Genomic DNA, 142,159 nt, shown 5'->3' on the forward strand with positions numbered 1-142,159 from the left:
CCTGCAGGGCTGCATCCAGCCCCGAGGCCAGCACAGGAAGGACAGAGAGCTGCTGGAGCCAGGCCAGAGCAGGGACACCAAGGGGATCAGAGGGATGGAGCAGCTCTGCTGGGAAGAAAGGTTGAAGGAATTGGGAGTGCTCTGCCTGGAGAAGAGAAGGCTTTGGGGTGACCTCGTTGTGGCCTTGCAGTGCCTGAAGGGAACCCACAGGAAAGATGGAGGGAGATTCTTGGCAAGGGCCTGGAATGACAGGACAAGGGGCAAAGGCTTCACACTGACAGAGAGAGATTTAGATTGGGTATATGGAATAAATTGTTCCTGTGAGGGCTGGTGAGAGGCCCTGGCACAGGTTGCCCAGAGAAGCTGTGGCTGCCCCATCCTTGGAAGTGTCCAAGGCCAAGCTGGATGAGGCTCGGAGCAACCTAGATAGTGGAGGCTGTCCCTGCCCATGGCAGGGCGTTGGAACCGGATGGTTTTTAAGGTTCCTTCCAACGCAAACCATTCTACGACAGAACCCTGCAGGACACCACTAATGCCAGGCCTCCAGCACGGCCCTGCGGCACTGATCACGACCGCTCCGCTGGAAGGGATAGGGGCCACCCTGGAATCCCCCCGAGGAGATCGGGCGAGTCCCTCGTCCCTCAGCCCCGGCATACGCACCTCCTGACCGGCCGCGCCATCCCCACCGCCGCCGGCGCCGCTTGGCGCCTTCGCTACAGGCGCAGCGCCGAAAGTGCCGCTGCGAATGCGCAGCTGCGATGATGAGAGCGGGTAGGCGGAACATCCCGGCTCCCCCTTTCCCGAGACTCGGTTAACCCGCGGCTGCCCGCCCGGAGCCAGGTGAGCCGGGACGGGACGGGCTGGCACGGCCGGGAGGCTCCCGGTGCCCGCGGGCGCTGCCGCTTCCAGCGGAGGGCATGCGAACACCGGGAGCTCCCCGCGGCTGGGGGGGAGGGGGCGGATGGACTCCCACAGGCCATGTTCTGTCGGCTTTGAGCCTGCGATTTCAGGTCCTCTTTGGAACAGGGGGTTTGTCCCCCGCTCCCTCTGTATCAGCTTCCTCCCCACCTCCTCGCTGCATCGGGGAGCAGCAGAAAGAGCGTGGTCGGGTTTGTGTTTCCCCGTATTTCCCTTTGAATCCCACTCCCAGAGAGGCCGTGACACCGCCTCGCGTTGGTTGTCCTGAGATGTTTTTAAAACTGACTTGTTTCGTCTGTGTCTAACACATATGTTTGTTCACAGAAAAATCCACACCCCCCCCCCCAAAAAAAAAACCCAAAAAAAAAAAAAAAAAAAACCAAAAAAAAAAAAAACCAACAAAAAAACCCCACCAAACCCTAAACCCGTGTTTCCCTCGGGGTGTGGCTTTTAGCACTGGGGCGGGTTCGGCTGAATCAATGTGTCCAGCTTTGTAGGTGGTGTTCAAAACAGGGGGATGTGAATGAGCAGAGGAGCCTTTTGGAGGGTAAAAATACCAGCACGGTTGTCCCAGCCTGTATTTTCACTCTACCCCTTGCATCTCTTTTGGCTTATTTTTAATGCAGGTTACAGAAAGACAGAATCAGCTCTTTCTAAAAATCGTTGCAAACATCTGCTCCCCCACTCCCCAGGCCTTGCACCTGCAGAAAGGAGGAAATAAAATCTGTGTGCACTCTGCAGGATTTCAGCTTTTGAGGCATCCATGACCAGAAGTCAGAGTGTTTCGGTTAATTTTCTATTTATCAGGATTCCCATCTGGCTGCTTCTGCTTTTAAGTCAGGAGATTTATGCTGTAATTTTTAAGAGCAATTACCCACATTTATATATTGACCCACTCAAATACATTTTAGAAGCATTCAATATTTCGGAAACTGGTATTTATGCTTCAGTTCCAGATGCATGTATTGGAAGTCAAAACTGAGTATCTATGAAAATTTGGGGGGTTACGTATTTTTGGCTGTTAATTATTAGCAAAGCCATGGCTTTTCATTACCATTTTTTACTTCTGAATTTACAAAAATGTAATTCTTGTTACTTTCATTTCTGTTGCAGGAAACAAACTCAAGAGGATGAAGCCTGATAAAGGAAAGACTTTAACTAGAGAGAGAGACTATGTGTACAAATTCAGTGCTGGAAATGAACATTTGGTGATTACCGTGCCTCTCAAATTCCCTGTGCAAGAGAATATCAGTCATTTGCATGGACGTCTGATGGTTCTGCACAACCTGCCATGCTTTATAGAAAATGGTATGAACTGATTTCTTAAATTAATCTCACATATCCTTGTCCACAAGTATCTTACAGCTTGCTCTAAGAAACCAAAAGAACAGTGTTTTACTGGAACAGTGTTTACAAAATTGGTTTTTTAAACAGCAAAACATCAGAGAAAATTACTATCAGTGCTAGCAAGGAAAAGGTTTTCAGATGAAAAACTTTACTTACAGGTTTCGTGGGTGATTGTTGATGTGTTCTGTTGATGGACCATTTTCTTCTTGTTACAAAATAGACCTGAAGCAATCTCTTAGTAAATTTGTAGAAGAGGAAACCATAAAAGATTATGACAGAGAAGCTGAAGTGGCTCTGGAAGCAGTGAAATCAGGAAAAGTAGACATCAACCAGCTGGCAGATACTTGGGCTAAAGCATATAAAGAGGTAAGAATAAGGCTGGAAAGTTAATATTCAAGGCTTGTTTTGTGAGTATGTGTGTATGTGCAATCACAGTTGGGAGGATGAAATATTACACTAAAATTCACTGCAATTCTTGCAGTTTTTTCTTTCTATCTGAAAGTGAGCATCGAGTCTTCATCCTACAAGTACTTAGTCAGGTTTTTCTTAAATTTAATTAAGTAGAAAGATAGAAAATGGAGAGGCAAAAAATGGAGGTTTGTTCATTCAACAGTTGATACTCAAACAAAACATAGGTGTAAGGTTTATAGTAGCTTAGAATTAAAGCAAGAGGTAATAAAGTGACACTCCTATCCTAAATCTCAGTAACAGCAATTAAGGTTAGAAGGAGAAAGTGTATAGTTGAGAGAGACTTTTCAGTTCATTGTTTGGGTTCATATTACTATTTCATATTAATTAAGAAGGATGAGGCTTTAGTTGGAATAATGTCTTCAGTTTCACATGGGATCTTAAAAATAGTGGAGTGCAAACGAACTGGAGGAGTTCTACTGAAAAGAAAAAATGAATGACGAACCTGCAGCATCTGAAGAAAAGTTAATAGGAATTGAATTTTCTTCTCACGAAATGTAGAAAAAAATGTGGAAAATTCCATAAAAGGTTTGCAAAACTGGCATTCTTGGGCCGTTCTTTGTTGAATAAAAATGGCCTTTCTTCAATCAGTGTTGTTGATGGAATTCTTAGTGACATCAGCTGTTAGTCATCCTCACTAGCAAAGCATTTCTGTTTGTACAGCTGGTGTTCTGGGCCTTATCTAAAATTCATCAGGTGCAAATATTATTGTGGATATTGCTCTTCTTTCCGAGCTGGTGTTGTGTGAAAATTGGTAATTCCTTACTGTAGTCCAAGCCTTAATGATTCTGGCTTTAGTTGCTTTGAAAGAGAAAGAATGGGAGAGGAGAAAATGGAAAGCTAAAGTAGAATGCAGGAAACTTAAATTAGGGAAGATAATTTATGTATGGCACAGGCTGTGTGTGGGCCCCCATGGTTTTACCCCACCATTATGAGGGATCTTGATATGTCCTAAGAGGTATCTTATCCTTTAAAATCTCTTACATTTTCTTTAGACAACATTAGAACATGCCAAACCTGAAGAAACCAGCTGGGATGAAGATTTTGCAGATGTTTATCATGATCTGATCCATTCTCCAGCTTCTGAAATGCTGTTAAACCTGGAACACAATTATTTTGTTAGCATTTCAGAATTAATAAGTGAAAGGGACGTGGAACTGAAAAAGCTACGTGAAAGGTATTACTTTTTTTTATTTAGGTTTTCCTTTCTCTTATTAAATAGGGGTACATGCCACTGGGTGTGTAAACTCATAGGACAATGTGTGTAGCTTATATTTGTCTGTGTAAACCCAAAGTCAGACAACACTTGGCTGGCACAAGAGTATTTAGAGCAAGGGGGAATGGCTTCAAACTGAAAGAGTGAAAATTTAGATTGGATATTAGGAAGAAAATTCTTTACTTAGGGTATGGTGAGGCCCTGGCACAGGTTGCCCAGAGAAGCTGTGGCTGCCTCATCCCTAGAGGTGTCCAAGGACAGGTTGGATGGGGCTCTGAGCAGCCTGGGTCAGGTGGAAGGTGTTCCTGCTGATGGCAGGGGTTGGAATGAAATGAACATTCATGTCCTTTCCAGCCCAAACCATTCCATGATTCTATGATGTCATTAGGGTCAGCTGCCTTATATTACTTTGGTGGCCTTCTGTTATTTTCAGTGACTAAGGAGAATTTGAGTTTTGATTTTCAGAAAGTGTTGAGTTTGTGTAGGCACACAGTTTGTAGAAATGGGGAGTGGGGCTGTGTAGCCTCATCCCCAATGGGCTACAGCTGTGAAAAGCAGATGAACAATATTGAAGGTAATGAGACATGGAGTGCCCAGGTGCACTGACCAGTCACCAGAGGGACACACAGGTGCAGTGCATGTAAGGTGAGGGGTATAAAAGGTTGGGCTGAAAGGCAAGATGAGAAGATGCTTGCAGCCTTCTGGTGTGATGTTGCTCTGTATGGGTGAACTTCTTTGAAGTTGTGTGGTGATGCTTTGTGTATCATGGTACAGTCACGGCTGTCCTGACTGCGGCATATGCTGTGTTAAGTTTGAGCCCAGAGTTCTCCCATAAGCTTGCATAGCTGCAGGTGGCTCCTTTATCCACAAGAGGGAACATGTTGAGTGTGGATTTTTCTTTTCGTGCCAGAGTAATTTCACTAGGTCTGGTTTAGCATTCTGAGTAGCAATATTCCTCTTGAGCTGTGTGTGTTTAAGCTCACATTAGACAGTGCATAATCAGTTCGTGCTATGGTTTCTTCTGCAGCAAATTGTATATATTTCTAGTTTGGGGGTCAATGTTGCCAGTAAGGTGTTAGCAAATCTTTTTGCTGCTATTGCCTCTTCTCAAGTATGCATACAGAAGAAAGAGCAGTATTATTGATAGAGCTCAGGTGTAATGTAGCTGTGTATTGACTCTGCTGGAATTTATCACATCCCTATGTTGGTGGCAGCTGAGACTGTCCCAAATGAGGGTAGGTGGTGTTCCGTTTACACAGGAGCTGACTTGTGTCCCTGACCCTTAATGCCAGTTTGTGTTGTGGATTTTCATTGCTAAATCTGTGACTGTTCATTCTGTCAGTAACAAACAACCAAATCTGTTGTTGTGTCACAGTAAAGGGTGTTCTGCTGCCAGTCTTCTGAAATCTGTGTTTGCTTCTCTTTCAGGCAAGGAGCTGAAATGGATAAGGTGATGCAGGAGCTTGGGAAGTCACTGACTGACCAGGATGTGAATTCCTTAGCAGCTCAGCATTTTGAGTCTCAGCAGGTAACTAAAATGTGTCCTGCACATCATCACCTTAAAAAGAACACCCACACCACTCAAATTATCACTGCTCTTCTGTCAGGATTTGGAGAACAAATGGACCAATGAATTAAAGCAGACTACTGCTATCCAGAAGCAGGAATATCAGGAGTGGGTGATAAAGCTTCATCAGGACCTAAAGAATCCTAACAACAGCTCAGTCAGGTATTTAATTCCTCTGTGATGCTTAATTTCAGCTGAAATAGTTCAAAGGATTTGCGTTTGCATAATCTTCTAAATAGGATACTATAGTCCTATTTATTATGATGTTATCATATCTCTAAATAATTTGCACAGGATAATCAAAGCATATCAAAGGTGAATAGACCATCACAAAGAAATATGTATCATTTTATGAGTTTCTTCATTGTGTGATGTTACAACCTCTCTGTACCAGAAAGTGTTGTAATGAACTAAAGTACAGCTTGACATGAGTGGAATTTCCTCCTATTTTGCCTTTCTCTCCTATGTCTGTCTTTTAACACTGTTTCACAAAGCTTCCTGTTATCACGTAAGCATGTTCTGGAGAATAATGGTACTTTAAAAAATGGTAACAATGGTTTAACTTAACAAGCCTCTTTTTTCTTTCTATATGTCTGTCACTGGACAACTAAAAAATGGAATTTTTTAGTGTGAGCACTTGTGGAGAGAGTTGAATGAGAAGCTTTTCTCTGAGGAAATGCCAGGGAATTTAGAATTTGTAAATTGGGTGGGATCCTTATTCTTTATCACTAGTACATTGCTGCTTGGCAGTTGAAATCGGTAGAATTGCTTGCAAGCTTATAAGAGATTTTTGGAGGTGAGGCACTTTGAAAACAGAAATGTCTCACTAATGCAGAAACAAATTGGATGCTGTTCTTTCATGTATTAGAAACAATATTTGTTGTGTCACTACCAGACAGTTGAATTTAGGGAAAATATTAAAACTGATACCTGAAATGTTTCCTGGTAGTATGAACACTGTGGAACATTTGATAAGGTGGTTTTTAATCTCGTCTTTTGTCTGGGAAGAAAAAAAGAACTGCTTTATTTAATAACTTCATAAATTAGGTTTTGGCTGCTGTAAATAGGTTGAAGAGAATTCTTTTTATTTTCCTTTTATTCCTGCATTCTTACTATGTTATAGCTAGGTATTGTGACCTATTTTTATTTCTCAGTCTCGGAATGTTTTACAAATGGGGCAAGTAATGTAAATCTAATAGTGAAGTCTCCTCCTCCTGCTGCCAGGAAGGCAAAGGTGAAACCTCCTGAGTGGAGCTCATGCTCATAGGTTTGGTCTCCTGGTTTCCACAGTCCAGCTGAGAAAACTTGGGATAGCTTTCCCAAAGTTGTTGGTCTTGAATAAAAATTAGGATTAACTTTTTGGTAATTTTCTTATTATTTTAGTGATGAAATTAAAGTTCAACCCAGCCAGCTGAGGGAATCTGTGGAAGGAAATGGGAGAATCTATGAAGAGCAAAGGCTGTTAGAAGAAAGCTTTACTATTCATTTAGGTAAGTGGAGTAAACCAAATAACAGCTGGTAATAAATAATGTGTCCAAGGCATGTATTATTTACACTATTTAGCGCTCAGTGTCTATAATCCATAGTTTGGAGTTGTTTTGGTTTTTTTTCTTTACATGTGTAAGAGAACAGCATAAACTGTATGAAGCAATGTCTGAAATAGGTGGAAATCTTAATGGAAAATATTCTAGAAGCAACTTTTAATCCATTTTGGTTGGGTGACTGATGTGAAAAAGCACAACAACAGCAAAGCATTTTGCCTAAAAATGATGCTTCGACTTTTCTTACATTTGGTGGAAAAATGTGCTTACAAAATTCACTTCCTGTGATCAGTATACAGCAGAATAGATACTTGGAATTTGTATTTTTGTTTGTGTAGTAGAGTCTTCTTGAGCTGTTTTCACCATGTTATGTTGTGCAGGAGTGGTTTAGGTCACTTAAAAAATCATCAGCAAAGGCATCAGCTAGAGGAGGTTTGATACAAATTTGCAAAATAGTGGAAAAGTTCAAAGGCAAGGTTCACTCTATTACTATATAGATAAAACACAGAGAGGAAAATTGGATTATAACAAAATCTAAAATTATTTAGGCAGAGATGGGCAGCAACAATCCTCCCAGTATCACAAACTTGGGAACTTGCAAGCTCTGAGAGCATCTCTGTCAGAGGGAAATGCTGGTGCAGCCTCCTGTGCTGCAAGCAAGCTCCAAGGATATCCCCTTAGGACCACTGTCCATAGGGTCATAAGATGATTGCCTTGAGTCATTTGGAAAATGTTCATCCTCAGGTTGAATTGCTGGAGTTTCCAAAAATCCAACAGCAATGGTGCTGTTGCCCTTGGGCCATGGATCAGGTAGGGGGTGTTTCCAGGCTGTCAGGGGCTGACTGATGATCCCCTCCATGCAGCTCCCATTTCAGCCATGCAGGAGTTCCTGGGATGGCCAGGGGATGCCTCAGCACCCAGCTCATTGCACAAATGCTAAGACCTAGCAGGAGTTTGAGCTTGTGGCATGGTTCTGGGGAGGGTGGGGAAGGATACACCACCACACATCAGTATTTCATCCCTAGCCCTGCAGTATTCCTCAGGAAGAACTGCTTCACAGAAAGGGTTGGAAGGGTCTGCCGAGGGAGGTTTGGAGTCCCCATCCCTAGGAGTGTCCAAGGAATGCCTGGATGTAGCACTCGTGCCCTGGGCTGGTGACAAGGTGGGAATTGGGCACAGGTTACACTTGATTTTGGAAGTCTTTTCCAAGCTTAATAATTCTGTGATTCTACAGTGAGAATAAGGCTCATTTTGGGCATGGACAAGTCTCACTTTGTGAAAACACTGCGTTTTTATTGCTACTTTGTGAATTGTTGATGTGTCTGTAAAACTGAATGTGTGGCTGACAGCTTCCTCAGGGTGTTACTGGTTACAGCTCCCTTCCAGATTTTTAGGGAAGCACTTTGTGCCCTTGCATTTCAATCTGAGTTTGGCATATTGCACTAAGTTAGCCTTCCACTGGGATTAAGCCATGTGTGCTCTGTGCAGGAGCTCAGCTGAAGACCATGCACAACCTGAGGCTGCTGAGAGCTGATATGTTGGATTTCTGCAAACACAAGCGCAGTCACCGCAGTGGGGTGAAGCTGCACAGGCTTCAGACTGCAATGTCCCTCTACTCAACTTCCCTATGTGGTCTGGTGTTACTGGTGGATAACAGGATCAGCTCATACAGCGGAATCAAAAGAGGTGAGCCTTTTAATGGAAGGTATCGTGTCAGGGAAAATGAATAAAATAATAAATTAGAATAAAATCTGGCTGTCGTTTCTCACAGAAAAATACTATTTGTAAAATTAAAATTCAGTGGAGGGCACTCATGTTTTGCATATGTTATGGCAAAAGGGTAAAAAATACAAAAAGAGATGAGGATGGGGATTAGTATTGTGCTGTTATCTCTCATCTCTTTCCTATATTTTGTGTCTGGGTAACAAATAATATTGGAGAGGACCCTTCAATATTGATTTAGACAAATTTATTGTAGGAGTTCCTAAATCTTTAATACCAGATTATCACACTGAAACCTATTTGCAAAAATGAAAAAGAAATATGCCTAGATTTTAAAGTGATAGGTAAATATATAAAAATACCATGTTGTTTTGATACTGTGAATGCCATTAAAAATGAACAATAGGAATATGACTTCCCTGCTCCTGGAAAGTTTGATTAATAGCAATTTGAAGTGCGTGTCTTTTGAGTAAGTGGGCACTATTATGGTGTTTTCTATCAAGGTTAACCAAATAAACTTCTGTTTATTCCTGGTTGACTCTCCCACTTGTGTCTTGAAGTTTAACACCACAGTTTGTGGTAATTGGGAGTGGGGCTGTGGAGCCTCATCCCCAGTGGGCTACAGCTGTGCAGGACAGCTGACCAGTATTGAAGGTAATGAGACATGGAGTGCACAGGTGCACTGACCAACCACCAAAGGGTACAGAGGGCACACAGGTGCAATGCATGAACCGTGAGGGGTATAAAAGGTTGGGCTATAGAACAAGAGGGGTGGACACTTGAAACCTTCTGAAGTTATCTGGTGTTACTGTGTATGGGCTGATGCTTACAGCTTTTGCAAATTGTATGGTGGTACTCTGTGTATCACAGCTGACTCAGCTGTGGCATATGCTGTGACAAATACGCTTGGAATGTCTTTTTTTGACTATCACTTGCCATTGTTCTTGCAGACCTAAAAAAAATGCACAGTAGTGCTTGATATTTCCTGGAAAGTTGGAATCAGGCTTGTAGCAAGAAGGAGAGGGAAGTGTACCAGGAAAAACTGCAGTTGCATTTGTTGATTGCTGTTGATGGTTTCCCAGTAGTTTAACTGTAACAGTATTATCTTGTACTTATTTTGCAGGTACTTTCTTTAACTGTTTAAATATTTAAATGAATAACAAAAGGAGAGTATCTGGTTTTATGCTAAATTTTAGGCAATGAGAGAAAACAGAAATTTAAATAATGCCATTAAACACAAAATTGCATCTTGTAGCCACTAGCTAGATCCTGCAGCCACAGTAGAGGGGAAAGTATGGAACCATGTCACAATCTGTCAAATATAATCCTCAATAAATTTTGGAAGAGGAGTCCAGTAGGGCTTTATCTGCTTTTGGAGAGTTTGCCTTTATAGCTGGATTTACTTGATCAGTAGAGTAGAATTACATAAGGTTACTGAGCACAACCTCAGGACATGCATTTCAATCTTTTTTTTCCTAGATTTTGCAACTGTTTGCCAAGAATGCACAGATTTCCATTTTCTTGGAATCCAAGAACAACTTGAAATTGTCCAGAAAGTTGTGCTTAAGGCCAGAGCACAGCGTAGCAGCAAGACAAAAAGACACCACGGTCAGTGACAGCCAAAATTACCCTCCTTGAAATAGAACAGTGGTCAGTGGGATGTTTGTGGGCAGGGCAGAATTGATGCCACTTTTTTGCAGTTATTTAATGTGTAAAATGGAATGTTTGGGTTCATCAAGAAACTGTGTGAAATTCACAGAGAATGTGATGTTCGGGTGGTGTCTTTGCTGCTCCTTTAAAATGAATCAACATATAAAACTCGCATTTTAACAGCATGGGAAGTATATCAGGCCATTCTGCTTTCCTTAGCTGCCTGTAGCAGCACAAACTTTATCTGTCTTTACCTTTTTATTGCCATTTACATTTAAATCTTCAAAAATTGCAGAAAAAGGAGTTTACTACTTTTTCCCCCTTCCTTTAAAGTGAATGCTGAAAACCAAATAAATTGACTAAATGTGTATTTAGCTTTCTTGCACTGACCAAAGCTTTGGGAATGGTTTTCCTTATATTTGTGTTTGCAAATGGCTGGGAAATGCTCTGACCACATGGTGTCAGTGCATTAGGCAGTGCAGTTGTACATCATGTAACTTTTGTTTTCCCTCCAAAGAGCTACTTACGTGATTTAAATGCATCAGGAATGTGAACAAATATGGGTATACAAAAAAACTTCCCTTGAGAACCTGTGTATTGCTCCATCTCAAGGGAAATGGTGAAAGCTGGTTTTATGCTGCTGATTTATGTCAATCTCTTAGGAACAAATTTGTTTGAATTTATTACGTTATTGAAAGTAATAGCAAGATACTATGTGGTTGTGGGGGCAACTTCCGAAGTTTCATGTTATGTCTGAGAATATTGTTTGCTTTTGTCCAAATGAAGAAATATCATGGGATGGTAAGTAAGACGGGCAGGGATTTGTGGTTGGATTCAGTTTGGGGTATATTGAAGACAGCAAAAATTCTTCTACCCATCCCCCTTGCATTTTGGGGACTTTATGCTAACTTCATGGTCAAAATTCAAGCCAGATATCTGTACACGAACCTTTTCATGCCAGAGTGTAATTAATAGAGGATATGATTAATATTTGTTCCGTGTGTTCATATACAGAAAACAGAATTGGTGGGAATGAAGATAAATTAAAGAATATTGAACGAAACCAGTCGAACATTTTACCGGGTGAGTTGTGTGGCATTGACCCCCTCTTCCTGAAGCAAATTGTGTTTTATACGTCCATATTTTTAGCTCTAAAGTCAGAACATAAATTATAAACTGAACCCAAGCTGACCTCAATCAGAGGAGAAGGATGTTCCTGTGGCTGAGGTAGAGAACTGGGTGTCAGGACATCTGGTTTCTATTCCCAGCTTTGCCACTGCATCACATGGTGTGGGGCAAATCACTTCTCTTTGCCTAAAATTTCCTTTTGGAATTTGAGGGTGGAAAAAAGAACTCTGAGCATCTTGGGGGAAAGGTGAAACTTCAATACTAGCAGCTAATTTTGTTTTTGAGAATGGCTATATGTATATCACTGCCATGGTACAGAAAAGCAATTTTGAGTGGATTTTTTAACTTTCAGAAATCCTCTCTCAGGGAAAGTATCTTCTGTGTATATTGTGATGTTTAGTAAGGAAAGCTGCTGTTGAATTTGAAGATGAATATGCCTTTGGAGGGGGGAGGAGTTAAGTCCATACAACCCATGGTTGAGTGAGGTCTTATTAAAATTGATTTCATGACTGTCTTAAATATTTTTAGTATGAGTGGATTATAAATCAACTTGGACCAGATAAATCCAGTTGTCTTGTAGTAGTGGCCTGTGTTACTACTTGTAGGTGGCCACTGCTGGGTATTCCTGCCTCCTTAGGAATCATCCAGAAGGCGTACAGACCCATTCTGCAGCTGTTCCAGTTCAAAGACAGAATCTTCACCTCAGTGGCCAGTGGGAATAGGTTTGAAGGAAGATGTTCATTTGTTGACTGAAACAGCGGGGGCATTGCACACCTGCTTTTCCTTGACTGTACTGTAGACTTTAGATCTTCAGTGCAAAGGAACAATGGAGAGACCTGGATTTCACTGCCTCTCACCTTTGATAAATGAATATTAAGTCTGAAAATACCCCCAACAAGATGTCTTGGTTCCTTTTTTCAAACAACTCTGTAACTCGCCTTCCCACTACTCTGAATTATTTTAAATTCTAATTGTCACTGATCCCTTTGTGTTCCAGTGCCATATCTCAGTTGTTACATAACCCACTATCTTTTTCCACAGGCTCTGCATCCTTTTTTGACCTTTCCGCCTCCCACATCTGTCTCCAATTCTGTGCTTGCATTGTGTATTTTGAGTATTGCACCTCCTCTGGGTTTGTTTTTCTGTTTTGTGCTATATAGAGATCATATCCTGTACTGGCACTGTTATGGTTTATTACACCATGTGGCCATGATGCCAGTGGAACCCATCAAAGCAAGGGAGAGAGGTGTGGGATGGATGTAAAACAGTGACAGTCCAAGAGATTTTAGATCTCCTGTGTACGTCCTCATCTCTGCTGTATATTTCTATTTGCCTTTTATCTTTCTTACACTTCCAAACAATTGGATTTCAGTACAGATCACTACCATGATTTCTTGCCTTCCTGGTTTGCCTTATTGTGCAGGAGAGTTCTACATCACACGGCACTCAAACCTCTCAGAAATCCACGTTGCCTTTCACCTGTGTGTGGATGACAACGTCAGGTCTGTGAATGTGACTGCCCGCGACCCGGCCATCATGGGGCTCAGGAACATCCTCAAGGTCTGCTGCACACACGACATCACCACCATCAGCATTCCCCTCCTGCTGGTGCATGAAATGTCAGAAGTAAGTAAATGGAAACATATGGGCTGGTTTCATATCCTTGGATTTTTGCAAGTGGTGTGTTTCATGCTGATTTAGGCCAAATGGGATGGTTTTTCTCACTCACAGGCTTCTGCCACACCACATGGTACTTGTATCTACATGGTGACCCAAATTGAGGAGCTAGACCAATTAAAAGCATCTCAGCCAGCTGAATCACTCGAAGTTTTTATTCCCACCCCTCCTTTTGGACAATTCACTTCCTGGATCTATCTCACTGCAGTGGTACAAGTATTAATAGAAGATGGGACTACACAGCTGGGAGCTCTTGCTTAGAAGCTCTACCTTCAGAGCTGCTGATGCAGTAGTGATACCAGATTCCCTCTTTTTATTATCATTAGCTGTAAACATTAAAACTAAATTTTGGGAGCAGCAGAACTGGCAAAGCTTGACTTAGAGTTCTGTAGATCTAAACACTACCTTGGCCTTCTGTAAATCTTCTACCACCTCAGCCCTACACAAGAGCAACCAAATTTCACCTTCACTTTGAACTGTCTCTTCCTTCACTGCCTAATTTCTGTCCTTGTTTCCTCTTTAAGTCCCCTCAAATACTGTCTGGGTAAGAGGCAGCATATTGCTGATGCTCTTGGTGTTCTTACTTAACTGTGCTGAGTTTTGTATTTTCTTCTGTAGTGGCACTCTGATGTAGGCCTTGTCTCGCAATCAGCTGTAACATTTCTCAGTGCACAGCAATTTAAAACTATTGGCAGCCTCTTTGTCTCTGTCACAACTGGCTCACAGAGAAGAAAAGGGGTGGGAAAGCAGGGAGTACAGCCATATGCCTTATATCCTGAAGAGCTGGAAAGTCTGTAAACCTAAAGAAATGAGAAAAGGAAGATAATTCTGTCATCCATGTAAGGATATCAGTAATAATTACAGTCTGTTGGAGAGGTTTCTTTTTTAAATTAACGCTTTGATTTTTCACTTTTAGATTCAATATTGCCTTTCCTTTGTGGAAAGTGGCTAACTCACAGCAAGATAAATGCTCACCAGTGGATTACCTTTAACAGTGACACATTTTATAATAGAATTTACTGGAACACAGAGTAGAAGTCACCCTTTTTTGCAGGATCAGGGTCTATTACCATGAAAAGCAAGCAATGAAAAAGGTAAAAAGACACAATAATGAAGCTTCTAAAGGATGTATTTCCGTACATAAAAGTAGACTTTTAGGAACAGATGAGATTTTTTAATGAAATTTTTCATCTGTTGTACTGAGATCTTTCTTTGGGCACAAATGCAAGTAATCAACATGCAGGACAGCAGCCTGGGTCACTCATTGGGACCCAGCTGCTGTGTTTCAGAAATTTATTAAATATATTGACCTTTTTTTATCAAGGTGCCACCTGATTATATTCTTCTGGGTTTTGTTTCCTTTAAACCTGGTTAGTTCTAGCTTTACATATCTGTATTTTAAACTACAACTAAAGCACCTGACCAAGTGTTCAACATGCCTTGAGATGTGTGAAACTGAAGAATTATCTTCTTGTCTAGTGCTGGATTCTTAAAAGATCCTGGTGAAACAATTTACAATTAAGCTGTAAGTCTTTGCAGAGTAAGCAGAAAGTGAGCTGGATGGTAAGTGTGTCTTAAGGCACAGCTGCTTTGTATGACTTGCATTAGCAGCTTGCTTATTACAGTGCTTGGCAGCTGGCTGACCTGATTTGAAACACACAAATCTGTAACTCCTTGTTGAGGGAAAAGTGAGTAATGACAGATTTCTGAAAGTTACCCTGAACCTGGTGCCTTTGGCAGCCGCAGTTCTGACTCTGCATTTACCACCTACAGAAGAACGTTTTTGTGGGGTGGTTAACCAGGAGCCCAGCTGCAGAGATGTTTCCATGCTTCCCTGGGACAGGCATTCATTAGCAGGGTTCTCTGTGCTTTTTCCAAATATTTTCTCCTAATGTAGATGTAAGAGTGGTGTTTATATCCTCACAAAAGTAATTACAGTATCACAGACGGCTTTGGGTTGGAAGAGACGTTAATCTCATCCTGTCCCATCACCTGCCATGGGTATGGACACCTTCCACTCTCCCAGGTTGCTCCAAACCCCATCCAAACTTTCCTGAAATACCTCCAAGCATGGAGCAGCCACAGCTTCTCTGGGCAGTCTGTGCCAGGGCCTCACCACCCTCCAATCTAAACCTGCTCTCTGTCAGTTTGACTGTCTTGATCTCAATGAGGCTGTTAGATTTCATTGTTATTTCTATTTTAAAAAATCAAGAATTCTGTTTTCCTTTGTTTTTCTTATGGCAAGAACAACCAAAACAGATCTCTCTGGTCTGATCATTAAATTAAATGAAGGAAAGAAATTTGATTTGATACCTCACAAAGGCAAAAGCAGGCAAGTTTGATTTCAGGCCAAGTGAGGTGTTACTGATCACTGGAATCTGCTATAAACTGGGGAATTAAATGGCTCTAACAGCAAGGCATTGCTAAAAATGCCAGAGCTGGCACCCTCCCTTGGTAGTTTCAACATTGCTGTTGTCCACACAGCAACAGTGACAAAAATGTGACTCTTCAGTGATCTCAGTCTAGTTGTCTCTATTACCATAATTTAAGACAAAATTGTTTTTTAAAAAAAGAAATGAAAGGAGTATAAGCTGTGTAACAAATATTTATGAACGTAGTTTATGTCCATAGAGAGGTTACTGATGGATGTGTTGACCTCAAATGTTTCTCAGCTGAGATTCATGCCTTTTAAATTTATATCTGCTCATCCAGTGTTTAGGATTTACACAGATGCACTGTGAGTTAAACACCTTGCTAATTCTTACTGAAATTACCCATTGAAGTTTAGTTTGAAATATTTTTCCACATGATGTATGTGGACTTTACTGTTTTACTTACTTGATTATGACATGGTTCTGCAAAGGCCCAAGCCCTAAGCAGCCCCATGTAGTAAGCCTGTCATAAATGAAATGAAAATAAAATCAAAAGGATTGCAGCATATCTTTCTCACTGTGAAAAATATGTGAAAGACCAGTGAAGCTGGTCTCTCCTCCCCTCCTTTTTTTTCTAAATGAGTCAAAGAAATCTTAATTTGACAGAATGATTGCATCTGAAAAAATGTTGATGTGTCTCTGCTAGTGAAAAACACCCGAAGTTCCAGGTGGGTTTTTTTTTAACTTTCTTGAATGCTATTATTCAAAACTCCCTCTAAGAGGTTGGCTGTTTGCTTTTTTGCTTTCTTATGTCCTTCTCTGTACTTTGCATTGTTGCTTAGCTGATCCTCCATTTCCACACCAGAGAAAACTCCTGGTGGTGTGGTGAATTCATGAGAACTTTGGTGTGTGAAGATAGATTAGAATTGAATCACTGCTATGTCATTTTCAGTTCTTGTGGCTTACATGGAGCAACATTGTTATTTCTCTGAGTGCCCACAAAATTTAGTCTCTCTGTTCCTCTAAAATAGTCCAAGGAATGGTGTCATATCCTGCTGTGTTGATCAGTCTTTTTAAGGTTTAGTTCCCATCACTGATTGCTCAGGTGCTCCTGTGAGAGAATGTTCTTCTTAGTGACTTGTTTTTACTAAGCCAAAACAGTGATCAAAACCAGGTGTAAACCTTACTTGTGACAGAAAGCAGTCATGGGCAGATGAGTTATAATAAACACCAAGTGTTGCTTCCAGAATGCTTAAAAATTTAAAAAGTCAAAAGGCAACCACAACAAAAGTATAAACCCAAACTTGTCCAGCACTATTCTGTCTGATTAATGTGCTGTATACTTTAAAAGCAACATGTAGGGATGCAGTGATTTGTATAATGAAGGCTTTATGAAAAGATATTTCAAATTTACTCAGTTTTTAACGTAGAGTGTATTTTGGGGGATTGCAGGAGATCCTCCCACCTGAAGAGGAACTTTGGCTTTCAGTAGTTGTTTAATGAAGTCACACATCCAGTTTCAGTTGTGTTATCACTGAGCATTCTTAGATTACCTTGCCTCTCAAATAACTTTAATCCTGAAATTAATCTTTCTGATAACAACAGATTGCACTGTGTGTTTGACATTTCGAAATAGAACTGGCTTTATTGAATAGAAAAATATGTAAAGCTTAAGTTTGAAAACGTACTTGGAATGATAGATTAGTTTCCACATCTATATTCCTGTATTCAGAGTAGGAAGTGCTCATCTTCATGTTGAAGATTACCGCAGAAACAGATACTGTTTTCTTCTTCCTGAGAAGTGTTTGCAGTTAGTCATTCTGTCTCTGATGGAATTCCATCATCATGGTGTAATTGGCTTTCTAGCATACAACCAAAGAATATTTAATGAACTTTATTCTCAAATTATTTAGCCCAGTGCTTTTAAACCACTGTGGTTTTCATGTCATGTTTTGCTATTTAAGTTTAGGTAAGGATTTGCTGGCTGTTGCTATCTGAAACTCCTTCATCAGATGCAGGTGATTTGCTTGTTCTCACTCTTCCCCTAAATGCATCTTGAGGAGGAAGAGCTTCTTCCCATTCCAGTATTAGAGGGAGGGTTTTACTGAAGGTTGTGGGTATGCCAAGAAATACTAAACAGAACCAAGAACAGTTAGAAGTCATCATTGTGCTTTCAAGATTTGGTCAGGAGCCTGCCTTTGATTTGCTGAAGCATGAACCTGACAATTATCAATTGAATATTAGACTTTTTTTTGGAGCTCCACAGGAGAATCAAACAGCCCAGTTTCCAGTGGGTTTGACAGCATTTTTATTCAACACCTCAGTTAAAAAATGTTTAATATTATTCTGACACTGGCTCTCCTAGCAATAAGGAGTGGTGGTGCTTTTATGGTCACCTGTAAGGTATGTACTCCTGCCTAGAATGTTCTAAAAACTACGTCCCAAATGCTGCTTGAAAATTATGTTCTAGGGCAAAAAATGTATTGCTTTTAATAATTCCCCTATTCTTGCTGGTTAGATTTGTGGGGCATTGAGGCTTTTTATTTCTTCATTTAGGAGATGACCATTCCATGGTGCCTGAAGAGGGCAGAGCTCGTGTTCAAGTGCGTCAAAGGTAGGGGAGTGGAGCCTCAGTGGGTTCTGGGGAGCCAGTCCAGAGCCAGGGACATGAATTCATTAAAGGGCTGGAGCAGCTCTGCTGGGAGGAAAGGCTGAGGAAATTGGGATTGTTCAGCCTGGAGAGGGGATGGCTTTGGGGTGACCTCATTGTGGCCTTCCAGTGCCTGAAGGGAACCCTCAGGAAAGATGGAGGGAGACTCTTGACAAGGACCTGGAGTGACAGGACAAGAGGTAATGGCTTCACACTGACAGCAGGTTTAGGTTGGATATTAGGAAAAAATAGTCCTCATGACTCAGCATGGTTTTCTGTCTTTCTAAGTGGTGTTTTTACTTTCTGCATTTTTTTTGTGCTGCACTTAAGTAGTTGAACCAGTCACTTTCTTTCAACCACCTGTTTGAGGAACCTCTTCCTATAGTAATTGGCCTCTAGTTCACAATGGATATATCATCTATATCATCCACTTCTATTAAACAAGTATTTTTCTGAGTCTCCTTATTTGCCACAAGAGGATTCCTGTGGCCTTTGGTAGTTCATTACTTGAGCAATAAATGAGTGCTGAGCTTTTTCCCTATAGAATCATAGAATTGTTTGTGTTGGAAAGCACCTTAAAGATTTTAAACCCCTGCCACAGGCAGGGACATCTTCCACTATCCCAGCTTGCTCAGAGCCCTATCCAGCCTGGCCTTGAACACTTCCAGGGATGAAGCGTCCACAGCTTCTCTGGGCAACCTGTGCCTCCCCTCACAGGGAACAGTTTCTTCCTCATATCCATCTAAACCTCCTCTCTGTCAGTGTGAAGCCATTCCTCTTTGTTCTGTCACTCTGGGTCCTTGTCAGGAGTCTCTCTCCATCTTTCCTGTGGGCTCCGTTCTGGCGCTGGGAGGCCACAGTGAGGTCACCCCTGTTTCTCAGTGAAAGGAAGCATGGAAAGAACTACTGACACACTGTTTTGAGAAACCCTCACTTCTGCTGTGTATCTCTGTGCTGCACAGATGGACTGATAATTCTGTCCTCAGTGTAGGTATTGTGCAGAACTCATCATTTGATATTTCTACATTTCATTCAGATTGCCCAAGTCTGATTTAAAGGCAGTTGAGGCCATCCCTAATTAAGGCAGTTCAAGCCCTACTTGCATGTGAAAGCTCCCTCACTGCCTGCTCATGCTGTAACTGCTGGGGAGTATTGCACAGGTACTCCAGACAGTGTCAATGCTGGTTTTTTAGGTTTCATGATGGAAATGGCCTCGTGGGATGGAGGAATTTCTCGGACTGTACAATTCCTGGTACCACAGGTAGGTGAAACCAAAGACTTATCCAACCTAGGAGACTGCTGGTAAAAAGTCGCATGTCAGCAGATCTAGTTGTGATTTTTTTTTTGCACTTGCCTGCTCCTTTTGAATGAGTTAAATGAATCTATCTAGTTTTGTTTCCTTGCCTATAAAATAGGAGTAAGGGTTGATTTATATTTTTGAATACCCAGTAGTATTTTTGAATACCCAGTAGAGAGGATGCTAAAATTTCAAACTGAGAAATTCACCTTTACAAACAGTGAATTCATCACCTTTGAAAAAGGTACTGTTTTTCCTGTTAATTACTTAATTACATTAAGTAATTAATTACTTAATTACATTTTTCTGTTAATTACTCTGATGCGCTAACCTTGTGTTACATAACTTGAGTTGTTTATTAGTCATATTGTCTAACATGGAAAGCTGCAATGCAGAAAGTTCAGTCATGCTTTCACAAAAAAATAATTACACCAGGTATTTGAAGTTAGTTCTGATTTAGATTCTGAAATTATTTAATTTGGAGTTGTAGCTGATCTTCAGAAAAAGGAAGATGTCCAAAGATGGCCAGCATGAGGTTTGTTCTAAAAAGCAGTAAAAGTAGAGTTAATGTTAGGAAAGGAGTAACGTGTATTTCTTGACAAATTAGAAAGTTGCTGAGCAAGGAGGAAGCCACAAATAAATTCCAAATTTGAAGCTAGTCTTGAAATGCAGAGAGCAGGAGTCCTGTAGATAACAAGCAGCACAGTCCTGCTTATGTTTGGCAGAAGTAATCAATCCCTGGAACAATAAATCAACTGGAAATGGTTATGTGGGTGTGTCACATAAATATACAGCCAGTATTTTTAGGTCAGTCTTTTAACTGAATTCAGTCGGATTATAACATGGTTTGAAAATTATTTTTGTTATCTTCTGAACAGCATCAATTCTCAAATACCAAGAAACAAGATTGAGAGAGACTTAATTCTTCCAAACTACAAAAAGACAAAGCTTACCTGTGTGTTGTTGTTTTTCCCAGACAATTTCAGAGGAAATGTTTTACCAGCTGAGTAACATGCTGCCACAGATCTTCAGAGTATCCTCCACACTGACTCTGACCTCCAAGCACTGATTTCTGTGGGGCACTAACCTGTATCCTATCGGCAGAGGATGAGATTAAGGAGATTCTGGACTAGAATGTCTCTTTCCTGTGGACTGATGACGCCAAAGTGGCATTTGTTGTAATTTCAAGAATTGTGTTGTAATAAAAGATAAATGTTGTCTGTTCTTGGCTGGTAGCAGCTGATTTTGACCTCTTGTTTTGTTTCAGTACAGGATTGATGATTAATTCCTCACCTTTATCTGAAAGACATTCATTATAACTTGTAAGAAATCTACAGAAATATGTAGGTAATTCTCATACACAGGTAGTAGCAATAAGAGCTTATGCTAGGAGTAGGGTCTTCTGGCTTCTACAAACATTTGCTGCATTTTCTTAGTGACTTTTAGAAGAATGTGGAGCACATCAGAATAACCAATGGAATTTGTCATAGTGTCCATGGAATAAAATGTATTACTGCCTCATTTTACTGCTGCAAAATGAAAGACTTGAATCAAACATTTACCCTGTTGCATTTTGTAGATTGTGAAAGTGTTTAAAAAAATTAATACACACTTGTGACAATAATTACAAATTTTTAAGTATAGGTCTTCCTTTTTTATTATGCTTTTTGCTTTATTTTATTTATTTTCCTTTATTTTACATTGAGAACTTTATGGCAACACTAAAGTGTTCTGGACACTTATACAGATAAAATTTGCTGCTTATTAATTAACATTTTATGACTAATCAAAAATGCCAGGGAGACAGCTCAAGATGCAGCTATGACATTTCTTGGGACAAACTTGAATCCAGTCAAAAAAACCCCAACCAGATAACCCCTGCATCCCAGTGATGGGGGATAAGAGGGACCCTGGGAACTGCTTTTCCCCTGCATCCTGGGCAATCTTGGATCCAGGAGCTGGAAGCAGCTTTTCCATGGACAGGGAAAGTCCTGTCAGGAACTGGGGTTCTTGGGATTGCCAGAACCACTGGGCTCACAGCAAAGCAGCTGTGGGGGTGAGGGTTTCCAGGTGGTGGGATTTCCAAATCCACAGTTTTGCTTTGTGGGAATCATGGGGATCCTGGCAGATCTGGCTTTGAATCAGAAACCTCTTCGTACATACTGCTTAAATTCTGCACTGGAAACTGGAGAACCTGGAAGCCAATTAAAATCCAAATTATTTTCTGTCTTCACAGTTATTTTTTTAAATGTTATTTAGCTTAAAAAAGGCAAAGATTGAAATGCTCTGTTTTGGGGAAGCTGCATAATTTAAATTTCTCACAGAGAACCAAAGGAATATTCACTGTTTCATGATGATTGTAAAGGCACTGTGTAATTAACAGACTCAGCTTAGTATTTTTATCAAGTCTTGCATGCTGCAGGAAGCCGTGTAAGTGACCTAGCAAACATCTCTTGCTGAACTGTCAAATACTTTCTTTTCCTCTGCCAGCAGCTTCTAAAGAAGAATCATGCAAGTAATGTGACCTAATTTGATGTTCTGGAAAAGAAGGATGTACATTTCTCTAGAAGGAGCTGGATTAATCCTGTTACAGCTCATTTTACATTGCTGGCCTTAAACTGAAATCAAACTCTGGTCCCAGAAAAGCAAGTGCTCTAACACTGTTCTGTCTGGGAAAGGTGTGGTGGCAGAGCTATTCCTTTTTAGAAGTTGTAATGTTTATCTGTGTGTGAAAAAGATCTGTGTTGCCTACTTACACTAGTTTTATATTTTCCTTCAGTCAGTAAATTTACCAACAAGGAACACCAGCAGTTCTTAAGCAAACATCTTTTGTGTACGTTGAGACTCTTTGGTAATAAAAATTATGCCTTGTATTTTTGCCAAAGCATGAAGACTCCATTTCATTTAGTAGCACTTGGGTGAAACTGCCACTAATTTCTAGGAAAATAACTCAGCTTTTTGCCTTTTATTTTTGAAATATTTGTTTTCAGTCCTCAGCAGATTGCATCTAAACTTGTTATCAGAAGAACCAGTTTTGTTTCTTTGGGGTCTTTGATACTGAAATGAATCAACAAGCTCTAGTGCTGAGGTTTTGGAAAGCCAAAATGGAAGGAATGGTATGGGAAAACTATTAATTCTGCTTGCTGAAGTGTGACCCTTGTAAATGCTGAATAAGCCTGCCAAAGAGAATCTTTGTCTGGAGGATCTGTGACAGAGCATTTAATATTCCCATTTTTCATACCTGTTTTCAAGGAAGAGGTGCTAACAGCAGAATTTTAGCTGTCTTTGGAGAAAAGCAGAATATAGAGACGGGCTGACTGAAGCTGTACCTTCTCTTTGGTCTGTGCCTGGCAGCTGTAAAATACAGTCTGCAGTTTATGGTGTAAAGCCACCTTAGAAATTCTGTTTCAGTCATGAAAAGCCATTCAAGATTAAGAAGAAAATGACTTAATGGGCATGAGGTTTTCTTTTGTATATGCAGTGCAGATTCCTTGAAAGGGTGACAGTATTTAATGCCTTGAAAATATTGCGTAAAATTATATGCGTGGCTTGAATTGAATAAAAAATTCTTGCTACGGGGAAAGGTGAGGAGCAAATGCCACTGTTTAGCTTCTTTAACTTGCTCACGGTGACCACTGTAAACTGCAGGTGCCCTTTAGAGAGTCTGAACTAAGGTTATTACAAGGAAAAAAATGCCAAGAGTCTGGATTTGTCAAGGATATTACTTAGTGCCTTTCACCTCTTGTCACCAGCTCTGCGACGTGTGTCTGCTTCTGTGGGAACTGGTGACAAACAGGAGGAGAAGAATGCAGGCAGTTAAACACATGTACAGACCTTGCCCTCGCCAGGTGCTTCTACCCTGCTGCAGTGCCAGAAATGTCACTGTTAGAAGGTGGCACTGCCCAGACAAGTGGGAGTCGTAGCTGAGGTCCTTTCTTCTGCAACAATTCACTCTGGACAGCAAAATCTTAATGATGAAAGAGTTATTTTATAACTTTTCCTGTTGTATGAGAGGTGAATGAAGCCACAGAAGGTGGTTATGGAGAGGGGATATAATATAAGGGAGGAAATTATCATGGAATGATTTGGGTTGAAGGGGGCTTTAAAGAACAACCAGTTCCATCTGAGAGGACTGAGATTGCACATTCTAACTCCATTCTGGTATTTCTGTGAGCTTAAAAGTTGATCAGTTTATTGCATCTGTACCTCATTTTCCCCTCAGAGGAAAGTTTAATTTATACTTGTATAGTATTTTGAGCATTAGTCTTTCGTGCCTCATTTACTGGGTTTTTTTGCCAGTGCTATACCCAAAAATACAGAGCTATTCTCTGGTATTCACACCAGGTCAGCTGAGTAAAGAGATGCCTGTCCTCTTCTTGTATCTTTACCTCATGGAGCTCTCAGAACACACCATCAGTGCTGCATAAAAATAAATTCATTACTTCATACTATATACTGGATGTGGTAGAAGTCAGTAGCAACCACAGGACTGTTGTCCTATGGGACCACAGAATTAGAAGAATATGTTGTTATTATTATGTATAAGGACAAACAGTTTTATTTCAGATTGCAGAAGTTGAAGAGCTTGATTTTGTGATATAATAGCATTTAAACACTAAGGTGCAATCTTATCCCAACATTTAGAAGCAAGTTCTTTTGAAGATTATTCCTTGGAGGTTAGGCCAGATTCTGGGTAAAGAATGCTGGTTCATAGTTCTCTATTTCCTTTCTCACTTCTGTCAGAATAACCTGCAAAGGCAGAAAAACAACATTCACCCTTTATAATAAAGGCTTCAAAAGAGAAAAGCCATGGAAATGAGTCAACTTAGGATGTGAAGTCAGTGTTGCAAGCTCTGCCAAATGCAGCTTGGAGAAGATGAGACAGCTTGAGCAAGCACTTCCTCTGGGCACACACTTTCCATATGACATATTTTTTTAATTGGGAAATGGACTGTGGACTTCAGTTTGTGATGCTCAGTTCTGGTCTCATTGGCCAGTTTCTCTGCTTTCAGAATATACATAGAGCAGTGTTTTCAACCAGCCCTATGAAGGGCTGAGAAGAGGTGGAGAAATGTTCTCTGTTGGAGTAATTATCAATACCCATAAGAAAAAAAGTCACCGAACAAAACAAGGTTATTGTGCCATGTTTGAAACACACAGAGAAATATGAAGTATCTAGTATCAAATATTCTATGTAACATAGAAAACCTCTTAAACTGGTGTTAAATCATGCAAGCACTCTGCATAGACCAACACACAATGATATGCTGTATCTCACTTCTCAGAGAAGCTATGGTAGGTACTGGCATCTTCCTGATGGCTGTTACAGTTCACAACTTCTAAATCTTCACTCTAGTCACTGAGAATGCAGCAAAAAAATACAATGATAGAAAAGGCACCAACCTTGTGCAGTCTGTGACCCACAGGATGTGATGTTAATTTTGATTGATATCCTGTTTTATATTTTGGCATTCACCTTCTGCTCTTGTGTTGCTTGTGTCAATTCAATGTCTATCAAGTTTGCTGAGTTACTCCAAAATAACAGAAATGTAACTGAGAGCAGAATTTGGCCTTGTGTGCCCTTCTAAGGGTGCTAAGTTTGAAGAGATACAGAGCAACACTGGCTAAATGGCAACTGAAGGGGAATGTGAAAACCATCTGTAAATATTTAAAGGATGCAAAGACTAAAGAGTAGGGGGGTTTGGACTGAATGTTCCAGTAAGAATTTCAACTTAACTAACAGGGATGAAACTAATAAAGGGAAGTAGGGAAGATTTAGAGAAGCAATATGCCTGGAAACTTAGAAATCAGTCTCATAATGTACATATATTTCTCTGAGAACGGAGTGCTAGCCACTGTGTCATTTCCAAGAAATACAGGAGGAAAAAAGCTACGCCTTTGTGGTATAAAGTACTCTTAAATTGCCTGGGAGATGGCAAGACAGGACTTCATGTCTGCCTTTCTGTTTGGTCAGCAGAAATTGATTGATTTCTCCCTCCCTCTGTTCCATCTTTAGGAAGCATGTGGATGATGATCAGGGTCCAGACAGATGTGCTTCATCTCCAGTTGGCTTAGTAAGGTGATTGATTTTAAATCTACAGAAAGGAGGATCCCATGGAGAAAAACTACATTCCTGCACAAGGTACCTTCCATGAAAGACAAAGCCTTGGGGGGAGAAATCCTTAAGTTAAATTAATTCAGGTTTAGATGAAGTGTAAAGAGAATTGTATGCTCCAAGGCACTATCAGCTCTTTCCTAATGGGCATTGGCTCACTCTTAACAGTGCCAAGTATCATCAGAGCATCTTTGAGATCCAGTGGTTTCAACAGGAGTTCAAGGCCCTTGACCCCCAGGCAGGAACAGACCCTGTACATATCAATTTAGGACTATCTTGAACTGAGGACTTACCAGAGTTGAAGCTGGTTTGGTTGTTTCCCAAAAGTCTTTATTTTAAGCTCCTTAAACTGAACCATAACAGCTCTTGCCTGGCATAAATTATAATCCTCTAAAATGCTCTGTACTCTTTCATGCAAGTCATTTATAGTGACTGTTTCAACTCTGTTCCAAAGAGCAGTTTTAAATCCCAGCAGAAATAGCCTGACCCCACAAACAGGGGCTGCTTCCGTCCGCCCCTCCTTGTGTGTGCAGCACCCAAGTTATCAGAGTGCTCCGGGCCTTTCCCACAGCGGAAATTGTACCAGCACAGGCCAGCCAAGCCTCCCTTTTTGAGAAATGAATCTCTCTCCTCACTCACCAATCAAAGATGGAAATTGCAGTGGGTCATTGGCAGGAGCTTGGCTCCAAGCTTGACCAGCTACACAAGAGGATGTGAATGTTTCTGTTGAGTAGTTGTTTGGAAACCGCGGCCTGACCACCAGTTGTTATCTTGGATGTGTTTTTAGCCATTTTGGGCACTTCTCCCTGCCCATTGGAAGTGGTTCTTTCTTTCAAGCAGTCCATCAATTATGAGCAAGTCATGCAAACAGATGTTGCTACATGCAAAATGGCACTCACCACCTTTATATCCTACTGTTGCTTACAGTGGGAAATCTTTTGCTTCAAGAGGACAACAACATTTTCTAGTTTTTCTTCTCCCCATGATTATTTTACAGCATGTAGGTATTTATGGATGAGGACAGTCAGCCCCTTTGCCTGGGTGTGAGGCCCAGCAAGTGAGTCAGCACCTACTGATGGCTGAAAAGTGGTGTCCCCCAGGGGCCTGTAATGGGACGAAGTCATTTTTGATATCTTCATTTATGACATGGACATTGGGATTGATTGCACACTCAGCAAGTTTGCAGATGACACCAAGCTGAGGGTGCAGTGACACTCCTGAAGGACGGGGTGCCATCCAGAGGGACCTGGACAAGCTCAAGTACTGGCCCAGCTCTGGGGACCCAGCACAGGAAGGACATGGAGCTGCTGGAGGCAGTGCAGAGGAGGGACACCAAGGTGATCGGAGGTTGCCCAGAGAGGCACAGGTTGCTCAGAGAGGTGGAGGATGCCCCATCTCTGGAAACAGTCAAGGTCAGAGCAGGGCTCTGAGCAACCTGATCTGTTGAAGTTCTCCCTGCTCATTGCAGGGGGGTTGGGCTATGTGGCCTTTAAAGGTCACTTCTAGCCCCAATGATTTTATGATTCCATGAAAAAGGCATCAAGAATTTGGAAGGGCAGGCTCTGTACTATACATGGTGCAGATATGTCTTTTTTGTATTTTCTTCTTTTTGCTCATGATGCTGTCACAAATAGCTCTTTAGAGAAACATTGTGCCCACTAATAACTGGCCTGCTGGATCACCTACTTCTGCCTAATCCATCTTCATTTTTATTGTGGAGTCATACAGAGCCAGACCTGCCAGACACTTAGAGAAACAAAGGATGGAAAACATAAAGTGGTCAAAGAGAGGTAAGGATGGGCCAAGCTGCAGTGGTGTAAGAGCCTTTAACTTCCTTTTTGTGTCAGGAAGACTTTAATATAAAGTACAGCAAACCAGGACCAGTGCACTTCTCTGGCCAGTCCTTAAATTGGCTCCTCAAGGTGGAGATTATTGTGTCATGAGCGCCATTCATTTTCACAACATTATTTCCATGAGAGGTTATTACACATTAAGTTACAACATTCCCATGCATCCAGGCTTCTTGTAACAGTAGGAGAAATGGTGGGCTGGAGAAGACAGCTGGCTTTGCACGTGGTCTCTGTCAGTTTACTTAACCAGAACCATTTTACTGCTGCTGGAGGAATGCAGCAAAAGGTCAGTGCTGAAACTCCACTAAAGTAAACTGAGCACACATTCCATCTGCCAGCATATGCTCACTCCTTTCTTGATCAAAAAGGAAATTTCAGAGCTCTGCTGCATGCTTGCCTTGACCCTGCTGCACACTGCCTGTCCAGTGGGCATCAAACAAACCATTCTCTAATCCTGTATGGAATATGCATTCTGCTGGAAGGATGCTTGGAATAGTTGCACAGCAGCAGCAACAACGTAATCCTAAACTGGGCCCATGCACAGGAGGAATTGCAGGACAGCATGGAGAGGGATGTCAGGAGAAGTGTTACATGAATGCATGAAATGTATGGGTTTATTTCCTGGTTCTTTGCACCCATCACAACCTGACCCTGTCCAAATAAGACTCATCTTTTCAGGGGAAAAATAAACTCAACGTTATCATTCAGCTCTTTCATTTTCTTTGCCTGTCTTCTTCAAATGTTTCATCTTCTGAAGTCTGCCTGATCTGGTCAGTGTCAGAGTAGGAATTCTGTACTAACAACATGCACAAGGAGCTGAACCAACTTAACTAGGCTGCTAAAATTTGCAGAAGTGAAGCTCTTGTAGCTACAAGAGCTTTTGGCTGATTTAGAACATGCCCTCATAACATCACTTGATAAAAATAAGACTTGGGCTTTTTAATAGAACAAATAACTTAGGCTTTATATTTAACCATGGTCACTGTTAAAGCTATAACTGGTTTTCAGAATATTTTAGGAATCTGATCTTGATCTTCCATATGTTAAAAACCATCACAACAAATACCTTACACTGTGGTTCCTGATGAAGAAATGACAAGGTGGCTGCAGCCTTAAACACAAAAAGTTTCCTTTGGACTGACATTTGCTACTGTTTAGAGTGACTACTGGAAATTATAATTTCAAGGCAAAGAAGGAGACAGCCTTGAACCAGAGAAACCCACAAACCTGCATGATTTTTGTAGAGAGGGTACTGATGTCCTAATTACTCATAGCCAGCTCTTCAACAGATCCCAGACTCCAGTAGGAAAAATGACACCAATATTGAGATCTCCTTGATGCACTGAAAGCAGAGGATATTTTGACGCAGAGAGGTGAGCTCCCTTCTGAAAACAGGACTTGCAGCCTTTAAAAATATTGAATGACCATTGTAATCAACCAGATTAGAACTGCATTTACTCATCTCACATTGTCTCTAGGCTGTGCCTTAGGGATTGTATAGTCATGGATTATGAGGAGAACATCTAAAATCACACATAGAAAAACATGAATGTAAAAAGATGAGGCTAAAGAATGAAGTCTTTGCTGGCAGAAACCAAAATTTTTTTTAATATTGTATTTTATTATGTGTGATGACCACATAGAACCAAATCACAATGAACAATAATTTGGAGAGTGGAAACAACATCCTGTTTGAATGTGGCAGGCATTTGAGGAAGAATCCATCACTACTCCCAGATTAGTTTATTTTCCCCAACCTGCAAGTCTGCATTTGGCAACAATAAATTGTAGGAAAATATATTATGAGGGTAGGGCTGGCATCCAGCTGGCCCCTGAAAAGCTGGAATAATGGATTGACAGGATTCTTGTGCAGCCTGGCATTAAGAAATCCAGAGCCTTGACCCTGGGAACACATTATTCCTAGCAATAGTCCGGGCTGGGCACTGACTGACTGGGGAGCAGCTTTGCTTTGAGAAGAGGCTGGGGATCATGGTGCAGAGAGCTGAACCCAAATTCAAGTTGTGGTGAGGCAGGACAGCCCAAAGGTGGCCAGGAGGTCAAGGGGTGAGGGAAGGGATTATTTCCCATCACTGGCACATCTGGTGTGCTATGGTCAGTTTAGGGCATCCTAGCACAGAAGTGAAGTCAATAGATTGGAGGAAGTCCAGTAGACAGCCCCCAGGATGCACAGGAAGCATGTTGAAGCTGTTCAAAGGAGAGGCTGAAGGTGTTCTCAGCAGCTTCTGAAGGATCAAGAGACTGCTAGGGGGAAAAACTTGTGTTGCCTTGGAAAGATGCCTTATGAATAAGGTTCTGGCTATCATCAGGGATATAATTCTGTCATGCTTCTGTGGAGAATTCAGAACATTGTGCCATAAATGCATTCCTTCTTCAAGCATAGAAGATGCCAACAAGGTGCAACCCTAACAGCTCTCTGCAGGAACTGTGCAGGTCTGTTCCTGCAGAAGAGGAAAGGAGAAGATATCAAAACCAGGATCCTTTCTATGGAAATTAAACAATGAATCACAACTGCTTGAATGATGAATTACAAGCTTTAGACCTTCAGGTGTTGCCTGTCATGCAGGGAAAAGAACCCCAAACACTTGAAAAATGCAGGAAAAAGTTCAGATGACTACACAAAAGGTTTCAGAATTCTCCTTTGAAATATTAGAGAGGATCCAGACCAATGGAAGAATTGGCATGCAAGAGAAAGTCCTCAACTGAGCTAACGGTGCACAACACAAGGAAGACACAATAACCTAGCAAATGACAGAAATTGCCTTTAACCTTCTATGTTCATTACATAATTTAATCTGAATAGTTCTACGGTCAAGAATCACAGCGAGGTCAGCTGGGCCACTGGATAGAATCTCATCACCAACAACAATAAAAACCAAGAGGTTTTTTTGCTTTCCTACTCAAAATGTTACTTAAATGTGGCATTTAGCATCCCCGTTCCTGCTGTAATGAGCAAATTGTGCACGGAACAAACAAACAAAATTAAACATGTCCCTTGTCATTCATCTCTCCTAATAAATAACTCCAGGCAGATTCCTGTGGGGGTGGTGGCTGTCACTTCTGTTTTCTTCACCTCAGCCTTTTACCCTTATACTGCCTGTCCTTGTGGAGTGGGAACAGCTGAGGAAGTGATGAGAGAAGCAGTGTGGGCTGGTGGGCACAGTACCAGGTGGGAAGCCACAGGTCCACTGTGGAGTCACCGCTCCCTTTTCTGACAGTCATTCCTATTTCTGTGGGACATGGGGAGGGAGACCTGGCCAGCTCAGGACAACAAAGATGGGCATATTTGACTGTCTTGGTGCTTGATATAACCTCTGCAGAGAATGAGTTCAGCATGATTAAGCAGTAAACCAAGATGTTTTTCCAAGCAAGCTAGCATCCACCTCGCCCTAAATCCTCCAGAGTTCCTTGTGGGAGTAGATCTCTTTTTCCACTTCCCTCCAAAAAGAAAACAGCAGGAAGCTGTTTTGTGATTTGGGCTTGTCTGTAAGAAATTGACACGTGAAATCTCAGTGGGAGATTTCCCTGTAGAGAAATGGGAAGATAATTATTTGCAATTACTCTAAGCTGTTAAATTTACACACTCTCCTGCCCAGGTGTGTCTGAGTGGCCTAACCAGGACCTCTGTGTGTGTGAGAAAATGGAGGTTTCTTGATAATATCTTGGCTTTCTCATGACTGGTGGTGGCAAACCATATTTGAGCAGGTCTCGTACATGCTTTAGGAGTCAGCAGCTGCAATGAAGGTATAGTTTTGGGTCAGAAGTTTGCTTGCTTCAGCCTCCAAGAGCTCATCAGCTGCCAAGGCTCTTAGGCAAGGTTGCTGTCTGTTGTCTTGTTTATTCACTTTGGGGATCAGTGTGACAACAAATCTGCCTCTCTGTTGGGTAGTGGGAAGAGAAATAACAAATACAGTGTACTACAACCCTTTCTGTCGTCCTCCTACTACTAGAGCTCAGGTCTTCTGCTGATTAATGATCTAATCTGTGGTCCTATCCAAATTAGCCTTGATGCCAACAACATCAGTGTTGCCTGATGTTGTTGGCATCAAGGGAACAACACCCTTTTCAGTGTTACCAGTTCTACAGTTTGGAGGGGTCCTTGGGTGTCAATACAGCTCTGCAACTCTTGCTCTGTTATTTTTTTATGCTGCTTTCAGATTGTGATTCATATTTAATTCATAACAGTCCTGGTATCTGTGTTACAAATCTCTCCACGCTGGCCAGCAAACCCCATTAACCTGAAGATGATCAGATGGCTCTCCATGGTCATACTTGGACTTACAGATTTTTATGCAATTTGTCCAGAGTCTGCAACACCTGCCCTGCCACAACGGGCAGATTTATCACCTGGAAATCTTCCTTCTCCACTGTCCATCATCAGCTTGGGTCTTCACAGGCAAGGTGAACAATTTTAGTCCATCCTTCTGTGTTTGAATGAGGGATTGCTCTTTACAGACCTTAAAATAGGGAGAGAATTTTAACAGATTTGAAAATGGAACTTAGGAACCTAAGTCAGCACACATTTTTTGAAAGACATGCTCTGCATCCATATCATGTTACTGCTCAGCTGCAGGACTTTTCTTAGACTATCTGAAAGTGGATCTGAACTGCTGTGCTCCAAAGAGGGGTTATTTTAATATTGTGCTGAAATACTGACAATGAAAACTTGCTGCTTTAGTTAGGCAGTGAGCACTGTCACCCCAGGTCTTAAGAGCTGGAGTAAGCAGAGTTTGATTGCTGAAGTAAATTTTTACTATTTTGGAGTTCACAGGGTTTATTTTACTGCAAATGTTATTGGTGTCTCCCTACCAGATTTCACTGGGCACATGAAGCCAGGCCAACATGGTACCTGAAAATCAGAAGGTTACAGTGTGTTTTCTGGAAACAGTCACTTCATGGACCAAGAAGACAAGTTTAAGCAGAATGAGACATATTTTAGAGCAAACAAGACTTGTCTAATTGAATCAGAAGCTCAAGAATTTACATGGCAGTTCAAATGGTAATACACAGAAACTCAGCAACCTGCTGGCCACAGATCCAACTGGAGAATGGTTCAAGACTCATTTCAACTCTGATGCAGAATTGCTGAGCAGTACACAAGACTGCAGAATGCACTTCATCTCCCAGCTGCACACACTTGGTCTGGGGCCAGACACCAGGACTCCTGGTCTTAAGAGGACCAGCTGCCCCAGTGAAATCACAAATTTTAGCTATTTGGTTTGGTTTACAGATAAGGCAACAAAAGTCTGGAATTTTTGCAAGCAAGTAATCTGTGCACCCTTTCCATACAGAATGCTGTCAGATGGACTTGCTCAGCAGGAAACTTCTGGAGCAAAACTGTCTCCTGGGTCACCACAGCTCCCAGCAGTCATTTTCCAGCTGAACTGACTAAAAGACAAATCAATGCATCCCATAGACTTGTCAGAAATTATCTTTGTTTGTTTGTTTTGTGTCTGACCATTTGGTTTTACTTCTAGGATCAAGGCTACTGGGATGAGACACAGTGCATCCTACAAAGTGTTCCTTTAACTTGGTCCATCAGGACACCTTGTGGGGAATCCACAGTGGCAGATGTGCCAGCAAAAGTTAGGGGAGCTCAGTTAGCCCATGGTTTGTCTTTGCTCTGTCAAAACCAATGAATGAGACATAAAGATGCAAAGGTGATTAAAGCTGAGGATGGAAATCCAGCTCTGCACCCATTACACTTGAAAAATTCTCTAGGGGGAAAAATAAACAGGAAAGAAAATATTACAATGCATGATTTTACAGTGATGGCTCTGAGACCAGGAAGTGTTGCCAGGAGTCACATGCATTGGGAATGGGCAGGTTTCAGACTACAGCATAAGAAAAACTGGGAAATCAGTGCTCCATGCTTGTAACAGGGACCCTGGGCTTTTTTTCCCAGTGATGCTGGCCTCTCATGAAGACTGCAGCTATGATAAGAGGGTGTAAAATACTAGTATCATTCCTTCCTAAAAATTATATATGTGCTTTATATAGATGAAAAAATCATCAGATGAAGTAGAAAGCAGGAGAGAAAAGAAAAGGATCTGAGGATTTTCTTTGTCAGCAAAAGATATACTTTGGCCACCACCCCAACCCTGCCAGAGTTCAGGGAGTGTTTGGACAAGGCTCTCAGACACAGGGTGGGATTGCTGGGGTGTCCTATGCAGAGCCAGGTATTGGACTTGCATGATCCTAGCGGGTTCATTCTAGCTCAGATTATTCTGTGATTCTGTGATAGTCAAGTTCAGCTTCAACAAAGGCACAGAGACCTTGAAATGCCACCTGGTACAAGCCAGGGCCTAGCCCTGTGGTTCCCAATTATTTTATAATTTTATAGCTGAGCCCGTCTCCTGAGAGCAATCAATATTCACATACATCCCTGACTCTGACTGATCACCTGCCTCAAGGCTACCAGGGGCTCCCCTTCACCTCATGGGGCTCATGCTAGGGAGTCTGCAGTGTCCCAGGCCTCGTATTGCACCTCTGCTGCTTAATATGAAACTCTGTCACACTCTGCTTCCACGTACTCCCCTCATTAGCAGGCTTATCAATGACACAGAAGATGCAAGGCCTGTACTATGAGAAGCTGACAGACATATTGACAAAAGGATTTGTACAAATCTGAGCCATTTTCCTCTGTCTTATGTCTTGATAAGTTCTGTGAAACTAACTGAGATAAAAGTCTAATCTGTCCAACTCCAAAGGAGCTGAAACAGCTTCAGTGGAAAATTAGGGGAAACAATTAAGACAGTCTGAGCAAATGGAAGGGGAGGCAAATTAAGATGGTCATAAGTTATAAAATAGTGAGTATCTGGGCTTGAGGAAAAGAGACAGTGAAACACTGGGAAGCTGTGGCCATCTCACTTTTTCCTCATCTAACACATCACCTAAGTCCTTGTCTTGCTCCTACAAATACTATTGCCCCCCTGCAGGAGGCACACACCCTCCCCAGGTAAATGGGATCGTCTGGAAGTCACTTCAGTGAAAAACAGGAAGACCTAATATTCCCATCTACGTGTCACTGCAAGATCAATGCTCCAGCCTGTGTGCCCTGCTCAGCAGAATTCCCACTGGGATAAAACCTGCAGGAGCTGGGGCTTCTGTCCCTGCTGCATGGCTTACCCCTCCTTTAGCCAGCCAGGAGTACTCGCTGCAGAGGTACAGACAGAGGTTAGCAGGTGGGTCACTCAGTAAGAGTTGCCTTGGCTTTGCAGGGTGTGCACAGAAAGGGCTGTGGTGCCCTCAAGACAATTGTCCCCGAGTATCGAGGTGCCCTGACAAGCACCCGCTGATCGTGCCACCAAGGAAGTGGCTGCAAACCTCTCATTGCTCACTGATGAGGTCCAGAACTGTTTTTACACCTTCTTCTCTAAATAAGGAAGCTGCCTGTGAGGCCTCTGATTCCCTGACCAATTTGACTCCTTTGCTTTCCACAGCCAATGAAATCCCACTCCTGCCTTCCGTCTTGGCTGACAGCACTCCAACTCAGCAGGCAGGGAGGATGCAGGTTTGTGTTACAGCCCTGGCAGCCTCACCTTGGGCAGGCTGTTGATGTCAGAGTGATGATGTGGGCAGGGACAGCCCCTGCACTATAAAGATGGCTCAATCAAATATAACAGAGGCTGCCCAGCGGGAAGCAGGATCTACAAACCATGGTCCCCACCAGCTGGAGTCCTGCTGGCCTGTCTCTGCTCCCAACCCAACTGCTATCGGGCTTTAGTTTCAGGTCAGCAAGCTCTATTTGCTTTCCAAAAATAAGCCTCTGCCACCATGCTGAAGGGAGAAAACCAAGAAGGGCGGTATTTTTAGGGCCATTAATTCTGAACACGTGCCCAGGAGGTGAACCGGATGGCCACGGCACAAAGACTTCTCATCACTATGTCCTGCAATGCCAGCACTCACCGGACGTTGCCTGCGTTCCTTCTCCTGGGTTTGCTAGCCGGGATTGCTGCCACACACCCAGCTGTAAGCAGAACTAATGGCACATTGCTGGAGAGAGGATGGCAATCTCTGCTGTCCAGGTCCATGGCTGGGATGTCAGGGGAGAAGGCAGATGTGAACTGGGAGAGTGACTATTTGCTAGGAATCAAGAGGCAGCGGAGGCTTTACTGCAACGTGGGCATCGGGTTTCACCTTCAAATCCTCCCAGACGGAAGGATAAGCGGAGTTCACAATGAAAACCAATACAGTGAGTTGCATCCAGAAATGAAATAGTATAGATGTCACTTAATTGCTGTGAACTCTAGTAATTACCCTTCACAGAGTGCAAATATTGTGACTTGATATTATTAACCTGTGCTACATGTGTTGCCTTTTAAAGTCTCTGGGATCAATAAACATGAGAACTCTTCTGGCTGAATAGTGGCACAAAATGCTTAGATGAATTTAGATAGAATTTATTTTTACCTGCTTTGCTGCACAGATGAGAAAAGACAAACCAGGTCGAAAAGTGACTCTCTGCTGCATTTTCTTGCTTCTCACCTTCTCATTTGCCTTTTGAATCCAGGAGGTTTTTGCTGAGTCCAGAGTGCCAAAGCATGATTCTTGAATCCCAGCTGACCAGTATTTTTGGGACACTCAGTGTGTCCCATGGAAGGGGTTTGCTGGTCCTGGTTTGTTAATTTTTGTAGGTGCTGTTCTGTTACCCTAAGAATTAAGGAAAGCATTAGTCAAGTGGATTTGAATTTCCTGTAGAGGGCAGTTGCTAAAATCTTTTGCAGCAATGTCATGTGGGACTTAAAATGCAAGCCACACTTCAGTAGAAAACCTTTTGAAAGTACAGCATATTACATAAAAATTATTTTTTATTGAAAAGGTCCAGAGTTTGACAGATCAAAAGAGTTTGATAGAGCAAAAGGCTTATAAAGAATGTGACTACAATTCTAGAATAATTATTTTCAAATCCTGTGGCATTTAGAAAAACCCAAGATCTTCTCTGTGTATATTTATTTTGCTGCATTAGGGAGTTAATTCTTATAAATAATATATTACAAGTTTGTTAGGGTTTATAAAAAAAACAGATATCTGAAATGCCTTCCATTAGCTGTAGATTCTGTGATAACACTCCTATTAAACTTCATGTTTTCCAGGTCTCTTTGAAATATCCACTGTAGAAAGAGGAGTTGTAAGTCTGCTCGGTGTGAAAAGTGCTCTCTTCATTGCAATGAACAGCAAAGGCAGGTTGTATGGGACGGTAAGTACAAGTCCAAGTAGTTTTTCACAGTTTAAACAAAGGTTTTGTAGTGGTTTTGTTTGGTTTAGCGTTTTGCTTTGTTTGTTTGGGTTTAGTTTGTTTTGGTTTTGTTTGTTTCAGTCTTTTCCTTATGGAAATCTCTGATTACAAGCAGAGAAAATAGCCCTCCTGTTACAGAGAGCCTGCTCAGCCTGCTGTCATCAATGCTATTTAATGCAACAAGTAGCATGGCTGTTACAGGGCTGGGATTTTAAAGCTTTCCTGTAAGACTGTACAGGGGACACCTTAGGAAAATGAACATATTCTGCAAATAGTACAGATTAATTAGATGGCTTCTTCTAAGGTCACAGGGCTGCATACACATTGTAGCAAAGCTGAGCCCCACTGATTCCATCCTGCATTGCATTGTGGTAGGAGAGGCACAATTATAGCTATTTTCAACAGCTACTCTTAGTAAAGTAATGACCACATGCTCCTTCCTACCAAAAACAACCACACCATCAAGAATAAATAGGAAGTCTACCCTACAAGGTCAACACGTGTGGCTGCGGTTATTTTAATGATCAGTTTTGTGAGACCAGTTGCAAAGGGTGAGAAAATAATAATAACTATTAACAATGGCATGCAAATCATACTGAAACACCATCATCCTCATCTAGATGGTTTGCTATCTAAATGCTGTTTAACCTCTGAGATGGGAGCAACACATCTCCAGTGTCAATATCCAGCAGAAAAAGTGCTTGTCAGGAGGCGCATTTGAAAGAGGCTGGCCCTGGGCAATAGGCAAAATCAGCCCACCTCAAAGTAATGAATAGCACTGGTTGTATCAATCTCTTTTGTCAAGGAACAGCAGAGTCCTTTCCTTTGCAACAGCTGTCATTTCAACAAAGCATTGCAGTGGTTTAAAATAATGCCTAATGTTGTGAGGGACCTGTGGCCATTACTAACCTGTTTCTTTCTCACACTCATAATGACAGTAGGACACTTTAAGGTCCCACTTCAGGAATATTCTTTCAATCACAAGTGATCACAAGCACCTAAAAAGTGCCACAAGTCCAACTGCATTATTTAGCTGGGTCTTTCTAAAGAAGTACAGGGTCTGGCTTCAGAAAGCCCTTTGATTTTTTTGCCCCGTTTTCAATACAGTTTTGTTTATTTTCAAAGACACTTTCAAAAGCTGTAAGAGGTGTGCATTTTCCCTGCACAGACAATGCCCTAAGTCAAACTTTTACGGGTTTTGGATGGTATTATCACACAGATGCCCAAATAGAACTGCATTGGTGGCATCTCATGTGCTAGATATTTGAAGTCAGAGAATTATTCTGCTTTCTCCTTTAATTTCCTCTGCATTTGTCTCCTGCTTGTCCTTGCACCTCCTCTCTCAGATAACTCCCCCTCCTTAGATTTTCTTGTTTTGACATGGACGATATTAAAACTATTTTCCCAGATTAGAACCAGCAGCATAGTTAAATATTACTAATGGTTTAAAAAACAAATTATTTATTGCTAATCAAATCTCTTATTAAAGCAAGCAGTTGTCCCTGGACACTGCTGTTTGGAAAAGCTCTGAAGGTTTCAACAGACAGAATATAATTTTTTTTATAAATGATGGAACTTCTGGCAGTGGGGACGTGTTAAATAAAGCTGTTGTTTGGGTGAAAAGGTGCAATGCTGACAGCAATTATTACTTGCAAATAAAATGAAGAAATCCATGACTTATAACGAATAAACTCGATCTGCCACAGGAAATACAAAGTCCATTATCTGGACAGGTGGCATCTGAGTTCATCTGACACCAAATTAGCACCAAGGAGGGAGATTTATTGTTGGCCACAGTGGCTGTGGCACCACCTGTCACACACTGCAACAAGCCCTGGTGTAAAAATGCAAGGAAGAAAAATGACCTGGGCCTTGGTGGAAAATTGATTGTACCTGATTTGTATCCCTACCCCCTCCCCTTACTGTTCCTTAGGCTGTTTTCCATGATGAGTGCAAATTCAAGGAAACCTTGCTGCCCAATAACTACAACGCATATGAATCCAATGTTCACCACGGCGCTTACATAGCCCTGAGCAAACACGGCAGGGTGAAGAGAGGGAACAAGGTTTCTCCTGCCATGACAGTGACCCACTTCTTACCAAGAATATGAGCACCAGCAAAACAGAAGATTAAATCCCAGGACAAGCTGTTTCGTTTTGCACATGGGGAATAACCTCCCAGGTAAAGTATTTATACTGGTCATTGAAAAAAAAAAGATATCTCTAGATGTATGTGTATATTTGGATAAAAATATTTGTACTAGATTCATCACATAGCATAGGTAATACAATGTTGCTTCTTTTCTACTCAATACAAATTTTACATGGCTGTGTGCCTCCTTCGGTGCTGTACAGAGAAAAATGCAAGCTGGAGTGCAAAGGAAGTTTTTGGAAGATGAAGAATGGCTGTGGGTAACCATCTAATCAATCATAGGTGATTTACTAAATATTATTTACCTCAGATAATAACCTCTTGTAGTGAACTGTTTACATATCATGGGCCAAATCACCAGATGATTTTGCTTCACCAGAGCTTCAGGCAGTTCACTCCATCTGAATATCTGCCTGTACCCCCCTCTACAGACTGTGTCCTGTCCTGTAAAGTCCTCAACCTGTTTTGGTCACTAATTGCCAATTCCACAACTGTTTCTACACAAGCAAACTGTCTGTTCCTGGAGCCCCTCTGTCTCTGAAGGGATTCTCCAGGGTCTCCTCACATGGACTGGTTGGCAAAATGAAGACGTACAATCAATTTCCCATGGGAAGGGCCACAGGATAAATCATAGATGGGTCCCAAATGCAAAACTGATTTGGAGCTGAGGATTCTGAATGGCATTTTGTGAGCTTAGTTTAGACTTATCTCAAATATAGATGTGTACATCTTTAATATTAATATTTGTATATATATAGACATGGGATGATGAGTGTGCATCTATGTAACTACATAGTTTTAATGAATCAATTATGCCAGTCTCCTGATGCCCAGGTGCCTTTATGCAAAAGAAAAGAAATATTTAAAGGCACTCCATCTCATTTAGCCTGAATGTTGTTGATCTCTAAGAACTAGAACTGGTGTGTGGGATGCATTTTATAAAAGATAAGAAATTCATGGAAGCTTCCAGCAAAGGGTTATTTTAGAAAACTCTGTTGAATTTTCACTATCTTACGTATATTTGTTCTTCTCTATCATACCTCCCTGAGGTATGAAGGACAGAGAAACAAGGCTACACAAGCATACTCTCCCATGTTGGGAGAGAGGAATTCATGCCGTAATTCCCATTTCTGTCAATTGCAAAGCATCGGTTTCAAAGACAACACAGCAAGCTGTATGAAACACTCTTCAAAGCTCTCCTAGAAGCTGTACAAATGGCACATAACCTTGCCTTGCTATTTTGACAACCCTTTTCCAGATCACCAATGAGGCTGCATTCTCTGTGTGTTTGAAAGAGTATTTTAAGAGGCCCTAAGTCAATAGTCACTATAAATGTCAGTTACCAGAAGCCTTGGGATTCCTGCATTGGTGGCGTGCTCCTAAATTTGAAACTAGATTCAATGTAATGTCAGAGCATGAGCATTTTCAGCATAGATGGACCATGCTGCTGCAGAAGTGAATATCTGAGTGCAAGATTATCTCCCATGTCCAGCCAAAATGGGGCTCGGTCCAGCCTTGACATGCCATTCTATTTGCAGGGGCTGTCTATTCATGATGAATTTGAGCCTTCTGACATGCATGAGAGACACTGTCAGGGCCAGATCCTCAGCTGAAGTAAATCAGCCCAGGAAAACTATCAGTTTATAGCTGCAGACAATTTGGCCCAAAGGACATACCCACAAGGATGTATCCACTGCCACCATTCCCAAGAAACTGTCAAGGCAATTGTTTTGTGAACAAGATACAGTTTTTCAACATCTCTAGTATGACTTATACTTGGATTTATCTGGTTCAAATGTAAGTGATGATCACAGTGTAAATGAAGAGATAAAAAAAGAGTGGAATGCTGCTCACAGTACAGGAATGGGATGCTTTGGAGGATGCTTTGGAAGGAAAGGAGTTGAAAGGAATTGCTCTTCCTTTTCTGGTCTTGCAGTATTTCAGAAAGAAAGCAAGATGACACACTTTGTTCACCCACAACGTGTGCAGCAGTTTGCTTTGGAAAAATATGCATTTGAAGTGAAAAATCAGGATGTTTTGAATGGGGAGAGAATGGGTCAAAGAAAAGTTTGGAGGGTATCAGGCAGTAGATTGGCCTAGAGTCCCTAGAGGTACAGAGAGATTAGCTGGCAGCCTGTATCCTGGTGTTATATTCCTAATTGTCTTTGAAATTAAGTTTGAAGAAGTATGGAAGAGTCCAGGGATGTGGAAGGAAACAGAGTTCAAATGCTAGCACACAAATTTGTTTCTGATCACAGCTTAATCCAGCATCCTTATGACAGGATAAAGTCTGTTCCCTCTTAAACCAGAGCAGCCTGGAGAAAGTGATTGTTGCCAAGACTGATAAGCATTGGGACAGCTAGAACAAAAGGTGGGAATCAGACTGGCTCCATTTTGCACACACTGGTCAAGCGAGGACAACCTGTAGACCAGGTCACAAGAAATCAGGACAAGAGGGAGACAGCCTCAAGCTGTGCCAGGGGAGGTTCAGGTTGGACATCAGGAAGAATTTCTTCACTGAAAGGGTGGTCAGGCATTGGAATAGGCTGCCCAGAGAGGTGCTGGAATCACCATCCCTGGAAGTGTTCAGGAAATGACTGGATGTGGCTCTGGTCTGGTTGACAAGGTGGGGATTTGTCAAAGGTTGGACTTGATGATCGTGGAGGTGTTTTCCAACTTCAGTCATTCTGTGATTCTATAAATCTGTTCAGGCACAGCCTGCTAGGCTGAGACTGCTCTTAGGAACTGCAGACCCTTTTGGATGCAATTTTGGTGGGCATTTGGAGAGCCCCATCAGTCACTCTGCTGAGTTACTCTTTACATCACTGTTTTTTTCCTCATTACACCTCAATGCCAGCCAGATCAACATGGAAGTCACAGCTGAAATCAAAGAAGGGTATGTGACTATATAAAGAAAACTCATTAAACTAAAGAAATTTCCCAAATCAGGGCCAAAGTAGGAACTTCAGAACATATCTCATCTCAAGTGTGGATTAACAGGGGTCATGCCATGGGCTGAGCTTTGAAAGCATTGCTTGTGAATGCTCCACACCAGCCTGTCATGCCCACATTTTGCACATGAGATTCTTCTGTGGAGTAAATGCCTATTTTTACAGTTTCTCCTTCCTCAGGCAAACCCCATAACATTCTAGGACTTAATTCATCCCGTTAGAAAGCAGATTTGGCTGGAACTGAATAATGTTCTTAAATAAATGCATTTTTTCCCAGACATGCAGAGACACAGACACACACACAGTGGAAAAAGCAGAGTAATATTTGTATACCTCACTATTTCAATTCCAAGATTTTATTTTGCACAGTAAAATGGTACCAAAGTTCTCAGATTACTTTTTTTCACTAAAATATACCTCATATTCTGACTCAATATGGACTCACAATTGAGACTGTAAATTTGCAAGAAACCTAAAACTGTCCAATCATTTGTTTGTGAAATTGCTTCTATTTTTATATGTATGTGCTGCGCACAATAGTTTAATGTATTCATAAAATAAAATTTTTTACATTTTTGGTAGTGTTTTGACTCTAAATCCCTCTTAACATTTGGTTTTTTCCTTGATTCAGAAACCCTGTGTTAACTCCTCCTCCAAACCTAGTTTTTATTCACCTCTAGAACCAGAGTATGTATTGGTACACTTCAAATTTTTGTAGACCTTTGTGTAATTCAGATTGTAATTCTTGCCTGGGAAGGGTCCAGGTGTCCTGGGAGGCATGGGCACTTCCAATGCTCCCTTCCCACTCTGTGCTCTCAGCTTGGGGAATGAAAAATCTCCCAGGAATTTTGGGGACAAGAGATGCTGGATAAGCCTCACACCCCTATGAAGAATAGGAAACATTTTGCTGAGTTTACCTCATTTTCTGCTTCCTCACAGGTAATTTGAAACTTAATAATATCTCTGTTTCTATGGAGGCATTTAGAAGGGAAAGGACTGTTGGAAGGTTTGAATCCAACCTCTTAGATGAGTGCAGGACCAACTTCAAAGCTAGGGGAAGATGTATCAGGAAGAATGCCATCTACCCATGTCCTGCAACAGCCCCTGCAACAGCTTCATGATTCATTAAGCTCTGTTTGAAATTCTGGATAGCAACACAAAGGGGATCAAACAGACAAATGTCTCAAAAGGGTCACCAGAGCACCCCATGCTTTGCTGAGAGTCTAAGAGAGGTTGGCATCTTCTTTAGGGTCTTGACACAAGACACATCAGTCCTATGCAATGACAGAAAGCGTCCCTCCTGCTGGAGCTAACTCTTACCAACACAAATGGCTGCAGAAATCATATGAAGGATTCAGTACCATGAAGGGAAAGGGGAAAAAAAGGGGAAAAAAAAGGCTTTCTGATAATTCACATGTACAGGATAAGCTCAGCTGCAGGTACACAAAGCTCAGGTCCATGAACTGTGTGGCTCCAGCATCGCCCGAGACCATGTTCAGAGCAAGGGCCAGCACCAGTGCCAGTGCTGGGATCCAGAATCCCCCCACGTGCTGGGCTGAGCCCCCAGTATGGGCAGCAGGGGAGAGGAAGTTTTTGCCCCTCTGCCTCACTCTGCTGAGACCCCCCCTGCAGGGCTGCTTCCAGCCCTGGGGTCAGCACAGGAAGGACAGGGAGCTGCTAGAGAGAGTGCAGAGGAGAGGCACCAAGGGGATCAGAGGGATGGAGCAGCTCTGCTGGGAGGAAAGGCTGAGGGAATTGGGACTGATCAGCCTGGAGAAGAGAAGGCTTTGGGGTGACCTTGCTGTGCCTTTAAAGTGCCTGAAGGGAACCCACGGGAAAGATGTAGAGAGACTCTTGACAAGGGCCTGGAGTGACAGGACAAGGGGCAGTGGCTTCACAATGACGGAGAGAAGGTTTAGATCAGATATGAGGAAGAAATTTTTCCCTGTGAGGATGGGGAGGCCCTGGCACAGGTTGCCAAGAGAAGCTGTGGCTGCCCCTGGATCCCTGGAAGTGTCCAAGGCCAAGCTGGATGGGGCTCTGAGCAACCTGGGATAAGTATTGGCCATCTAATTAAAGATATGCTTTTAAAAGGAAATAAACAGCCCTGCATCTCTTTTGCATTCGTCTTTTTGGGTGGTTTTTTTGTTTGTTTTACTTTTGGCATTTGCTGAAGCCACCCTGCTCTGCATCAATTTGAGCAATGGAGGAGACAATTAGGTCCCAGCTATTTAACTACAGGTGATTTTGTTCCTTCAAAAAATAGTCCAACTGCAAACTCTTGTGTACCATGTTTGGAATCACAACGACTTGCAGAAGCCAAGAGGACATTTGGTTTCCTTCTCAGAACCCAAGATTAAAGGAGGAAGTAATAATCTCTTCCAGCTGCTGGACAGCTGAGGAGGAGACTCAGAGTAAGATAAAACACTGGGAATCTCTGGGTTTAATACATGTAATGCAAACTGGAATTGCAGTGAACTGCAGTGAGCAATCCTGGCTAAGGAAATAGCTGTCATTGGAGAAAAAAATTATAAAAACAAACAACCAAGTATGCAGCCACAAGCAGAGATATCTTTTTTCTCTCCAGCCAAGATCTGCATCCTGCTCAGTCCAAAAGCATGTTTGTTTTGGAAGCCATACACTGCTGAAAAGTGTTTGGCCAAAATTCAAGGGGCCAATAAGTCCAGATGAGCTGAATGAGCTGTGTCCTTGGATCATGAGATTTGAACATATTATTCAGTCCTGGATCTCATAAGCACATAGAATTGTTGATTATTTTTTGTTGCAAGGTGTGGACCAAAATGCCTTGATTAGGACTATTTTTTTCCCCTCACAATTAATTGTTTACACTCACAATTTTATTGTATGTTTTCATGAACCATAGCTGACAGCTCCAGAATAGCTTCTCCAAGGACAATGAAACGACACCAACTTACGTCAAACAAGAAATCATTAGGGATGATATCTAAAACAACACAGTTTATAATTATATTTGTTTCAGGGCACTCTGGAGAAGAGCTTCCTTTCCTTTTTTTTTATGAAAAATGATCCATCCTGACTCATTCCAGGTGGCTGGAGCCACCAGGCTTTCTTCCTGGAGTTACTTTGCCTATGACCTGAGCCCAGGACTCATTGGTCCAACATAAATATTTCTAGCCTATGGAAGAGGCAATAAAACAAAATTATGCAAAAACCTGAAGAAGGGAATTATGCTCATCAGCATAGGTGTCACTCAGTGAGATCAGGAGAACTTTAACTACCTCAGTGATCCAGTGAGGGACAAACCAGTTTACATTTAACCCAGGGTCAAAACACAGGTGGAATGGCTTCAAAGTCACAGAGAGTAGGTGTAGATTGGATATTGGGAAGAAATTATTCATGGTGAGAGTGGTGAGGCCTTGGCACAGGCTGCCCAGAGCAGCTGTGGCTGCCCCATCCCTGGAAGCATCCAAGGCCAGGCTGGATGGGGCTCTGAGCAGTTTGGGATAGTGGAAGGTGTCCCTGCCCATGGTGGGGGGGGTTGGAATGAGATGGGCTGTGAGGTCCCTTCCAACCCAAACCACTCTATGATTCTATGATGACGATGATTTTGCAAAGGCAGTAACTACAGAAATAGAAACTGTGGGAAAGTGGATATGTATGGCGTATGTTTGTGTGTTACTTTCTGTAAATCTTGAGCAAATCTGCAGATGTGTTTGCACTTTTTAAAAAGAAACTTGCAGATTTCAAAATAAAAAGCTAATCTCCAATTGAATTTTTTTCCTACACCCCTATAACAATCAACATGCAGGCCCACAGACAATCTGGTGATTGGAATTTCTTGTGTATGACATTTCTTACGTATGTTTGCATTCTGCACAACCTCAATTCATGCTGAGATGGTCATCAGCTGCTCATGAAGGTGGTGCCTTGTATTAATTTCTATTCTTCCACCAGAAGTGGAGACTGCGAGAGGAATGGAGCAAAGGATCAAGAAGTGACATCAGTGTCAAAGAGACATAGTCATGTTCAGGGTAGGCAGATGGGCTAACCAGCCTCTGGCATGTAAGAAAGTTCATTTGGCATAATGGCAAGGATAAATATAAAAAAAAAAAAAAGTATTAAGTTGCATTTCTAAGTTTTGAAAGAATTGTCAGCGAAGAAATCTCTCTGCTTTTGGAGAACTGAACAGGTTGATGAGAGTCCAGAACTTCAATAAGGATGACAAAAACAGCCTGACTTATTTGAAAGAGAATGCATTTCCCAACCAGCCTGACATGGCACCAGCTTGTGACAGCTGTGAAAATGGCCAAAGATCAGCAGGGCCCAGGTGCAGGATCAGTGTCCCAGCAGCTGATGAACCTTTGCACAATGTGACTCTCAAGTTCCTCCTCACCAGCAATGTGGCAGGCTGAGAAAGCAACAGAAGAACTATTCTGTCTACGCTGGAAAAAAAAAAAAATTGTAGCTGCCCATCTACCTGAAAAGACATTTTGTGAAGGAAAACCTGAATCAGGGGCAGAGTTCAAGACATATTTTTGCCAGATTTCTGTTCAGTCTCAGAAATTCTCCTCAACGTGCTCCCTGTCACAAAAATACCTCAGAAAACAGAACCCAGCTTCTGAGCAAAGATGAGCTAACAGAGTTTAGCTGAAAAAATGAAGCCACTGTTACTTGTCTTGCCCTGCCCCTTACAAACTTTGATCTCCATGTTTCTTTAAAGGACTCCAGAATCATAGACTGGGCTTGCAGTGGCTTAGGGAATCTTTCTATTTTCCTTCTATTGGAAACCCTGAGTACAAGGACAATGTTCAGTCATGACTATCTTCATTTATTGCTTAGGCTTTTGTGTTAAAAAAAAATTACTCTTAAAACTTATAGAGAGCAAAGATTTCTCCAATTAAGTTTTCATGTAGAAGAGATTCCACAAAAAAAGAAGTCCCAGAGCTAAAGAGCAACACCTGCAATTGCACTGAGCCAGCTCTTACCACATCAGTCACATGCTGTGTTATTACTGTCCCACAGTAAAAGTGCCCTTGGCTGATGATCACGTCTGCATATTTTGTCTTCTTGTTTCACTGCATTCCTCTCTCCCTCTTTTCATTTTCCATTCCTAATTTCTTTAACCTAAGCCTTTTTTATGTCTTCTTAAAGGAGACAGATCTGAGTGAAACATGTGAAACCAAGAGACAGGAGTAAGTTTAAAATTAGGTTACAACAAAGTTTATTATCGATCCTTGTCTTCTGCCTAACAAGGGGGAAATGTCCATTTAGTTTATTGGAAACTGTCAATGAATGTAGTGGCAGATGTTGTTGAATCCTAGAAATACTTAGATCAGAAGGGGCTCCTAGATGTTCCTAGTCCAAGGCTATTTCCCAATGTTGGGAAATATGAAACTTTACATAAACCAAAGAGTTTTCCCAAAATAAAACCATCAGCCTGCTCTTAGGCACATTGCAGCGTATTACAATAGGAGATGCATGACTGAAGTGACTTTCTTGTTGAGGCTGTGTATCTGTGTCCCTAGGATTCCTTTGCAACTGGAAGCAAGCACATCAGGAGAAAGGAGATGCTTTCTCAGACAAGACACACTGCCTGGGCAGGCAGGTCAGCAGGACTGGGTGTGCACAGGGCAGATTTCAGAATCCAGACCAACTTCAGGCCTTGTAAGCCTTAACACCAAACTAGAACATTTTTCAGCCTTCCAGACTTGAGGGGAGCCTACAGGAAAGATGGAGAGAGACTCTTGACAAGGGCCTTGAGTGACAGGACAAGGGGGAATGGCTTCACACTGACAGAAGTGGAGGGTTATATGGAAAATTAGGAAGAAATTGTTTGCTGTGATGGTGCTGAGGCCCTGGCACAGGTTTTCCAGAGAAGCTGTGGCTACCCCAGTCCTGGCAGTGTCCAAGGCCAGGCTGGATGGGGCTCTGAGCAAGCTGGGATAACGGCAGGTGTCCCCGCCCATGGCAGAAGGTTGGAATGAAATTATCTTTAAGATCCCTTCCAAACAGGCCATTTTGTGATTCTATGATTTTTTTTTGAAATTGAGGATATCAGCAGCTCTCACCACAAATTGCACCCATCCTCTCTCCCACAACACCTAAGAAAACTCAGACCCCTTAAAATGACAGAAACACTCCCTGTTCAGAAAACAAAACCTTTTAGGGACTGGTTCTGCTTTGCCTGGGAGCTGTGCCAAGGATTTCAGCTGGAGGAGGAATGAGGCCCTTCATTTCAGTTCATTAGAGCAGGCACTCTGCAGAAACTGCTGGTACACACTGCGGTCCCAAACCCAGTGGGCTGTGCTTACCTCATCTTGTTCACGTAGGTGAGCTGAGCCAGGATGTTTTCTTTAGTCGTGGGCAGTGTGACAAGAATGGGGCCTCCAAATAAGGTCACTCAGGATGTGTTTAACAACACTGGGTGAAATCTGTGGCAAAGGCAACTGCACACACCACACACACACACACACACACACACACACGCACACACACACACAGCATCCACTGTACATTCCCTCGGCTCAGTGCATCAGTATTCCTAGAATAACTGCTGGAGAGCACTCCACCCTTGTGCTTCCAGCGCTGGGGGTGTGATCGTCCCAGAGCCACTTGTAACAGCGATTTTAAGGAAGCAGAGGCAGAGGGACAGGCCCCTGATTTCTGTGACCTCTTTTGAAGAGATCCAGTGCAAAGGAAATTATTAAGAGCAGAGGTAGTTTCAAATCTATCAACCCAAACTCCCGTGTGAGCGCAGCAGCAGAGAGCAAAAGGTTCCTGAGGCCAGCACAGGCACTCAGATGGCACAGAATGCTGCAAAAGGGCAAGCCACCCACCTGTTTACATATAAGTCAATATGCTTTATTAGGCAAGAGTGCTACAGGTGCTCCTACGTGATGAAAGGAAGTCCAGCACTGTGAAGCAACGTGTAGTTTTACTCGCAGGAGAATCCTGGAAGGCAAATCCATTAGATTGAGTAGAAAACTTTTTTTTTTTAACCCACAAATTTCTGATGGTCCACAAAGCCCTTCTAAAAGATAACTGCAAGTCAATTCTAGTAACTTCAATCTGTTGTAAAAAAAAAGCTTGCCTTTGCCTTGTGAGTCCTCTCTAGAACTGAGGGGATAAGCAGTAAAAGAAAGCAGCACCAGGAATGACATTTAGCTGCTGAGGGTTTTACAGAGTTTAGGTGGTAAATTTTGACTGCAAAATGACCTAAAGCTGAAACTCAAAGCAGTCAAAATGGGGGAAAGCCAGAGCTCCTGTGACCCTCAGTTCCTTCTGTGTACCCTTTTGCAGTTAAAGGATGATACCAGGGAAGCCTGAGTGTCATCTGTGTTCCAGCTGAGGCACCTGGCCCAGGTGAGTGCCCAGAATACCTGGCTAAACCTGAGCTGAGCTGCCTCTGGAGCAAGGAGCAAGAGACAGCAGGAGCAGGCCTGGGACAAAGGCATGGCAGGGAGGGAGGGGAGTGAGACTCACTAAGGGCTGGAGCATTAATCACAGAATCACAGAATGATATGGGTTGAAAGGGACCACAAATATCATCTTGTTTCAACCACCTGCTATGGGCAGGGACACTTCCCCCCTAGACCAGGTTGCTCAATGTTTATCTTGAATAAATTTCATTCTGAAAGCTGGGGTCTGTCTTATCCATATTTTCCTTTCATCTTTTGCTTTGGAGTGAGGATTTCCTCACTTTACCTTGGTTCCTGACATTGACAATAGGTGGTAGCTCCTTCAGGCTGTCTCCCAGCTCCTTTTCCAGGATATGTCTAATGAGCACCCTGCACTGCTGTGGCACCTGTCGCTGGCAGTGTAGCACCTCTGCAGTGGGAAGTGGAGAATGTGGCAAAGTGAAATGGTTGTGATATTTAAATTCAGCCCCATTTTTCCCCTTTTATTTCTCCCTTTTATTTTACAACAAGCAATTTCTGTTAATTATCAGCAATTTCTTAGCTGAGAACTGAGAAAAGCCATCTCAGTTCATCAAACACCACACAGCAATATAGCAATCTGAAAAATCAATACCAGCTCCTGTGGTAAAAGTTGCAGAAATATTGTTATTGCTGATGCATCAGCAAAAAAACATGCAAGACAAGAAAGGTTGTCATCACTTCTATTATAACAGACTTGGCTGAAGAAGTAAAGAAACTTTAATACACCTGGCTACCCCAACATTTGAATGAATACAGGATAAGAGAAATAGCCACAGAAGGAATAAATGGATCAGCCTGAAATAAAAAAGACATGGACTGTAAAAAAAAACAAAAACAAAAACCCACAACAAACCCCATGTAGTGGGCATTTATAAGTTTAAAGCAAAAAAGTCTATAAAAAAGCAGCAATTGTATTATTCTCACAAGCAGGGATTTAATAAATTTATTTTAGCCCAGCAGATTAAACAGAACTTAGTAAAGTCTGGAGTTTTCTTGATGCTGTGGGAAACTTTAGAAAATGCTAAACAATTTAACCTTGTAAAAGTTATCTTTGCTTGTCTGATTGTTATAAAAAGATAAACAGATGCTCACAACTGGCATGTGCTTAAATAAGGTTCAATAATTTTTTCACACATCTGACAATGTTTTCTGTGCCACCAAGGCACTGGAAAAAGATCAGATCAGTGCATGCTGGCAAGCACAGCAAAATGTCATGGTTAATAGGAAACATCAAACCAATAGAATGTCACAAAATGTCACAAAAGAATGACAGAATATTCCAAGAGGGTACAATGCCTCTATGAGACACTTCTGCAACAGAGGTATCAATATCCACACTTCCCTAGGAGTCTAATCAAGGGGGCAAAGAAAAAACCAGAACAACCAACCAACAAACCCAAACATTTGTTCTAAGATCAGAGTGAAAAATATGGGTGAATAATTTCAACAGTAAATAGAGAAATTTCTTAAAAAAAAAAAAAAAAAAGAGAGAGAAGAAAAATTAACTCTCCTTTCCTTCTAAGCTACCTTTTCATTAAAAGCATTTCAGATGTTATAACCAGTAAAACATCTGAGGCCTGGATTGTCTTTCAGTGCAGCCAGCTTTGTCAGCCTGCTCAGTTTAAGATCTGACCCTTATACACTTTGGCTAAAAAGTGCTGTCACAGTGTCATTTACACTTACTCTGACGCAAGTCTCTGGATTTACACAGGTGTGGCAGCAGAATTTGGCAGGGTTTTGCTCATTTTAAACAATAAAAAAACCAAAATCAGATCCACTTTTACAGTGGGTTACAGCTGTATCAATCCATTAATGTTATCAATCCATTATATGCTGATGGTACAGCTCCACAGCTTGTCAATGAAACTAAGAATTTTTCATGCTGTATCCAGCTAGAGACTGAAACTGAACCTAACACCGCTACAGTTAAAATCCTCGGGTTTCATTAAGGAAATATGCATTTATTGTTTGGTACTTTTGTCAAGTTTATATTAAATTTTGAAAGGAATCTTAACACAGTCCAGTTTTGGAACCTATCACTCCTGTCATTGATTCACCCATATACAGTGTCCCATTAGTACAGCGTTTTCATGTAATAAATTGAACCATCTTTTTTAAATCAGAAAATTTGTTTGTAAAGACCCACAACATTGGCAGGATACCTGAGAAGCAGTCTTGTATCTTGGAATATTTTTTACAAACTGCCAGCCAGATGTGCAATGCAGGAGCAAACATCCAGCTTTTAAGTGTTTTACACATTATTTTCAACTGCTTTTGGCCAACTTTAGATTATTTGTGTGACTCAGAAGGAAACAGGAGAAATAAAAGGGACAGATTATTTAAGCAGGCTCTGCTCATATCAAGTTCCCTTCTCTTGAATGGAGTGACACAAGTATCAGCCCAACAGGCTTAGTGTGGAACTTAGACCATAATGAAGGGGGAATCAGGCTCAGGACAACTTAATACTAACTTTTAGTACCTTTGCAACAAAATTTAGCTGTATTTGATGTTTCCACTAAATCAGAATGCAGCTTGGAAACAGTGAGAGGAGGTGGGAGTCTGAATCAACACATCTGGCAAAAAAGAAAGATAATTCAGGTCCGAAGGGTCATTCCCTTCAGTTCAAGTGCAGCGGTTGCCCTTCCTGGATCCAACAGCAGAGGCGTGGGAAGCTTTCAGATGTCACAGGGTTGTAGATAACATTTGAACATATGATTAGCTTTTGTGAGCTGTCTTTAGAAACCTTACATTTTTCCCCCACACACCTTAGCCAGAGATCCTTCCCTTGAGGTTTCGGGACACTTAAAATGTTGCTTTGCCAAAAATCAAGGATGTGGAGAAGGTTTCCTGTGTGATGTCATGTTGCTGCCCTTTATAAGCCTCTGCAGAGAAGAAGGGACCCTGTCTGAGGATTCACACTCCAGGCACGAGGGGAGGTGAGGAGCAGCCGCTGACCCACCATGGAGCGGCGAGCCATTCTCCAGGGCATTCCCTGCAGCTCCCTGCTCCTCCTACTCTGCAGCCTGAAGGCTTCCCTTGCCTTTCCCAACTCCTCTCCACTGCTGAGCCCCAGCTGGGGCAATGGAGACTACCTGATGCACCTCTACACCGACACTGAGAGGAGCAGCTTCCACCTCCAAATCAACACTGATGGCTACATCGATGGCGCTCCTCACCAAACCATCTACAGTAAGTGGCTTCCTACAGACCTCCATGGGAGCAGGGGAGGGACAACAAGAATTTTTTTTCCTTCCTCACCACCTGTAGAAAATCCCCTCTTCTCATTAGGCAGGCAGAGGAGCATAGCCATGGGATGGAAAATACACATCATTATAATTCTTCTTTTGTTTAACAAATAAAATCGTTCCAAAGAAATCTAGTCGATAGGGAATTTCATTCCTTGCCTAGGACAACTAAAGTCCTGTGGTTCCTGTAATACCCTGCAAGGAAAAACCACCTGAATTATCCTTCATTTCATGGTTTTACCTCCAGTTTCTGGAGGAACCTCCTATTAGAGGTTAATAATCCTCCAAATAGCTGCTTCCCACTGCTGGTGCTACCAAAGGAACTGCACTGAGGGAACTCGCCAGAGCAGTGCTGGAAAACTGATGGCATCCATAAAATCTGTATTTTGGGGTGGAGGGCTGAGAACTACTAAAAGTTAAGTTTCAATATGCACAAAACATGGGCATGCAAAGATCAGTTAAAAAGGGGGAAACTATCCAAGTCCAAACTAGCATAAAAGAAGTGTTGAGCCTTTGGGGTTCATGAGAAGAACCTATACCCTAGTATCACTAAAAGGTTCTCAAATTATGTCTTCAGAATCTATTTAATTATGTATTTTATTATTCTATTTCAACACAGAATAGTTTATTCTTCTTCCTTTGCTAAATACTTTGCCCAAAGTCTTTAGTTAGTAGACAAATGTGGGAGGGGTCTAAGAGTTAGGATTCTTTTATAGCATTTCTTCTATAAATAGAAATATTTTCTTTCTATAAAAGAAAACATTTCTCTCTTAGCAGCATTCAAATCACAAGGTATGCATCATAAAATCAGGTTTTTATTATTATTATTATTATTATTACTATTATTACTACATCTATTCTATACACTCAGTTAAAAATCTAAGCCTAGGTAATGAAGATTTTACATAAGTAAATAAGGATGGTTTTTAAAGTTATAATTTAATTAATGAGGAAAAAGTATCACATTCTGCTATTTTTTAAAGGAATTGATAATGCAACACTGACAGAAATGCTGGCACTGTCTTGTTATTCTTCCTACATATTAAAAGACTTTATGAAACTCATTTTAGGTATGTTGGTCAAGAACCAGTGTGGGATTTTAGAGAACAACAGACAGCAAAATATCACATTTTCCCATATATGCCATGAAACAAGCATAGCAGGATTTGGAATGGTGGAGCAGGAAACATGGAAATCAGACAACAAAAGGGATATTGAGAGGGAAGGTGACTGATTTGCTGCCACCAGACAATGTGAAGTGCCTAGTTCTGCACCAGGGTAGCATGGCCTGGGTGTGCACAAATCTCCTGGGTGGGACAAGGCAACAGTCAGATGCAAGGATGAGATCAAGGAAAGTTGTTATTCCCACCTTACCTGGTACCAGTGACAATGGTCTTGGAGCACTACAGCAACCCCAGGTCATGTTGGATGAGTAGAAGATAGAGTTGGTCTGGCACAGGGTTTTCAGGGGGCCTTGATCATGATCTATTGTGGTTTTAGTACAACAAAAAAGGATGTTAAGGGCAATGTAATGGCAGAATCACAGACTGACTGAGGTTGGAAGGCACCACAGGGGGTCACCTCCCTGCTCCAGTAAGGCCATCCTAGACTCAGGGCACAGAATTGTGTCCACATGGGTTTGGAATATCCCCAGTAAGGAGACTCCACACCCTCTCTGGACAATCTGTTCAGGGCTCAGTCACTGCACGGGACAGAAGTTCTGCCTCCTGTCCAGGTGGAACTTCCACCTAAGTATCGGTTTCTGCCCATTCCACTGGTGCCACTGCAGGGCACCACTAAAAAAATACCACATGTCACAAAGATGAGGGGAACAAACTCCCCCTGGATGTAGGTAATGGCAGAACTGAGGGCAATGTCCTCAGACCACAATTTGGGACTTCAGAGGGAAAAAAAGTTGTCTTTGGGAGGTTAGTGCCACATTGGAACAGGGCACCCGAAGAGGTGCCCTCCATCCTGGGAGTTTTCCAATGCCCCAGCAAACCTGATTTAGGGTGGGCAACAGTCCCAGATCATGTGGGAGGTTGGTTTGAACTCCCAGAGGTCACTTCCAGCCAGAGCATCCGTGGGTCTGTAAATGCATTGTTGAAATGGATTTGATGTTTTTGTTGTTCTGAACAGGTGCCCTAATGATCAAGTCTGAGGATGCTGGCTCAGTAATAATCACAGGTGTGAAGAGTGGACGCTACCTGTGTATGGACATGAAAGGAAACATATTTGGCTCGGTGAGTGACCTCTTCTAAGCCTTGAGGCTGAATGGCCAGTGCATTCTGCTGCTGTGGTGCCCATTTCCCCAGCCAGGGCAAGCCTGGGTAGCTGCAGGTGGAGGGGGAAGCGTTAGAGAAGATCTGACACTTAGGTCAAACTTTGCTCTCTCCTTTGATTGTATTAAGTTGTAGAACTGACAAAAATCATCTGAGACCCTGCCTGGGTAAATGAGGACAAAAAAAAAAAAAAAAAAAAACCCAAAAACACAAAAAAAACCCAAAAAAAAAAAAAAAACCCCCCAAAAAACAAACAAAAAAAAAAAAAAAAAAAAAAAAACCACAAAACCAACCCAGGAAAAAACCACCACCACCAAAACCCCTACTTTTCCATATTACAGAAAGGAACCAATCTGTCATGGCACAGAGCCATGGGTGGGGACCCTCTGGAAGAAAACAGGGTTTATAATTAAAATTCCTTTGCTGAAAGCATGGAAATGCAACTCTGATCTGCATTTGGGTCTGACACAGACCTGAGAGATTAGAAAAACACCTGCTGCAAGATCTCACCTTTCTTTTCCTCTTTAACCAGTGTTTGCAATTCACCAGACTCCTCTGCTCACAAGTGTCCTATTTTTTCTCCTCAGCATTACTTCAGCCAAGAGGACTGTGTGTTCAACCACAGGACACTGGAAAATGGGTACGATGTGTACCAATCCCCCAAACACCACTTCTTGGTGAGCTTAGGCAGAGTTAAACAAGCCTTCTCCCCTGGTATGAATCCACCACCATACTCCCAGTTTTTGTCCAGGAAGAATGAGATCCCTCTGTTCCGATTCAACACCCCCGAGCCCCACAGACACACCAGGAGTGCAGATGTTGATCCTGTAGATCCTCACCAGATCCTGGTCCCACAAAGGAAGACCCCGGTGTTTGGCTCCCTGCAGCAGCAGCCAGCAGACTTTTCCCACATGCCCAGGGAGCCCATGAGGATCAACCAGAATGATGTGGTGAACCCTGATGATCCCCATGCTATGATGGAAGCCAGGAGGTACCCAAGCCCCCGCTTCTATATCACGAGATAACCGTGGCCCCCACGCTCACCAGGTGAAGACAGGGGCAAAAGGAACTAACTGTCTGTCACACTCAGCCTGAATGCCAAAGTGGCTCTTAGAAACCTGGGAGACACTGCGAAAAGTTCCTTAGCTTCAAATCTTGTTTTGTCAGTAAACTGCTGTCTGTAAGTACAAGTCAGATTTTTCCAGCTCAGGCTCCACACAAAAGAAGATCCATTTTTGAAAACAATAACACAAACCAAACCTTTTGGGGTCTGAATCACTTTAAGTCTGCATCAATGATGAAAACAAACAAAAAAAGGAATCTCTTGTATGAAATGGGAAACTGATTTTATGTTACTGATGTAGAGATCTGGAGCATCCAAGATGCCAGCAAAGACAGGGAATCTCTTACTAGCATCATCCTGTCCAAGCACAGCAGACAAACTGCCAGGTGGTGTGTTATTTTATTCTATAAAAATTATCATGTAATGTATCTAATATCTGAAGGGGCAACAAGCTGGAGAGAGACTCTTCATCAGAAACTGCAGAGACAGAACAAGGGGGAATGGCTTCATTCTGACAGGAGTAGGTTTAGATTGGATATCAGGAAAAATTTGTGTCCTGTGAGAGTGGTGAGGCCTTGGCACAGGTTGCCCAGAGCAGCTGTGGCTGCCCCATCCCTGGAAGTGTCCAAGGCCAGGTTGGATGAGGCTCTGAGCAACCTGGGATAGTTACAGGTGTCCCTGCCCATGGCAGGGGGGGTGGAGTGGATGAGCCTTAAGGTCCCTTCCAACCCGTGATTCTTTGTTTTTAGCTTTTAAGTTGAAGTTTCATTCTCTCTTCACCCACATGAGTCAAAAAAAGACACTCTGCTGTTGTAGGAGCAGCAGACATGGAAAACTGGAGGAATTGACAGGATAACAGCACAGGACTAAAGGGTCCTGTGGAAAAAGAGCAATTCTGACACTGAATCTAAGCTGAGGTTTTGAAAAAAAGATGAGAGTCTCACTCTCTCTCAAGTGGTTCTCTATCACAGTTCTACATTTACTAAATTCTAGAATCCAAATATGGAAATAAAGATCATTAATTCTGCATATTTCCAACTCAGAGAGAAGTACCAGGATTAATAATAATCAGTAGTGTGTTAAACAGGACGATTTGTTTTGCATAATACTAAACTCTACAGGGGGGAAACAATTTTACATTTTATAAGGATCAAAGGATTAATATTGAGACTATAATGAAGACTCTCATCTAATGAGTCAAAATTAGGTTTGTATTTAGAAAAGGAATGTCCAGTTAGCATCCATGCTTGTATTCAGCTCTGAGCAGGTATCAGATGCTTTATACTTGTAGGAGTGAAATTACTGTTAATCAGATCTCTAATGGCGACAAAACCCTTTCCCTAGCTTGGTTTATGCTTTGGGTAAGTTCACTTTGAAAAAGCTGTTCTTGATGAACTCTGCAGAAATCAGGTGCAAGGCAATGATGAGCAGCACAAAATCCAGTGTGGCAGAGATTTGTTTTTATTTTGTGGGGTTTGTTTGCATGTCAAAACACAGATTGTTCTGCTCTGTTTATTTAGAGTATTTATCAGCCTGACAACAATTTGAAGTGATACACTGCTCCTCACTGTGCTCATAGCAACATACAAAAAAAAATTAGGTTGGATGCTGTTCTTTTTCTCATGAAGTAGTTCACTGAAGCCACTGGAGTTACATCAGTGCAACAAAATCAAAATAAGAACCCCCTGTGCTTCTTGCTTTCATTTAATTTTTTTCTGGATTTAGCATAGCAGCAGGACTGCTGCCAGCTTTTAAAATAATCTCTTTTCCCCCCCATATTTATATATATACACAATATCTCTTTATCTACCACATCAAACTCATTATGTTGGAAAAGTCATAGGTCCCTGATTCTGCTCTTAGAATAGTCTTCCTAGATGGAGAGATTCCTAATTAGTATAAATATTTAGGAGCACAGGACAAGCCAAATGATCAGGATTAGTCCAAGAGTTCCATCTCCTGGAATTTGTTTTTCTGAAGTTATTCCTTTTTTAATTAATTTCTGAAGGAAAAGAGCGATTCTAAGGAATTAAGGAATTGCAGGCAGGCAGACAGTTGTGCTTTTTCTTGCTTATTCAAAATACAGCAAGACTTTTTAACTTGCTATCTATACAGTGGAGAGGTGTGATTTTATTTATGTCCTATTTTGATCTTTTTACTTGATTCCTATACCATTATTCTTGGCTTTTGCTCTTTGAGAGCTCTGGACTTCAAGTTTGCATTTTGCATTAATTGTTGGAAGCTCCTCTCTAGGACTGAGGCAACTGCCCTACAACAACTGGAACCATTAAAAGTTCTGTCCACATTAAATTTTGATGGGATTTATTGGTGGGGTTAAATCTATAGACCATCTCTAAATTCCTACACTAGAACAGAGTAAGAAAGTTTGCTCACTCTATCAGTAGCCAGGGGATAAGTAAGCTAAGACTGAATACACGGTGGATTTCCACCAAAAAAACCATATATGTAACTACAGGCAACTTTATCAAAACTTAAAAGAATTTATTCTTCAATGGAAATGCTAGCAATCATCAGCTAGTAAGAAAGCATTACTTATTTATGTCACAGTATTTATTTATTTATTTGAGTGGGTCTTAAATCCTGCAGAATATTTATAAGTATTTACAATAATGTATTATAGAGACTATTTCCTTTTTAAAAAAGTACCAATAAACTTTTCCATTATCTCCAAATGGTGGACTCTGCATTGTCTGTTCAAGCTCCCCCTTCCAGAAGTACTTGAGTGAACAAATAAATGGTAGCAGCAGTGTCTGAAAATTTTTGTGTGCTGCTGTCCCCTGTGACTGCCAGCCTCACAGGTTTCAGATTCCCAAGTGTCTCATGCACCCCAAATATAAAAGTTATGTGAAAGATTATGAGAAAAACAGTGTCTTAGTAGGTCTAGACTGACCATGAAGGGATTTGAACCTCTATTGGGAAATGTCTTATTCAAGCAATGGGAAATCACAGGTCAGTCAGTTCAGTCCTGCTGGGAATTGTTTATGATCCTGGCTCAAAGATCTTGGGATAAAAGATACTTGGTAAATTAAAAGCCTCTGCAGGGAGGGCTCTGAGCAGGGCCCAGGCTCTGCTCCAGGGGCCCAGCAATGGCACCAGAGGAACAAGCAGGGACTGATCCCAGAAATTCCATCTGGACATGAGGCAGAACTTCTGTCCTGCGCAGTGACTGAGCCCTGAACAGGTTGCCCAGAGAGGGTGTGGAGTCTCCTCACTGGGGATATTCCAAACCCATGTGGACACAATCCTGTGCCCTGTGCTCTAGGATGGCTCTGCAGAAGCAGGGAGGAGGCACCACATGAGCCACTGTCAGGGTCCAGCCGGACCCATTCTGTGAAGATTCAAACAGTTGTAAGATTGGAAGTTCATCATTTCCTCCTCTGCATGCTATTCTGCCGCACATAGTTATTGATGATGCCTTCTCACTAATAATTTACATTCCTGTATTTTTATTTGAAGTCGTTAGAAAAAAAATTGCCCCCTAAAGGCCTTAAATAGCAGCTTTTCTCCAGTTCAGTGGTTGACCTTGGACATTCCTACTTCTATGCCCACTAATTCCTTGCATACCTTCTTCACCATGTTTTTTCTCCTGAGCAACATTGATCTTTACCAGCTGAGCTGATGGTTTCTATTGTGGCATTAAGCATTCAATTAAGATTCACCTAGATCATATTTAATTTTTCCCTTGCCTATACATTAGTTACTTCATCAAAGAACTACCCATTTAGTCGAGTGTGAACTATTTATGGTAAAAACTCATTTAATTAGATTCCAAGTTTCACTTACCTCTCTTGTCTGTAATAACTCTTTCCTTCAGAATTGGTTGCATTAACCATTATTTAAATTTCTTTGGAGAATTAGAATTGTGTGATTCTTGGGAGTGTCCCATGTAGGGCCAGGAGCTGGACTCAGTGATTCGTGTGAGTGCTTTCCAGCTCAGGATATTTCACTATTCTAAAACTAATTTTGTGATTCTTTTTTTCACCTCAGCTTTTACATTCAGTAAATTCACTTTTCAATGGCCAGCTGTTCCAAAACACATTCAGGACTTTTTACAGTCAAGTGTGCTGCACCACATCATCTATGGCTGGATGACCCAACTGGGCATCAGAGGGAAAGAGTTCTGCCTGGAGCATTCCTTTGGTGACCAGTACCAGCCTGGTACTCAAGATTCCTGGGTTTTATCCCAGTATTCTCCTGTGCGTTGTGCTCTGTGCCCTCAGAGCCCTCCTGCCAGGCTCTGGTACTCAGGCAAGTAATGCACTGCCACATGGGGTCCCTGCAACCTGGGAACCCCAAAGCTGTTTGCAGGTGACAGCAGAGCTGTCTGTCACATGAGACCCTCCTGAATGGCACTGGAGTCACCACACACACAGATGCCCCACAGTGGCTCTGCCATATCCATGGACACCAAGAAGCAGCTCACAAATCACCGTGCAGTTCATTTGTGCCATGCAGCTGTGCCATTTGCCTGGGACTACCAAGATCTAAAAACCTCCAGCTCATGGCCAAAGCCCTCAAAAGCAGGACACATCTGGGGGAAATCTGACATATTTTAAGTCCAGGCATGTAGGTTGTGGATCTGAGGCAGCCAAAAGCTTGGATATAGAATGCATCTATTTAAATTATGTTCTAATTTTTTTTTTTTTAAAGGGAAAAACCTCCTCCTTTTGCAAAGGCATGGCTATGTCTGCACAACAGTCTTCAACAGAGAACTGTGGGAATAGAGAAAATATCTTTGCTTTAGAGGAAGGAAACTGATACTACCAGAGCCCTCTGCCTAACAACTGCTTGAGGAGAGGCAGACCTGTGAGGAGATGGAGCCAGCATCCATTGCCACTACTGAGTAGCCCCTCAAATATGTTCTGTTACTATTCCTAACAGACCTATCTATTGCTGCAGCTCTCCTTTTCCAGGATCCCAATAAACTGTACAGATTTACTGTACACATGCACAAGAGTCACTTGACCAAAAAAAGATTTAGTCTCAGTGTTGATGTAGAAACTTAAAAGAGAAGTACTACACACAGACCGCAAGAAAACAGCTTTTAGAATTAGCTGCAGAAGCTTCCAAAATTAGTGACTTTTTAATGCAGAGAGAACCTGACATGTGCCATAACAAAAGAGAAATAACAAATGCAACTATTTTAGGGCAGGCTATAAACCCACCTAGACTGGTGTCTTGTCTCCAGCAATGTCAACAGCAGATACTGAGGGAAAAAGCACATCTGGGCAACTGTAGGACACTCTTGACTGCTTGTACTCCCTTGGCCACTGGCAGATGTGTTTGCAGCATTTTAGTGTGTTTTACAAAGCATGAATTGGGAGATTCTGATGCATTTTCACTGAAAAATGTGACTCCATTAAGATAGGGGCTGTTCAGAAAACCTGAGTGGTTTCACCCTTTCTTATTTTTCCTTGTTAGGCACCATGGTATCATCTACTTGCCCTGTGTGAGACTTACAAGAGGAAAGAATTTGGTAACAGTAAGTTAAAGAAAACAATCACACAGGCTTCTTAGGCTGGATTTAAATTTTAATGACCTAAAAATTAAAAAAAAAAGGAAGGTAAAGCATATTATAGAAGAAGAGTCAAAAATCCCTCTGGGAATAGTGTGACCCAAGCAGTGGCAAAGCACTTAACAAAGCAGATGTTCTCCTAAGTTATGGCATCAGCAACAAGAAGAAAATATTAATTACCTGCTTGAGAGCAGGCAAGAAACATAAAGAAACTTTTTAAAGTGAGAAGCACCCCAACCACTAGTGTGTTTTGAAATATTTGATGAAATGACAGACTTAGGGAGAAAACTGTGTCACGTCTCCACTCATCCTCTCACATTTTCAATTCCATTAAGTATTGATGATTGATTCCAAGAAGAATTGATGGAATGACTGGCAAAATTCAGGACGTTGCAGTTCCAGGGGAGTTTCAGCAGTTTAAAGCACTGGCAGGAGAATTCCCTGCTATGTAAGTGGCGTGCCTGAAATAAACTGGCACTACCAGGAACAGGCAAATTCAGAATGAACTCCTGCCCCATTCTCCTACCATTAACTCTGTTAGAAGTCATAATTAAGCTTTTCTATCTTCATTGGCTCTGACCATCAATTTGGTATTGAGGAGCCTTCCAGGAAGATGCATTTCACAAAGAGCTTGAGGAATCCATGCAAAAGTCATACTCCCATTTTAGCTTCCTGTGAAGAATTAACTCCTTCAGTATATTGAGAAGGAATTATTTTTTTACTGAAAAAGAGCTATGGAAACTTTTAAACAACATCAACCCTAAGAGTCTTTTTCACAGTAAAAGGCCAGGAAGGAAAAAAGTTATGTGATCTGAGCAAAGCTTCACAGGGCAATATTAAGAAAGATTTTTACCTCAAAAGAAATACATATGAAATGGGAGTTCTATTCAGGAGCCTTTAATTTTTTTTTTTTTTTAACAGGTCTAAAATATGCAAATGAAGGAAAAATACGTGAATCTTATAAATAACATAAATCAGATAAGCTCACACTGTAACACCACAAACACCCCAGTGGGGAAAGAATGCAGTATTAACACCAACAGTCACCAAACAATCAAACTTGCCTCATTCTAGGCAAAAATATTCATAGAATCAAGTGCATGACTGCAGTTGACAGAAGGATTCCAGTCAAGTACAACTCACCCCAGAGAGAAAGTCCCTTTTCCAGAAAAGAGACCATTACTATGTGCACACAAGGTTCCTCATCCTGCTCACAGCTAAAAATAAATACTCTGTGTTTATGTACAGTGCTCTTCGACAGAGATCTTGACAACCTGAACAATTTTTTAGGAAATACTTCTGGCGAGGTAGGTTTATTCCCACATTACAAACTGAAAGGAGACTTGCCCAGAGTCTCACAGATATTCAGTGTCAGAGTCACATCCCTTGGCTCTGCACCAAACCTGTCCCACTGGGCAATGCTCCTTCCTAGGTTCTACTATTGCATTCAAAAATTTATTTTAAGACAACATGTACGTTTCATATTACAATATAGCATTTTGTAATAAAACAAGAATACAGTATAGCTCAGCTTTGAGGTACCACTCCTCTCCTCTCCCCAACCCTTTCACTTGGAGGTAACCAAAATAATTATGGAGTAATGCAAAGGAGTTGTTTGAAATATGTGCTGTAGGAGCAGATATGCAAGTGACTGCAAGTACTATGCTTCTGAGAACAGAGAATATTTGTTTTATTTTACTACTGCCAACTTACACTGGGAACTAGGACCATGCAAATTGTGTTTTTTAAGATGGCAAGCAGTTGCATGTCTCCCTTTTTGCAGTTTAGTGTCAGCAATTCCAGTCAATCCCAGTATACTACAGATACTTTTCCCAAGCTTAGCAAAATTGTGATCTAATTCCACTTTCCCCCCACAGAGAGTCTTAAAACATTTTTGAAGCTACACATTCAGCTCCCACATCCACTAAGTGAGAGTCTTGGTTAAGACAGACACACATGATATTGGGTTTCAACAAATTCCCGTTTTCAAGTTTTATAATGAAATTACTAACTCCAGTATTGGGACTGACAGAAGACAGTTGGGACTTGGTTAAATTTGCCGGTAAGGTACAGTTGAGATCTGAAACCATATAGGCAATCCAGTTCCTCATGTAGGCTCCATGACTCACCACCAAAATATTGGCATCTAATACCGTGGAAGATCCGCTGCCTACAGAGCTCGGCTCCGCCTCACTGCAGTGGCTTATCCAAGGGAAAACAAACTGTTCTCCAGATGTTCCTGAGCTCCTGCCAAGGGCACCAGGCTTGCCATGCTCCTTCTGCTCCAACTCAACAGCCAGCTGGCAGAGGAATTCAAAAAAATCCCTCACACGCTCTCTCACCTGCAGGGACAGGCCAGAAGGAAACATTGTGAAGAACGAAGAGATCGTTGTGAAGCAAGCACAGATTTGGCCTTTCAGAAATCTGACACAAAACTACTTCAGGTAAAAGCCAAAGATTTTTCACAGACAAGGCTCAGAAGTCAATACAAGTTACTGACTGCTGTGAAAACTCCTCTGCCTTCCAGACAACAATTGCTATCATCCTCCTGTAAGCCAGAGCTTCACGAGGAGCCAGTCTCAAAATCAGTATTTTAGTTATAAAGAGTTCCCCATTTGGCAGCCACAGTTATCAGACCAAGAAGTACTTTTTAGCTTAGAGAATATCTCTGGTTGGACTGAGGTCTCAATGGGAAGCCCCCAATAGCTGCAACTGCACTGCTAAAAAAGCCTAGAAAGCAGAGCATAAATAAATAAATACCATACTTCATCCAGTGTTTCTCCTCCAGAAGGTGTGAATGAAGGACATTGCTCTCCAGCATCCTTTGCCATAGCCTTGAGCTCAGCCAAAGGCCTTCCTTCTGCAACACCATATTTCTGTAAAGGAAATGGGGTTTGGCAGGATGAGTCAGGTCTCCTGTACCCCTTCCAGAGGCTGCAAACAGCTCTTCACTTTGTGAAGCTTCAGCTTTGTTTTCTTGTATTCCCAAGGCATAGCTACCTTTTACATTTTATCCCAGTTTTGAGTGAGGAAATATCTTTATAGGTACCCTTTTAAACAGCAGATATATACATACATATATATATATATATGCTGAGTAGACAAATACACTAAGAGCAGCATCTCATTTAAAGCATCTATATTCAAAATATGACCCTCAGTCTGATCTTTGTGTGGAGATTTTTTTCTTCCAATGACACTCATCCCCAGTATACAAAATTCAAATGTCTTTGTGACTGAGGTCACACTGCAAATGCTTCTGTAGGAAGCCCTTCACATGAGGATAAATTCCATTTTCCTTTTGCTTGCAAAAAAGCTACAGGGAATTATTTTTCACATGTAAGAAACCAGTTATTTTCTCTAATGACCTGTGAAGTCTTCACAACAGAGAATGGATCCATCTTCAATTCAGAATTTTTGAAATAGACATAAAAAAAGGAAACAAAACCACACAAGTACCATTGCAATTAAAAGTAAATAATGCTGATTTCAAGTGAAGAACTGGAATTTCCGAGAGAAAAAAGATTCAAACGGAAATGCTACAATCACATGCTGCTCCTTAAACACTAAACCTTACCTTATTTAAATCATGAAAGCAGTTACAACATTCATTCATTTATTTTGGCTCTGCTTCACCCTTCTGCAAACAATTTATTGTCCCTCATTTGAATTATTCAGTTTCCAGTGATTAAAACCACATCAAATAGTGCTCTCCACTGCTAAACCTACCATTCAATAAGCCAAGAGACCCATCAGCAGGAAGCTACATTTTCAAATTGTTCAATATTTGATAACAAATTATTTTGGCACTTACTCTCTCTCGTAGTCTTGCATCGTACTTGATTTCCAAATCTTTGCAAAACCTGTTTTTCCCTAGAATGGCAGCAGCAGTCTAAAAAGTGAATATACAGTCACATCAACTGGACAGAACATAGACACACCACCTTACACCCCCAGAGCCAAGGTGAATCCCACCAGCAGCATCTAACAACCCAAATCAACAAAGCAGAAAGTTTTTCAGCTATCAGTCTGGCAGAATTGGATAGACAGTCCAGGCCAGGCCATAAAAATACAAAAGCAGCACTCTTCTGGCAGTTCCTTCCCAATTCTATGTCCAGAACAGCTGAAGAAAACAGCACCCATGAGAGGTGGCCAGCAGGGTGTACTGGGGTAAGAGCCACATCTTCTCTTGAATAGAACACAGAGCAATCGTGTCCACACATTCTTTACATGTAGCACATGGACCAGACTCACAGCTGTGTTCCCCGGAACTGCTAAGTTAATCCAACTGAAAAAACATCTGACACTGTCTGGCTGCCACAGCCAGTCCTTAGGGCTGGAAGGGACCTCTGGAGATCATCCTGTCCAGGCAGGATCACCTGGAGCAGGTGACACAGGAGCATATCCAGGTGGGTTTGGAATGTCTCCAGAGAGGGAAACTCCAGGCCCCCCCTGGGCAGGTTTTTCAGGGCTCTGCCACCTTCAATGTACAGAAATTCTTCCTCATGTTGGAAGGTGGAACTTTTTGTGTTTTGGTTTGTGTCCACTGCTCCTCATCCTGTCACTGGGCACCAATGGAAAGATCCTAGCACCATCCTCTGACACCCCTTGGAGATATTTCTATGCATTAATGAGATCCCCTCTCAGTCTTCTCCAGACTAACCAGGCCCAGCTCCCTCAGGCTCCCCTCATAAGAGAGACACTCCAGACCCCTCATAATCTCTGTGGCCTCCACTGGGTCCTCTCCTTGTCCTTCTTGGGAACCAGAGGACAGCAGCTCCTGGTTCTTACATGCACCCAAGTGCGAAGGCTGCACTGGCTTCGCAGACAGTTTGGGCTGTGCAAACATCCACACCCAATCAATCTGACATTTAAAGAACTCATTTTGAAAACGCTCCTTGGATTCTAGCGAAAATAAGCAGCCTTGTTGTAATACTGGCACATTTAACGTATTGCTTAGGACAAATTTGTTCTTAGAACTTTAACCTTCTGTCAAAGAGCAAGGCAGAAATAAAGACAGGGTTGAATCCACTTCCTTGTGTATATGCATAGCACAGTTATTTGTATGATTATATGCAGGAATTTCCTCTTTTGCAACAGAACTTGTACATTCCTCTCATGTTACTACACTGTCACTTGAGCTGTGAAGTGACAGTGTAGTAACAGGCCCTTCATAGAACTGCAGCTGCCAAGAAAGCTACACATGGACCACATGGAAACTTCAGCTTTACACATCTTTGGGAAAGCTTTCCCAACATCTGGACAGCTTGTCAAACAAATGGCAAAACAAAGACCTGAATTTTTCCTTTCCTGTATGCAAAGGAAAAATTTCGATCTTTCCCATTAGGAGAGTGCAATTCTGAAAGTGCTCTTCATGGTAAAGGCTGTCTGTAATATAAGAAAAAATATCCCAAATCAATTCCCATAAAGCAGGCACACAGCAAAGACAGCTTTATGAAAGTTAGAAAGCACTCTTAATGTTTTAAAATATCATCACTGCCATTCACACACATAAAGGAAGTGACTCAGGCAGCTATTCTGCATATTTAAAATATCCAGCTATTGCACTCTTCCCTCCTTGTCTCTTTTGTTTTCTGCTTAAGTTGTGCTGCTAGAGCAGTTTCTGGAACTGTGCTGCAAAACTGAGGAGCAGTGTTGATGGTGTATGTTTCGAAGGGAAAAAAAGGAGATTTATACTACATTTGGTTGATCTGGTTTACAACACAGCCTCATAGCAGGACAACACAGCAAAAAGCAAGCAAACAAGAATTGCTTATGAGTTTCAACCCCCTACATGAATACAGAATCAGTAAGAGAAGAGAGAATTAAAGACAGGGCCTCCACAGGAGACATGATCTTCCTAGAACAGCCAACCTCTAACTTTAAAAGTTTTGGTTGCCTAATTTTGAGTATTTCATAATTCTGCACACAAGGTCACATATAATCCCATGTAGTAACTTTTCCTCTTTATTTAATCTGAATTGTATATTTACTGCATCAAAGCAAAAGGTGTGAGATGCCTGACAAAATCCAACATCTCTGCCCATTTAATGATCCTTGTACTGATTTCACAGCAAAACTAGATCTTGCCTGCATTGGTCTGCATTCCTCAAAAGAACACAGCACACAGCCACAGTGCCTGGGACAGCACAACAGTGTCACAGCCAATCTGGTTTGCTTCTTTGGAGAAAAACTCATTTCTGTCTGTGATGATGGGGACCTCAAAGTCCCCATTACTCCTTCAGCAAGAACAATGCTCACGTAAAATAACAGCAAATCATGGAACCATGGACTGGTTTGGGTTGGAGGGGATCTTAGAGATCACACAGTTCCAACCCCCTGCCACAGGCAGGAACACCTACTATCCCAGGTTGCTCAGAGCCCCATCCAATCTGGCCTTGGAGACTTCCAGGGATCCAGGGGCAGCTTTTGGCTCTGTCACTGCATTGTTTTTGCATCACCAACAGCAAGAAAATGCCAGATGTGGGAGCCAGCTGTTGCCTCAAGAAGCACTTACCTGCTTTGCTCGAAGGAGGTCACTTGAAAAGGCGTGGGTAAACTTCACATTACTGAGAAATGAACCAGCAGCATCTGCTTGCCTGAAACCAGTTGCAGAGAGTGGCTCATCCACTCCTTGACCTACAAAATAAAAACCCTACAACATTAAAACATGCAAATTTTAGACCATTTAGCAGCTGACCAGGCATGTCAGCAATTAAGAAACTGCCCAGTCATAAGAAAATCTTTCTTCTTTAGCAAAGCCAGTCCTTAGGAAAAGTCACTACTCTTCTGGTCTTCCCTAAACTCAGCCACACACATTTAATGTTAAAAATGAGTAAAGCCTAGGAAGACAGAAGGATAATTATCAATGATAATTACATTAATCTATATGTTTGACAAATTTAAACATAAAACAGAGACCTACATTTAATAAATGTGACCATTTTTAGAAGGGTCATTAGTCCCTGCAAGAGGTATCTCACAGCTGAAACTTCATAAACAGATTTGTTAAATGTAAATAAGAAAGATGACAATACTGCTGAGAGAATGAGATGCAAACGCAATCTGTTGTGGTCTCTTCCTCTCCACCTCACACACTGACAGTAATGCTCATGCAAGCTGGAGCAAACCCAGTTGCAAAGCAGCAAACCTCCCAAAAATTGTTTCCAGCCAGGAAGTCTGTGAGAATAACTGGTCACAGAGTTCTTGGACAGTGTTGAGAGAAGCAGCACTTTGGAAATCCAGCCTGAGTTGAACAGGTGTGCTCCTGTCACAGCTCAGTCTGCAGGAGAACCCAGAACTGTGGTGGGGGGACAAGCATATAACAGACTGATACATCCACACCTTTCACCCTTTCTAGCTCTGCAAGGAGCCAGAGCAGAGAGAGTGAAATTCCCATCAGATTCAGAACAAAGAAAATAAACTACTTTCACACAGAAAATGCACAATCCAACAGCAAAAGACAGGACACCAGAAGTTCAGAACCTGAGTTCAGAGCACCTCGTCTGTAATTCAGACATGTGAGATGCCTGACCCCAGTGTGTTGGTAAAGGCTTACACTTCTCAATTCATAAAAGGCTTGCTCAAAAACAGAAGCTATGTTCTCTCTACACTGGAGAGGAGCCCTCTACATATCATTTGACCCAAGGAGCTAGGAAATCAAAAGACATCATCAACATTTTTAAGCAAGTAAAGCAGGGGAATTTTCTTTTCTCATTTTATTATGAGCACAAATCCATGTTGCAAGAACTGTAAATAGCAATGCCAGAGGGAGGAAAATATGGAAGCACAATTCTCCTTCACAACATGAAGTATTGTAGGAAGCTCATTTATTCAGAGTACAACCCCAGCTGTGATTTTCCTACAGCAGACATCCAGGCAGCTCAGTGTGTTCAGTTCTGGGTGTACAAGCCAGCAGCCACAAGGATGAAATCCAGTTTTAAAGGCGTCTAATCAAGACAACCTTCCCAGAAAGAGCTGGGATTGAACAATTCAAGCACTTAAACAACCTTTACTTTTCATTCTCCCTTGCCCTCCTGCAGGTTTTTATTGCAAGTAACAGATTCCCTTCTTGATGCAACAGCCCCCTTCACATCAGGATCTTCACCCATTCTTCTGCAGCTCCTTTTCCCAGCCCTTTTGCCAAACTTCCTGTTACTGGGATTTAACACAGTGAGATGGAGTCCTTAGTAAAAGGTGCTGCTACCATTTTATTTGATTACATGCAACATATTTTTTCCCTGTGTAGAAAAAAGAACTCTTCCTGTTAAAACACAATGTGCATCAGCATCTGTTGATATTCTGTGGAGGGAGACTTAAAGTCTTCTGTAACATTATGAAAACCATGTTCTGGCTTACACATAAAGTCTCTAAAGGCTTGCAGTATTATTGCTTAATGACATCTGAGCAGTTGGTGACAGGATTTCACCATGATTTTCCACCTCTAACCAGCTAACAGAATAACTCTTACTAACCTTGCAGTATCTTGTCTTTGTTGTACCTTGTTTCTCCACTGAAAGAGATTGTAAACAACAACAAAAAATTAACTTGTCATACTTTAAGTGGATTTTCAAAAACATTGTTGTATTAAATACCAACAAGAGACAGCAGCACCTGAATGTAAAAAAAATGAGACACGATGCAGCATAAACCCTTTTCAAAACAATGTACACAAACATTTTATAACAATAAAAAAACCATTTTCAAATCAATTCCAATCATGCTGCCAGCTTTTAATGAGACAAAGCCATCTGGAATAAAAGTAAGAGAAGTGATTTCTTAAATTTATCACAAATGCAGCACAATTTATCTGTAACAACTACACCTCCATGCTGGAGAGAACAAAGCTGCAGGAAGACTCTGGAGCCTTCTTTTGACAAGCATGTGTTGCAGCTGATTCTCTGAACTTCACAGGGAGGCAGCTCCAGAGATTATCAAGGGTAGCAGCAGAGCTGCATACCTGGAAGAAATAGAGCCTAGGAAGTCAGAGCAGAAAAAATCATAGACTCATGGAATGGGTTGGAAAAGACTTAAAGATCACCCAGTGCCAACCCCCTGCCACAGGCAGGGACACCTGCCACTATCCCAGCTTGCTCAGAGCCCCATCCAGCCTGGCCTTAAACACTTCCAGGGATGAGGCAACCACAGCTTCTCTGGGCAACCTGTGCCAGGGCCTCAGCACCCTCACAGAGAACTTCTTGTACCTGATAGCCAATCTAAGCCTACCCTCTGTCAGTGTGAAGTCATTCCCCCTTGTTCTGTCACTCCAGGCCCCTTGTTATGTGCCTCTCTCCATCTTTGAGATCACTCCAAAGCCTTCTCTTCTCCAGGCTGAACACTCCCAATTCCCTCAAAAAAAAGTCCAGCCTTCCTACAAATTAAAGAGTTTTCTCCTGACAGCTGCGGAAAGCTGGAGTTAGTAGGTTCAGTCAGCTACAAACCTCTGTCAACAGAGTGGGAGAAAAAAAAGTCACCTTAGGAATTTCACCTGAGTCACAACCACTTTAACGTCTCACGGGAAAAAGGTTCACAGTACCTTTGCCCCGCCTGAGAGCTTTTGCTCAGCTTCCCCCTCCCGCTGCCCGTAACCGAGGAGGGCACGCAGCCGCCGGGGCACGGCCACCGCCGGGGCTGCGCGGTCGGTACTCACTGCCGCACGACTGTCAGCCCGAACCGAACCATGGCGCACGGCAGCTCAGGTGAGCGCAGGTGAACGCAGACGCGTGCCCAAAAGTGCGCGCAGGTGAGTACAGATGTGCCCAGATGTGCGCAGGTGAGCGCACGTCCCACTGCCCGCACTGCGGCGCCGCGCGCCGCGCGGTGATGTCATGCCCCCGCCCCGCGTCCCGCTCTGACGTCACCGGAGGCGGCTCCCGGCTGTAAAGGAGGACTCGGGAAGCGTTTGTGGCTCCGTGAGGGTAGGAGGCAGCTGGCCCTGCTCCCACGCCACAAGCGACACGACGAGAGGGAACGGCCTCACGGGAGGCTCGGGTTGGACATCGGGAAGAAATTCTTCTCCCAAAGAGTTAATCAGCAGTCAGACAGGCGCAGGGCAGCCGTGGAGTCACCGGCCCTGCTGGCATTTCAGCGCCTCGTGGATGTGGCGCCTGCGGACAGGACTCAGTGGTGGGCGTGGCAGTGTGAGGTTTACACCTGGACTGCTGCGCTCTAAATGGTTCCGCATTCTCACTCTGCAATTGCAGTCAGGAGGCTTTCACCTTAAAACTTTGGTTTTCGCAGCGTCTCATGACGCTGGTGTTAAGGAAGCGTCCTGGTCTAAGCATCCCGAAGCCGCTTTGAGTGACACTCGCCGCACCTAAGCTGGGACTGAAGCCCCTTCCAGCTGCGTCCCCCGCACTCACAGTCGGACCGGGTTTCCTTACTGGCTCAGTTCCAGGTTTCCCTTAGCAGAGTCTCAGATGTCCAGTTCTGTAACATACTTCAGTCGCGGTGCAATTACTAAATGGCAAAACAGCAGCCCGAGCTGGTGGCCTTCCAGGAAGGACGCAGCACAAGGGAACCCCTGTGCTTTTACACCCTCACAGATTAAGGGTAGGAAAGTCTGGGTTTTCATCGCCTTCCGTGTCTCTGAGTGTCCATCCCCTGTCCGGTGCCACAGGGCGCTGTGCTGGCCTGAAGGGCTGGCAATTGCCAGCCTCTTGTCTCAGCTGGGCTGCTCCAGAGTCAGCCTGCAGCTCCATTGCAGCTGCACCCTGAGCTCCCTGCACTGTGTTTCTCCACACTGGGACCAGGGGACAGAGCAAGTTTACCCCTTTGCAGAACACAGAATGCTTGGTGATGTTCACTCTGGTTACATCAGCTCAGTTAACACTGACTGGCAGCAGCACTTTGCTCAGAGTAATATCAATACATTGATATTTATATATAGATATTTATATATAGATGAGTAAAAGACATTACTCACAAGTCAGTTAGAAGCCTGGTCAGCCAAATTACACCCTGGAGTAACCTGCAGCTGGTTCCAAGGAATAGTTTAAAGTAGCAGTTTCCAAGGCAGAGAGCAGTGTGAGATGTCAGCACCCACATCCAGCTGAGACCACACTGGTCTTGTCCTGAAGAACCCATAGAATCACAGAATGGCCTGGCTTGGAAGGGACCTTAAAGATCATCCTGTTACAACCCCCTGCCATGAGCAGGGGCATCTTCCACTGTCCCAGGTTGCTCCAAGCCCCATCTAACCTGGCCTTCGACACTTCCAGAGATCCAAGGGCAGCCACAGCTTCTCTGGGCAGCCTAGAAATTCCTGATGGTAAAATGGACAAAGTAACACAAGAAGTTATTGGAACTCATCCTTTTCCTCTCAGAAAGCCGAAGTTTTATGGCTTACAGTGTGATTAACCAAAATATTAGTTGGTCAGCTGAGGGTATTTCCTTCAGGATTTCTCAACCAGATAGAATAAATGCTATCTAAAAATCCAAGAAATTCTTCTGGGTTGCCTGGAGGTCTGACCTCAGTTTGAAAGTGGTTTGTGCTTTAACAACAAATACATTCTAAATGAAGACTGAAACATAATTTGTTTCAATAGCTGTTTAAAGCAGATGCAAAAATTAAATATTTAATGCAAGAGTTGTGTCTTTTTAATTTCCTTTTTATCTTCCTTCCTCAGCATGGTGTTAGCCTCAAATTTCTGCAGTGCCTCTCCTGCACAGATTTTGGAACTGACAATTTCAAGGGGTGACACCAGTGACAGTCTCGCCTGTAAATGAGCCAGTGCCAACTGAATCAGCTCTGACCTATTTCTATTGTATCACCATTAAAAACAACTGTGTTTTGCTGCGGTGATAAAACTCCAGCTGTGTCTCACGTGTGGTTTAGAGGATCAAGTCTCAAACATGAGCCTACACTGTTAACATCTCTTCTAAGTGCATGCTTTCATACAGGTTGTTTTGCAAAAGTGACAGCCCTTCAGGCAAAGTTTGAGACAGACTTTGTCTGAAGTCACCCACTTTGGGTGACACACAAGCCACTTTGGCTTTGCAAGAAAACAGCTTGGAAAGCCTGTACCTTCTGACTTAGAGCCTCATGGCTTAGCTGCTAGATTAGGTTTCCTTTTTCAATTGTCATTTGGGATCTGATCTTGCTCGTTGCGCTTACAAATACACCCAACAGAAACCTTTGCTGAATTTCTTCCGTTCTGTGCCATTGCACTTCTCTGCCTGCGTAATGCTCCTCTGAAGGATGTGCTGGCCTGAAGAGAGGCATAACCCTGGCAAATACTACACAGAGATTGTGCTGTGGACAGGCCTCAAATTGGGTCTGCAGGAGAACACAGATCTTAGAATTTCATTCGTGGCAGAGTGACTTCGGGAATGTTTTTAAGCTGGTTCTCAGTGCGGTATACGGGCTGCGAGCAGGGAGCACGGGCAGCCCCTAGACCGAACAACTTCCCTTCTGCTGGAGCTGTGGCTGCGGGCCGTGTGGCGGAGGCGGGCGCTCAGGTGAGCAGCGGGAGCCCTGGGGATGTTCCTTTCCCAGCGCGGGATGCCCGGGATTGTCCCGGGGCCCTGAGGGCCGTGCGCGGTGCGCGGGCTCCGCTTGGCGGCTCCCTCCGCGCTCTGCAGCGCCCGCCTCGGCCCCTTCCTATTTCACAGCTCTCGCCGATCCCGGGATTACAGATCCTATCCTTCGCCCGGGCACTGCTGCACGCCGAGGAGACACACCCCCGCGGTTTGGGCACTCCTGCTGAAAAGTTCTGTAGCATTAGGCCAAGCCCTAATACCTAAACCTGGGAGATTAAACATCACCATCAGCGCACACAAGAAGGATCAGTACTTGGTTGTGTCTAAGAAGCAGATCCAAAGTAACCAGAATAAAACGTTTCTCGGAGAAACAAACAAGTTGAATTTGCAATCATGGAATCACAGAATATCCTGACTTGGAAGAGACTCACAAGGATCATCTGTTGCAGTTCGTTTTGGGGTGGGGCACCCCGGGATGTTCCCGGAGGGTCCCCTAGGCTGTGAGCTGGCTGGCAGCAGCAGACAGGCAAGGAGACTCCACACGGCTTCTGAGGGTGCTCTCCCCTAACACAGCTCCAGCTGTGTCCCCCTTCCCCGGGTCCTGTCCCTGGTCACAGAGAGCACAGATCAGGGCCTGATCCTCCTCTTCCCCTCGTGAAGAGGCTGCAGTGTGATGAGTTCTCCCCTGAGAGACAACGTGAGGAAACTGGAAAAATTGAGATAAATTTTTGTTTGAGTGTGCTGGATGTCAGTGCTGATTTCATCCCTCATCCTCCAGCTAGTTATGTCCCACTCACAGCTTTGCTCAAGTTCTGAAAACCCTTATCAGAAAGGTCAATCTACTGCTCTTCAGGGTTGCTTGCAAGTCCTCTGTCAGATGAACCAGAGCTTTTGCTCTAAGAAGGGTTCCTGAGTAATCTGAGGAGCCAAACACAGCCAGTCTGCTGACCTTTCCCTCTCTACTGCTCTGGCCTAATTCTTCTTGCAGTTTCTGCATTTTGCATTTTGGAAGAGCTCAAATAACTACCCAGTTTATTTTTAGAGAAAACTCAATGTCAAGACCAAGCTAGCACCACATCATTTCCACAGAATGACAGGCATTTAAGGACACAGACATTTTCCCTTTTACTTGTTTTCTTCTTCGCATCAGCTCCTTTCTCTCTCTCTCTAGCAGGGTGCAGCAAAACTCAGTGTTTTTTCTTACCTCAGTGTAATACCTCAGCTTTACTTATCTTAATTTGTAATCCTAACAGGTCTTGACTGAATGCCACTGCTGCTGAGGTACTGCTGAAGTACCTTCTTCACAGTGCCCCTGGAGCCCAGCAGAGCACTGACCTGATGTTCTCCCTGGCAAGCGTCCTCACTGAGAGTCCCAGAAGTTTCAGTGTTGTCTCTGGGTGCATCAGCAGGAACATCAGCAGCCCAGCTGGAATGCAAATCACCTTTGAGAACCCTTTTAAATAGAACCACAACCACAGAAACACAGGATAGGTCAGGTTGGAAGGGACCACAGTGGGGTATCTGGTACAGTCTCCCTGCTCCAGCAGGGTCATCCCAGAGTGCAGGATTGTCTCCAGACAGCTCTGGAATATCCCCAGAGGGAAGACTCCATACCCTCTCTGGACAAATCTGTTCAGGGCCCAGTCACTGCACAGCTCCAGTCCTTCACAGGCTCCCAGATGAGCCTAGTAAATACCAGAAATTGCTGGTCATGTTGTTCAATGGTGGTCAGAGAAAACTCTGGACTTGTGATAGTTTTAGAATCTCTACTTCTTGGTGCAGATAAGCTCGGAGATGTGAGGCTCACAAGACATTTGGCAGGGAAGTCTTCAGACTTTCCCTAAAACCACAGGTCCCAAGACTGTGTGATTATGGCTAGAAAGATCTCTATCTCCTGACCCCCATCCTTCTGATTTAATCCCTATTTCCTATTAATTTTTAATTAATTCATATTCATTCCATAATTCATAATTAATTCATATTTCCATCCATTATTTTTTCTATTTGTTTCTGTTTATTTTTGCTTGTGTGTTTCTTCATTTTTGCAACACTTGTTTTTTCCTTTTGAGTTTTTTTTCCTTCTCCCTGTTCCTTTTATCTTGAAGTTTGTCATTTGGGGTCTTTTCCTTTCATTTATCTTTGGGTTTGGCAGTATAATTCACTTTATGATCATGTTTCCCCAGTATGTCTGCCAGAATGCCTCTTCTTCATTCTTCAGGGTCTCTTTGCTCTCCCCAGGGTGAAAAAGGGCTGGAAATTCAGGAGAAAACTGCTACTGGATGGCAGTGGAGGAGAGGTCAGGCCAAACACATCCCACAGCAGGCATCCACAAGGGGAGAGTTTGAGCATCCTGCCCTCCTGGCCACAGACTGAGGAGGGGACAATGGACTAATTTCTTCCCACTGGCCTCACCACAAATCCCACTCCTTTTACTCACAGTTTCCCCAGGTTTATAGAAAGAAAAACAATCTGATTTTTTCAGTAGCATTCCAGTGCAACAAGCAATTGAGTGAAGATTTAAATCATATTTCAATTCATTGCAAAAATGTGCACTCCATGTGGCTTTTCACCAGCTCAATTTGATTCCCACAAAATATTTTGATCCTGCAATTTACCAATTTTTAGGACTTTGTTCTCCTTGAATCTCAGGGGATTACGTGCCAGAATTTGCCTATCCAGTGGGAAGGCAGCTACATTTTAGAGGCAGGCTCATTCTGTGACTGCAGCCTTCATTTTATATGCCTGTTAGCATCATTTATCCAGATCAGAGGTTTTAGAATCACATCCCACTAAGGAAACACCACTATGGAGTGAGCGACACAACCAAATTCACTAAAGGAATAAAAGCAAGGCAAGTAAATTTAGGTCAAGGTGAGTTTATTGTCCATACAGCATACCTAATCCCGCCAAAACACTTTTCTTAGAACCATCTTTAAACTAGTCAAAACAATAGGTTATTAATAAAAATGACAACACTGAACAAAGACCTTTTAAAAGGCAATCATAACTACACCGTATCAGTCTTATCCATCAAAAACAACCTCATGTACTTTCTAAATACTTTTGTTTACACTGATGTCTACTACCACTTTCTAGCATCCCCTGACCACATAAACATCCACACCTCTTAAAGAGCACATTTGTGAGAGAATAATGTTGACTTGATATGGCATCACACTCAATAAAGCAAAAAACCCAACAAAAACAAAAACAAGAAACACAAAAAAAACCCAAAAAAAAAAACAAAACAAAACAAAACAAAAAAAAAAACCAAAAAAAACCCCCCAACCCCAAAAAAAAAAAAAAAAAAAAACAAAAAAAACCCCAAAAAAAAAAACCAGAAAAAAACCCAAAAAAGTCTGAGAACAGAAACTGTGCAACTAAGAGTGATTTCTGAGGTACATGAGAACATGGTAATAAACATAGTGGAAAAAATCCAGTGGCCAGGTAGTCTGCTGAGTAATTAAGACCTGTCCAATTACTCAAGCATAGATCATAGACATTGAATTAATTGGACATGGGATTAATTGGTATTTTTCTCTTTCACAAGCACGTTGGAAATACAAATAAATACATTCTGAGATGCTCCTACACTACAGTAACAGGAAGGAGAAGACCATCGAAGTACCATCAACAGGAAGCTGAGGGAGAAATGCTTTTAGCAACTGTACCAATCCCTTGGCACTTGGGAAGGCAGAATCAGCAACACATTTTCTATTCTTTTTTAATCAATCAATTGGGAGGTTTATGATTTCTTCAATTCAGGGAGAGAAAATCTCACACCTCATTTGCAGTAACAACACACTTCCTTTAACATCTGTTAAAAGTACAAGGCAGTCATTTTATTCGGAAAGTTACTGTGAAAGCACTCAAATTGTAGGGTTTGCAGCCTTCAAACATACAGTATGCTGTAACCAGAGGGTTGGCACTTGTTGAGCATGTCACTGCAGTCAAGGACACTCCTCACACTGGTGGGGACACACACAGACCCACCAGGACCCCGCGGAGACTGGAAATGCTGAATAGTGCTGTCCCTTCCAGCACAGCACACTTCCACCCTGTTGTAGAGCAGCCGACCATGGAGGCCCCTGTCCCTTCAGTTCTGCAGAGGGGTGACACTGGGATCAGCCCTGTGTTCCACGGCAGGGATCACCCCGGTGCTCCACAGCAGGGATCATCCCTGTGATCCTGTGGCTGCTGCGGGACTGTGTGGGAGGACAGAATGTAAGAAAATAAAGATAGTGCAGAAAGTATATCACCCCTAAGGAGTTGCAGCTGGGCCAATTATCAAAGATTAGGAGCAGGCCTGACTTTAACAGGCCACAGCTGTGACCAATGAGAAGAAGAGTGTTATAAAAGAGTAGGTTGGCTACTGTGAAGAAGAAAGAGTCAGTGCTCTGAAGAGCTGCCCATGAAACCACACCGAGAAGGTATGAAGCTTTTGTGATAAAGAGACAACAATATGGAACTTTTGCAATATTATGATAATTGGTGACCCTGTGATTTGGGAAAAAGGACTTAAATACTAAACTATATGACCCTGTGGATTTGGGAAAATACTAAACTATATGACCCTGTGGATTCAGGAAGCAGGACTCAAATACTAAACTGTATGACCATGTGCATTTGGGCAAATACTAAACTATATGACCCCGTGGATTCGGGAAAAAGGACTCAAATACTAAACTGTATGACCCTGTGGATTTGGGAAAAAGGACTTAAATACCAAGCTGTATGGCCCCATGGACTCGGGAAAAGGACTTAAATACTAACTGAAGGAAAAATGAGGTGAAGTATCAAACTGATAGGAAAAAGTGGCTTGAGGAAAAAATGGGTTTCCTATATCAAGTAAAAGAAGCTGAGAACCATTGCAAAAGGGAAAGGAGAAAGAGAACTGCATGAGGAAAAGCAACAAAACTGAAAGAAGGATGGAAGAATTTACTAAAGTAACTGTAAGAACTGGAAAAAGAATAGTTCTATTATTCAGTACAGTGTGTTTATTGATTAGTGAAATATATCAATTGCAGCTATTAATGTTTAAGTATGAGTATAAAAGATTTTGAAGTACTTTGTAAACAGAGAAAAGCTGCAAAACTGAACCAACAAGTAGAAATATATATATTTGTACTGTAATGTTTTTTGAGCATTTGTATAACTATTAGTTCTAAATGAAATATATGAATGTGTCATAATGTTAATTTACTTGAACATGTCTTTCTAGAAATGCTGTAACTCTGTAATTAAAAGAAAAAGGGGGAATTGTGTGGGGATAGAATATAAGAAAAAAATGATAGTGCAGAAAGTAATCTCACCCCTAAGGAGCTGCAGCTGGGCCAATTATCAAAGATTAGGAGCAGGCCTGACTTTAACAGGCCACAGCTGTAACCAATAAGAAGAAGAGTGTTATAAAAGAGTAGGTTGGCTACTTTGTGAGGAACTGGAGTCAGTTGGCTACTGTGAAGAAGAAAGAGTCAGTGCTCTGAAGAGCTGCCCATGAAACCACACCAAGAAGGTATGAAACTTTTGTGATAGCGACAACAATATGGAACTTTTGCGATATTATGACAACAGGACTGGGGTGTGAAGGAAGCTGGATGAAGAGCAGGGCCAGGCACCCTAAACACAGGTTCTGCCTATGCCTGGCCTATGGTACAGAGCAAATCACGCCAACATGGTGCCAGCGGTCAGAGAGGTCACCCCACCATCAGGACCTTCTGGCACAGCTCCCCATAAAGCCATGGAGCAGGGCTGCCAAGGAATGATCTGATCTGCGTGTGGCTCTGCAGTCTTGCTCCAACAATATCAGCTATTTTTTTCCTCCACGACAGAGACACTGCTGCAGAATGCTGGGTGCTTGCAGGACATTGAGGTGGAAGGTGAGGCCAAGGCTGTGCCCAGCAGCAGCTTTGGGAAGAACAGACCTGCTCACCAGTGGAGAGTCAATGCATTTTTTCCACTATGAAAAGGATATCAGAGACCAAAAAGGAGCCAGTGCCCCGCTTTGGCTGCTTGCAACCTCTCCGGGGTGGGCCCCAGGGCAACCAAACTGTCACTGTGTGAGGTATTGTGAAAATGGGAACCATTTCTTGTCCAGCAAACCTGAGGTAAGTATACCATCTTTTCAGGATGTGATCAGGAAGGAAGGAGACTTTTAAAAAAAAAAAAAGGAAGAAGGAAAAAATAAAATAAAATTTAAAAAAAACATGAACACACTATTAGGGGAAAAAAACCTGTACAGGGCATTTCCAGTAAATCAAAGAACTCATCATATCTCCACTTAACCATCTACTTCAGGATTTGAAATTTAAGCAGTAAAATAATATATTATAAAAATGTTTATAAAATAGCAGCACACTCAGTGAAACAATACAGCTAAGTACTGTTAATGTGAATAAGAATGAAACAAATCATAGCTTCTTAGCAGCGCAAAAAAAAAAACCAAAACCAAATAACCCCCCAAAACCAAAAAAACAACAAAACCTTAGAATCTTACTCCATCTTCTACCCTCATCTAGCCAAATAGGCTGAGTCCATACATATAATATTCTTCGAAGTAGCATGTTCTTTCTGGATTTTTGTGTTAAAAATGTGAACATTAACATTTCAACCAACAGCTTCATATTGGATATCTGCAAACTGTTAATACAATTGTGCAAAAAAAAAAAAAAAAAAAAACACCCCACAAACAAAAAAACCCCAGAAAAACAGAACCAAAAAACCCAAAAGTTGCTCCAACTCCTTTGCCATCTAAATGCCTCTTTGTTACAGGTGGAGCAGGAAAATAAATTCAAGTACACTGAATACACCTTTGTAATAAAACTCCAAGTCACACACCTCGATGTTTACCACCATGGCTGTTGCACCAGCAGTTTTCTTTCCTTGTCCATAGATAAACACACAGGTGGTATTAAGATCCTTCTGTGACACTGAACAATACAGATGGTCAGGCTTTTATCCGGAATGTCATGACAGGAATGTCATCTGAAGCAGGTGTTGGTATTTCCAGCAACACCACAGCTAACCGAGTACACCAAATACTGGAAAATATTGACTATAAAAAGCTATACAAAGCCTTACTTTTGTGTCTCCTTTATTTTCCTTTTTTTTCTCCTTTTTTTTTTTTTTTTTTTTTTTTTTTTTTTCCTTGGCAAAATTGTCATAAACCATCTCATTTAATCCCTTAGGAACAATTTTCAAAGTGCTTTTTGAATGAAATGGTTTACAAAAACGCTCACTGTAGATCAATAAAGTTAATGAAATGCTGAAAAAATGTGCAGGGGGAGTGGGGGAAAAGAGAGACAAGGGAGCAAACCAAACCCCATCTTCTTTAACACAGTGAGGGGCTATTACAAGGGAAGATGGACAGAGCATCATTTAAATGTCTTTGTGGCCAAGCTAAGAAACTGCCAGACATTAAGATGGACATGAAGCATTAGCACTGTGTAGGAATATAATGCTTTCCCTAGATGATCCACCACATCTTGCAATCCAAAGGTTGGAGGTGGTCTGCCCAGCCAACAGGTTGGGATTAATGCGTGCATTCCCCCCACTGAGCGTGAACGCTTGGGAACTTTGGCTTGGCCCACAGCTGGGTAAAAGGAATTGCCCTCATGCCAAAGATGCTGCTGTGTTTAGAATTAACCATTTCGGAAGGCAAAGTAGATAAAAAGTCAAGAGGGGCAGAGGGGAAGTTGTGGGGGAAAAAAAAGAAAAATAAATCAACTAAAAAGCCCAAAAGACACCTGCTCTTCTGGCTGGTAAAATAAAGCATCTTTTTCTTAGGTAGCAGCTACCACAGACAGCAAGAGTAAACAAAACTAACATATAGAGATCCAACAAACACTTCTGACTAATAACAGAGGTGACAGATCAGCAAATCTCTTCTGCATTCAAAATGGTTCAATTGCTTCAGGGATCTTTTCCCACTTTGCCCTAAACCCCTTATTCTATTGCTTTGCAATCTAGTCAAGCCATAAAATCGCACACACAATTCCTTTCTTATATCTAAAAAAGGGGTGTATGCACTAGTTCATAATACACAGACAGGTATACTCTACTTTGTTCCCACAAATGCAGGCTTACATTGATCTAGCTACTTTGTATGCTTTTATAAGCATTTAATTTCACTGATACATAATCAAATAGCAATTACCAAATATATCGTGGGATTCCCTTCTGTAGAACATCACAGGTACCAAATGCCTTTTTTTTTCGTTATTTGGTTTTTGTACTTTTTTTTTTGTTTTTCTTTATACCTAAAAGAGCTTTAAATATGTTCTATGTGGGAGCAGATTAAAAAAAAAATTTCACTCTAAAAATAATAACAAAAATAAAGGGTCTGGGGGAGCAAGCGTGACTTTGTGTGCTGACGTCCTCACAGGTTGATGTCTCTCACATCTGTGGGAGTGCTGGCCTGGTCCAGTTCATCCACTGTCTTGGAGGGGTTGCTCTGCTGCTGCTGCTGCTGCCGGACTTGCTGCAGGCTATTCACAAGCACCGCCTCGATCTGTTCCTGACAAGCTTTAAGGCAGTCCTACAGAAAAGAAAGCAAATTTATCTATTAGTAAAGATAAAGGTGGTTATTTTTTCCTTACTGAGCTAGAAGAAGTTGGAAGAGCATCAGTCAGGTGTTTCCAAGAAGTGCCTGCTCTGACACAAATCAACCTTGAATTCTGAGAGGTAATCACTGTGTACAAACTCCCTGGGTCAAACATTGTTCATGCTGTATTTATAAGGTTCTAAATCTTAATATTTTACTGATCTTTGATTGTAGAATCATTTAAGTTGGAAAAGACCTCTGAGATCATTGAGTCCAACCTTTGAGCAAATACCACCTTGACAACCAGAACAATGAGTACCATGTCCCATAATTTTCTGAGCACAAAACTGGTTCGCAGAGACAAACTAAGAACATTCAGGGAAACAGCAGGGTACAGTACAGCAACATAAATATGGGAGCCTGTCCATCAGGAGTCCCACAGTAAACATGAAGTATAAATACAGAAATAAATACGAAGGATTCACCACCATTTAAACCAGACACAGCGATGAAGGGGACTATTAAAATACTTACAGGATGTTCCACACTCTTGATAATACACTGGAAGACCAAATATGTGGTAATTTAACCAGAAAAAAAATGTGAGAAAACCTTGACAAACCCTGAGTTACAGGAGAAACTTAGAAATAAAACCCAAGCTGAGACTGTATGAACACAATGCCAGCCATGTTCAGTGTGCTGGCACTGGGAGTATCAAACTGACACTGTGCAGGGGGACACGTGGTGCTACAAGAGATGGCATTTTCTAAAGGCAACCCTGAGGAGTCCTTCTGGAAAAGGCACTAAAACTAAACTTCCTGGGGCCTCAGCCTGCCTAAGAGCTGGGTGTCTCCAGAAGTCTTCAGGGAATAGAGCAACACAGGGTTTGGTAGGAGGATTTTGACAGCACAGTGTTTTAACCAGAGGCCCCAGAGCATCTGGCTGGGGTGGTGAGACTGAGCATCACCATCCCCACTGTCAGGCGGGGGAGCTGAAGACCAGAATGGGGCACTGACCTCCACAGGGTTCCACAGGCACTTGTCAACCCATTAAAGGATGTGACTGTAACACTGAGGAGCTGGGCCCTGACCAACACACCCCCTTTTTCTACACAGTACCTGGTTATTGGGGAGAGTTTGAAATATTCATACGTGGAGGACTGATTTGTCATCCCAGCTGGTCTGGGAAAAACACATCCGGTGAAGACGATCTGTTCCGCTGGTGACACTGACGTTCGTGATGGGTGCAGTTGGCTTCGGTAGGTAATGAACACCCATTTTTCTTGGCTACTAGCCAGCAGCTGCTGGCTGCAAAATCCTGTCCTCAGATAAAAAAAAATCCCCCATTATCAGCTAGGGAAGGCTTTAGGTCCATTGTAAGCATTCACCTGTGTGTAAGAGGGCAATGACAACAAATCACCGTGTGGGTCAAGGCATTTTCAAGTGTGGGGGCACCAGTTTGGAGACTCTTGTAACAGACAACACTCCTAATGTGCTTTTTTTGGGTGTAAGAACCTTCTGTTTTAAAGCACAGTTTCAAAGTACTGTGTCCTTCTGAAAACAAACCAGATTTTTTTTTAAGCAGCTTCAGTCTGAAAAGCTTAATGAGGCAATTTCCTTGCAGCCAGGCTTGGGGAAGGAAGGGTGGTGACATGCGGAACATGGGGCTCAAGCATTTGGAGTCAGCTTTGTCTGTTCCTAAACACCCTCATGTATGGTCATTTACACCATCACTGTGTAAACTTCTGATAGGCAGTGTGATGATTCATTTCAGGCATGAAGAGGCTGAGATCTCCAGGTAACCCTATAGAGAAATGGGTCATTTCTGGTGTCTTCATTTTGTCTTCATAAAATCTATAAATTGGCCTCTACTGGAATTGTCACATGGATTTTATTTCATATGGGAATCCACAGGCCACTGTGTTTTACTTCTCTGGTCTACACTTTTTGAGCTTAAAAACACCGAATTCTTTAAAACAAAGAAACCTACAAATTACCAGACCACTGCATTCAGCATGAAACAGTTTTCCAAAAAAGTGTTGCTATTTGCATACTAAAGTTCCTTGGATGTTAAATCTCTCAGGTGAAAGGAAAAAAAACCCTAATTTAGAGTATCCTATAAGCCCAGCTGTCACAGTGTGATTAGGTAAGTAAAGATGATGGCATAACTGGAACTTTCTGCCAATACAAAGTTAAGGGACATGATACAAAAAAACTACTAAAAACCCATCAGGACAAACAGCCCAACCTTCCCATGACACAGTATTTTTAACCCCTCCAAGTTTCATGGGAATTTGCTGCACGTGTACATATTTTACTGGTGGACTTTCATTTTGCAAGTGACTCTTGAAGATGGCTCTGACGACAGAGAATGAAGTTTTAAGAACATATCAAAGAAAAAACCCCATGAATGGCATTATTTTCAACAAATCTTCCTTGAAAGAACACTATAATGCACTGCAGTATGACCCCAGATTTTTCAATACAAGGACTAGGCCATTCCCTCAGAATACTGCAGGGTTTGCCTTTGTTGTTTTTATAAAAAACTTTTTAAAGTGTGTGTCACATGGATTAACTTCCCCATTCTTCTATATGGTCTAGTAGTTTTAATGATTAAAATAGTTCTGGTACTTTCCATTCCATAGTTTTATTTATACTTCAGCATGTACAGAACTAAAAAGGCAATTAACTGTGGGGTTTCTTTTTTTTTTTTTCATTCTGAAATTCTTTCATCCCTAGGTGATTTTACTAGCACGTTTGAAAAGCATTTGAAGGAAAAGAAAACTCTCCTGTGTCTGAGGAGGGGCAGCCTCATGGCTATGATAGAAATGCTGGCAGTGAAAATAACTGGAAGGAACAATCAGCAGCTCTATGGCATGAGCTACTTATTCAAGTCAATAATCATTGAAGATTTCAATTTCCATTCATGACAATCTTGAAAGAAAGCACAAACCCTATTCTGCAGAATATTACACATAATTCACTTTCTTGAACTTTTCAACATTTCTGTGGTATATGTATGTCCTATACTGGCCTCCAGCTTCCAGTGTTAAACTGGCATTTATGGTTCATTGGCAAGCTATGAGGGAAGGCCTGCCACTCAACCCAACTCAAGTAAACCAACAGGCTCTTGCTTTGCACTGCCCAAAATCCCACAGCTGGGAATATTGAAAAAGCCTTCTGGCATTTTTGTGTTGAAGGGTGGTTAATTCTCCACATATATATTAATTATTTCACAAATAAGTGTTAAGGCCCCCAATCTCTTCTTCTTTCTTAAAACTATTTGCAAAAGGAAAATCAGAAAAGGACTTTTTTTAGTGCAGGATCTGGTTTGATAAATGGAAAGGATGCTGGAAATACCCAAAATTACAGTACTGTTCATTTGTCATGTACTCATTGCTTGGATAATCTAAGAAAGCAACAATCAGACATGCATTAAAGAACTGGGATTTACATAAATTCCAGTGTGGAACATGTCATCTGTACTCCTACACACAAAAGCTGGCTGCATTCCTCCACTGGTTCACATTTAAGCCCCAATTCAGATCTCTCCAAAGCACATGCTTCATTGTTGACATAAACAGGGGTTCCTTCCCAAAGTGGGGCCTTTGTGTGCTGAGCACTGGCCTTTGCCTCACTGACCTTCTCCAAAGCAAGACCCTGGAAAGCTGCTGTGAGAATATCTTATCCATTTATTGTATTTCCAGTGATCTCACATCTAATGGATGCAGTTAAAAAAACAGAACTATTTTCCCTCCTGAATGTATGTTTTTGCTACTGTAACAAAGAGCATCACTCACAGGTGTCTATGTCTCTTTCCAACTGGAAGTACAGAAAATAGTAATTTGCTGTTCCAAAGGACACCTCATGTGGACTAACAAGGACTTCTCATTCAAAAACAAAACAAACAAAAAAACCTGCAAAAAACTAATTCATGCCAGAGCTTCTCCACTTACCATTGCCAGATTATTGCAATAATGCAATAAATAATGTGACTAACATTAAGAATCTGAAATATAGGGCACTTTTCTCTGCAACTTTTTGGTCTTTTCAGCAGTATCAACAGCGTCCTTTCTAGATTCAGTTCCACTGTTTGCTTCACCACTTAGTTTGCTGGTTTCCTGTTGCTGCTGTGGGTATTTCTCATTGCAAACAGGAGAGAACAATGTTTTCAGAACTGGGAAAACGGAGAGTAAAGCCAACACACCAGCAGGGTGATGCAGGGGCAGATGTCATGATACTTCTTGCTCAGTGTGACTTGGGATTTCTAGCAATCTCTACCGAGTAATACTTTGAGGATGTGAAAAGGTGGAAAGGTGGAAAGTTGAAAACGTGAAAAGGTGTGAGATTTATGCTGTTGTAACAAACACTCTGAGTGTTTAGTGAAAAAGGGGATTTTCAAAAAGCTGGGAGGACCTGCCTGCACTACACAGAGCTGCAGGAGCCAAGCAAGGATTCCCTGCCTGAGTGGCTGATCCATGGGAGCCGCTCTGGGGGCTGCAGAGCCGTTCCTCGGGGGCCTGGCTCCCCTTGGCGCGCTGGCCGTGGCCGCGCCTGCCAACAGACCCGACGGAACTCCGCCATGAGCCCGCAGTGTCACTGCATCACCCCATTGTTGCTACACACGCACAGCACTCACTGGGGAACAAAAAGCTGAATGAAATGGAGCAGCTGCCAACTCAGGCAAAGACAACTTAGGAAACTATCTCATTCTTCCTTTCTCTGGGAGGCTATTTCGCCTGTTGTTTCCTTGCATACAAAATGCAGTCTGCAACAAATAAGGCACGATAAGATACAGCGAGTCCTGTTTCTTGCTTCCAAAACCACAGGCCCTAGACACTACAAAAGAGAGGATAAATGGTGTATGTGCTCTAGGGACAATGTTCAAATGCGATCCATTCAAGATAGATTTCATTTTTTTTTACTACAGCTCTGAATTCTTGAGCATAGTGGCTCTTCACTTCCATTTCTGTGCAGAAATCTGCAGATCTTTATGAAGGGATGTCTCTGCTCTTGGGAATAAGAAAAAAAATTCCAGCACTGACATATGTGGCACATGTAAGTGGAGGTATTTTAAATGCCATTACTATGGATCCAGTCTTCAAAACAGCCCCACTCCACATTTTTAAGGGCTCACGGCCAGCTGCTTCGACAAGCCTTTAAAAAATTCTTGGTTCCTTGCTTTTCTTTTTTTTTTTTTTACTTCAGGCCCTTAAGTACGCTTTACATTTTCCAAACCATTCAATATACACCAGTTACCATCTGGGAACAGACTTTTACAGATGACTTCTGCCCACATACAGGCACTGGCTCTGCCTGAAAACTCTCCCTGGCTGCTGATGCTGGAGAGACCAACTCCGTGTGTCATCCAGATGCAACCTGGATGGCTGCTCTTCCAGGAGGTGAGGGAATAGATTTACCCAAGAAAGGTCTCAAGCAAAGCACAATACTGATTGCAAGGTCTTAAAACATGCCCTACCCATTCAGCTATCCTTCTTCACATCCCATAACTGTGCACAGCGGGGATGCTTGTATCTTCCTCCAAAGCATCTGGCTCCACCAGGGACAGGATACTGCTTGAACTGGAGTGCTGGTCTGGGATGCTATGGGAATTCCTGACTTCCTGAGTTGTTTGTTTTTCCTTTGCAACGACCCACCAAGAGATGCACAGGGAGCTCTGAGGCTTCCTGCCAGTAGATCTGTTAAGTCTTTGTTCACCAGCCTCTCTGCAAGCAACCACAAAGGAAATGTTCCCAGCCGCTGACAGCAGAACAAACTGGAACATGCAATCCCCATCCTTCAGAGCTGTGTGAAGTTAGAATCAGAGGTACAGAATGGTTTGGGTTCAAACAGACCTTAAAGGTGATCTTTATAATAAGAATTCCAGCCCCCCGCCATGGGCAGGGACACCTAGCTCTAGACCAGGTTGCTGAGAGTCTCATCCAACCTGGCTTTGAACACTTCCAAGGATGCGTAGGACACAGCTCCTCTGGGAAACCTGTGCCAGGGCATCAACACCCTCTCTAATTCTAATTAATTCTAATTCTAATTCTAATTCTAATTCTAATTCCTTCCTAATAACCTATCTAAACCTACTCCCTATCCATTTGAAGCCATTCCTCCTTGTCCTGTTACTACAGTTCCTCATGAGAAGTCCCTCTCTGTTGTATTCCATTTTGTTTAAATGGTATGCCCTGTCTCACCCCTCCGAAATGTATGGTATATTCTAAGCCTGTGGTCCTGCCCTGAACCATCCTGTATCTGTCACCCCATTGGCCCAATGTGATTCCGCGCCCACTTCAATTCCCCTCTTAAGCTGTACTATAAAACCAGTCGGTCTCTTAGCCCTTGCTCTCTCTCAGCCTCTTCCCCTCTTCTTGCCCCTTCCCTCCCCTCGGCTCCCCCTCCTTCCCCCTTCCCCCCTTTTCCCTCAGTAGCCATGCTGTTCCCAGGGTTGGGACCCCAAATAAACCTTCATCTGATCAGCATCCTCAGAAGCCATGTGGAGTCTCCTTGCCTGTCTGCTGCTGCCAGCCAGCTCACAGCCTAGGGGGCCCTCTGGGGACTCCCCGGGGTGCCCCACCCCAAAACGAACTGCAACACCTCTCCAGCTTTTCTGTAGCCCATTCATGCTGGAATGGCTGCTCTGAGGTCTCCACACAACTTTCTCTTTTCCAAGCTGAACAGCCTCAACTCTCCTGTCCTGTCTCCACAGGGAAGCTGCTCCAGTTCCCTTTATCAATTCTGCGGCCTGCTCTGAACTTGCTCCAACAGTTCCTTATGTTGGGGGCACCAGGACTGCATGCGATATTTCAGGTGGAGCCTCACAAGAACAAAGTAGAGGGGGAGAAACCTCTCCCTCAGTTGTGTGGGATTAGCTCTTAGTGGCTCTTAGGGACAGCAGCAATCAGAGAAGGCAGCTCAGATGCACCATGCAGAGCTACTTTCACTACCCTTCAGGCTGCTGAGCTTCTCTAAGAGCAGCTCCCTGCTGTTTATTTAGGTCGGTGGAAGGAGTAATGAAACCAGGCTTTGCCTGGCCCTGTTGTCACACTTTCTCCAGCCTGTGATTCAACCCTCACCAAACAGCCCGGGGCAGCTATTTACCAGAACTAACTGTTATCCCTAAAATAACAGTCCAGGATGCCTTGGACAGCCTCATCTCAACTCTAGGGCACTGCTCTGGATTCATGCAAGGATATCCAACACCAACGTGTTTTTGAAAGAAACACTCTTGCTGGTTGTCTGCTTACCCAACAGCTGGGCTCTAATTTACATGTTGTTTATTAATAATGTATTTTTGGTCTAATTCTTAATGAAACATCCATTAAAAACATTAATTTTAGTTGTAAATGCCCAACTCCAGTCTCAGTTACACTAATGTAAATCTAAAAAAACACCACTGATTTCAGCCTCTTGGTTAATGCTGCTATTTCCCAGCAAATAAACTGCACCCTTAAGTTATCACTATAAAACAGTGAAAGTTCAGAAAAGCTCATTGCACTTAAGTTGCATCACGGTTTCATTACCATTCTTCCTTTTCATCTGCTTGCAGCTTCGAAGCTGAGATTTTTCATGCTTCACCTCAGACAGTGACATTTTCTGAAAAGCCAATGGGAAAGTCCTATCATCTGTTTCCATGCTAAGCAATTACATGCTCCAAAACAAAAATGAAGCAGAAGCCCTGGCACCCTCTGGCTGCGAAGGACTTCCCCAGCTGCCTGATGGTTCCTGTGGGCTACCATGAGGCATAGGGGGCCAGAAGGTTTTCCTCTGCAGAACTGTTAATTTCTATGACTTCCCCACTTTTCTCCCGCATGATGGTCCTAAAGACCAGGAACTCTCATTTCTCCTTCTTCCCTAAGCCCCCACTGGAAAACAAAATCATTCACACAGTGACAATGAATTAATTGTGCCACTGCAGGAACAGCTCTCAGGCATCAGAAATTTGGAAGTGAGAGAACTGAAGCTCTTCATTCAACTTTAATTAAGTCCCAGTGTAAAATGTATTACAATAGTCTTTACTCTTTAACACAGCCTTGGGCCACCTCTTACACAATCCAGACAGTAGGTTTTTTCCAACAATACATTTTACATATGAGGCTGGTATTACTACCTATTGCTAAGCCTGCCCCATGCTTCTCTGAGTCCCATTTTCAGTTGCTTTTCTCTCTCTCAAGCTTTTTCATGTGGGATGAAAGTTGCCAGTATTGGCCCCTTTTGTATTTTTCCAATGCAAAACTCACAGAGAAAACACCTAGCAAAATATTTCTCCCAAACTGAAACAGCAGGCTAACGAAAAATACACTATTTTGCCCAAACTCAAAAATGTTGGCAACCTTTGGTTAGGCTGAGGGTTCAAAGCTTGCAGGGAGTTAAGGCTACCTCTTCCTCACAAAGGACAACACCTTGAAAAAAATAAAAGCACCTCTAATTTCTGCAAAGGCTTATATTTTTTAGCAATTAAATTATCCTGAAGCTCCTTTTGTCATGAGTTTATTCTGATTTGGGGGATGAGTGAAACCCTTCTCTATAGTTTGTGCTGCTGTGGGCTGAGACCAGGAGCAAAGAGAAGGAAGCTGGTCTCTACCCAATGCTGACAGACTCTTGGAGAGAAGATCGGAAGAGTAAAATGTTAGGAGTCTTTGTTATTTGGGAAGAGTATTAATTTTTTCTTCTGAAGAAATGCAGACTCAGTCAGATCTGGGAAGATTTTCATCAGGATGGCAAAAAGCACACTTTTGACAAAAAAAATCCTGCTACATTTAAAAGAAAAGGCGTGGAGGCATTTTCAGTGCAAAATTAAAACCCCATCTTCTAACCACTTAAGAACTAAGATGTTTTTGTAGATATTTTCTTTCAGACTTAAATAATCTGGATAGAAAAGCACAGTTGATAAAATATTTCCAAATTGCAAGACGCAGCAAAAGGGCCTTATAGGGCTTACACACAATTCTCTCAGGCACAGGTTTCCCTACTCTCAGATGGATAAAGGGGATCAGAGGGATGGAGCAGCTCTGCTGGGAGGAAAGGCTGAGGGAATTGGGATTGTTCAGCCTGGAGAAGAGAAGGCTTTGGGATGACCTCACTGTGCCCTTGCAGTGCCTGAAGGGAGCCCACAGGAAAGATGGAGAGAGACTCTTGACAAGGGCCTGGAGTGACAGGACATGGGGGAATGGCTTCACACTGACAGAGAGGAGATTCAGATTGGATATGAGGAAGAAATTCTTCCCTGTGAGGGTGCTGAGGCCCTGGCACAGGTTGCCCAGAGAAGCTGTGGCTGCCCCATCCCTGGAAGTGTCCAAGGCCAGGCTGGATGGGGCTCTGAGCAAGATGGGATAGTGGCAGGTGTCCCTGCCTGTGGCAGGAGGGTTGGAATGAGATGATCTTTAAGGCCCCTTCCAACCCAGGCCATTCTACGGTTTAGACTTCAAGCACTCTGAATTAGCAATATTCCTTTTTCTGTGCAAATCCAATTAAAATTAAAATAAATGGGAAACCCCAGAATTGCATTTGAAAATTAGGATCAATTTGATTGTAAGAAAAAAAAAAAAAAAATAAAAATTCTCCCCTTTTAAGCAACCTGGACTAATTACTCCTTTTTAACCGAATCACAAACCCAAATCTTCATTTAACAGTGCTGTCAAAGATGTAATAATGCCATGTATTTACTCTGTGAATCAAAACCAATAAATTAGCACATGTTAAAGACAGCTTGAATTGTGCTTGTTTCACATCCTGCCTTGAAATTAGCTCATTATTCATTTCTTCCAAGCCAAGAATTTTTAGGTGATTCCTGAGAGAAGCCAGAAGAGCCATTTCAAGGTTGCAAGCACAGGACCAACAGCAGCACAACACCTCCTGATTTGCTTTATGCCCCAGGGAATGCTGCCTGCTCACCCTATCACCCAGGACTCCAGAGGAGGCTCAGCCTGCTGGACCATCAGCCTGGGCAGGCAAAGCAGGCTCTCCCCACCAAGCCTAAATAAAAAATGAATTCCAGGAAATCAATGAGCTTTGGAGACTCAAACCAAAGTGCTGGGTCCACACCCGCAACTCACGCCCTGCAGAAGCAACCCCTTCCTTTGCTCCACTCAGTCATCAAGATCAGGCCCAGTTCTCCAGTACACCTTGGGAAGTGAAAGGAGAAGAGGAATGTGGAACACTTACCACATCTGTGTTTGTGATCTTGGCCAGGAGGTCCGTGAGACTGTCCCCATCATCGAGCTGAAGGCCACAGATGGCTGCCCCCACACTTCCAGTTGCTATCATTGATGGTGGGTACATGGCAAAGTTAAAATCTGCAAGAACAGATCTGGGAATTAGTCCAAGCCCAGACCAGAAAAGCTGCAAAACATCAGAGGCAAGCAACATAAAAAAACCACACCCAAGAATAAAACATGGGGAAGTAGAAGAAAGGGAAAAGTGCCACTCTTTTTGGTCTCATGGAGCTCATTAGTCACACTGCTCATCACAAGCAAAGGAGGGGGAAGAGACCTGCAAATTAAAATGGAAATGCGGTTCAGTCTTTTATTCTCACTGATGCATAAAGTAAACCTGGACAATTTTTAATAGTCTTTCCTTAGTTTTAAAGAACAGGAAAGAGAAGAAGGAGGCTTCCTGTAATTTATGTCAGAAATTTGGGTCTTGGTCACTTAAGACCTCTCTGTCTAACTAGAAAACTGGAATAAGGTATCACAAAGGACCAAAATGAGATTTTTAGTCACGTCAATTTTTAAAGAGTAAATTAATTTGAGCATTTAAAGACCTGTCCAGGAAAGAGATTTTAATTAATGGTTCATCTTTACTACCTTAGCAATTAGGAAGTGAGAACACTTACAGCCCACAGCTATGAAATCGAAGAACAAGGATCGCATTTGTCATTACTACTACTTCTTAATAAACAACCTGAAAATACACTTCAGAACTTCCTCTTACACATATGTCAAATCAGAAGAGAAATTAAAATAAAATCCTGTCATCTTTATAATGCAATTTTATGGTTTATGATACTGCCACAGACACGGGTTTATCAGCACTAGTTTATCCTGCTAAATATCAGATCTCCCACATCTTGATGTGTTCCTAAAACTTGATTTGCAAGTTCTTTGGTTCAACAATAACTCATTGACAAACCTTTCTCTACCAATTTTCAGTATTAGCAAACCTTTCTCTGCCAGTTTTCAGCTGGGGGAACTGGAGCAGAAGGAAGAGTAAACCGAAGTAATACATAGTAAGAAATAAATTACAAGCAATACATTACATCAATAGAAACAGATTACAGAAAACTGTCCTGCTGCAGATTCCAAATCCCATCTGTTCACAAATTCTATAACCCTGCTGATGTCTGTGTAACCACTGAGGTTTTAAGACACATGGAGAGCTGTTCTCAGCCTCCCAAACTCAGAGCTGGCACATACTTCAATAGATGTGGAGGCAGCATGTTCTTCTCCAGGCTGGATTATATCACTGGGACTGAAGCAGTCAGTAAGAAGGCACTTGGGACATAATATTCACCCAGATGGACCAGAATGGGGGTGTTAGAAGTGGGGAGACAAGGAGTTGAAACCCTGACATGGATTTCTCTGTCTCACAAAGCCACCAGAAGGTTCCCACCTGAAAGCTCAACACTGCATGCTGCTTTCTACCAGACATCACACTCAGACAGACACTTTGGAGGGGCAAATTCCCACTGGCTGAAGAAAGGAATATGGAATGTCATTATTATAAAAATAATAATTTATGCACTATTGTAATAGTAAGAACCCGCTGTAGATAGGAAAGTTGACTTTTGGAAATTAAATTATATTGCCCCCCACTAAAGAGTGAGACAACAGGAGAACCTTGACTCCCAAATTCTCAGTGCAGGACACAACCCTGAGTATGCTGATCTCAGCACATGGCAAGGGAATGGGAATTACACCTCCAGGATTGCACTTTCTGCCAGTCACCACTGGTGTCCCCCAGGGCTCAGGGCTGGGGCCAGTTGTCTTTGATAAATGACCTGGATGAGTGGATTGAGTGCATCCTCAGTCAGTTCTCAGGTGACACCAAGTTGGGCAGGAGTGTTGATTTGCTTGAGGACAGGAAGGCTCTGCAGAGAGATCTGGACAGGCTGGACAGGCCAGAGAGATGAGGTTCACCAAGAGCAAGTGCTGGGTCCTGCCCCTGTGTCACAGCAACCCCCAGTAGCTCCAGGCTGGGGAAGAGCAGCTGGGAAGAGCCCAGCAGGAAAGGGCCTGGGCCTGCTGCTCCACAGTGCATGTCCAGGTGGGCAAGAAGGCCAATGGCTGCTGGGCTGGGTCAGCAATGGTGAGGCCAGCAGGAGCAGGGCAGTGACTGTCCCCCTGTCGTGGGCACTGGGGAGGCCTCACCCCAAGTGCTGTGCCCAGTTCTGGGCCTGGCACTGCAAGATGGACATTGACGAGCTGGAGTGTGTCCAGAGGAGGGAACAGAGCTGGGCAAGGGGCCGGAGCACAATTCTCATGAGGAGCAGCTGAGGGAGCTGGGGGTGTTTAACCTGGAGGAAAAGAGGCTCAGGGGGGACCTTATTGCTCACTATTGCTCCCAGACAGGAGGGTGCAGCCAGGGGTGGGTCAGGCTCTGCTCCCAGGGAACACGGGAAAGGACAAGATGAAGCAGCCTCAAGTTGTGCCAGAAGAGGTTTAGATTGGAGATTAGGAAAAATTTCTTCGGGGTGATCAGGCATTGGACCAGCTGCCCAAGGAAGTGGTGCAGTCACCATCCCCAGAAATAGTCAAAAAACATGCAGATGTGGCACTTGAAGTCATGGTTTAGTTGTGAACACGGCAGTGCTGGGTTAGGGTTGAAGCCCATGATCTTAGAGGTCTTTTTCAAGCTTAAAAATTCGATGATCAAAACCATTTTCATGTTTACCTCACATGGATTTATATAAACACACATAAGGGATAACCACACCCCTAAGCTGGGAAGCAAATTCCATGTTTGATCTTGGACGTACCAAACCATCTCTCACTTATGCACGGTAACTACAGGTAGCAATTGATTTTCTATAATTTTCCCTACTTGTCCTGAGTTTCAGGCAGGATGTAGTAAAAAGATGGTGCAGGGAGGTGCCATGTCCAGGCAGAATCGGCTGAGCAAAAGACACAGCTCCACCTGCTCTCTGAAATTCCTTGCCTCACATCATGATCTCCACGTTATCTGAACATCGATGTTCTCGTGGCTGATTTTAGATCCACTCCCAGAAACTGTCTTCCTAGGAAGCTGAATAAAGAGGCACAGTGTCCCTGCCAACTAGCACTGCTGTAGGTCTGCTTCCACGTGGGGTCACATGCGAACATTTCTATGCCCAATAACCTTGTTAGCTCCCTTAATGTCATTCATAATGCAAATGAGACAGCAAGCGAATGGCCAGAGGCCCAGACTGACTAAAGCTCAGCATCCAGAAAGTCTTACATTGCCTCTAGCTCTAAACTAACTTCCCTCCATAACAAGCACCATAAACTTGGCTATCAAAGCTACACATGCCCCGTCTTTGTTGTACAACAGGCAGCAATTTGTATCACTGGCTTCTATTTTTAGCATATTAATTAACTACTGCAACTGGTGAGGCAAGTGTCTCCAACTGGAGAGTGTGGCACCATTGTCTGAAGTCATCACCTCATCTCGAGCTATTGAAAATCATGGCAGTGACCCCCCTGCTGATATGAATTTAACCTGACATGCCCACAAAGGAATGGGGGGTGGTGCACCAATTTTGTGCACATGGTTCTCCAGATCACCCTGGACCCTATTAGTGTGGAAAGAGCTTTTGAAAGAAAAGAAGCCACATTGTGCTGGGCCACCTAGAGGGTTGAATAGAAAAGGCTGAGGAAAAGAGCAGGCAGCGCAATAAAGGCCATAATTAACATATTTCCATATTCAAGCAAAGCAATAACTACGTGGAATGTTTGTCAAGGTGCAATGAAAGCATAAATATTAAGTACCGTATCTGAGGGGATGCAGAACCGCCCCCCCAGTCTCTTAGATTCCACTGAGAAATTCAAAACAAGTTTTTACATGTTATTTTCAATTATAAACCTCTATCTCTGCTTCTACCCTGACAACAAGACAAGCCTCGCCATCCTCACTCAGTTTTCACCCAGGTAAAACTGTCCCCCCTCCAAATTAGGTCAAAAATTTGCCCTGAGATGAAAAAAAAAAAAAAAAAAGATGGGGGCACAGAGAGAGAACCTAAAAATGTGAGCTGAAACATATGCATTTACTGCAAATTCTTGTAGGAGATGGTGAAATCTGAACTACAGGGGAAATTTTATAGAAAGCACTTCTTACTGGGCACTTGGAATTTTATAAATAGCACTTCTCCCTGGACATCTGAAGCAAGGCTATGGGCTAAATCCTTCTGTGTGCAAACTTGACTAACACAAACCCAGAGCCTGCTTCTAAAGCATGGCTCTGACTTTTAACTTTGTTGTGATTTATAGGTTTATAGTTGAGCTCGATGATCTCAGAGGTCTTTTCCAACCTAATTGATTCTGTGATTATGCCATTCCATGGGAAAAGTACAAAGGAGTCTCATTATAAGTTAGAGAAGCAGTGCCACAGCGCGTGTCCATGAGAATCTGAGCACATGAACACTTCAAGGGAAGACATTGGGTTGTTAAAAAGTAAAACTTGTTTTACTTTCTATTCCCAGGCAATATACACAAGAAACCACCCCATCCCAATTTTAATATCACCTATTTCCCAAACTACCTCAAAAACAAGTGACCAGCCCTGCACAACCCCACTGACTTCAGCGCTGGGAATAAAAAAAGGCAGTGCAAGAAAAAGCACCCTTTGAAACACAGCCACCTGTGGACCAGCCAGCCAGAGTCATCAAGCAAATTCAGGGTACCCTGAACCTGTCCCCCACTTTCAGCCCGGAGCTGACACAGCCAGGGCACGAGGTTTATCTGCCAGTGGAGCACACGTAATCCACGCTGAGGTTCCAGGACTGCGAGCACCACGGCTGAGCTGTTTTGCTGGCTCTCTCCCAGTCCAGTGGTCTTCACTGCCTTCAAGTCAGGAAAATGCAAGGCTGACAGTCAGGCCAAAGCAGAAGGGAACTGGAGGAAGGAACCTAGAGAGGTCCTGCAAGGGGAAGCCTTAACTTGCAGCCAACAAATAAAACCGTCGGAAGGAGAAGAGCACTGACAAATACCCAGGCTGAACATACTCAGTGTGTCAAAGTCAGGTGGGGGAACTCTACCTACTTAAAACAACCCATTTTACTGATCTGGCTGCTGGTTGTGCTTTTTTTCAGCAGCCAGTTTTCATCTCTGTAATTTGATAGGTATTTATTTACAGAGTAGGAAACTGCTGTCATAAGGAAGGTAATTCTTCCCATGGCAGGGGGGAAAAAGGGAGGAAAAAAAGGTATGTTACCTCCATCGGAAAAGCACATACTGATACGTTAAAATTATGTAGATAATGGTCATAGCCAGCCTCAGACTTCACCCAGACAATGCCTGTCTATGAAGACAAGCATGGATCTATATTTAACCGTCTAAGTTTAAAAGAAAAGTCTAAGATAAACAATGGAAGTAGTGAATTTAATTCTTGTCTGCTTTGATTCAAATGCAATTCCAGAGTCAGTGTGATACTATTTTTTTTTTCTAATGTTTGGTTGTATCTGCAGAGGCCATTTTTTTCTCTTCCTCTTTTATTTCTCCAAGACACTGCAAATTTTCCTGACATTAAATATTTTTACTTTTAAAGGCAAAACCAAATGACTCTTCAGCCCTTCAAAGACACAAAACTTTCAAGTAAACCAGGATGCAGAAGTGCTTCTATCCTTTGAGTAGGTGGGAGGGCAGACATCTAATTCTGTTCCTCTTGTAAAGCAAACAGCATTTGGCCTTTATACAAATGGGTCTGAAGTCTCCTAAATGTTAATGCTTCATCACAACCATCCAAGAGAGGTAAAGACAGGGAAACACACTGAACAACCTATGCAAAGTAGGAGCACTCACAACAACATGCTCATTAGTTGATGGTAAATACTATTTCTGAACAATTGTTTTGCACTGGTTTTCATTTGCACTTATTTTACACCTTCCTAACCAAGGATGAGGATGATGTTAGTGCCTGAACCACCAACACATCAGACCTGCAGCTGGTAGAAATGAGGGCAGTTCCTCTGGCAGTTCCAGAGTGATGCCAGCTTGCATCAGCACATGCTTTCTTTTTTTCTTTCCACCTCCTCTTGCCAGACTTGATGGTCAAGAAACATTCCCGAGGCCCTGACTACTTGCTGATGGCACTTCCTTAGTTCTTGTGGCTCCTCCATTGGCTGGAAAGTTCAATATACTGATATGAGCTGGAATAAGCAAGAGCTTCTTCTTTTGTCTAGCAATAAATTAGTGCACATTATTCTTTCTTCTGCTATGCAAGAAGTTCCTGCAAACACTGCCACTTTGCAACATGTATTTTCTTTCTTAAGACATTTACATAAAGAAGCCTCTACAGCCTTCATTCTTCCCCTCTGCAAAGAGCAGGTCCCAAATAAAACTTGCATCACACTTTCCAGGCTCCAGTAACTTACACTGGATGAAAAGGAGATGCAGAGTAGAATTGCCCAGCAGGAATGCTGAGGAGCAAACAGGCCTTATTCTGTGTGGTCACCCTGTAGACCTCTACCAGGGTTGCAGACCTCATCTTGCAGTCCTCGCTCAGACAACACTCCCATTGACTTCCACAGAATGTCTGTCTGAAGAAGGATGCAGGATTTGGCCCAGAAGTTAAAAAAAGCCGTCTCAGCTTTCAAGTGTAGATGATTAATGTCCCAGAAATAGTGGGCAGAGGTTTGGCACACTGTATGAGACTGACTTAAAGCTGACATTTTGCTGCTCTTTCTCAGCCTCTGTGCTGACACAGGCCCCAAGGCCTGAGATGCTGGATCCACCATGGACACATCCCACCTGCCACTGGACTCAGCTGAGGCATCGAAAAGACCACGCAAAGGACTGAGTCCAGGGTTTCACACAAGCTGCCTTCTATCTCTGCAAGTCTGCAAAAGCTTCTGCTTCCAAATTTTGGTTGCCACTCAACTAAAATCCTGTGAAGCTCCTCACAGAGATGAGTGTCTCCATTACAGCTCCTCTTTCTGAAAACCTGTCATGCACAGGCCACCCTCTCTCAAAAATCATTCCCTTACAGGCTCTCACATAAAAAAGGGGTGTCCTGCACCAAAACTGTGGCATATACAGGCTCTGAGAGGAGAGTGTAACACAAGTGCATCTGCGACTCTGAACAGGCTGCAAGAAAAAATGATGAGCACACCCAAGTGTAAGGAAATAATGCACAGATCTCTTTCCAGCAGCAGTGTGGCAGGCTCTGCACACACCTCTGTAACTACTGTCCTCTCCCACTCCTTCCAGCAGTGATTCTCTGGCTTGGAGCTCAGCACAGGCAAATGGCCAACCCCTGAGAGAACATTTCCAAGCTGTGCAGCACTGTGCAAAGCAACAGAGGAAAAAAGGGTGCAGAGCAGTAAAGAGATGGAGGGTGGAAAAGCAACACAATCCCAGAGAGCAAAACAAGGATGGTCTCTATTGGGCTCACAGCTGAACAGGAACGTCCCATGCTGAAGAATCCCAGAATCATTAGGGCTGAAAGAGACCTCTGGAGATCACCCGGTCCACACCCCTGCCAAGGCAGGGTCCCCTGGAGCAGGTGACACAGGAGCATGTCTAGGTGGGTTTGGAATCTCTCCAGAGAGGCAGGCTCCAAGCCGTCCCTAGGCAGCCGCCACCCTTAATATACAGAAATTCTTCCTCAAGCTGAGGTGGAATTTGTGTTTCAGCTTACGGCCATTGCTCCTCATCCTGTCACTGGCCATCACTGAAAAGAGCCTGGCACCATCCTCTGACACCCTCTTTAAGATATTTATATGCATTAATGAGATTCTCTCTCAGCCTTCTCTTGTCCAGACTAATCAATCCCAGCTCCCTCAGTCTCTCCTCATAAGAGAGAAGCCATAAGCACCACTTAAAGACCCCAAATGCATCCTCTTGGTGCCTTGAAAATCCAGAAGTGGTCTAAAGGAAATTTTGTCTTGCACAGGGAAGCCACCAGTGGGATGAGAAAACAATGACACAGTGACAGATCAGGCCATGCCAGTACATAGTGTCCATCTATGCATTCTTACTGTACAGTGAACAAGGCAGCTGGAGGAAAATGCCACTTCCATGCCCTCCTAATGGAACTGGAGGCTCCTGAAACCTTTGCGAGTGGAGAGCAATGAAAGAGAAAACTTTATTCAGGGAGACACACAAGCTTCTGTCCTGCTCAACAGCCGTATGTTCCAATGGGACCAAGGGCAAAGAGGGAAACATTAAAGTTCCAGTCATGCTCATGTGAATCATTAATCACTGCAAGGACTGGAGAGAGGCCATGGGTTTATATCCACGCAGCTTGGTTCAGGAACTGGGCTCAAAATAAAGGCAGAGAAACAGAGAGCATGCCAAAGTGACCAAACATGACTGAAAGGAATATGCAGAAGAACAGAATATCACCTCCTTTTGAGGAACATTCAGATGGAAAGGAGAACAGTGATGAGTATCACACCATGATCCTCACCATCCAGCACAACACCCAGTAACTGTTCATGGCTGCTTCCCTCTTCATTTGCTGACACTAAGTGCTGCAGGACTGAGATCAAAGCCAGCTCTGTACAGGCAGGGAACACCTGGGAATTTCTGGTAAAACATTTTTGCTGGGAAATTAAATGGAGCAGTTGCTGAAGAAGATCTAAGGCTGGGGGAGAGAAGTTCAAAATATGCCAGATTTTGCATGACACTTTCAAGGAAAGTACTTGAAAGCAGAGAAAGCTGTGCTGAGATTAATCAGGAAATAGAAAGAGATTCACTGCTGTGCTCCAGACCAGAGCTATTAGCCAGGCAGCCAGGTCAGCTTTGGGAATAGTAAAGAGTCAAACCCAGGCTAAAAACACACATGGGGAGCAAGGGAAGAGGGAGGAGCCACATGTCAGAGAAGGTCCTGTTACTGAAAGGAGGCAAACAGGGAAATGAAACACCAGGCTTAACCCGGGCTGGCAGAGAGCAGCAGCTCTGAAGGAAAAAGAGAAAGAAGAAACAGAGCGGCTGATGAGAGCTCTGCAACAAACAGGACAAGAAAAGGAAATGACAACTGGATCTGGAAGGGAAGTCTGATGAGAAGGGGTTTTTTCTTCAAAGAGTGGCAGTGAAAGCGAAATTCTGTAGTCAGAACAATATTTCCACAATGGAAATAGAGGTAGCAGCTCACAGGTAATGTGGGAATGTGGTACTGAGTGCCTGGGTAAGATCTCTGCTTTTAAAAGGAAAAAGCATTGTGGGTCCTCCTCAAAACTACACAGTGGTCTGTGGACAATGGCACGAGAAGAAAAGGAAATCTCCAGCCAGCACTACAGTGCCCCTACTTGTGGGAAGCTCTGTACTCAGCAATTATGTCTTTCACTTTCAAGGGAAGAAACTCTTGATTTGTTGTCTCCTTAAACTCTACACAAAGGACCTCATTTCGTGCATTGGAGACATACAACATGACAAGCAGATCACATGGAGGACACACACCAGGGAACTTCATGACTGGGCTGAAGGCTGGAAAGGGGGCACTGCTCTGGATCTCAGTAAAAGGACTTCTAGAGCATGGAGCTAACCACCATGGAGTGGAAAGAAACCATGGACTTTGGAGACTCTTTCATGGACCAATGTCTTGCAATGGTTTGGTTATATGGAAAACTTTAAAGGCAAAGGATTATGGACTAGAATTTGAAATGCTAAATCATAATGAAATTCTAGGGCTCTCAAGAAAATGATGTACTGGATAAAAAAGAAAACAAACCAAAACTCTATTCGAGCAAGTGAAAACAAGAAAAGAGTGGGAAGATTGTCTTGTTTGAAAGGCAACACGAAGCTGTATTTGAGTTTGATGGCTGATAGTGTGAAGATGCAGGGAAATGTCCATGGGAAAGACCATCTTTTTCATATCACACAAGGCAGAACAGTGAATGCATCCTAAGTAAGGGGAGAAGGCAAAGAAATCACGAAGAGTGATCCTGCAGAATTTGAGCAATATTTTTACTGAGTCCTGTGGTCTTTGGTCTGAAAAGGATCATGCAGCAGTGGGAAAAGAAGGGAAGGTCTGAGCATCATGGCAACCAAAAGGTCTTGAGTTTTGACTGAGAATTACAATGAGAATTACCCTAACACAGCCCATATACCAATCTCTAAAACAGATCAACTGAGGCAGGAAAAATTGGCCAACATTGTAAAAGCAGTCACTACGTCTTATATACAAGAACCAGGCATTCAAACCCAGAAGTTGCACCCTATCTTCCCTTCACCTCTGCAAACATACAGGCAGAACAGTTCCTATCACAAAGGACTAGGTATATCAAACTGGTGAATTCAAACACTGAGCCATCCACTACTTGATAATGACTCTGGAAAACACTGCATGCTGTTTATTTAGTCCAGGTCTAACTTCTAAAACGTAGTCTTACCATTAACCCTTTGGATGAAAATTCAGAGTACACCAATTTTGTAAAAGTAACCGAAGCAAGAAAAACCCAAAGAACAACACACAAAAAACCCCCCAGAGTTTTACAGACAGGTCAAAATTAAAAAGCCTCTCTTCTACAGAGGCAATTATTCTCACAGAAATCTTTAGAAACTGCATTCAGCCATGTGACAAAATGGGAGTGCAATGGTTCCCTACGAAACATGGTAGTTTCACTGCTTTCTTGGGGTGAAGCTAGGAAAGAATCCTTTTTTTTTTTTTGAAAGAGTAATTACCTTTTAAACTATAATTTCTGGGGCTTCAGGAATGTGGTAGTATCACATAAATGCTAAAATATACAATTTTGCCTTTTATCTGGATCCAGATAATGAAAAGAATACAGTTAATGAAAAGTTTATGAACGCATTTATGCAATGCATCAGCTCAAGACATCTTGGGCTAATGTGCCATAACAGCTTCTGTATTTGGAGCTGTCCTTACAAATGATCTGTGGCCCTCTAAAAGAAACATTGAATGGGCAAAATAAAACCCAGGATGCTCTAATCCAGCCTTACAAGACTTCACTGCAAAAGCACCACACACGTCAGCTGCACTACAGGTCACTACTACAAGAATTTTGCCCAATGCACAGTTTTGGGCTGATTCACAACACCCTTTGCAAACAGACCCGTGGGATACAGCTCCTCTTCCCACATCATGTAAGGATGGAGGAGATGAAGCACCACCAGAAACAAATCTGCCCTTCCAACCACACTGTGAGCAGCAGCAGCAGGCAGAGCAGCTGAGCCTACCTGTGGCACAAAGGGCGATGAAGGTCTGTGCATGCTTCCGGATCAAAAGCAACTTGTCTTTAGGGAGAGGCACCTTCCTTAGGATGTGTTCAATGAAATCGTGTGGGGTGATGGCTGCAAGGTTCCACTTCAACTTCCCCAGCACCACCAGCTCCCATTCCTGCAGAGAGGACAGGGAGAGCAAAACAGAAGAAAAGACATAAGCAAGCCTACAAAAAACCTCTGTTTATTTCTTATTATAACTTTATCACTGCTAAATTTGTTTTGCTCAAACCCTTTTTTCCATATGCTGCTACTGCTTTGAAGTTGTTGACTTTATTTTTTATTTTTTTTTGAACACCAGAAATATCAGGCTCTACTGAAAATAATGAGACCTGGCAGCTCCTGCCAAGGTTCAATTTTTTTTTTTTAATCCAGTGCTGAATGCCCACCCAGAAAGTTTAGACTGCAATTAGATATTGCCAAGGTCACTGAGGTCCTTTCCTAGTAACTTCTTTTAAATGGCTATAGTCCTTACTTTATAGCCATTTAAAGCCCTAGGGACAGCCATGCACAAAAATAACCTAGATATACATTCCATTTTTTCAAAACTGGGGAAGTTGGCTTGATGGCATTGCCTCCCAAAACTGTACTCCAATGATCCTGCAAATAAATCTGATGGTGCTTAAACTACTCCAAGAGAGGTTCTGCAGAAAGGAAACACACACAACACAGCCAAGAAGTAACCTGTGTAAATTATCTGCCAGTATATCACGTAGGAGCCGTTCCCAGATTCTTTGCACGCCCAAAACTCCCACTGCAATCAAATGAAAGCTTGGGCGTGTACATAACTACCAGCCATTCCCTGAAATGGGATTCCATGTGCAAACAGCACCCAATGGCTAGATCCAGCCATGGGGTGCATGACCTGCATGTTTCAACATTTAAACTGAGTTCTGAACACCTTACAGTGCCCCACAGAGTGAGCAAAGCTCAAGCCTCCAGCTCACATTTGTCTCATCCGTCAATTATTAGCTATTAACTAAATTCCACGCACTGATTCCCAAGTCCTGATGATGCCTGATGGAGCTCAGTGTGATGGGGAGCCCCAGTTGAGCTGACAGAGCTGCAAGTCAGAAAAAAAAAAGTCCTTTAATTTTGCAGCCGCAGAGACGTCAACCAGCGTTGCTGAGAAACCATAAACATGGACCCCACAATGCCATTTCTGCAGTCGTTTCCCTGAATAGATGCCCACTTTAACAGCAAGTTACTTTCCTACAGACATTCCTGCTGGATTATGACAGAGCCCTTCATGGTCTGAAAAATCTCACATATATGCAAAAGGCTGCAGAAACCAGACGGGATTTTTTAATTTCTCCAGAAAACATGTAAAATGTTGGAACGTAACGGTGATTATGTGAACTCAAGGCCTGCTCTTCCCAGCATTACTGATGTGACAGGTTTTGAGAGAGAACAGTCAACCCAGAGGACCAAATACAAGGAAGCACTTTAAACACATGCTCAAATCCACATGGCACAAGAAGGTAGGGACACTGCTCTGCATATTTGCACGTGGGGACCACGGCACTTCCCCTGCCCATCTGTACCACCAAGGGGACACCTCCTGGCCCTGACAGCCAGGCAGGGTTTGAGGGCAAGGCTCTTTAACTCTGTGGAAGCATGAGCTATCAACACCAGTCCCTCCCCAGGGGGAATTCCCAGTGATTCATAGGAAAAATTCTTCAACAACTCAGATGGCTATGGCCTTCTCTCTGACCTAGCATGCATGTCACCAAGGGACCCTGGTGCACATCCAGTGCTCCATATCATGATGTATACATCACTTATTTCCTTCAGTAATTATCAATCTGCTTTGTTTCCACTGCATCCGAACTGAGAGAAGCAGCAGACACGAGGTGATTTAACTGAGCCTTGTCACACAGGATGGGTCAGGCTGGAAGGGACCACAGTGGGGCACCTGGTGCCACCTCCCGCTCCAGCAGGGCTATCCTAGGGCACAAGGCACAAGATTGTGGCCAGACTATTCTGGAATATCCCCAGAGAGGGATACTCCACACCCTCTCTGGACAATCTGTTCAGGGCTCGGTCACTGTCCAGGGAAGAAGTTCTTCCTCGTGTTCAGGTGGAACTCTGGGCATCAGTCGGTGCCGCTGCCTCTTGGGCACGGCCGAGCATTCCGATTCCGATTCCGATTCCGATTCCCTTTCCGGCCCCGCACCGCCGCGTGTCTGCCGCCAGGTGGCGCCGCCGCGCCGCCCGCCCGCGCACGTGCGCCCGGCGAGGTCCCCCGTAGGGGCACGGCGGGGACACGGAGGGGACACGGAGGGGACGGAGCCTCCCACAGCACCGCCAGCCCCAGAACCCCCGGCAGCGCCGTGCCCGCGCACAAGGCGGGCAGCAGCCCGAGCGCCGCATGGCACTGCCAGGCGGCTTAGGAGGACAGGGATGTCCCCGCGGGTGTCCCCCACCCTCAGCGTTGGCCCCGACACTTTCTGGCCGTTCAGAAAGGCGGGAAAAGCGCGGGTTTTTCTAAAAGGTGGGGGCTGGCTGGGTGGAGAAGTGCTGAGTGATGTGCCAGATAGAGAAAAGTGCTGTCCTGGAGAGGAGGGAGGAACGGGGCTGCTTACCAGCAGCTCTTGGGGTTTGATGGAATTGTCCGTGTATATGCACAGCTTCTCGGCTGTGAGGGGGATTGTCTCTTTCAGCTTGGAGGCCAGAAACATGCACACCGCCCCCAGCAACTGCAGATGGCACTTCCGAGTGGGCACCACAGCTAAGAATCTGTCCAAGTAATTCATGGCCAGAGGGAAAACTTCTTCTTCGCACTTCTGCTCTTCGCAGACCTGCAAGTGAGGAACGTGGGGAGGGAACCATGGGGTGGTCGGGGGAAAACAGGGGTGGGAAGTGAGAAGGAGATAAGGAAAAATAAATAAATAAGTGAACCCACCAAACAGACCATTACTTCCCTTGCTTTTGCTCCTATTTTTGTTTCCCGGGGAGCTAAATTTTGGGGGAGGGGGAGATCTGTGGAGAGGCTGGGAAGGCTGTCAATCGGCTTTCACATTCCTTTAGTTCATTCAGTAAGAAATGAATTCAAGACACTATGTGGGAGAGCCGAAAAGCCCCATCCAGCAGCAAGCGAGCAACCTCAGACTTTTTTTTTTTTTTTCCTTTGCGACCCAATTTTTCTTTTTTATTTCGTCATATTTTCAAAAAATCGATAAAAAATATCAAAACTTCCCCGGAGGTCCCGATTTTGGGGTTGGTGGCATCCCGGGACCATCCCCTATCGTTTCCGACAATAGTAAAAATTCCCCCGCCGGGTGTCCCCCAGCCCTGCGCCCCCAATCCCGCGTTATGGGGGAAGAACGGGAGACATAGCGAGGGCGAGGTGGGGTGGAGAGAGCTCGAGCCGCCTGGATCCTCTTAGCAGACAGCGAGCAGCAAAATTCTTTTAAAAATTTACAAAAAATCATAGCCGCAGAAAAAAAGCACAAATCGCACATGAAAACCAAGCGGGGAGTCTGGGCTTTCCAGCCCACGGAGTTTGGCTCGGGAAAGGTCCCCCCCAAAGGAGATCCGAAGGGGCAAAGGATGGCTGGTGGGGCCAGCGCAAGGAAGGCGAGTCTGCGGGGCTCCGGGCCCGCTGCCGCTGCGCCTGAAGCTCGGGGCGAACAGGGGGTTCAGCGCCACGGCCCCGACATACAGGGGGTCCCGTTCCGCGGGGGCGGGGGGCACTCCCGAGCCCCCCGGAAAGCAGCGGGGACAGCCGGGCTCGGCGTCTGCAAGCAGAGTCCGCATGCAGCGCAACATGGCGAGAAGAAGGCACGTCCTCCCCACTGCATACGTGGGCACGGAACCCTCGCCGGGCAGAACGCGGGGCACCCCCCGACCCTCGCCCTGCCCCGCGTGCTGCTCCTTTTTCCCAGAAATGCCTCAATCACAAGCGCTCCCGGAGGCGGGTTTTCTTTGCTTTTAATTGCAAATTACTTTTCCAACTCTCCCCCTCCACCACCACGCCGCCCTTCCTCCCCTCCTGCACCCCGCTCCCGGAGCCCCTCGAAAGGGGCGACTTCCCCCGCGGGCTGTCGGTGTCCCCCGCGCCCCTTTCCGCACCGGCTGAACTCCGGAGGGGGACAAGGAGGAGAGGGGACCGACAATAAGAAGCCACCCGGTGATCCGAAGAGCGAGGGGCTGCACAGGGAGAGGGGCCGGGGTGCTGCCCGCGGCCGCTCTCCCTCCCCCACTCCGAGGGGCCGGGGTGTACGAACCTCCAGCATCCAAGTGGCCACCATCCTCCTCATGAAGGGCTGGATGTCCTTCTGGACGCACTTGAAGTAGGAGCATTGGGGCAGATACCTTTCCTCTATGGTTAGTAAGTTGTGCAAAACGCGGTCATCGTAGAGCAAGTTCGGGTCAGGCAGAGCTCTCCTCATGGGATCCACCTCGCAGCACAGCAGCTCCATGTTTCCAAAGAGATCTCTCTCTTTCTCTGATGGGAAAGGTTTTTTTCTTCTTTTTTTTTTAGCTTTATTTTTTTTTTTTAGGGGGGGAAGGGGGTGGGGATAGGAGAGGGGTAAAGGAGGAGGGGTAGGTGGGTGGGAGGAAGACGGCAGGACTTTCCAGCTCGCTCCTGCCTCCCTTGAAACTTGTCTCTCCCTCTCTTGATTTCTAGCCTAAAGTTGAAGCAAAGTGACGCAACTCGCCAGGGCAGGCAGTTCTCTCTCTTGTTATTATGGAGAACAGCAGCTGGTCAGACGTAACATCAAACGCTTTTTTTTTTTTTTTTCCCCTCTATAAGCTAACAAGGAACCAGGAGGCCCTCGTATAGGGACACACAAATGACAGCTTCTCTTTTGCTTCCTTCCAGCAACCAAATTAAACTCGTTCCACACTTGCCTTCTGAGGGAGCCCGTCCCGATCAATTTCTCTCTTCTTCTCTTACTGCAAGGGACTGTGGGCTCCCCTCGGTACCCACCCAGACGATGAAATGCCCTGGCATAGCACTGCGCCAGATCCATGTCTCGCTCTCCCTGCTCCGGCACCTCCTTAAACCTGCAGCCGGAGGGGGACGGAGCTCCGCACTAACAGCAAACTCCCCAAAAACTCTTAAGGGGCGTTCCGCGGCGTCTTCGGGGTGAAATCTCACAACCACCACGGTACTTCCTCCGGCACATATTCGTGGTTCGAGAAGGCGAACCGTCTTAGCGTTGCATGGCCACACTGATACAACTTTCTAGGAAACGCAGCGGAGGAGGGAGGGAGGAGGGAGAAAGGTTGGCTGGGGAGGAGGGGGGAGGTGAGAGGAGTTATGTCCCACACAGGGTGACTTCCACTCGGCTCGCACTTCGCCGGTAGTCGCTCCCCGCCTGCAAAATGCGACAACTTTCCGAAGTGTGCGCCGGCTGCGGCAGAGCGGAGGCTCCCGAAGGGGAAGGCGCTCCCGGGGCGGGCGCGGAGCGGCCGCAGCCCCGCGGGGTGCGGGGTCCCCGCAGCGGCCGCCCTACAGCTCCCCGGCGGCAGCCGGCGCAGAGGGTGGGCTGGGGGCAGCGGGTATGGAAATACCGCCTTAAAAGTGCGAGCGGGGACTTTGGGGCGCTGCTTCCCCTCCCGCTATTTGCATAGCCAATAGCTCTGGGGCTCTCGCCGCTGCGCGCTGATTGTTACCGGGCAGATTATATTTTAAGGGCGCATGGTGCCCAGGCATCGAGAGCAATCCGGAACGGATGGGGCGAGAGCCCTCTCACCTGAGCGCATCGCCAGACCCGGCAGCCGCACAGGCTCTGCCGGCATCGGGGGCAAGGCGGGCGAGCGGCCGTCGTTGCCCGCGAGTGGGAACCGGCGCCCCCTCCCACGCCAGCTCTCGCCCTTTGCATCAGAGTGGATGAGAGGGGTGGGAACAGCTGTGCCGACTCTCGCCGGGGTCCAGCAGCAAGGCTGCACTGGCAAAAGCTGCCTGGGACACGGCCCCGCAGCGAACCCGCCCGTCGGAGCAAAGGGCTCCTTGGGCAGCAAAAAGCCAGCGGGAGTGTCGCCGCTCCCATCCCCCTGTAGCGGGGGACAGCCGAGAGCAGCATCTCCCCACAAACTCATCCCTGCGCACCCCTCGTTCCGTCCGCGGAGCGCGCAGCCCCCGGGCGCAGCCGAGACGTGGGGAGCTGCCGGGCATCGTGTGTGGCCCCGGCGGCCGAGCCGCGGGTTACCGGGACCCGGGCAGAGCTGTGCCAGGCAAGCTCGCGTTTGAGGGGCGGCGAGGAGGGGACACCCCCCGGCGCACGGCGAGGGCGGCGAGCGGGACCCGCTGCGGCGCGCTCCGCAATGAAAGGCTCTTTAACTTCCACCATTCATTTCCCCTTCCTGGCTGCTCCTGCGAACAGGGAGCGTGTTGTGTCAGCGCACGTTTTCCTTCTCCAAACTTAAATTCATAAGCGTCCCCGTCTGGCTTTGTAGACCGACAATGCAGCGATTGTGATTTATGTGGGTTTCGGGGGGGAGGACAACGGGTGTCCCGATTGTCCGGCAGCGACTTTCCGAAGTGGGGTGATGTCTGGGGCACGGCGGGGAAGGGATGCAGGGCCCCCGCGCCCCGCGATGGGGCGGCAGCCGGAAGAGCAGCCGAGGGCACCGCGAGCTGGCCACCGTGCTGGGCGTATGGTGGGGATGTCCCGTTAGGGAAAAAAAAACCAAAAAAACAAAAAAACCCTCCCTTAATCAATAATAAATGGAAGCGTGCCAGCTCCGCACGTGGAGGTGCGGCTGATCGGCAGCAAAGTCGTGAAAAAAAAAAAAAAAAAAAAAAAGGAAAAAACCCTACCAAAACACTTTCTCCCGGTGCGACGGCTTCTATGTGCTCGGTGCCCGTTTCCAGCGGGGAAACACCATCCCTGGGAAGCTCGGCCGGCAGGCAGGGAGCCAGGGACCCGCGGCCGCGGAAGCCAGGATGTCCTAGCTGCCCCTTCGCCTTGTCCCCGTGCCCACGGGCGCTGCAGCATGCGTTTGGAGGCAGCAGATGTTTTAACAGCCTCCGTGTAGAGATTACCGAGTGCCATATGTTAAATACCACCCTTCCTCTGCAAAAAACCAAACCAAACAAACAAACAAACAAAAAAAAAAAAAAAAACAAACAAAAAAAAAACCCCCAAAACAAAACCACCAAAAAACACCACCCCCCAAAGGCAAAAAATAATAACAAAAAATAATGCAACAGTATAGCAGCAAAACCCACCCTTTTTGCTCTCACTCCCCTTCTGTTGGTGATCTGCCTCACCCATTTAAAATCATAAATTATTAAATCAATCGTCGCGGGGATGTGCGCCCAGCCCCGGGCGGGCGCTCCCGCGGAGCCGGGGGGAACCGCGCTCCCGGGACAGCCGCTCCTCCTTTCCATCCCTGCAGCCCCGAGAGAAGGGGGCTGTGCTGCTCCCAACCCCACCGCAGCCGCCGGGTGGCAATACCGCCGGCATTATTTACGTCTTTGGACACTTCTGCTGAGCACCAAGTCCGGTGTCACGGCTCCTCATCACGAACCCGACGCGCGGTTATCGTGTAATCGATAATATATAATGATATTTTATTGGCCTCTGTTGGAGAGCGCTGCAGAGCTCTTGGGGTTTTTTGATAAATCCTAAATTCGTCATCACTCCTATTTATTTATTTCCCCAGCAAATCTCAGAGAACCATCAGGAAGATGCTGCAGGGGACAGGATGGGCTCAAGCTTTGCAGAGCAATAGACAAGGTGTGAGTGCGCCCGGCGGCTGCGGGGGTTTTGTTTGTTTAAATGGAATAAGTATTCCTTTGCAGTGCCTGAAACCTAAAGACTGGAGTGTGAAACATGAGAATCTGAAAGTGAAACCGACTGGAAGCCAAAAAAGAAACAGATGAACGTGTTTCCACTGTCCAAACTGAGGAAAGCCCCGAAAGAAAACAAACACCATGAATAATAAAATGCGCAGTATATTTGAAATAAAATTATTCCAGCTTCAGTCACTGGAAGGAGTCTAGTTTGGGTTTGTTTGGTTTTTTTTTTTTTTTTTGTTGATTTATCTGATTTTTAGCCATTCAAAGGTAAATCACATAATTCCATGCTGTACATTCAACAGGAAAAGCATGATAAAAATTATCTTTTATTTCCTCTGGTTTTTGATGAAAGACTGGGAAAGGATGTGAATAGCACAGGATCTTCTGGGTATCATCCATGTATTTTCAAGGAGTTTTTTAATTATACAGTGTAGTTTTCAACTCTAAATAACTGTGTGGTGGCAACTTTATGATTAACATTAGACAATGTAAGTATTGAGCAGGTGAAACATACTCTGTAATAAAACTATTCTCACCTTTATAGGGTGATTCTATGCAGGCTCAATAGTTAACAGCATTAACTAATGGATTCTGTGTGATTGGTTAATATATTTTTAATTAATTACTCCCTTCTATTTTGTGCAAAGTTTCTTCTTCAACCTTTCTCATTCTCCAGTTCAAACTTTTTCAGAGCAGTAATTAGAAACTGTTTTTGTGCAAAGAGTGCATGACTCCAGTCAGATTTCTTTATTAGGTGAGATGGGAAAGGAGTCCAAAAAAAGCTGCAAGGATGGTCATGTACCTGGGATTGATGTTTTATGCTGGAAGACTCAATAAATTAATCACATTTAGCCCAAAGAATTCCCAGGCTGATATTACTGCTTTATCTGGCAGGGGTGCCGCATCCTTTGCAGCCGCCGTGCTCCTCTCCTGAGGGGGCAGGGTGATAAGGCTGCGTTTGTTTACTCGGACAAGGAACGGGGAACAGGTGCCTCCCACGCGCCAGGAAGTCAATGGAAAGTGACATTTTTTACCCTGGCATGCAGAACTGTACAGAAACGCTGTCATTCTTTTCTTGGGTTTGGTTTTGGGGTTTTTTTTTTTTTGGTTTTTTTTTGGGGTTTTTTTTTGTTTTGTTGTTTTGTTTTTTGTTTTTTTTTTTGGTTGGGTGGGTTTTTATTTGGTTTTTTTGGGGTTTTTTTTTGGTTTTGTTTTGTGGTTTTTTGTTTTGTTTTTGCTTTTCAAGCAGATACTTGAAAGAGCAAGCACGGTTCTGATAAATTACAGGTATGAACCACTGATATCTACTTCATCATTAATAATATGACAGAATCTCAAGGTGACAATCCCCTCCCCCCCTTTTTATTTCTTTTCTCCTCATTGCATATGAATCAGCTTACTTTTCTGCTTAAAATGGCTTTGCTGTTAACCTCTTGCATTCCCTAACTGCTGGCATGTTTGTATCAATCCTTAGTTCAAGAATGGCTTCAATATAAAATGCACAAGTTTTTTTTTTCTTTTCAGACTGTTGAGACTTATCAATAAAAGACTTTCTGTCCCAAATCTGCAGCTGATCTCTGATTTTTAGAGCATCTTGCTGTGACCTTCCTTCCTTCCTTCCTTCCTTCCTTCCTTCCTTCCTTCCTTCCTTCCTTCCTTCCTTCCTTCCTATTCCATTTTATTTGCTTTCTATCTACACTGAGGCAAAGATTTTACATTACATACACGTGTAGCATGCCCAGCTCTATACAAATAAGGAATAGGAAAGCAAGATGTTAAGTGAAAATTGCTCCTTTTATGGGGATTTGGGAAGGCCATATTTTAGTTGTCTTAACAGTGCTGTGGACTGCTAAATAATCACGGTATTTGCTCCCAGGAGAGCAGCTGTATTTAAAAGGTAAGTACAATGATTCTGTTAATCTGCAGTGACAGAATTATCCTGACACAGACTCCCACACTGAATAGTTTGCTGAAACATATGAGACATATATTGTCTGCCAAAGAGTGAGATATTTTATATGGAGCTTCATCAGGGTGGGATTTTGGTTTGGAAGCCACGTGAATGAGTGTGGGATGGGGATGAGCTGGACCTCTCATTGTGTGCAGATGTGTAGTGCACATCCATATTCTGAAAAAAGGTGTAGTTTTTAGAGGAAGAACAGCTTGTCTTGTTGTCTCTGTGAAAGTATCAAAAATTGTCCATGAAGAAATATAAGGCTCCCAACTGGTATTTTGGATGTCCCCTTTGCATTCCAGGGACAATTAAATACTCCATAGATCTGCTGATTTTTGTCTTCTTAACAGGATCAGACAAACAAACAGAAAAAACTTTATTGCCTGACAAAGAGACAAACACATAAAACCCTCAAAACAATAGTATCACAAAATAAAATGGTGTAAATAAATTCTCTCTACTGAGGTAAACTATTTTACTTGTAATTTCCTCCTCCAAAACTGCTGAATTAAAAGCTATTCCCATGGATCAACAGTCAGGATATTTTACTACTCTACTCTGTGTCGATTACATCTACACCTGGGAAAATTAATTGCTTTTAAAATATTAATAGCCTAAAATACTACATTGCATATAGTATTAGTGACCACCTGAATACAGTGCTATCATTTGCGTCTTTTTTCTCTGCTTCTCTTTAGGGAATATTCCAGCACCAGTATGCCCCAAAACTATGCATTTTATAGTGGTCACATTGAAGCATTTTGAAAGGTGTTGCCCCTTTTCAAGTGGCACTTACAGCCAGAGACCTCAGTCACTGCCCAGGTGCCACATGGCTTTTGAGTAAATGGCTCTATTGAGAATTCAGACAGTGTGGACAGTGAGAAAACCCTGTCTCCTATGAGCTCCTCAGCATCCCTGGCTTCCCCAAATCTTCTGCTCAGTGCTGCTGCCCGTGGTGAGGCTTTGCTGGACATTTCAGTGGGCGATGGGCAAACAGGAGCTCGGGCACTGTCCCTGTGTGCAGGAGGGTGACAAACATCTTTGTTCCAAGCTCAGCCCTCAGCTATTTCAGATCTCAATTCCCCGGATTTACACACAGTCAGGTTTTGGCTGACTGAGGTGTCTTGTTAAGAATGGTCAAAGTCATGTCTGCTTTGTCTGAGTTCCATCCAAACTCTGAGGAGGTTCTTGTTTGGTCTGGGCAAAGCTCCTGACATGGATGAGAAGGTCATTTGGTCAGAGTCAGGAGGGCTGGTGAAGTGATAGCTGCCCTCCTGGTGAAGTGGAAAGAAATTCTCACAGGTGTCTGTGAAATCCACGGCTGCTGCTGCCCCTGGAGAGCTCCCAAAGCTCCTCCATCACTCCACTGGGGCAAAAGACTTCAGCAGCAGCTGGGCAATGGTGAGCGCTTTCTCAAGGGCTGCATCTCCCCATGGGTGTCCGAGGAAATGTCCTCCCCTCTCTGCAGTTCTGCTACCCACCCCGGAAGCATTTGGCTTTTTACTCTCAGCTAAGACACCCACTTGCTCCACTGCTGTTTTCCCTGAATCTGGAGCTGGAGTTAACAGACAGGCAGACACAACTTCCTATGCACGACCTTCCAGATATTTTACTGCATGTAAATAGACACAGGTCTGAGGGAAACATTGCTCTTATAAAGAGCTAGGTTGGAATTAATCTAGTCCAGTCCACTGCTCACAGGAGGGCCACCTCCCAAGCTAGATTGGGTTGCTCAGGGCCTTGTGCAGCCAAAACAACCAAGGATGGAGATCCCAGTCTCTCTGGGTAATGCCTCATTGCTACACCAGCATCAGGTGGAAGAACGTTGTAAAAAAACTTTGTTAAGAAAGTTTAAGAACTGAACTTCTGTTTCCTTGTTAAGAATCCTTGTGCCTGATCAGAGTTTGCCTGGCTGTAATTCTTGTTCATCCTCTTGAAGTCTCCTGAGGATCTGAGAAGCAGAAGAAAGCAGTGGTGGGTGCTTGCTGGCCACTGGCATAATTGCATATACATAGCTCATGGTGTAGCATACAGGATCTGTAATGTGGCTTTTGTTGAATGGAACTAAACTGCCTTAGTAATTAAAAAAATCACTAACACTTGTCCCACACTGCTCTCCTTCATTGAAACCTCCAGATCTCCTGCACTGTCTCCTCCCTTGGCTCCATTGTTGGTCCTTCTTCTTCCCTTGTGGTGTAAATCTGTACCCAAGCAAAACTCTCTTGTGCTGTTGTCTCATTTCTCTGTGTGCTGAAACTCTCCCCTGGGCTTTCACCTCATCCTGACATTGCAATAACCTCTTGGAGTAGGTTCCTGGAGTGATGTTGGTAGCTCCTCATCCTTTCCTGTAGCTGTTCCCAAGGTACTGTCTGCTGGCTGGGCTGGAAGCCCTTTTGCCTGAGTGGGTTCTCATGCCCAGACATGGACTGTTTCTTTTTTGGGGTTCAAATTTTTGTTAATAAGGCTCATTGGTGCCAATCACCATCCTCAGAAGGGAAGCTTCCCACAGGTCAGGAAAGTACCATTTCTGTTTCACAAATATCTGAGGCTCTGTTCTGTAGAGAAACTTCTTACATGAGCTCCATGGCACATCGTGGAGTGGCACTGCCTTTCCAGGGTCCCAGCAGTTACTCGAGAGAAACACCTCCCTCATCAGAGAGGAAGGTGAAGGTTCGTTTTACAGATAGTTTCCACACTTGTGTTCTAGCACCACCTTCTCTTGTGCCCCTATCTCACAAATGTTGCACTGGAAAGAAGGGAGGGGAACTGGTTTCTCTGTCTATGAATAGATGGACTATTAGAGACTGTTGGCACCTGAATGGGCTTGTTATCTTCAGATAACAAAGGAATTGCTCCATCCTGGAGAAGGTCAGGTTATGCAGATTCTCTGGGAACTGAAGGACAAACATTCCCTTACAAGAGCTAAGAAGCCATTTGCAAAGAAAGCTTGGGAAGGTAAAAAATCAAGAAGGAAACGCACCTCTGGAGAAGAGAACGCTTTTTAATGAGTCAAGTACCTGTGAAGGGGATATACAGAAGAAAGGCTTAAATTTGATGTTGCAACACCCTGTCCAGGAGTGAAAAAGGGTCCTCCTAAGAGGATTTGGAAAGGGCTGACAAAGGACAGTAAAGAACAAGAAGCAGGGAAGTGCAGATAGGCTCTGCTGTTGCATTCTTTGGCTCTATGGATTTTCTTGCACATCTCAAGTAAAGCGTGATTATTTTTACAAACATTACACAATCGCTTTGCTATGTATTTTAATAGTTGTTTATCCCTGAGGTGGTAAGTTATAAAGTAGAGAGCCTGCTAGGGTGGGATGCAAACAGAAGTATAAGTTGGAACTCCTGGAGAGCTGGGAAAGCCGGTACTCATCTCTGTTTCTGGCTGTGGGGTCTCAGGAAGGAGGACTCAGGGACGAGCTGTGTCCTGAGAACACACTTAGAAAACTCCTGTTCCTGGGATCTGTTTGGTTTAAAGCAGCATAAAAGCCATCTGCTATGTCCCACACACAACCCTGTTATGGATAATCAAAATATTATATGTAGGGTTTTGAGAGGATTCAGCAGGTTTTGGGGACAGAGGTTCGGGGTGTTGTGTTTTTTTGGGTTTTTTTTTTTTTCATTTTGTTCTTTTTTCCTGTGAAAGTCAGGGACAGATTGAAATCTGCTGACTCCAGCACTTAGAAGATGGTTCAAAGTTGGCTTGGAATTTCCAAACACTGCTGGAAATTAGAGCATATGTCCAGAAAAGCATCAGATTCCCTGAGAAAGTTAGAAGTAGAGGTAATTTGGTTTATCTTCTGAGCTGAATAGTAATTATAATGTTTGCAGACAACTTTCTGATGCTTACTGTAACTGTAGCTTTCCCCTCCCCCCCACACTACAGAAACAGCATATTCTTGTCATGCAGCTGTTGCTTACTGTGTCTTCCTTCTGCTTTGGGTGGATTTTCCCATGTTCATATCTGTAGCTTTTGAGTCCTTCTGTCAGTGAACAGCTGCAGGTTGATACTAGATAGAGCTGGATTTTTTTCTGTGTTCACACACAAGCAAGCTTGTGAACAAAAGATTTTAAAGGAAGCTGATAAATTAACAAGGTCTTTTGGATGATGCAATGTTGCTAATGGTGTGGACAATGGAAATCCTTGTGCTTGTCCTCACTGAAAGCCAAGGAAGACATAACTCAAGCTGTTTTATCTGGGAGCTTCCAAGCTTTTCCCTACAGGCTCCAGAGAGGATGTTTCCTAATGGACTCATCTTTCATGTGACAGAAGGGGAAGTGCTATCTCCCAGCCTAATGCTTGCCTTTCTATTTCCATTTGACTTGGACCCTCTGAGGAGAGCCTCTGTTTTCAGAGCTTCAAGGAGGATCAGGCCTTTCCTGGGAGCTCCAGATGGGGCACGTGCAAGTCCCAGAGCTTCCCTGTGCCTCCAAGGGAGGCAGATACACTTCTCTGGATGGATGTCCATCTCAGCCCTGAGATGGACAGTCCAGCTCTGAGTCTGGACTCTGTGCACTTTGCCAGCTGTTCAGCGGCTGGGCCCAGCCAGGCACAGTGGCTGCCATTGTGTCCCGAGGGGATGGGAACGGGAGCGTGTGTGGGGAAGTTGGATGGACATTTGCCCCATTCCTGCAGCTCTCTCATGTTTCCTTTGGATTCTGCCTGAGAACCCTGGGGACAGCAGCTTTATTTGTTTGTTTTTCCTGTGTCCTTAGCTTCTTTTTCCATTCTTGAAGTAATTGTTCCACTTATATGAAAAAAAAAAACATTTTCAAATCAGCAGCAACTGACCCATTTGGCTCCACCATCCAGTGTCCACTTTTGCACACAGTGGGACAAGGACAGAGATAGATCCTGGTGCAATGGGAAGGGGCACTGCAGGGAATTCTCTGGCCAGCTCACCCCAAGCAAAGTAAGTAGGGTGCTTTGAGGAGGAAAATGAGAGGCAGAGGTGTTCAATAATGGCTTTGGCACAGAGCTGGCCACCCTTTGCCCTCTCTGCCAAGGGGCTTTGCCAGCATGGACATTTGTGTGTGGAGTGTGGGCTCAGGATGGGGGAGGCAAATACAGACAGATGGACAAGGGAGGATAGAAGGGTTATGGCCAGCTCTGCTCAGCCTTCCTGTATCACAGCTGCTTGGGACAGTGCCAGGAGTGGGCTCTGGGGTGAACATGGGGAGAGGGAGGGGAAGCACCAAACACAGGCCTCACACTGGAATACGAAAAGAAAGCAATAAAGAAATTTGAGAATATCTGGAGACAAAATACGGGGTTAGGTGTATCCTTAGGCTGGACTGGCTCAGCTGTGTCCATTTGTTTTCCCACTTTGCTTCATATGTCTCTTGTCTTAAGGGAGATTGCAAGGTTAAAATTTGGGCCATTGATTTGTGTTTGGGCATAGTCAAACACCTGAGGAAATGCTGCCCATGTACCAGCAAGGAGACCCAGGCTCATCTCCACTTCTCTTAGGGCAGCCCCAGTGTTACACACCTGTGGAGAAATATGTGAAGGCTTCCATGGCATTCTCCTCCTACAGGTGGTAGAAGGGCAGAGTGAAAGCATGACATGATTTTTAGCAGCTTTAGACAGCACAGTCTGCCCTGGGTAAATGTCAGCCTGCCCAGACGCACTGCTCTGTTGGGGCAGGCCGCTGGGCACTATGGCCTGGTAGAGAAGAGTCAGGCTTGTGGAAGGTTTATCCTGTGGTCAGCTGGTAAAAATGCAGTAGTCTGGATGAGTTAACTCTCGTATGAATTGCAACAAAGCCAGAGTGCCAGCTTCTGCTCTGGAAAAGTTATTTCTTGTCTTCATCTCATCAGTGAGTTCAGCACCTGTAACTGAGTGGGTTGAGGAAAATAAGTGTGAAGGGGTAAGTGGTATTTGGGATACATCTGGTCCACTTTTGGCACTTCCCAACAAATGTGCACTTTTCCCTGTACTGACCTTTGCACAGGAAGGTGCTGAGCCTCTTCATCATCCCACACAAACCTTTCCATGCTGCTCTTGTCTCCCTCTGCCCCTCCAGAGACTTGGCAGTGGCGATGCCCCAGGTGTCCTGTGAGTGCTGCTCAGCATGCTGGATGTCCCAGCTCATCTTTTCCCTGGGCTCCCTGCCCTCCACTGCAGCCCCACCTGCTGCCCCTCATTGTCCTGCTACCTGTGTGGCCAGGCACACAATGGGAGCCTGGGCTGTGGTTTCCAGCCCCTCAGGGACAGAGCTCTCCAGGCAGTGTGGATGAAGTGTCATCCTAAGAGGGGGGTCTCATGCTGGGGACATGTTGCTTACCTACCCTTATTGCAAATATGCTTTATCTGACACTGAGAATGCTTCTTCCTTAGAAGCTTTTTGTTTAATATTCCTACTAATTATGTCTTAATACTGTGGTGGAAGCATGGATGAGGTGTGAGTGAGGGGAAGGAAGCATATGGGACTTCAGGCACAGAAGGAGCAGGGCCAGAGAAGAAAAGTCAGAGGAACAAGAGGAAGCATTTTGCAGGGGGAGAAGGGGAGAGAGTAAAATGTGTCAGTTGTGTGAAAAGTGGAGACCCGCAGGGAAAAGCACAGCTTAAACTGCAACTAGGGTGCTGTGCCAGTAGGAGCTAAGCTCCAGCAGTGGGGACTGATGGAAAATGACAGCTGCAGTTTAAGTCAGGGAGGCTTCAGGGCCATCTCCCATCACATTTTGACAGGCTGCAGCGTGGTACTGGCCCAGAGATACTGCACCATCTCTGCTGGCACAAGGGGGAATTAAGAAATCTGGCAGTAATCTGAGCAAACCCAGGAGCTGAGGTGAAGGAACACAGTATCAGAGACAACCCAACTGCTATAAAGGCTTTTAGCTAAAGACTTAAAGAAAACAAATGTTTCTTGGAAGGATTGCTCACACAGTGGCTTAATATTTTGCACTGAGGAATTATTACTATCTATAAAAACTTATTAATGGGGACAGTACTTTGTAAACAATAGAAACAAAAATTTTGCTGTAAAAACTAGCATGGGATTAGAAGGAATCACCCTCATCCCCAAGGCAAGTCCTCTGCAAATCACAGACCACTGAGCAAAGGAAGTGAGCTCAAAGGGGTTCATCCACCATTTATTTCCAACAACCCACCAGACCTCAGTTGATTTTTCAGCACTCCATAAGAAAACCCTTCATGAAAACCTACCCAATAAGGCATGGGAGAACTGTGTCATGGGCAAGTGGATAGATCAAGGACCTTGCTGAGATGGTCAGCTCCTGCTGACCTAACAGTTTTCTTCATTGTTATTCCTTAAAAGTGGTTCTTCATCAACAACTTCCCAACTTTCTGGTTTGTTGGTTTGTTTTGTTTTGTTATGTTTGTTGTTTTGTGGTGTTTTGTTGGTTTATTTTTTCTCCCAAACAATTGACCCAGCAGAAATATTCAGAAAAAGGTGACGAATAGTTTTCACTGCCAAGCAGAGCTGGAGGGGAAGTTTCTGGCGAGGTGGAAAGGGAAAGGCTGTTTGCAAGTCTCTTGGACAGCAGTCGAATGGTATGCACTGAGTATCAGAATATTCTGAGCTAGAAAGGACTCACCCACAAAGTAGCACAGGAATTGCTGGCAAGAACAAAAAATGAGACTTTCTTGTAACAGGCATGCAGACAATCATATCAGTAATATCATATCAGTATTTGTTATCACAAAGATAAAAGGGTGAATACAAGGAGAGAAGGACAGATCAGACAGTTTTCATTAGAAAATAACATTCCTTTAAAATGTTGAGTTCTTTTGTAAGCTGGTTTCAGTTTTTCTGAAATCCTGTATAGGAAAACACAGGAAAAGGCCCAGTATCATTTTAAAAATAAAATAGTGTCATTTTTCTCTTTGAAAAACTCTTTCAGTGAGACTTTATATTCAGTTTGTGTGACCCATCTGTCAGAGAAAATCTGAGCAGAAATTAAAGGCTCAGGACTGTTCTGAAGAACTTTACCTTTGCTAATGTAATTTTTTTCTGTGGAAAAGTATGGAATTTTCTGTCTCCTTTCTGCTTGAAGCTGAGCTGAATTTGGGCCTCCAAAATACTTTTATACTTTTGTGTGAGTGGAATCCACAGACAGCTCCTGGATGTTTCCTTAAGAGCCCTTGGAGCATCCATGAGTCCAAAGTAGATCAAGGATGCATCATGGGGGAAAGTTGTGGTGAGATTTGGGGAATAGATTGGCTCAGTCAAGGTGCTGAGCAATCTGGTCTCAGTTCAGCACAGCTTTTAACGGGCTTAGTTTCATTCTCAGTGACTCAGTAACCATTTACATGCCTGAAGCTAAGCACCTGCTCAGGGATTTTTCTGAATTGCACCCCTGGGATGAGGTCTGCTTTTAGCTCCCCACTTCAAGACCGTTGTCCTCCTCAGTTTCTCTGCTCTAATCCAGATTCCCACCTGATTCTTCTCCCAGATTTTCCAGGTCCTGCCAGAAACTCCCAAATACCTCTGCCTTTTTTTTTTTTTTTTTAAATCCTATTTGTGTTTGTATTTATTCCCAATTTATTATCAGCTGTAACTTTAATTCATGTGCAAATCATTCATCCATTCTTGAATGCAATTTAATAACACAGGAACTAACACTGATCATTTTCACACCTCAGGAATGGAACTAACAAAGCCTTTCCAATATGGTTAATTTTTTTTTTTTTGTCATTTCCCTTTGTTTCTATTCTTCCAGCCTGTTTGCTGCCTGCATGCTAGTTGTTTTGATTTGTTTTTTTCTCAAGCCAATTTGTACAAATTTCTCCACTGTTGGTTTCATAGGACACAGGATCAAAAATGTTGTTAAAATCCAAGCACATTGTAGCCTCTTGTATTCCCTCTACCCACTAATTGTGTAATCCATCCAGAAATTAATCAAATTTATCTGGCAAAACCCGGTTTTCTGAACCTCTTGCTGCCTATTCCTCATGATTCACTTACCCTGGAGATATCTAAAGATGTACCAACCCCATCATGCCACACCATCATTGCTTCCATGCTGTATTTTGGATAGAAGCTGCACTTATGGCATGGGGGGGGGGGCCACCCTGTGTTATGCTGGGCTGTCCTGGGAAGAAGGAATGCTGCTGGGAAGGGTGTGTTCCATGATGCACAACCAGATGAAATAGTTCCCTGCCAAATGAGCAATGACTGGGAGTGCTTTCACATGGTGTCATGCTTAGTCCAGGGTCCAAAGGGCACTTTGAAAAGAATGGCACCAACTCCTAAGCAGTCAGAGGAAAGCAAACAAAATCACATATTTCTTGGACATTTGTGTGTCTCACTAATGGTCTGAAATGAACCAGCCATCAGCTGGTTGCATAGGCTGACAGTGTTTTGTTTAAACTCTTACACCTAAAAATACCTTGAAAACCCTGGAAATCTCATCCAAGGCTTCAGTGCAGCAGGGGAGGGGGAGATTCTACCCCTCTGCCCCACTCTGATGAGACCCTGCTGCAGGGCTGTGTTCAGCTCTGGGGCCCAACACAGGAAGGACAGGGAGCTGCTGGATCCAGGCCAGAGGAGGCCACAAAGGTGACTTATCAGGGACTTTCCCCTATAGAAACAGGCTGAGAAAGTTCAGCCTGGAGATGAGATGGTTGTGTGGAGACCTCATAGAAACTTTCTGGTGTCTGAAGGGACCTCTTCAGCAGGAACAGCAGTGACAGGAGCTTTCACACTCATGGAGAGGAGGGTTAGATTGGGTATTAGGAAGAAATTGTTCCCTGTGAGGGTGGTGAGACCCTGGCACAGGTTGCCCAGAGAAGCTGTGGCTGCCCCATCCCTGGAAGTGTCCAAGGTCGGGCTGGATGGAGCCCTGAGCAACCTGGGATAGTGGAAGGTGTCCCTGCCCATGGCAGCGCATAGAATTTGGTGATTTTTAAGGTCCCTTCCAACCCAAGTCATTCCATAATTCTTTGGAAGTAGATATGTTGGAGTGACCAGGTCTGAGGTATCCTTCACTTAAAAGGGCTTTTTAGGAAAAGTGTCTCTGCAGTGGGAGGAGGGACATCCTTGTGAGCCTGTAATGGAGATGCCCAAAAGGGTGAATGTACAGTGCTGAGGAACAAAAAGATTGTATGGAAGGAGAGAATGAACTTTAACAAGGAGCTACTACAACAAAAAACAACCCAAGCAGTAAAATGAGAGTTTGAAAATAATAAATTAATTTTTTTAATAGCTAAGTTTTTGTTGCTTTTCAAATCAGGGTCAGGGGTGTGATATAAAACCATCTGGGAGAGAAAACAATGAAAACCAAAACTGGATGATCATACATCTGACATTTTGTACCATGAGTTTTCTCCATGTGTGTGGGTGCTCCAACAGAGCTACTTGCATTGCATACTTGAGAGCAATTCAGTGACCACAAAATATTTCTTTTATTCCGGGGGAGGGTGGAGAAATATTGCTGAGATTTTCAGAACTCTCTGAATCTTTCCAGCAGGCTTCCCAGCACTGCTGTGTTTCAGGTGAGTATGATTTTGAGATGGCCCCAAATGCTTTGACCAGCAGAGACTCCACATGAAACTGTGGAGCATGATTGCCTCCTGGGAAGCAGAGTTGCAGTCCTGAGGCTGGGATTTCTCCTAGACCCAGAATTCCAGCCATACAGTGGAGTTTTCTCTTTAAGCAAGGTGGCAGGAGAGCAGGGATGGGTGGTCTGTAGTGATGAAGAAACTTGTGAGCTCCTCCACTGTCACTTCCCAGGAAGCAGCATTCTGGCACCACTGAAAGGGCTGATGGGTACTGAACCAGCGCAAAGTGAAACATGCCTTGGTATTTTTTGCTTACCAGCCCCTAAAAAACGACACCTGGACAGATGCACTGTTGGCTCCTTGGTGAAAGCTATACACAATCAATACCTTGTAGCCTAAATTTGCCTGTCATGGGGGGATTACACTGCTCAACCTAATGATACAAGATATTTTCTGGGAAAAGTCACTGTAGCAGGGCTATAAATAGAGCTATACTTCTCCATCTCATTTTGGGGAAACATGCTTCATAATCTTAGGAGCTCATGAACACTCACAGATTTCTGTAGAAAATACATTTGTGGAATTTTTACTGCACTTCTTCTACACTTTTAACTAAATTGAGGTGTTTGTGCAGCACAATCAGATTAAATACAGAACTAAAACAATCCCCCCATTACCCAATTCCACCTGGCTAAATCCATTTCACTCTTTTGAAGAGTCTTGGGTTTGCTTGTCTTCCTAAGGCTGCCTGGTTGTTTCTCCAGGAGGGAATGGGAATGGGAATAGACTGGGCTTAGGCTTTGTGTTTGCTTGTTGCTATAATGGGCGACACAGGGACCCCAGGCAGGTGTAAAGGAGTTTTATTGCCAAAACCCCAGCCTTTTTAAGCAGTCAGCTGGTTATCAGTTTACATAGTTCTAAGGCACAATAAGCCCAAGTCAACCAAGCACCATACACCATGATGAGGACATGATGTGGACATGTGACAGTCACACAGCACGTCTCCCACATCTCTCATGTCTCTCTACCTCTATTCCAACCAAGCCACTCATAGTTCCCTTCTACTTAGCCAAAGTAACAGGCCAGAACCATGTTACAGAGCCTTACCCATTGGTAACATTTGCTGTCTGCCCAAGGAAGAGCTTTGTTTGCTGCAGAAGATCCAATGCTCTGTTGTCAAAACTGGTTTCTTCTTCATCTGCAGTTTGGTGCATTAGCAAAGCAGAGTCTCCAAGGATAAACTACTGGATTTCCAGCATGACTTTCCCCTGTTCTTTGCCATCACTAAGGCAAAGATATTTTAACCTTTGTTGCTTTTCTTTTTCCTTCTCAGTGATCAACAAGCACCTGCAGGAATTTCAGAGAAAACAAGACAACAATTGATCTGAAACTTTATGATTCTGCCTGACATTATGCTCTGCCTACAGACATCTGCAGCAGGTGACACAGGAGCATGTCCAGGTGGGATTGGAATGGCCCCAGAGAGGGAGAATCCAGGCCCTCCCTGGGCAGCTGTTCCAGGGCTCTGCCACCCTCAGTGTATGGAAAGGCTGCCTCACACTGAGGTGGAATTTCTTGTGTTTAGTTTATGTCCATTGCTCTTCATCCTGTCCCTGGACACCACTGAAAAGAGCCTGGCACTATCTCAAAACCCATATTCGAGATACTTGTATGTATTGATGAGATGCCCTTTCAGTCTTCTCTGGTGCCAGTGGTGAAATTCCTGTGTCAGGAAGGGAGCCAGCACCAAGGCCTGACCCGGCAGGAAGCTGTTCAGCTGTGGCCGCTGTACTATGGCAGCAGTTTAGGTCATGTGTGTCCTCTGTCCCACAAATTAGTTCCTTGGGAGGTTAGCTGAGCTCCAGAGCTCGTGGCACACAGACCTGGGTGGGTTGGCCAAGGCCTTTCCCTGTCTTCAGGCTGTGCTGGTCCTGAAAGCCTTCCTGAGACAGGTTAATGAAGCACCTCTGCTTGTGAGCTGTGAAATTACAGCCTTTAATAGCCCAGTTAACCCTTGAATAGCCCTGGTGACCTGTGGAAAACCCCAGAGCATTTGGTTGATGGGTGTTTGCCTTGAGCTTGGAGCTGAAAGGAGAGGAAGGGCAGATTGCGGCCTGCACATCCCAGGTAGGGCCTGCACTGCCCCTGCCTTTTGTGTCCTTTGGGGCTATTGTTCACAGCCTGTTGTTCATTGCATTCCTCTTTGCTCCTTAACCCTGGATTGATTTTCTATTGTACTTTGGCTCCTGAAGGCAACATACTGCTAGCATTAAAAATAAAAATAAATGCCTGCTGATGTTTTATACCCAGGAAAATGCCTATGGGGCCAGACTGAGTGGCACTGAAACTGCACCACAGCTGTGAGCAGAGGTGTGTCCTGCTGCCCTTTCCAAGCTCCCAGGGATAACAGGCACTTGAGCACAGTCTGTGTGTGTGCTGCATGGCCCAGGGCAGTTTCCATGGCTCTTTGTGTGCAGTAGGTGTCATTAAAAACTCAACATTTGACACCCTGCCTTGGCTGGAGCACTTGGTGGCTACAGCTCCCAGGTGCAGTGGGATCAGGAGTGGCCTGGTGTGATGGACTTAACTGTTCCTTCTGCTCCTTTCTGGAGCAGAAAGATTTGGAGGGACATGTGGATTTCCTTTCTCTGGTTAGAGATGTTGGTCATGAAATGTGTCTGTGCCGGCCTGATATATCAAATCTGATTGGAAAATGTTTTCTATGAATGCTTTATCCCAACCTCTACTTCTACCACCTAAATAGTGGGGATGGGGGAAGTGAAAGAATGGTAAAAGTACAAAGATCTTACAGGGCAGGGTAGGCCAGCTAACATTTCTTTAATTTTTTCTTTAAAACATGGCTTTTTGCACTGTCAGGTTACCTGCATGACCAGCAATCCCAAACCTGCTCAGTTTCTGTATAGGCTGACTCAAGAAACATGATAAAAAACAGTGTGGCAGCAGCTACAAGTCTGAGTCAGAAAAATTGGTAAAATCCAGTATTAAGATGTAAACTGGGCAGTGCGCATCTTTTTCTGTATAACAGATCTGAGCTGTCTTTGAACAGCTGCAAATTCAGATGAGCCTGATCCTTTCCCCTCTTCATGAGAAGGGGAGGAGGGCAGTGCGCTGATCTCTCTGCCACAAGGGAATGGCTTAAAGCTGCATCAGGGGAAGGTTCAGGCTGGATGTCAGGGAAATGTTCTTCCCTGAGAAGGTGATCTGCAGTGAAAGCTGCCCAGGGAAGTGGCACCAAGCCTGATGGTGTGCAAGGAGCACTTGGAAAACATTCTTTGATAAATAGGTTAATTTTTAAGCTGTCCTGTGTGAAGTCAGGAGTTGGACTTGATGATCCTCATGGGCCCCTTCCAGCTCAGGATATTCTGTGCAGTTGAATCCACTTTGAATAAGCAAACATTTCACCCAGAAAGAACTAAGGTGTGCAGTGGAGTTTGTTGTGATTGACTGAAAAATTACTTATCTCCACATAAACCCCAGCTGTTGGGATATCAAAGAGCAGGAAATGGGTCCACAGCATTCACTGCAGCTTTGCCATCTTTCCTTGCACTGATAACTGTCTTGTTTTGAACTTGGATTAATTTGTCACCCATTCTTCCTACTGAGGGCATGGTGATTACAGAACCATCTCCTCATTATTAATAATTACTACTAGATTCATAGCTGGTTGAGATGCAGAGAAAACTCCTCATTCTGAGCAATACTTTAAGAGGATAAAAAGATGAAATTTGAGTGACAAAGATTATAATTCTTGTTTTTCATGGGTGAGACACAAGGCAACAAAATCAGTTGATTTCTCCCCTTCCCAAAATCATATGCATAGTGGATTTTTTTTTCTAAATTAATAGCTCTGGATGCCTAACCAGACTTCTAAATGGTTGTCAGAGTCCAGATTTCCCTCAGGCTCTTAGTCCTTTGTCTGAAAAATGTGTTTTAAAGAATTTCCAACCTGATTTTTATAGTTCCCCTTTTTTTTTTTTTTTTTTTTTTTTTTTTTTTTTTTTTTTTTTTTTTTTTTTGTACTTCACTAACTACTGTGAAATGCTCAGGTGTGACAATATCAGTAAATGAACCAAACTTGTCACGTTTTATTAAACATCAGAGCTCTCAAATATAGAAAGAGTCCTAAAAGTCTGCTGGAAGTTGGAACACAGTTAAATGCTGGACATAATATCTGAGTTGCCACCTGGAAAAACAATCAGGAATGTGGCTTTCTGTGGGCAAATCCAGCTCCCTCTCTTGAAGTACATGAAAGCAGCACCTTGAAATTACTCTGAAGCTATACTGATGTCATAAAAATAGAACATAAATTCCTTGGTTAATCTAGGTGGTCAATTGGTGTGAGATTTTATGTAAGCTTAGTTGTAATGCCCTTTGACATTTGTTTTGCAGTTTGGATCTTTTGAGGTTTTTTTCTCTCTTCTCTTAAGAGTCTTACAGAAAATCTTTGAAATCAGATGCTATGTGAAATTCAGCTCCTGGGTTTAAATTCATACATGCATCTCTGTATGGTTTTTGGTTTTTTTGGTTTTTTTTGGTGGACTACATCTCTACATCTATGTAGAAATACAGAGTCAATTAAAAAAGGTAATTATCCTGGATGCTGAATTTTTATGGTTTAACAGCGGATTTTAAACTGAAATTGGATTTCCTTCCACTTCCAGCCATTATCCATGGCATAACTAAGCAACACAACCCTCCTGTTATTGATGGGGCTGAGTGCACACAGCTCTTCTGACTGGCATAACTGCACCCATCTTTAAGTGGTGAACCTGGGGTTTCACAGCAGGGATTTCCTGTAGAGACAGAAGCATGGATCTGGAACTCTTTGGAGGTGTGTTCTTCATTCTGATCTGTGCCTATTCTGGCAAAGCCTCCCTTTTTTTCTCTTACATGTCTCTTCCTCAATCACCTGTTTCCAAAACAACATTTCTGAATACCATGTACTCCTGCAGCAGATGTAGCAGAGCTGGAGGAAGAAAACCAACCTAATAAAGGTTTGCGCATCGAATGGGGCAGAATTAAGGTCAGTGTGGCTTGAATGTTTCTCAGCTGGTCAAAGAGCTGGTGAAGGGTCTGGAGCACAAATCTTGTGAGAAGGAGCTGGAGGGTGGGGCGGGAGCCTCAGCCCAGAGAAAAGGAGGCTCAGGGGGGATTTCACTTTCCAAGACTCCCTGACATGAGGGTGCAGCCAGGTAGGGGTCAGGCTCGGCTCCCAGGCAACCAGTGACAGGACAAGAATAAATGAACCCAAGCTGCACCAGGGGAGGTTTAGATTGGATATTAAGAAAAAATTCTTTACTGAAAGGGTTGTTAGGCACTGGAACAGGCTGCCTGGGGAAGTGGTGGTATCACTGTCCCTGGAAGTGTTAAAAAATGTGTGAATGTGGCACTTGGGGGCATGGTTTAGTAGTGAGCATGGTGGGTTCTGGGTTAATGTTTGGACTCGATGACCTTTTTGATTTTTTCCAACTTTAATAGTTCTGTGATTCTTTGGACCTTGGTGTTGACACAGTGGGAGCTGCCATGGATGTGGAGATGGCAGCAGTAGCTCTAGGCAAGGCATGTGGGGCTGTCTTGGGAGAGCTGGGAAGGTGGGAAGGGAATTAATTGGTGCTTCCAAGTAAGTCATGGAGCACCACTGGTTTTCTGAGCAGGGCTCAGGTCCCCACAGCAGTGTATAGGAGGTGTGTCATGTTGGTAGCTGTGGGAGTGGAGGAGAGAGTGTCTATGTAAATTGATGACCTGAAGATGTATTTTTGCTTGTGGATTTGTGCTGGAGCTGTTCTGCTCCACCTCAGGTTGCCTCAACAGAGTGCTTGGCAGACAGGTTAAAAAATCAACTTTAAAAACTGTTGAGGGATATCACTCAAAGGTGCTTAAGAAAAGCCATGTGCTGCTTACTGAGAGGGAGGGTGACCATGAAGCCTTGGCATTGCAAGGGTTTGAGGGCTGTGCCTCTCCCCCAGGAAAGAGCATTTAGGGCAATTTTATTGTGTATCTGCTTGCACTGGAGTCAGTGGTGGCATTCCCAGGCTCAGCAGCTGCTTATGTACTGTGGAATGATACCCAGAATTCATCCTCAAGGACCTGCCTTAAAAGAGGGAAGGATGTAGACACTCTACTAAATATCAGTGGGATTCACAGAAGAGGTCAAGCTAAGACAAAACACATTCCCAGGATAATGTCTATCTGTCTGAAATCCTGACCTGAGTTTTCTAAGCCCAGTAAATGGATACTAATGCAAAATTCCATGCTGGCTAAATGGATTTCAGTTAATTTTCTGCTATGAAAGCATTTTGATTTTAACAATAGCTGTCACTCCCAATATAATACAGCAATAGTTTAGTAATACAGGCCTTAAAACACTACTGTGATAAATATTTATATTACTTATTTTAAGTTGAAAGCTTGGTTATGAATTGTTTTCATTCCAGCAGTGTAAACATCCTTCTAAAGTCTGCACTGTGATGTTGAGATTGAAGTTGCTTTCCCTATTTGCCTTCTCTTGTTTTATCAGTGCAAAAATATTCCTTAGTGGAGTCTGATAAAAGTATTTCACTGTACAAATGCCCTTCTTTTCTGTACAGTACAGGAGGGAAAAATAATATTAGGTACTTTTCTGCAGCCAGCAAAAAAACCCATCAGTTCTTTGTCAGATTTTAGTTTAGTTTAAACAGGAATTTGAATACATGACTATAAAACATAGGCCTTCTATGCAAGGGGCATTTTCCTGGTGATAAATGGATTTTGGCTATTGCTTAGTTAATGTTTTATGCTTATTTGATAAAGGAAAACTTTTTAAAATGAGAAACAAAAGCTATTTAAGGTGTGTGAAACAAGGTACCAGCACAAATAGCCTCAGCTCTGAATTGATGAAGAGTAATTGATAAATAACTGCATATGGGGTTTGAACTGGAATCCCAGCCATATTCTTGTGGTGAAAGGGAAGGATTTGAATGATGGCAACAGAATGCAAGCCTCCCCACTATCATCAGTCAGAAGTGGCTGTAGAAATTCAGGCAGTCATTTAATAAAAACACCTCTTTTACTATGGAGGCTGTAAATTATACAAGCCTGTCAAGTTACAGCTCTGCCTTTGTGCCCAGCATGATTGTAATGTTCTCAGTCCATAATTTAGAAAAGGATTAAAGTTCTCCAATGCTCTGCTGTTTTTTACAATGTTTTGGTGATAATAAGATTACCTCAGCCTCCCTCTCTCATGTGAAAATGTCTCTAAAAAGACATACCATATTTGAAGGTGGGGTTTTCTCACACACAGATGCATATATTTGAGAGGGAGAAAATACATGACAGTGGTGTCTGGCATCAAACTCTTATTGTGGGTCTGGAAATGCCTCATTACTCAAGGGTGCTGAAGGCATGCAGCTGATGTATGGATTTGCTCTGTACAAGTGCTACTGTGTCTTTAAGGTCATGTCAGCAAGGTTTCTGTTTATTAAAGAAAAGGTCTCAAAATTAGTTTTTAAAAAGTTTATGAAACAGCAGAGATTTTAGAGGACCTATTCCTAGGAAAGCCAATTTTCTTTAATTACCAGGGATAATTACTGCATGAACCTCAGGATGACAAAAATACTACCAGTGTTGTCTGTCAGAAAGTAAAAGCAAAATAGATTTTCTACCTGAATTAAGTCATGCTTTTAGAAGCCTGATGTCAGTGGGTATTTTGGAGATGGCAGAAAATTGCACAGGCTCTGCTGGTGGTCTGGAAATTTCCTCTTTTCAACAGTAACTAGCTCTGACTTCTCTCATAATCTGTCTCAGCATGTCAGGTCTTCAGTTTGCCACTGGGCTTAGAACTTGGCTGTTGTGCCTTTTAGGGTGAGGAGGTATCTTATTAAAAAAAAAAAAAAAAAAAAAAAAAAGAAAAAAAATTATTCTCCTGACAAGTTTGTGGTTTGAGTTTAGATGGCACCATGAAGCCACCCAGATATTTGGCAGAGGTCCTGTGGAGGACAGATTAGACAGCAAAATGCTGGAGAGTCAGGCAAAGATGCATGGAAGACAAAATTTGTCATATGCTGCTTCAGTATTTCTCTGATTATTTCTACCACATACCAGACATACTTAGGTTTCAATTTCCTTGCAAAAACTCATGTTAATAGCATTTGCTTGAATTATTTAAGAAAGGAGAGGATTATAGAAGACATCAAAATCTGTGTCCTCACCTGCAGTCAGAGCCTAGAGCCTCTATCATAGAGGGAAAAAAGTACCACAAAAAAAAGACATTAAATTCTTTGTCTTCTAAGATCCAGGACCAGGCAGCTCCTCTGAAGTCAGTCATTATTCCAGCTATGAATGACCTCAGAATGTCATTCTGTCAGGAAGGCTTGACTGTCATCCATGGACATCTTGACCATGCCTCCCTTCTCTGTCACCCTGCTGCTGTGAAGAGGAACTGAACAACATGAACAAGCTGGCTCAGAGGAGAGTAAGGTTGGATATCAGGAAAAGGTTCTTCCCCCAGAGGGTGCTGGGACACTGAACAGGCTCCCCAGGGACTGGTCATGGTCCCAAGACGGCCAGAGCTCCAGGACAGTTTGGACAGTGTGCTCAGGCACGAGGTGGGATTGTTGGGGTATCTGTGCAGGGCCAGGAGTTGGGTTTGACAATCCTTCTAACTCAGCATATTCTGTGATTCTATAATTCTATGAATGTGGCCACCTTTATTCCCTAGAACTCGCTCCAGGCTGGATAATGTAGATAATGTGGTATCACGGGGCTGTTGTCAGACATAACTTCATCCCCCAAGCCCCCATTCCTCTCCTCTGGTGTGGAGCAGCCAGTTCTCAGAGCTGTGCAAATGCCCACTTCAGCTGCGCTCTCCTGGCTGTTCACTGCACTTTCTGTGCAGATGCTGAGGAAAAGCTGAGATCTTCAATGGACCATGGCAGAATTGTACAAGCTGGAAACTGTGCCCACAACCTGGTAAAATTATTGAATGAGCACTTCAGATACCTCATATGCTCAAAACTCCAGTGTCTGCCTCTGGAGCTGGGAATCTCTGGTGGTTGTGGAGAGGCCTGGAAAGGAAACAAGGATCATAGGATGGGTCAGGTTAGACAGGACCACAGAGTCATCTGGTCCCACCTCCCTGCTCCAGCAGGGCCATCCCAGAGCACAGGGCAGAGGGTTGTGTCCAGATGGTTCTGGAATATCCTCAGTGAGGAGACTCCACACCTTCTCTGGACAATCTGTTCAGTCCTCGGTCAGTGCCCAGGACAGAAGTTCTGCCTCCTGCCCTGGTGGAACCTCCTGGGATCAGTCCCTGCCCGTTCCTCTAATGCCATTTCTGGGCCACCCAGAGCCTGGGCCCTGCTCAGAGCCCTCCCTGCACACAGGGACACCCAGGGCTGAGGGCCCCTCTCAGCTGGGGCTCCACTGGAGGCTGGACAGCTCCAGCTCCCTCAGCCTTTCCCTGCCAGAGATGCTCCAGGCCCTAAATCATCTCTGCATCCTCCACTGGCCCCACTTCAGGAGCTCCCTGTCCCTCCTGTGCTGAGGAGCCCAGGACTGGACACAGCACTGCAGATGTGCCTTCCAAGGCTGGGCAGAGGGGCAGGATCACTCCCTGACCTGCTGGCAATGCTCTTCCCAGTGCACCCCGGGACACCATTTGCCTTCTTGTCCCCCAGGGCACTGCTGGCTCATGGACATGTTGTCCACCAGGACCCCCAGGTCCTTCTCAGCAGAGCTGCTGGCCAGCAATCCTGTGCTGGTGCTCTGGAATGGCCCTGCTTGAGCAGAATTGTGGTACCAGATGACTCTCTGTGATCCCTTCCAACCTCAACCTCTGTGTTTCTGTATGAAGGGAGGCTAAGGGCACTGGGTTTGTTCTACCTGGATAAGACTCAGGTGGGTTGGTGCAGACTTCTGGCTAAAGGGGAAATTTAAAAAAGGCAGAACTGGATTCTCCTCAGAGGTGCATGGAGAAGGGACCAGAGGCAAGTGGCACATGTTGCAACTAGAAAAATTCTGATTTTTGATTGTGAAAAATTCTTCCCTGTGCTGCACCACCTGCTGAGTGGTGCAGCACAGAAGCAGGAGCCTAGGGAAGATGAGGTATAACCATGCTTGGAAAATGTCAAAGCTTGACTGGATAAGGCTTTGTAGGATCTCATCTAGCTTTGGAATTAGCTCTGCTGTGCGCAAGGGGTTGGACTATGGACTCGCAGAGGTGCTTCACCACCTGAATTGTTCAGTCAAAACAGTGTTAAAGTCTCAAAGTCCACTCAGGCTGTTCCAGCTTCTCCAGAGCCACTTTCTACCCTGTGTTGCTGCTCCAGGGGTTGCTTGGTCAGTGTGTGCATCTCATGATATCATGAGAAAAAAAAAAACTTGCCTAGTCCCCCTGGCTATTCCTGACTAAAAGGTTGTTTATCCTAAACAGTAAATTAGGAAATTTAAAAAACAGCTCAATTTCGTGTATTTCCTTGTCACCCCCCACCCCCTGCTTCAAGTCTCTTGAACATTTTCTTCAGACAGCCTCAAGTTTCTTAAAAGGACATTCTACCCTGAGTTAATATGCCTGTGAAAGTTCAGGCTGATTATTTTTCCTCTAGAGAGGGAGTCAAAATTGCGCTTATAATGGAGGTCTTGTTTCAAACAACGATGAAAGAATTTAGCATTTCTGACATCAGTGGGGTGGCACAGGCGAGGAGTCGCATGCGAGAGGGTGGGGGGAGCTGGGCTCTTCTCTGCTGCACTGGTTTTGTGAAGGACTCTTTCACTGGTGGAGGTTTATCCAAACCCACCTAAACACGCGTACATATTTATTTACTAAAGCAAACCAGGCTGCAAATAGTACCAAACCCCGCATTTAAACGTCCCTACAAGCAGCCCCTCCATGCAAAATCTTTCTCCAGTTCTGCTTCAGAAAAAGCCTGGGAGAGTTTATTTTCCTCAGGCTTTACAACTCATTGTTTTCCATAAAAGCACCCCTCTGCTTTTCCAAAAGTAAGGATAATTCTGTGGCTAGAACATATGACTAGGACTTGGGGTTTTCTTCCCAGCTGTTGCACAGACTGCTTGTGAGTTCTTGAGTAAATCTGATTAATCTTGCTGCACATGTGTAAAATGGATGCACTGCTCTTTCTCCTCATTCACAGAAGTGGATTGTGAGCCTTTTAGCCCTTTACAAGTCAACTGAATAGCAATGGAAAGAAACAGTCATGCAATTTTGTGTACAAGTGCTTATCAAGGAAATAGTGGATTTTTTAAAAATGTATTTGACAGAGTTTATTAATTCTGTACAAGGTTGCATGAAACATTTGTATCTAGAAAGTTTCAGTTTTTCCTTCCAAAGTGAAGGGGATGTTTCTTTGAGTGAGCCTTATTTTTTTTAAATGAAAATGACAACACTAAAGGTTACTTTTTTAAATGAAGAAGAGAAATTTGTCAGTATTATGTATTATTCTTAAAGGACAAAGTAGATCTTCCCAGCCAGCTATAAGCCACAGGCTTTATGGGGAAAGCAATGCCATTGAGGCTGAGTGCAGGAACACTGAGGGCTGGGAAGTGACTGGAAACAAGAACTCAGACAGAAGAATCCGTCTCCATCCCTGCATGCTGGTCCAGTGAGCAGACAGGCAGGATTTTCCCATGCAGTGGTGGAGTCCCCACCCCGAAGGTGTTCAGGAAACGGCTGGAAGTGGCACTCAGTGTTCCAGGCTCGGTGTCAAGGTGGTGAAAGAGGCGAAGGTTGGAGCTGCTGATCTTGGAGGTCTTTTCCACCCCTAGTGGTCCTGTGATTTGTTTTAATCTCAGAGTCAGTGTGCAGCCCTGTAACTCACCATCCACATCTGAACCCTGCTGTGAGGAGAGACAATTGCCGCCTTCCTGTGGTTGTCTGTCACACTCACCATCCCTGTCCCTTAAGTACTTCACAAATGTTGATGGAAATACTTCCAGGAAAAGGCATCTACCACCACAGGCATTTTCTGTCTCAGAGCTGAAGTTACAAAGGTATCTCCAGATATGTGGTGTCCTTTTAAGGTTAAACCTGGCTTGAATTGGAAGGATGTGAGTATGTAGAAAAAGCAATATAGAATCAATATATTCAACCCTCTGCACTTTAAAGAGTATAACAACAACAATTCATTATGGGCCAGAGTTTTTAGGTGCCTGGTCAACTTCTGTGCCTCTCTTCCCGCTGTTCATAATGTGATACCTCAGAGGCACTTGGTTTACTGTGTGCTGAATATTCACAGCTGAAATTGAATTCTTCTGACAATGGGGCTCCTTCCAATTAATTCAAGATTAGGTTTTGAAAATAGTATGCAGAATTACTAGCTGAATTGAAATATCAATAAAGATTAAAAATATCTGCAATCATCCTAATTTTCAATTTGTTTTCCCTTCAAATTCTTTAATAATAATTTTATCAGGTGTCATGTACCTATAAACATTAGTAAAAAATGGGAACAGCTCCACAGAATCATGAGATTTTTTTTAAAGTTTAAAAAATAATTTTTAAAAATTAATTTTTTTAAATTATAAACCACTTACAAAACTGCAAGTCTTAAACTTTGCATTTTTGTGATAGTAAATTTCCATTAATTTTGTCAAACTGTGGTCTGCACCCTGCACTTTGAAGCGTAAGAAACATTGCCAGTGCCAAAAGTTCAGGCTTCAAGTATTTACGAGAGTGGCTGAAAAATGAGATTTAGGAAGTAGTTCAAGTTGTGTTCACATTTTTCAGTTTTCATTCATCTCCTGTTACATTTCTAAGCTTTCTCATCAACAGCAAGAACAGATGATTCACTGAAAGAGCATGAGTAAGTTGCTTATGTCACCACATTTCTCCAAGAGCTGGAAATTTAAACAGAAGAGTATCATGGAGCCACAATAAATCCCATGCATTGGCAAAGTTAATTCACTGCAATGTGTACCTGTCTCTGTTTTTAACAATTTAACTCAGCACTGTACAGAGATGATTCTATTCCTGCTGATAGTGATTGCAGCATTGTGCAGGAGCAAGATGGGAACATGGAGAAAGGCATGGAGCTGTGTCAGGGGAGCGTTACAGTGGATATCAAGAAAAGGTTCTTCCCCCAGAGGGTGCTGGGGCACTGAACAGGCTGCCCAGGGAATGGTCACAGCCCCAAGGCTGCCAGAGCTCCAGAAGTGTTTCAACAAAACTCCCAGGCACACGGTGGGATTGTTGGAGTGCCTGTGCAGGGCCCAGAGGACTTTATGATCCTGGTATGTCCTTTCCAACCCAGGATATTCTGTGATTCTATGATTTCAGGCATGGTTTTCTGACAAAAATCCCAATTGAAATGTGTGTGTCATGGGTTGGATTCTGATTCCAGACTCAGGAGGTAATTTGTGTGCTTTGCATTCCACAGGCTTCTTGTGTGAGCCTGGGCTGTCAGCCCTCTCAGGTGGTATCTTCCTGCTTTGCCTAAGGTGACAGCCACCTCTGGTCTCACAGCAGGTTTTCAGGATGGCGGCAGCTCCCTTCTGAAGCATTCCTATCTTTTTAATGTCCTCGGAATGAGCCCAAGCAGTAGCTACACATCCTCCTGTCAGACACTGACAGACACTGCTGATGTGTTGAGCCCAGATGTGCAAAGCTCACCACACCAGCAGATCCTCCACTCAGGGGGAGCCCCAGGGAGCCCATCTGGGTGCTGTAACACTCCCATGGCCTTCTTCCAGCATCAGAGTCTCACAACATTTTAGACTTTTCCTTATTTTGACAGCCAGCAACTGCCAGGCCTGGAATCTGTTTGTTTCTTTATCAAGCAGGCGAATAAATGGTGCTGCACTGCTTAATCTGTCTTATTCAGCATCTTATGATTATATCAGCCTGTCTTAACCAAGCCAAGTATATTTACATGAAATAATGGAATGAGTTTTGCAAATTCTCCCCCTCCTTTTTTTTTTTTCATTTTAAGTGACTGTCTAGCCAAGTTCATTTCCTCTCCTGTCTGAGCTCCTCTCTGAAATATATTATCCCACTTATTAGAAGCCAATAGCACTGTGCTTTGCTTTTCTTCCACCCTCTCAGAAGAAGGAGCATGCAAGGGATGCTTGGATTAAGTGAGTGGGGCACCCCAGAGCTGGGATTCCTTATGAATGAGCTCACATCCTCTCTCCGTATGATAAGATGAATGCCGTTTGCATCCTGGAGCTTGCTGCATAGACACACACATACTTGGATAGGGGAGCATTTAGCCTCAGCAGAAATTGGTATATCCAAAAGATCTCAGGGACAGGGGATCATCTGCAGGCCCTCTGCTCGGACACACCATGGCCAGTTCTTGGTGGCCATGGTCCCTGAGTCCTGGTGAAATCCATCCCTCCCGGGAGGGGGAGGGCAGGAGGGGAGAGGAGATGACAGATCCCCGTTTGCATTCTTCAGAGGGAGCAGCTGCAATTGTCTTACTCCAGTATGTCAACATGAAATTATGACAAGTCAGGCCAGGATGGACCTGCAGATGAAAACAATAAGGAGGAAGCAGAGCAGAGGGAAGCTGGGAGGAATGAATGACACCTAAAACTCAAGATACCTTTACCATCCTGGTGGGAAATACCTTTGGAAATATAATAGGACTATAATAGGACTGAAGTCTGTGGGTATGCCTGAGCATATGCTGAGTTTTCAGGTTTTTTTAAATCTGCCCCTAAAATACTTATTTTTTTACATTCCATTGGAGAAACCTTTCAAAAATTAACCTGAGAGCAGCTGGAAAAGGTTAGTCTGACACCTTTTCTTGTGAATGGGACACAGTCAGGATCCCCACAGCACCAGGAAGCACCTGACACTCTTACACTCTATGTGATGCCAGGCTTTGACCTTGGCAAAGGTAAGGAAACCTCTCTGGCCTCCAGTGTTACAGAGTTTCCTTTTATTTCTTTACTTTTTCATTTAAAGTAGCGCTGTTTGGCAGCAAAGGGAGAGCTACCAAGAGAGAAGCTTCAGCTTCCTGTCTCCTTTCTATCTAATGGAAGTCCTTGAAATGGGATGCAATGAATGTTTCCTTTATTAAAACTGAGCCTTCTCCAACCCACACAGTTTCACAACACTTGATAGAATGCACATTTCCCCAGTTTATTTATTTCTTTTCTAAACAATGTCCAACAATTAAAAATAAGTCACCGAAGGGGCCATATTCAGCATTAATGTAATTGGGAGCAGTTCCCAATTAGTCCCAATAGGAGATGCATTTACTTTCACCAGAGCAGAATTTACCAGTTTGTGGACACCTCAGACTGAGGATTGCCACCTGTGCCTGCTAAGAGTGGCTTATAAACTTCCTCTTGTTTGTGGATTTATCAACTTCGTGCTGTGCTGCAAAAGAAAGAATGGAAAAGGCAGTGAACACAGGATTTTCCCCAAAAAGCTGGCTTTCTTTCCCTCCATGCAGGCAGTGCTGCCTCTCTGCCTGCTGCAGCTGGCTGGCACCTCTAAAGAGGCTGCCACGTCACACCTTGCTGGAGTCAGGGAGAATGTGGTGGGTTTGCTCTGGAGGGTGGAGGGTGCATGAAAATATTTTCTGTGGTTTCAGTTTGCATGTCTGCATGGAAAAGTCTGGGGAAATGTAATAGCTATGAATCCAGGAGGATCCACAGAAGTATGTGAGGACAGATTTCAAGGAAACGAATGAAAAAACCCCAAAACCTTTTCAGGGGAACATATATTCCCAATAACCTTTCACAATCTGTAATAAATTTTTTTCTCTTAAATTCCACAGGAGTTTTCCATAAGTTTGCTTCAAACCTCCCCTTTCTTAAGCTCTAAGCCTTACATTTAAATGAACTGAGAGAGCTTTACTCTGTGCTCACTCATTGCATCTCTCACCAGTGGCACTTTTCTAAGTGCTCCGAAACCCTTTTGTGCTTGCACTGCCCTTCTGAGACAGTGGGAAGTCCCCAGGCTTGGAGTCTGAGTGAAACAGCTGTCTTTCCCCTTGTAATCTTAAGAACTTCAAGTAATGTGACAAACATATCCTGCAAGATCATATCCTTCCTGTTAGGTTTGCTCCCATCAGGCACAGTGCCCTGATGTAACTGTTGTGCAGATCCATGGCATCCATCTTCTCCGGGAGATCAGCACAGGAAAGACAGAGAGCTGCTGGGGCCAAGCCAGAGCAGGGATCAGAGGGATGGAGCAGCTCTGTTGGGAGGAAAGGCTGAGAGAAGTGGGAGTATTCATCCTGGAGAAGAGAAGGCTTTGGGGTGGCCTCATTGTGGCCTCCCAGTGCCTGAAGAGAGCCCACAGGAAAGATGGAGAGAGACTCTTGACAAGAGCCTGGAGTGACAGGACAAGGAGGAATGGATTTAAACTGACAGAGGGAAGGTTTAGATTGGATATTGGGAAGAATTTATTCCCTGTGAGAGTGGTGAGGCCCTGGCACAGTTTTCTGAGAAAAGCTGTGGCTGCCCCATCCCTGGCAGTGTCCAAGGCTGGGTTGGACAGTGTTCAGAGCAGCCTAGGATACTGGTAGGTGTCCCTGCTCATGGCAGGTGGTTGGAATTAAATGATCTTATAAGGTCTCTTCCAGGCCAAACCTTTCTATGATTCTTTCTCCCTGGCCTGAATGAGACAGAAGCAGAAATGTGTGCTGGGAAGCTCAGCTGAAACACTGGAAGAGTTGCAAGCAGGAGCTATAAAATGATCATATGCAGCCTATCTAGAAAGCACTTTACAAAGAAGGATCCAGGTCAATATCACATTTAAAAGGTCAAGTCTCCTTAGTTTGACCTCAGGTTCTGCCTGCTTGGCTACCACAAGGTACCAAAATCCAAAGTTTTTTTTGCACGTCACCTCCCTAAATTGTTCCTGTATTTTACTGTGATGATTTAATGTAAAAACACGCAAGACTAAAGAAACATCCCTTACCCCACTGTGTACCCTAATTCTTGAACGTTTTCCCCCCATGTGCTCGTGTTCCAGAATTGAGAATCTTCTTTGGTATGTGGGGCTCAGCACCAGCGGGCAGAGCCATGGTACTTTTGCCATGAATTTGTTCTGCACATGAGTGGTGAATCTGGTGCTCCAGGGAAGTGCAGGAAAGGAGCAACTGCATGGTGTATGAGAGGCAGTGACAGGGCAGAGGCTTTGTGTGCCCACCTGAACCTCCCTTGGTGTTGAATGAGGCACATGCGTGCTTACAAAGAATAGAGACCAAGTAGAATTGAAATCTCAAACCCAACCTCCAAAACACATCCTTGACACAGTCCTGAGCTAACACTGAGTGTGAGATCAATCACTGTGGATCACCCCCTCCTGACTTGTGGGAACTGAAGCACAGAAGCACTGAATGACTTTATCAGACACAAGAAACCTCGAGGACCCAGGAACTGTCCCTTTTATAGAAGTCTCTGTCTGATGCTTTCCCATAAAACCAAGGCTCTTCTCAGAACAGTTTTCCCAGGGCCTTGCACTATGTGTTACTGACTTTTACTGTAACAAAGTTGATTAAAAATAATGACACTTTTCTTCTGAAAATGTGACAGCAGCAGAGGGGAAGCCCTGCACATGTGTAGGTGAAGAAATGAGAATGTGCAACCAGAGAATAGGTGTTTATTGTCCCACACTTTCTGTTTTGCTTAACAGTACCAACCCCCCTTTACTTGCAAGCACTGAGTGCATCAATGCCTTTTACTTTCAATTTGAATCACAAGTAATTTTAATCTGATTACGATCTCACAAGGCACCTACTCATTGCATTCCACACCTTTGTGAGCAAATTCCTAGTTCCTAATGATCACAGAATCATAGAATATACTGAGTTGGAGTATCCACAAGAATCATCAAGTCCAGCTCAAACACTTTTGGAGGTCTGGCAGCCTTAGGGCTGTGACCATTCCCTGGACAGGCTGTTCCTGTTCCCCCTGACAGTACCCTCTGGGGGAAGAACCTTTTCCTGATATCCACTGTAACCCTCCCCTGACACAGTTCCAGCTGTCCCTTTGGGTGCTGTCCCTGGTCACGACACAGATCAGTGCCTACCTGTTCCCCTTGGAAGTTGTAGCTTAGTGCCAGCTTCAATGAAACACAGCTCCAGTCTTCTCTCTTTATTCCTTACTCTATCCCCATAACTAACTCTGTCTTTTTGTTCCAGTCTTTATCTTATCTGGTTCACCCCTGGTGTCTCTTTCTTGGTCTCCTGAC

At 43.6% G+C, this 142,159-nt stretch overlaps 5 protein-coding genes across 11 annotated transcripts; 3 read left to right on the forward strand and 2 right to left on the reverse strand.

The window, feature by feature from the left end:
* Window positions 1-765: 765 nt before the first annotated feature.
* Window positions 766-20,796, forward strand: CUNH12orf4 (chromosome unknown C12orf4 homolog). Of its 5 annotated transcripts, XR_005956854.1 has the most exons (15): window positions 766-840; window positions 2,032-2,226; window positions 2,486-2,631; window positions 3,729-3,910; window positions 5,378-5,477; window positions 5,557-5,678; window positions 6,900-7,006; window positions 8,546-8,743; window positions 10,259-10,387; window positions 11,444-11,512; window positions 12,981-13,183; window positions 13,289-13,444; window positions 16,273-16,334; window positions 18,163-18,220; window positions 19,450-19,517. XR_005956854.1 is itself a non-coding variant. In XM_041487525.1 (14 exons), the coding sequence occupies exons 2-14, from the start codon at window positions 2,049-2,051 to the stop codon at window positions 20,620-20,622; spliced, it is 1,653 nt and encodes a 550-aa protein (XP_041343459.1). In that variant the 5' UTR covers window positions 770-840; window positions 2,032-2,048; the 3' UTR covers window positions 20,623-20,796. The 5 variants fall into 5 exon arrangements, 3 of the variants coding, with proteins under 3 accessions (XP_041343460.1, XP_041343461.1, XP_041343459.1); XR_005956855.1 differs by lacking the exon at window positions 13,289-13,444 and having other exon boundaries at window positions 768-840; XM_041487525.1 differs by lacking the exons at window positions 13,289-13,444; window positions 16,273-16,334 and adding an exon at window positions 20,530-20,796 and having other exon boundaries at window positions 770-840.
* A 14,594-nt stretch (window positions 20,797-35,390) lies between these two features.
* FGF6 (fibroblast growth factor 6) lies at window positions 35,391-39,350 on the forward strand. Of its 2 annotated transcripts, XR_005956853.1 has the most exons (4): window positions 35,391-35,730; window positions 36,632-36,735; window positions 38,708-38,955; window positions 39,129-39,350. XR_005956853.1 is itself a non-coding variant. In XM_041487516.1 (3 exons), the coding sequence occupies exons 1-3, from the start codon at window positions 35,391-35,393 to the stop codon at window positions 38,882-38,884; spliced, it is 621 nt and encodes a 206-aa protein (XP_041343450.1). In that variant the 3' UTR covers window positions 38,885-39,063. The 2 variants fall into 2 exon arrangements, 1 of the variants encoding a protein (XP_041343450.1); XM_041487516.1 differs by lacking the exon at window positions 39,129-39,350 and having other exon boundaries at window positions 38,708-39,063.
* A 12,907-nt stretch (window positions 39,351-52,257) lies between these two features.
* FGF23 (fibroblast growth factor 23) lies at window positions 52,258-55,849 on the forward strand. Its single transcript, XM_041487552.1, has 3 exons — window positions 52,258-52,486; window positions 54,682-54,785; window positions 55,412-55,849. Exons 1-3 carry the CDS (start codon window positions 52,258-52,260, stop codon window positions 55,847-55,849), a joined length of 771 nt encoding a protein of 256 aa, XP_041343486.1.
* A 6,455-nt stretch (window positions 55,850-62,304) lies between these two features.
* On the reverse strand, window positions 62,305-71,275 carry TIGAR (TP53 induced glycolysis regulatory phosphatase). 2 transcript variants are annotated; one of them, XM_041487507.1, is made up of 6 exons: window positions 71,073-71,275; window positions 69,898-69,935; window positions 67,941-68,062; window positions 65,238-65,315; window positions 64,189-64,299; window positions 62,305-63,765 (listed from the first exon to the last, which is right to left on the reverse strand). In XM_041487507.1, exons 1-6 carry the CDS (start codon window positions 71,102-71,104, stop codon window positions 63,307-63,309), a joined length of 840 nt encoding a protein of 279 aa, XP_041343441.1. In that variant the 5' UTR covers window positions 71,105-71,275; the 3' UTR covers window positions 62,305-63,306. The 2 variants fall into 2 exon arrangements, with proteins under 2 accessions (XP_041343441.1, XP_041343442.1); XM_041487508.1 differs by having other exon boundaries at window positions 63,636-63,765; window positions 64,184-64,299; window positions 71,073-71,236.
* A 9,722-nt stretch (window positions 71,276-80,997) lies between these two features.
* CCND2 (cyclin D2) lies at window positions 80,998-108,318 on the reverse strand. Its single transcript, XM_041487510.1, has 5 exons — window positions 108,051-108,318; window positions 106,407-106,622; window positions 103,780-103,939; window positions 92,612-92,742; window positions 80,998-82,436 (listed from the first exon to the last, which is right to left on the reverse strand). Exons 1-5 carry the CDS (start codon window positions 108,243-108,245, stop codon window positions 82,278-82,280), a joined length of 861 nt encoding a protein of 286 aa, XP_041343444.1. The 5' UTR covers window positions 108,246-108,318; the 3' UTR covers window positions 80,998-82,277.
* Between the last annotated feature and the right edge of the window lie 33,841 nt (window positions 108,319-142,159).

Source organism: Pyrgilauda ruficollis, unplaced genomic scaffold (genome assembly GCF_017590135.1).
Source record: "Pyrgilauda ruficollis isolate IOZ18807 unplaced genomic scaffold, ASM1759013v1 scaffold80, whole genome shotgun sequence".
Taxonomy (NCBI): Eukaryota; Metazoa; Chordata; class Aves; order Passeriformes; family Passeridae; genus Pyrgilauda; species Pyrgilauda ruficollis.

Excerpts from the sequence above, each read along its gene's own strand:
- CUNH12orf4 (XM_041487525.1), top strand. The coding sequence starts at position 2,049 with ATGAAGCCTGATAAAGGAAAGACTTTAACTAGAGAGAGAGACTATGTG. Across the intron at positions 7,007-8,545 it reads AAGCTTTACTATTCATTTAG|GAGCTCAGCTGAAGACCATG; the intron begins GTAAGTGGAGTA and ends TGCTCTGTGCAG. Across the intron at positions 13,184-18,162 it reads TGGTGCATGAAATGTCAGAA|GAGATGACCATTCCATGGTG; the intron begins GTAAGTAAATGG and ends TTCTTCATTTAG.
- FGF6 (XM_041487516.1), top strand. The coding sequence starts at position 35,391 with ATGGCCACGGCACAAAGACTTCTCATCACTATGTCCTGCAATGCCAGC. Across the intron at positions 35,731-36,631 it reads TCACAATGAAAACCAATACA|GTCTCTTTGAAATATCCACT; the intron begins GTGAGTTGCATC and ends CATGTTTTCCAG. Across the intron at positions 36,736-38,707 it reads AAGGCAGGTTGTATGGGACG|GCTGTTTTCCATGATGAGTG; the intron begins GTAAGTACAAGT and ends ACTGTTCCTTAG.
- FGF23 (XM_041487552.1), top strand. The coding sequence starts at position 52,258 with ATGGAGCGGCGAGCCATTCTCCAGGGCATTCCCTGCAGCTCCCTGCTC. Across the intron at positions 52,487-54,681 it reads TCCTCACCAAACCATCTACA|GTGCCCTAATGATCAAGTCT; the intron begins GTAAGTGGCTTC and ends TGTTCTGAACAG. Across the intron at positions 54,786-55,411 it reads AAGGAAACATATTTGGCTCG|CATTACTTCAGCCAAGAGGA; the intron begins GTGAGTGACCTC and ends TTTTCTCCTCAG.
- TIGAR (XM_041487507.1), bottom strand. The coding sequence starts at position 71,104 with ATGGTTCGGTTCGGGCTGACAGTCGTGCGGCA. Across the intron at positions 69,936-71,072 it reads GGGCTGACAGTCGTGCGGCA|TGGAGAAACAAGGTACAACA; the intron begins GTGAGTACCGAC and ends AATCTCTTTCAG. Across the intron at positions 65,316-67,940 it reads ACCTCCTTCGAGCAAAGCAG|ACTGCTGCTGCCATTCTAGG; the intron begins GTAAGTGCTTCT and ends TTCACTTTTTAG.
- CCND2 (XM_041487510.1), bottom strand. The coding sequence starts at position 108,245 with ATGGAGCTGCTGTGCTGCGAGGTGGATCCCATGAGGAGAGCTCTGCCT. Across the intron at positions 103,940-106,406 it reads TCAAACCCCAAGAGCTGCTG|GAATGGGAGCTGGTGGTGCT; the intron begins GTAAGCAGCCCC and ends TCCTCTCTGCAG. Across the intron at positions 92,743-103,779 it reads CATCGCCCTTTGTGCCACAG|ATTTTAACTTTGCCATGTAC; the intron begins GTAGGCTCAGCT and ends CTGTTCTTGCAG.